General features: G+C 40.1%; 1 protein-coding gene across 3 annotated transcripts; it reads right to left on the bottom strand.

Moving 5' to 3' along the window:
• Window positions 1-21,105: 21,105 nt before the first annotated feature.
• On the bottom strand, window positions 21,106-121,482 carry LOC310642935 (uncharacterized protein). Of its 3 annotated transcripts, none has more exons than XM_083366915.1 (20): window positions 121,297-121,482; window positions 116,800-116,900; window positions 114,213-114,282; window positions 112,586-112,716; window positions 111,292-111,377; window positions 110,087-110,186; window positions 99,228-99,271; window positions 97,730-97,807; window positions 92,264-92,460; window positions 75,744-75,808; window positions 74,667-74,773; window positions 70,001-70,112; window positions 68,044-68,143; window positions 50,888-50,927; window positions 48,847-48,898; window positions 41,377-41,488; window positions 31,174-31,257; window positions 27,414-27,537; window positions 24,282-24,372; window positions 21,106-21,180 (listed from the first exon to the last, which is right to left on the bottom strand). In XM_083366915.1, exons 1-20 carry the CDS (start codon window positions 121,463-121,465, stop codon window positions 21,175-21,177), a joined length of 1,869 nt encoding a protein of 622 aa, XP_083223041.1. In that variant the 5' UTR covers window positions 121,466-121,482; the 3' UTR covers window positions 21,106-21,174. The 3 variants fall into 3 exon arrangements, with proteins under 3 accessions (XP_083223041.1, XP_083223040.1, XP_083223042.1); XM_083366914.1 differs by lacking the exon at window positions 21,106-21,180 and adding an exon at window positions 21,238-21,562; XM_083366916.1 differs by lacking the exons at window positions 21,106-21,180; window positions 97,730-97,807; window positions 99,228-99,271; window positions 110,087-110,186 and adding an exon at window positions 21,239-21,562.
• Between the last annotated feature and the right edge of the window lie 414 nt (window positions 121,483-121,896).

Below are 121,896 nucleotides of genomic sequence, written 5' to 3' on the forward strand. Positions count from 1 at the left end.
AAATCTCGACCCATTACTATTTTAAATGGGGTGAGTTCAGTGCTACTGTGCACAGAATTGTTGTAGGCTACCTCTGAAAGGCAGGAAGTCAGCCCAATTAGACTGCTGGTAATTAACATAACATCTGAGGTACTGTTCCACCATTGCATTAGCTTTTTCAGCTCCATTTGTACTTGGATGAAAAGCTCACAAAAGCCCATGAGTTGACCCAATCAGTTTAACCAACTCCCTCCAGAACTTTGCAGTAAACTGGATCCCCATCAGAAATAAGCTGCTTTGGGGCTCCATAGAGCTGATATATGTGTTGCAAAAATATTTTGGTTAGCTTCTGCGCAGAGGGAAGTCCTGAGCAAGTGATGAAATGCGCTTGTTTGGAAAATAGATCAATTACTGTCCATATTACGGTGTTTCCATTGCTCTCAGGCAACTCCACTATAGTCCATGACTATTTTCTACCAAGGCTGGGAAGGGTCAACCACTTGTTGCAGCAATATTGGGGGCTTCCCAGGATGTCTTTTCATTGCAGCACAGGTAGCACAGCTCCTCACATAATTCTCAATGTCTCTTTTCATCTTTGGCCATTGGAATTGCCTCTGCACTAAATGAAATGTTTTCAGGAACCGAAAATGACCTGCCTGCTTTGCATCATGACTCTGCTGAAGGGCTTGGAGTCTGAGGCCATCTGGGAGGTATAACTTAGAGCCTTTCCAGACTAGTCCTCCCCTAAGGGTTAAAATAGATTTGTTGTCTTTGAACCAGGAGTCTAATTGCTTCTTTAGTTCCTTTAATAAGCAATTGTCAGGACCGGCAGATGGTCCTTGTGTTTGTGCTCTAGTTGTTATTTGAGAAGCAGATTGTGGCAGGGTAATAATGGAGTTGATTACTTCCTCCTGGTGACTTTTGAACTGGGGCATTCTAGACAAGGCGTCAGCCAAAAAATTCTTACCCCCTGGGAAATAAGGTGTAGTTTAAGGTGTAGTTAAACGGTTGAAGTATTGAGTCCACCGGACCTGTTTTGGGAATAATTTGCAGGTTTTCAGAGCTTCCAAATTTTTATGATCAGTCCATACTTTAAAAGTTATCCCCCCCACTCCAAAAAACGACCCCACACCCATCACACTGCAAAAGCCTCCTTCTCCCAAACAGTCCACCTCCTCTCCATGTCAGTTAGCTTCCAGGAAGTGTAAGCACAGGGTTGTAATTCCCCCTGGTGATTTTTTTTGTAAGAGAACAGCATCCACAGCAACGTCACTCACATCGGCTTGAATGATGAATTGCTTTTCAGGGTCAGGGTGTTTGAGAACAGGTTTGGCTCCAAAGAGTCTTTTTAGTTTCTCGAATGCAGCTTGGCATTCTAGGGACCATGGCAAAGGCTGACAAGGTTGGGGTTTCTCCCCCCCTTCCTGTTTTCAATAAGTTCGTTGTTGGCATGGCTATCTTTGTGAAAGAGAGGATAAATTGGCAGTATCACTGCTGGTGACAGGGGGGAATGGACCTACCCCCAATCTTAAATTCCTCATTCCATTCTCCCACGAGATGGTTGGGCTCCACTTGTTGAGTCAGGCCAGACCCAAAACCTATACTCTGGTTTCTCTTCAGATCATATAAATCTTTCGCCTTTTACCAAAACCACAGCCTCAGTCATTTTTGGGGCCACCACAAAATGAATGATTTTCCAGTGCTGGCCCATTTCCAATCGCACTGGTTATGTCAGGTGAGTGGCAGGTGCACTGTTAATAAGGGACCCATGAGCTTGTTCAAATCTCATGGCTAGGGGAAACAGCCTTGCCCAAATCCCCAGCTTGAGTAATGTGGGTAGATTAATTAGGCACCTGGTGCAACCTGAGTCTGTTAACACATTTAAGTCCATTTGGGCCCTGGTTTGGGGTATATTATCTTGGCAGGGATGGCAAAAGGTGGGATGGGTTGACTTACCATCGGATCCTCCTCGTCTTCCTCATCACTGTCATAGGGCACCAGCATCTGTAATGGTTCTGGCTGGGCTCTTGCCTTGGACTCGGCAGGAGGGGGGTGTCCAACTGGTGTCTAACTGCTGGGTCCTGCCCTTGTCAGGTCCCCAAAGAAAGGTACTTTAACCATTTGCCTATTTTCTACTTTTCTGTAGCCTTTCTTTGTGGCCTGCCATTCTGTTGGGAGGGGGGAGCCTTTGGGATTGCTTTGCACTGTCTGCAGGATGCCCTTCCCCCAGGGGATGGAATGTCTCTCCCTTATCTGAGAGACGGTTTGCACTTGAAGCCAGGAGAAATCAAAAGACCTTGAACAGCCCACTGAAAAGACCAGCTACTAAAAAAACCATGCCACCTGTGGATTGGCTGGGATTCAAATGAACATTGGGATTTTGGGGGGAGGAGTATTGAATGTTGCTTTTAATATACTGGTTCGTGTGTTTCTCTCTCAGACCTCGCCTTAATTTCCTGCTGTCACTAGCTTATAATAAAAGTTCCTTTTGAGACAATGCCTGTTTCAAGAGTTCTGCTTTCTTGGGTGGCTTAGCGGAGGTAGGTCCTTACATAAGGTGAGATCTGAGGCCTGGGTGCTGGGCATTCCACAGCACGGTGACCCATTTGGCCATTTTTTTATTAAAGAGTTTTACAAATACATTTTAAACATAAAAACCCCTCCCTCCCTTCCCCCCCCCCCGACTTCCCAGAGCAAATACAGGGTATTAACCCTAACAATCTTAAACTATAATATGCTAACTAGCTATAATAATACTTTAAGTCCTATCGCACTTTAACTCTCCTTAAAAATAACTAAATAATAACAAATCTTATAAATCTAATACTTATTCAAATTCTAAATGAAACTTTTTAGTCCCATATTTATTCTGGATATAATCAATCCATCTTCTCCATTCCAAAATATATCTTTGTTGCGAATGATCTTTCAAATATGCTGAGATTTTTGCCATTTCTGCCAGGTTCGAAACTTTTAAAGTCCATTCTTCTATAGTAGGCAAATCCTCCTTCCAATATTGCGCTACCAAAAGTCTTGCTGCCGTTCTTAAATTCAACATCAATTTAGTTTCTATAGCAGTAGAGTCTATAGTAATACCTAGCAAAAACAATTGTGGAGAAAACTTTATCTTTTTCTTAAATATCTTCTGCATATTCCACCAAATTTTAATCCAAAAAGCTTTTACTCTTTTACAAGTCCACCATATATGATAATACGTTGCATCATCATAACCACACCTCCAGCATTTAGGCTGATAATTTGGATACATAGATGCCAATTTCTTAGGATCTAAATGCCATCTATAAAACATCTTATAAAAGTTCTCTCTTAAAGTTCTCTCTTTGTAAGGTCTTATCTTGCGGTGATGAGGACAGCGAGGGCTAACTACTTCGCTGCCCTCATCGCATCCGCAGATAATCGCCTGGCTGCCCTGTTTAGGGTGACTCGCTCCCTTCTTAATCAGGAGGTGAGGGAGGAGCCCTTGCAGGGTCGGGCCGAGAAGTTTAGTCATCATCTGACGGACAAAATCGCTCAGATCCGGGCCGGTTTGGACTCTGACTGGGCAGAGTCTGACGTGGAGGAATCAGACGGTCTTGAGCATGTTATCTGGACTGAGTTCAATCCTGTTTCCCCTGATGATGTGGACAGGATTATGGGGAGGCTGAGCTCCACCACCTGTTTATTGGATCCGTGCCCCTCCTGGCTGATTTATGCAGCTCGGGAGGAGACACGAACCTGGTTCCAGGCAGTAATATCTGCCTCTTTGAGTGAGGGTGTCTTCCCTGCCACTTTGAAGGAGGCGGTGGTGAAGCCCCTTTTTAAGAAGCCTGCCCTGGACCCAGCGATTTTAAATAATTATTGTCCGGTCTCCAACCTTCGCTTTTTGGCGAAGGTTGTTGAGAGTGTGGTGGCGCATCAGCTTCCTCTGTTCCTGGAGGAAACTGATTACCTTGACCTGTACCAATCAGGCTTCAGGCCCGGGTACAGCACGGAGACGGCATTGGTCGCGCTGGTGAATGATCTCTGGCGGGCTCGGGAAAGGGGTTGTTCCTCTGTCCTAGTCCTATTAGATCTCTCAGCGGCTTTTGATACCATCGACCATGGTATCCTACTGCGGCGTCTCAGGGGGTTGGGAGTGGGAGGCACTGTTTTGCAGTGGTTCTCCTCCTATCTCATGGGCCGCTCGTAGTCAGTGTTGACGGGAGGGCAGAGATTTACCCCGAGGCCTCTCGTTTGTGGAGTTCCTCAGGGGTCGGTTCTCTCTCCCCTCCTGTTCAACATCTATATGAAGCCGCTGGGCAAGATCATTTGTGGTTTTTTTTCCCACCCTGAACCAACCCAGTGATGCCCTCGCCGTGATGTCCCGTTGCCTGGATGCGGTCCGGGTCTGGATGGGGAGAAACAGGCTTCGTCTCAATCCTGCCAAGACTGAGTGGCTGTGCGTACCGGCATCTCAGCTTAACCAGTCTATTCCACCTTTAATGATGGGGGGTAAGGTGTTACCCCCCATTGATAGGGCTCGCAACTTGGGTGCCCTCCTGGATTCGCGGCTCAGTTTTAAAGATCATATAGGAGCCGTGACCAGGGGGGCCTTTGCCCAGGTTTGCCTGGTGCGCCAGTTGCAGCCCTATCTGGACCGAGATGCCCTACGCACAGTCACTCATGTGCTCTTGACCTCCCGGTTGGACTACTGCAAAGCTCTCTACATGGGACTGCCCTTGAGGACCACTCGGAGGCTTCAGCTGGTGCAGAATGCAGCCGCGCGAGTTGTGATGGGGGTTTCCCGATACTCCCATGTAACACCTCTGCTCCGCGAGCTGCATTGGCTTCCGGTTGCCCTCCGGGTGAGATTCAAGGTGCTGGTGATGACCTATAAAGCCCTAAATGGCTTGGGTCCGGGATATTTGAGGGAACACCTTTTGCCGGCATCAAGCTCCCTTCATCCTGTGCACTCCCACAGGGAGGGCCTTCTCAGGGTGCCGGCAGACAACACCCAGGGGCAGGGCCTTCTCTGTGGGTGCGCCTGCCCTTTGGAACCAGCTGCCCGTAGAGCTCAGGACTGCCCCTGACCTTTGTTCATTCTGCCGGGACCTGAAGACCTGGCTCTTTGAGCTTTCCGGCCAGGACTGAGAATTTTAATTGTAATTTTATTTAATTGGGTTTTAATTGGAGTTTAATAGGGGTTTTATTTTACTCAAGGACTAAATTTAATTATTTTAATCATTCTTAACTTTTGTAATGTGTATTGTTATTTTAAATTCCTTGTGAACCGCCCTGAGTCCTACGGGAGAAGGGCGGTATCTAAGTCCAATAAACATAAACATAAATTTTGTGCCTGTGTAAATTTTACATTTCTGACCCAGATTGTTTCCCAAGTATCCATCGTTATTGGTTCTTGAATATTCTGGGACCATTTTATCATACAATCTTTAACAAGTTCCGTTTCTGAATCTAATTCTATCAATGCATTATATATCCTTCTTATATGTGCAGGACTTTGATCTCTAATTTGTTTAACCAAATTTTCATCTACTATAGAAATACCAATTTTCTGATCCTGTTTCCATCTAGTTTGTAACTGCCCATACTGGAACCAAGTTTGTACTATCTTTTCTTCTTTTAAAATATTAAATGGCTTTAGTTGCCACACATTTCTTTCCAATCTAAGAATTTCTTTATATGTAGTCACATCATGCTTAAATCCCACATTTATATTTTCTATCACATGTTTAGGTAGTGCCCAAATTGGAATTTTAAAATTCAACTTATAACGATATTTTTTCCAAACTCGCAACAGGGCATATCTTAATATATGTGTCTTAAAAACATTATCCACTTTTTTATCATACAATAAATAAGCATGCCAACCATATAACAAATCATATTCAATAATCTCCCTTGTGTTAAATTAAACCAATTACTAATTGATGATAATGCCGCAGCCTCATAGTATAATTTAAAATTGGGCATTTTAAGACCACCTCTTTCAAGTACATTTTGCATTATCTTAAGTTTAACTCTTGGTCTCTTCCCTGTCCAAACAAATTTATTAATACCTCTCTGCCATTCCTCCAAATTTGAATTTTTTTTAAGTATAGGTACTGTATCATTTGAAACAAAAATAAAAATTTAGGTAAAACATTCATTTTCACAGCTGCAATTCTTCCCAATAAGGACAATTGTAATTTTTTCCAACTATGTAATTCTTTTTGTATTTTTGACCATAACAATTCATAATTATTTTTATATAATTTCGCATTTGAAACTGAAAGATAAAACCCCAAGTATTTAATCTTCTTAACTATTTCAAATCCCGTTAGTTTTCCTAAAGCTTCCTTTTGTTCTTTAGTCATATTTTTAGTCAATATTTTAGTTTTTTGCCTATTTACCTTAAATCCAGAAACTTGTCCATATTGTAAAATTTTTCCCTTAAATCTATAACCGATTGAGTTGGTTGAGTTAATGTAATTACCAAGTCATCCGCAAACGCTTTCAGTCTATAATCTTGATCTTTAATTTTAATTCCCTTTATTTTCTCTGAATCACGTATCTTGATCAACAATATTTCCAATGTTAAAACAAACAATAATGGCGACAGCAGACAACCCTGTCTTGTTCCCTTTTCTATTTTACAAACTTCTGTTAAACTACCATTAATTATTATTTGAGCTGTTTGTTTTTGATATATTGCCCTAATAGGTTGTAAAAACTTATCACCAAACTTCATCTTCTCCAAAACTTTAAATAAAAATGGCCAATTCAATTGATCTAAGGCCTTTTCGGCATCCAAAAAGATCAATGCTGCAGGGACTTGATTATTTCTTTCCAAAAATTCTAATAAATTTACAATATGTCTCACATTTTTTTTCATTTGTCTACCACTTATAAATCCTGTTTGATCACTATGAATCATTTGCTGCATAACCTTCATAATCTATTTGCTAAAATCTTTGCAAATATTTTATAATCATTATTTAAAAGTGATATAGGCCTATAATTTTTAAGTTGAACAAGATCTTGATCTTCCTTAGGGATCAAAGTTATAAATGCTGTTTTCCACAATGGAGGCACTTCTCCTCCAGATTGAATTGTTCTAAATAATTCTTTTAATGGCTCCACTATTTCTGATTGTAAATTTTTATAATAAATAGCTGATAAACCATCTGTACCGGGTGCCTTGCCCACTTTTAATTGTTTAATTGCTAAAATAATTTCTTCAGCAGTTATCAATTGATTGATCCCTTCCCGTTGCTCTTGTGTAAGTATTGGGATATTCACATTCTGTAAGTAACTATCCATATCTAAACCTTGCTTTATGTCCCTACCATATAATTTAGAATAAAATTCAGCAAAAGCTTTTTTAATAAGATTTTGCTGAAACACCTCTTTACCCTTATATTCTATCTTGTCAATATTACGTGATCTTTGTTTTTTCCTTACTAAATAAGCTAACCACCTACCCGGTTTATTAACATTATTAAAAGTATTATGTTTGGCATATCGTAGATTAGTTGCCACTTGATCTGCCATTAACATATCAAACTGTCCTCTTAACAAAGCCAGGAGTCTGGGTTCTATTTTAAGAGATGTCAATTTACTCCATAGTACGTCTCAATTTACCATATAAATGCTGCTGTAAGGTCTATAAAAGCAGCAAACAGGGGTCTCCTCTTATAGGCATATTTGGCAATTAGATGGTTCAAGACAAAGCAGTTATCAATAGTAGATCTGTTTTGTCTAAAACCTGCTTGTTCTTCTGTGAAGATGTTGTTTTCCTCTACCCAGGTTTCAATTCTGTTCAAAAGGTACCTAGCATATATTTCCCCTTCATGGATTACTGCCTTGTCGTGGCGAAGGGGCTTGCGTAATTCAATGAAGCTATGAGCTATGCCGTGCAGGGCCACCCAAGACGGACAGGTCATAGCAGAGAGTTCTGACAAAACGTGATCCACTGGAGAAGGAAATGGCAACCCACTCCAGTATCTTTGCCATGAAAACCCTATGGACAGTACCAAAAGGCAAAACGATATGACGCTGGAAGATGAGCCCCTCAGGTCGGAAGGCGTCCAATATGCTACTGGGGAAGAGCAGAGGGCTAGTACTAGTAGCGCCAGAAAGAATGAAGCGACTGGGCCAAAGCCGAAAGGACGCTCAGCTGTGGATGTGTCTGGTGGTGAAAGGAAAGTCCGATGCTGTAAAGATTTTTTCTCCATAGGAACCTGGAATGTAAGATCCATGAATCAAGGAAAGTTGGACGTGGTCAAACAAGAGATGACAAGACTGAACATTGACATCTTAGGTATCAGCGAACTAAAATGGACAGGAATGGGTGAATTTAATTCAGATGACCATCAGGTATACTACTGCGGGCAAGAATCCCTCAGAAGAAATGGAGTAGCCTTCATAGTCAATAAAAGAGTAGGAAAAGCAATACTGGGATACAATCCTCAAAATGACAGAATGATCTCAGTTCGAATCCAAGGCAAACCATTCAATATCACAGTAGTCCAAGTCTATGCCCCAACCACCAGTGCTGAAGAGGAAGAAATTGACCGGTTCTATGAAGCCCTACAGCACCTTATAGAACTAACACCCAAAAATGATGTCCTTATCATCATGGGGGATTGGAATGCTAAAGTAGGAAGCCAAAAGATAACTGGAATAACAGGCAAGTTTGGCCTTGGAGTACAAAATGAAGCAGGGCACAGGCTGATAGAATTTTGTCAAGAGAATACGATGGTCATAGCAAACACTCTTTTCCAACAACCCAAGAGACGGCTCTACACATGGACATCACCAGACGGTCAACACAGAAATCAGATTGACTATATGCTCTGCAGCCAAAGATGGAGAAGCTCTATACAGTCAGTAAAAACAAGACCAGGAGCTGACTGTGGCTCAGACCATGAGCTTCTCCTTGCAAAGTTTAGGCTTAAACTGAAGAAAGTAGGGAAAAGCACTAGGCCACTCAGGTATGAATTGAATCATATCCCTGTTGAATATACAGTAGAGGTGACAAATAGATTTAAGGAATTAGATCTGATAGACAGAGTGCCTGAAGAACTATGGACAGAGGTTCGCGACATTGTACAACAGGTAGCAACCAAAACCATCCCAAAGAAAAAGAAATGCAAGAAAGCAAAATGGCTGTCTGAGGAAGCTTTGCAAATAGCTGAGGAAAGGAGGGAAGCGAAAGGCAAGGGAGAAAAACATAGATATGCCCAATTGAATGCAGAATTCCAGAGAATAGCTAGAAGAGATATGAATGCCTTCTTAAATGAACAGTGCAAAGAAATAGAAGAAAACAATAGAATAGGGAGGACCAGAGATCTTTTCAAGAAAATTGGAGAGATGAAGGGAACGTTTAATGCAAAAATGGGCATGATAAGGGACCAAAATGGCAGGGACCTAACAGAGGCAGAAGAGATTAAGAAGAGGTGGCAAAATTACACAGAAGAACTATACAAGAATGAGCTTAACGTCCCAGATAATCACAATGAGGTGGTCACTGACCTCGAGCCAGACATCCTAGAATGTGAAGTGAAGTGGGCCTTAGAAAAGCTGAGCAACAACAAAGCTAGTGGAGGTGACAGTATTCCAGCTGAGCTATTCAAAATCTTAAAAGACAATGCAGTAAAAGTGCTACACTCAGTTTGCCAGCAAATTTGGAAAACTCAACAGTGGCCACAGGATTGGAAAAGATCAGTTTACATTCCAATTCCAAAGAAAGGCAGTGCCAAAGAATGTTCAAACTATCGCACCATTGCACTCATTTCTCATGCTAGTAAAGTCATGCTTAAAATCCTACAAGCTAGACTTCAGCAGTATGTGGATCGAGAACTACCAGAAGTACAGGCAGGATTTCGAAGAGGCAGAGGAACTAGAGATCAAATTGCCAACATACGCTGGATCATGGAGAAAGCTAGGGAATTCCAGAAAAACATCTACTTCTGCTTCATTGACTATGCTAAAGCCTTTGATTGTGTGGATCATAACAAACTGTGGCAAGTTCTTAAAGAGATGGGAGTACCAGACCATCTTATTTGTCTCTTGAGAAACCTATATGCGGGTCAAGAAGCAACAGTGAGAACTGGACATGGAACCACTGATTGGTTCAAAATTGGGAAAGGAGTCCGGCAAGGCTGTATACTGTCGCCCTGCCTATTTAACTTATATGCAGAGCACATCATGAGAAAGGCAGGGCTAGATGAATCAAAAGTTGGAATTAAGATTGCCGGAAGAAATATCAACAACCTAAGATACGCAGATGATACCACTCTAATGGCAGAAAGTGAAGAAGAACTAAAGAGCCTCTTGTTGCGGGTGAAGAAGGAGAGTGCAAAACTTGGGTTGAAACTTAACATTAAGAAAACCAAGATCATGGCATCTGGCCCTCTCAATTCCTGGCAAATAGATGGGGAAGAAATGGAGGTAGTGACAGATTTTATTTTCCTGGGCTCCAAGATAACTGCAGATGGGGACTGTAGCCAAGAAATTAAAAGACGCTTGCTCCTGGGGAGGAAAGCCATGGCAAATCTAGACAGCACACTAAAAAGCAGAGACATCACCCTGTCAACAAAAGTGCGTATAGTCAAGGCTATGGTCTTCCCAGTTGCAATGTATGGCAGTGAAAGTTGGACCATAAGAAAGGCTGAGCGCCAAAGAACTGAGGCCTTTGAACTATGGTGCTGGAGAAGACTCCTGCGAGTCCCTTGGACTGCAAAGCGATCAAACCGGTCAGTCCTAGAGGAGATCAATCCCGACTGCTCTTTAGAAGGCCAGATCCTGAAGCTAAAACTCAAATACTTTGGCCACCTAATGAGAAGGAAAGACTCACTGGAGAAAAGCCTAATGCTGGGAAAGATCGAGGGCAATAGAAGAAGGGGACGACAGAGAATGAGGTGGCTGGATGGAGTCACTGAAGCAGTAGGCGTGAGCTTAAATGGACTCCAGAAGATGGTAGAGGACAGGAAGGCCTGGAGGAACATTGTCCATAGGGTCGCGATGGGTCGGACACGACTTCGCAGCTAACAACAACAAGCATATATTTTTGCTACAATGTCAATCAGGCTGATGGGCCTATAATTACTAGGATCCTTTTTATTCCCTTTTTTATATATGGGGACAACTATTGCCATCTTCCACCCATCTGATATATGGCAGGTGTTATTTATATGTGTAAAAAGACCTGCTAATACAGGGCCCCACCAGTTGGGAAATTTCTTAAATAATTCTTCTGTTAAAAAATCCTCGCCTGGGGCTTTATTGCTCTTTAAGATTTTAATGATGGACTGTATCTCCTTTTCTGAGACTGGTGGCCAAGGGGGGAGAGTTGTAGGATTTACCAAATCACTGTTTAAAAATAATTTCTTTACCGGTTCGGTGGGGGCAAACAAGCACTGATAATAATTCTCCCAGTCCGCAGCAGGGATTGGTATGTCAAATGCAAATCTCCGTTCCTTCAGGATACCTGCTACAGAGTGCCAAAATAATACTGAATTATGACTTCTAGCAGCCAACTCAAGTTCTGACCACATTGAAATGGCAAAATGTTTTTTCTTTAATGTTATAGTTTTTTTATATTCCCTTCTTGTGTGCAGCATCTTAGCTTGTACATGGGCAGTAGGAATCCTCTGGGCAAGCCTCATGACTGCCTTCAATTTCTTTTTCTGTCGCTGGCAATCAGGATCAAACCAGCGAGGTCTACCCACTTGGGCTCTTTTTGTAATAGGTTTAGCTGTTAGGTGTTTCTTCAGTATGTTTCAAAGATTGGAGAATGCATTGAAGGCTGACATCCAGTCAGTAGTAGATGGCTGTATTGTTCTAGCCAATTTAGTAGCATTCTCTGTTTTAAGGCATTCTAATATTGCCTTAGTATCAACTTTGGCCCAAATTAACCTTTTATTTTGGGTCACCTCTACCTTTTTGGTGAGCCATCTGTCAGCCATGTTATATGGTCTTATATCTGAGTGGCCTTGCAATGTCACACTTACAGGCTGATGGTCGCTATTGTCGCTAAGGTGTACTGTGACCTCTGAGAAGAGGTCAGCCTTATCTCTAGACACACAAAAGAGATCCAGTACACTACTTGAATTGGCTGAGTGGTATGTATAAGGGTATGTATAATTCTTGTCCTTACCTCCCAAAATTTGGAGATTACCCTTAAAAATTAAGGAGACTAGGAGCAGGCCAGCGGCATTACTTTTACAGTCTCTTGAGAGCCACTGAGGATGGTTATCAAAGAACTCCCCTGGGATTCCCTTCTTCTGGGCAAGCTCATACAGAGAGGGACCCAGTCTAGCGTTCAGATCTCCTAATAATACCACTATGGACTGAGGGTACAATATAGATATATCTTCTAAGATAACTTCCAAGCCCATCCAATATTCAAAATTATAGTGCTGGGATGTGCTTGGAGGAATGTACACATTTACCAATATTAACTCAAACTGGTCATATTCAAATTTGACAGCTAGAAAGTACGGATACTTATCTTCGTTATATAATTTCTCTCCCTGCCATTGCAACTCTTCCTTTATAAGAATGCATAGCCCACCAGAGGGTCTCCCTTTGTTCTTTGTTTTTAGGGCTGGGGAGGCCCATCCCTGAAAGCCTGGCAATTCTACTGTTTCATCCACTTTGGTTAGCCAGGTTTCTTGAAAGGCTATTACATCAAATCTAGAAAGAAAGCTCATTAGTCCACTATCAACCATCCTTTTCCAGCCAGCTATGTTCCAGGTCATCAACTGTATGGGGTTCTCAGAAGCAACGTGGTCTGACTTGGTTGATTGGCTAGATGGTGGAAATGCCAGATGTCAACTTGACAATGGAGCTGGGTCAATATCATCTAAGCTTCCCATATAAACACAGTTGTTGTGAGGCTCGATATTTCTCCTCGTGGGTTGCAGAACTTGTTGTTGCTCCTCTATATCTTGGTTGCCAGTGTGCCTCTGCTCTTGCTCCAAGAATGATTTTTTTTCCAAAGAGCAGGTACTCTGGCTTAAGTCTATAAATGTAGTTTTATGTCCATTTTTGGAGGGGCATGGCTGAGGGTTCATCTTGTGGAGAGATGTTATGGGAACTTCTAAATCAAATGAGGATGGAAGCTGGATTATGTCCTTAGTGTTTGTCAGCTTAGGGGGCACTGTGTGATGAAGCCCTTTGTTTTTCAGTTGTTTCTCAGAGGCTGGGTCAGTCAGTGCAGTTACTCCACTCTCAGCCTGTGTGACAACACCTTTTTTTACTGTTGAGGTAAAGGCAGATTGTTGATTAAATATCTTGTCACAAGGTTGCGTGTTTAGTGGAGCCAGATTAAATAGAGGCTTTGCTGTAGATTGGGTTGCTGTCAGTGCCTCTTTTAGGTCGTCCAATCTTTGAATGATGTTAACTTGCTCAGGTTCTGGCAATGCACTGAATAGGTCAATCAACATTTCCTCTGGCACATCCTCAGCAGTTCCTGCAGCTGTGGGTAACACAGTTCGTATATTGCTTCTTTGCTTTCTCAGGGTCAGTTCAGTTGCAGCAGCCTCAGGCTTAGTAGTGTGAGGGCTGTTGCAGCCTAGATTTAAAGCGACAGTTCCCTCTTGGTGACGCTGTTTCAGGAGTGGGCACACTTTTTCTGAGCAAAAGACCCTTATTGGAAATATAGAGAAAAAGCTCAGAAAGGGCTTCATTCTGAAGAGCATGGAGGGAATTGTGGGCTGCTTGAATGATAGGAGAATTCTCATACATTGTGTTCTTGCTGGCAGCCACTCTACATGTAGTAGATCTATCAGAGTGAATTCACAGCGGAGCAGCTGGCTCAGGGACAGCCTAATAGCTTTTCTATTGCTCCAATGCCCTCTATTTACTCTGTTGTCATAAATTTGCAAAGTAACCTGGTTAGTTTGCAGACTGTAGTTATATTGGTCATCTCTTAGACCTTTGCCTGATTGAGTGTTTTCTCTGTAGGTGTTCAAATTTTTGGGAGGAGAACAAGGTCCTTCTCTACTTTCACCTTCTGAGTTAGCCATCCCATGTCTGTCCATGGTTATCCTCCCAAGTCCTTCCACAGTATTTGGGTGGCTCCTAACAAACTCTGCAAAAGACTCTTTCAGACAATCAACCTTATCCATGACAATTGACAAGAGATTATATATTGAGTTTACAGTTTGAGCTGTAAGCAAACATTGTCTAGAGAGGAAGTCTGTCACATTTTCCCCCTTCAAATTTGCTACATCTCCCTCCTGTGTAAAAGAGGCTGTTGCCAGATTCCAAGGAGGGGAGCCATTCTCCAAGAGGGAGGAAGACAACTCCACACGCTGTCTGCTCTCCACTTCGGTTTGTAAGTCCCATTCCAATGAGTCACATAAATTAACTTTATCTGATAAGGTGCCTGCGAATGAGTTACTTACTGGAGCAGACTGTCTGTTTGCAATATAATCCTCCATTTTCTGCTGCTTCAAAGGCTTGGATATACTTTCTGCTGCAGAGTGCTGTCTCTTCCTTCTTTTCCCCATTCAGGTTTGTTAAAACAGGTTTAAAAATAAGTTTAAAACTATGGTTTAAAAGGTTGAAATGGGTTAAAAATGGGTTTAAAAAGTTTAAAAGAGGTAGGTTAAAATACAATATTAAAAGAGGTTAAAAAGTTAAAATAAAAATAAAGTAAAATAAAATAAAACCTTTACTTTTGGAGGAGCTCTTTACAGCCTTTGCTGCCTCTCCACCATCTTGGCTCCGCCCTCAGTTTGATCAAATATTGTTAAAAACAGATGAAAAGTTGATCAAGAAACTATAGATTTCTGCTAAATTTAAAGATGGAAGAAGAACAAGTAAAAGAAAAAATGATAATATGGACGAAGAATTTTGGATATACTATAGAATTAGAAGAGTGGCAAAAACTATGGAACAGAAATATTAAATTAACTAAAGCAGTGCCATATAAAGAAAACATATAAAATGTTTTACAGATGGCATATGACACCAGTGAGATTAGTGAAAATGTTTAAAAATACGTCAAATGTTGTAAATGTAAACAAAGGCCAGGTACCTATTACCATATCTGGTGGACATGCCCTAAAGCAAAAAGGTTTGGGGTTAAGATAATTTATGGTTGGAGAAGATGACTAAAAAATAAATAGATTTTAAACCAGAATTGGTTTTGTTAAGAATAATAGGAGCTAACTATGTGAAGGAGAGCAGATATCTAATTTTACATGTATTAACAGCAGCATGAATTGTATTTTCCCAATAGCAAGAATTGTATTTTCCCAATATTGGAAAAATGAAAATTTACTAACTGAAGAAGTATTAATTAAGAAAATATTAGAATGTGCAGAAATGGATAGATTGACTTTAGAGATTAAAGAGAAAGAAAATTCACTTTACTTTAGAACATGGGATAATTTTTATCAATGGCTAGAAAAACGAATTAGAGAGAAAGGAATGTGATTTTTTTTGGAATACATATTAATAAGAAGAATGCTATGGATTGATTAATACTGTTTATGATAATTAACCATATTTATCATTGTTACCAAGGGATGCGGTGGCTCAGTGGGTTAGGACGCTGAGCTTGTCGATCAGAAGATCGGCAGTTTGGCGGGTCAAATCCTGAGTGCCATGTAACAGAGTGAGCGCGTTACTTGTCCCAGCTTCTGCCAACCTAGCAGTTCGAAAGCACGTAAAAATGCAAGTAGAAAAATAGGGACCACTATGGTGGGAAGGTAACAGCATTCCGTGCGCCTTTGGCGTCTAGTCATGCTGGCCACATGACCACGGAGAGTCCTTGGACAAGTGCTGGCTCTTCGGCTTTGAAACAGAGATGAGCACCGGCCCCTAGAGTTGGAAACGACTAGCACGCATGTGCGGGGGAACCTTTACCTTTATCTTATATCATTGTTACCTATTACTATATCTATTACTGTTATTTAAACATATGTACCCAGACAATATCCTGTTTGCTAAATATTGAAAATGTTACCCGTGTTACCCCCAACCCCAACCCTGATCCCAACCCCAACCTAAACCCTAATCCTAACCCTGACCCCATTCTATCCCTAACCTTATAAAAACTAATAAAATTTTCTAAAAAAAGAAGATTGTCCTGGCCACTGCCCTAGCCAACCAGCAACTATTCATGAATGTATTCCTTAGCAGGGCAGCCTTTTTGCTTCCGACAATGGATCTCTTTCTCAGCCAACAGGGTGTGGAATTTGTCTTCAAAATGACCTATCAGTTGCTCCATGAATAGGTTAGCATTCTGCAGCTCAGGAGCCCCTTCATCATGGAGATTGGTCACCCAGTTGGCCACTTCCTCCTCCAAATTGGCAGCCATGGCATTCACCCTCAGAGCATCATCCAGGTAGGCATAAGTGTAGTGATCTAGATAGCCCACACTTGGTTCAGAAAGAAGGATAGCTTCTCGGGGTCCCCATAAAAGATGGGCTTGATGGGAGGCAGCTCAACTCATGATGGGGCCACCTGCACTTGCTGCTGAGTTGCTTGTTGGTCTTTGGGACATGGCTGAACCACCCTCTGGACTTCCCTTGGCTGGATTGGCAGTTCGAGGCCGCGGCAGCAACAAAAATGGAAAGAAATCAAATTATAGGACAATATTTGAAGGGATTAAAAATCAAGATTGTTAAAAGGAAGGTATATAAAATTGGTTTACTTGATCAAGATTAAAATAGATGCATTGTTGTGAGGTCCTTGGTGCTTCCTGAGCTTGTTGCTTTCTTGAAGATGTTCCATTACCATTATCAGCACTGATAATGTTACTTAGTTTGGGTACTGAAACATCTGCAAGAAAACTATCAAGTTCAGGGAGCACCAAGGACCTCTCATTTCAACCCTGAGCTGCAAATATTCTCCTTTATTGATATGTTGGTGACACTACGTGGCAGCCTAGATGTGAAGACGCTCACCTCCCACTTGGAAGGTTGAGAGTTCAATCCTAGGCAGTGGCAGTTGTTTCTCTATCAAGGTGCAAAGAGAAAATATCTGCTGCAAACTCTGTGTAGGTGTCAGGAAGGGCATCCAGCCATTAATGCTCTGCTCCATTCAGTCACCCTGACTCCACCCCGAATAAAGGGTCATAACAAGAAAAAAAGTGATATGTTGATGACTTTGGTAACCCTCAATGGTCTTTTATTGATCAGAATTGAATGATGAGGCTTTAAGAATTTGTTCATAGGTAAAAGATGACATACAGGAAGATTATTCATTGTATTTTAAAAGAAGGTGATAAGTTGTTAAAATTATTTATACTTGCAATGAAAGTCATTTCTTTATATATTTCTTTATATATTTTTTCTTTTTCTATTTTTCTTCTTTTTGGTACTTTTTCTTTTTATTGTTTGTATTACTGATATCTTAGTTTATATTAGTTTTTATCTTTTCAATAGTAACGTTTAATTAAGTGACTATTTTTAAAAAAGGAACCTCCAGAGTTTATAGGAATATTTGTTGTAAACTGAGGTTGCAGGTACTAGATGTGGTTGATGAGCTGAAGAACATTGTGTGCTCTGGCTTTTGCATCAAGAATTTTGTGTGCTTGAAGGATAAAGAGTCTTGGTAAAAATAGAAAAAAAACACTCCTCTGACAATATCTGTCAAAGTCCCAGGAGCAGGATAATCTGCAAGGGAAACAGGGCAAATTTTTCTTAAGGAGCCAAAGGCGATTATCCTGTAAAAGCACTTGAGCATGTGTCAGAATGGCTCTGTACAAAAATCCGTGGTAACAAGCCAAACATCAATATGAGAACAGGACATCTTGGAATCAGAGGAAAACAACAGTAGGCACCCTATACTGCATAGATATTCTTGGAACTGTGATAAAACATGAAAAACCATGAAAATGGCAAGCAGATTCATTTACTATAAATTAAGAAAGAAATAATGATAGGATGTTATAGAAACACAAATATAAGCTTGCTACAAAATATACCCCATTCTGTAAGTAGCTTTGTAACCACAGGTTATAACATATAGTGTGCTATAAAATTCAAAAGCTAGATTTAATTGATGATGTCATGCTTCAGAAGGTCATTTACAAGCTCTGCTTTAAAAATGTTTATTTTTATAAATGAAAATGTTTCTTATATTTAAAAATTACTCCCTTAAAGGGGTTCTCCTAAGCATTTCATTATGATACTGAAGAACTAGAAGGCAACAATAATTTTCATAAGGTTTCAAAGGTTTATCTGCAAGAGGCAATATCTGCACTACATCCCACTTCCTCTATCAACAGGCTTGATTCTTGTTAGAAAGGCACTATAGCGCTTCAATAATGTAAGATGTGTTCTGATGGCAATGAAATATTCCATTCTGTAGGATGAGGATGGAATAAATTTTTTATCATCCTGAAACAAGAGGTCTCAAAAATGTACAACAGCAAATGTCCAATATGGATTTCCACCCATAATCCTCCACTATGGTAGGACTTAAAATATTTGGAAAAGAAGGAAAAAACATGAATTTCTCAAGGGATGTTTTCAATTGCTCCTTTTTGAGGATGAAAAAAATTCTGAGAAGCATGGAAGTTGCCCTGGAATCTAGTGAGCAACTTTTTTATGAAGTTAAACCAAAGAACTCACAAATGTGGTAGGCCTTCATATTTTGAAAGTGAGCCAGTACTACAGACTAGTAGGAGGAAAATATGAAGATCAAATATGTCAGTTGGTTATTTGAGGATGACATCTAAAAGTATTAAACTGGATGTGTAGTAGGAAGAAGTCTCGGGGTAGTCGTCTAAAAACCTATTATCTATGGTCATAACATGACTGGACTCTGGGACGGTAACAAGAATAGTTATTGACTCTGTTTGAAACCACTAAATGAATCTTTTGGAGCCTATCCAGAATGCCATCAGTTTTATTACTGACTAAACAATCCCTGTCAAATGGAGGGGTATTTATTTTTATTCTTAGCTTCCAATGAGACTAGTGGAATACAGCCCAGTATTATGATACAAAACACTGAAAGTTAACATAGTCTTGACTGCATGTTGAGCTGTGTTTAATTTCCATTTGGCAAAATGAGTAATTTCCATTAAAAAAAATAAAGTGCCAAGTCTAGCCAAGAAGTTGAACTGAAAGTAAAATGTTAGATCTGTGATTTATCAGGTGTGAAGCATGACATCTAAAGTTAATTAGGGTAAAACTATATTGCTTAATTATTCTGTTAGAGCAACATTTTATATATTATATATTGGATAGATTTTTAAATATTATGTAGTTGGGGGGTTGGGAGGATTGGCTTATTGTTTATTTCTGTCGTTGTTATAGGACATCCAGTCATATTGTTTAAATTGGATGGCCCTATAAATCCACTAAAAAATAAAATTACCTGAAAGGAGATCTGCAGAGCTGGCACTTGCACAATAGACCCCTAAAGCCAAAGCCATATATTCATATTGGAGTACAAAAAAACCGTAATTCTGTGCTGATCCCAGAGTTGAGAGGATAAATAGTAAAATAACAAATGATAAAAAGATAATAGAAGAAAATAAAAATCTGGACAAAATGAGAAGCTGAAGAAGATGTATGTGCTATTTATTTCGGTAGTAGAAAAGAACAGAAAGGATTCAGGGGAAGTGATGCTTAGCCACAAAGTATGTGGTGGTAGTGGTGGTGAGGTGTGGTTGGGCAGTCAGTCATGAAATGTTTTTGTAAGGTCTAGAAGATTCCAACCTGGGCTTGGTACATGCACATAGGTTTTGTGTATGAATCTCAGAGAGTACATGGAAGAACCAACTGTTACATGTAAGTCTGTTATTTATAGCATGAGAATCAAAGAACTCTTAAGATTTTGGCCTTCAATGTGACCCAGACAAGAGGCACAATCAGGAGCATCAGTATTTACCTGACCTTATCAGTGACCGTTTTAAGTTTATATTAAAATGCCTTAGTGTGAGTTCCCAGTTTCAAGTAGGACATATTTATACTAGAATTTCAAAGACTTCAAATAGTGTAATTACCTGCTGTATGTCTGCCTCCTATTAGCTTTGAATCTTCCTCAGTTTTTCCATGCATAGTAAAGGCTAATGGAATATTCCATTTTATACAGGTAGTCTTTGACTTACAACAGTTCATTTAGTGACCATTCAAAGTTGCAATGGCACTGAAAAAAGGGACTTGTGACAGTGTTTCACACTTACGACCATTGCAGCATCCCCATGGTCATCTCAAAGGTGATTTTTTCTTCAAAAAGCAACTGGACTTTTTTTCCTTTGAGGAAGAAACCCCCCCCCCCCGATCTAGTTGCCTTTTGAAGAAAAGAGCATCTTTAAGATAACTATGACCTGGATGACTGAGAATCTCCACAAACATCCTCATGGTCATGTGATCAAAGTTGGATGCTTGACAAGCGACTCATATTTATGACAGTTGCAGTGTCTTATGGTTATGTGATCACCTTTTGCAACTTTCTTACAAGCAAAGTCAATAGGAAAGCCAGATTCACTTGACAATCATGTTACTATCTTAACAATGTCTGTGGCAAGAAAGGTCCCATAATGGGGCAAAATTCACCTAACAAATGTTTCACTTAGCAACAGAAATTTTGGGCTCTATTGTGATTGTAAGTAGAGGACTATCTGTATTAGGAAAGTGATCAGAAAATACAGAATAGCTGAACACAATTTATACAATCTAGAGAATTAAAAGAGATTTTTTTACTGACTATATACCGTCGTGTCATCAATCTTGCCAAACATTTACTACAGTATGTATCTCTGTATGTTTATCTACATCTATTGATTTGATTACTGTATGTGCATCAAGTTGATGTTGACTCTCAGCAATTACATAGGCAGACTTCTCCAACATGGTTTGTCTTCAGCTTGAGCTTTCAGATCTTCTAACAGTGTACTCATCACCACTTTAATTAAACTCATTCACCATACTTCTGGTCATGCTCTTCACTTTCCTTCCACCTTTCTACCAATAGCTAAGCTTTACTTAAATATTTTTTTTGTTCAATATTTTATGTCTGCTTGCAAACAAAGCAAATGCCTTTGCTTATCATAATGAAGTAGTTATTAGAAAATATGCCAGACAAACACAATAACAGTGTCTAGACCCCATGGTAATATGATTTAATTTTGGCAAATCCAGTAGTATTCCATTATTATTGTGGATAGCTGTTGCTCATCTTGGGTGGCCATACAATTTGAATAAATAATTGTAGTTATAATTATGCACAGTATTCCTAGTTTTATATCTGTAATACCAAGCAGCAGAGAAAGAGAGACAGTTTTTACTTGAGAGCAGTAGTTATCTCTTGGAAAAATATTCTATAATTTATTGCTTAATTATATTCACAGGAAATAAATAGGATCATCATCCAGTGCAGCAGACAGGAAATACCAGTGACATACAAAGAAGCAGATCTGGCATTACTCAGAACATTCTCATATCTGAGTGTTAGGAATTAGTTAAATCCTTAAATGATAAACATCACCAATACTTTTAATTTTTTAAATTTATTTAAAATACTGCACTTTCAAAATGGAATAAAAACAATGATGTTATTCTGTCAAAGATTTTAAATCTGGAACATTTTTAATTTTGAAGTCAAGTAGCATTTGTCCAAATGCCTTGCCCTGTAAAGAAATAAATGAAAAAACCTGTAGTTCCAACTCAGCCAGGAGAAAGGCGAAATTTTCTCAATAGTCACCACTTTGAGCAACAACCTCCCATAGAATCAGGGCTTTTTTTCTCATAGAACGTTCAGAATGGAGTTCCGGCACCTTTTTTGGATGGAACCTTGTAGGGTAGGCAAGGCAGGTTGTATGACATGTGTGAGTTCCGGCACCTTTTTCTTTTACAAAAAAAGCACTGCATAGAATAATCTACTTCTGAAGAGGTTGGCTTTCTTGCTGGTTTTTATTTCTCCTTTAAATACCTGATTATAAATCTGGGATTTACCCCTAGTATAACATGCATGGATTTATATAATACATACAGGTAATCTTCAAGTTACGACAGTTCACATAGTAACTGTTCGAAGTTACAACATAACTCCCCCCAATTATTTACGACACAGTCCTGAAGTTATGAATGTTGTAGCACCACGGCAGTCGTTCATCCTTACGAATTACCACAGAGGCACTGCAACATTCGCCCTGCTTATTCCGCCCCCCCCACAGCCGGGTCTCACAGGTACTGGGTCTGTGGTTACTGACCTTGCGAAGATCTTGTGGGCCTTCAGTTTCTTGGCCTGCTTTGGTGCTTTAGGCCTTCAGTGCATTCACACAGAATGGAGGTTTAAAGTACCACAAGCTTATGCGAGATCAGTAATGTGAGATTTCGTGCTATTGATCTTGTGTGAACTTAGGGTACTTTTAGCCTCTGTTCTCTGCAAATGGAAGCCTGGACAAGAACTGTGACAAAAGTCTTTGCAAATGGAGGGAAAGCCTGAAACACTGAAGCCTTCCCTTCATTTGCAAAGTCTTTTGCTATCTTTGCAAAAAGCCTTTGCCGTCGAGAACCGAGGCCAGGACGGGCTCATGCATGCTGATCTCACGTGATCTCATGGTACTTTAGGCCTCTGTTCTCTGCAAAGGGAGGCCTGGACAAGATCTGCAGCAAAAAGCTTTGCAAATAGAGGAAAGGCCCAAAGCACTGAAGCCTTCCCTCCATTTGCAAAGACTTTTGCCGTCTTTGCAAAAAGCTGTTGCCGTTGAGAACAGAGGCTAGGAGGGGCGTGTGCATCCCTCTAGGCCAGGGGTGTCAAACTCAATTTCATTGAGGGCCACATCAGCATTGCGGTTGCCCTCAGGGGGCCGGGTGGGTGCGACCTGGGTGGGTGTGGCCTACTGGATGGGCGTGGCTAGAGTGTGTATGTCCTACTGGGTGGGCGTGGCCAGCTCTACATCGTTCGCATCAAGGGTGCCTATGGGGGCCTGGGCAGGAGTGGGACAGATCTGAGGGTCTCTGGCAGAAGGAGGGTCTCTGGGCCAGGGCCAAGGCAGTGGGGGCTGTTCCCTCACTGTTTCCAGGATGGCTTCGTGGGCCACATAAAACCACTTCGCGGGCCGGATCCGGCCCCCAGGCCTTGTGTTTGACATGTCTGCTCTAGGCCTTTGTTTATGGTGGCAAAGTCCTTTCCTCAAGGTGTTTGCCACTGACAACGGAGGCCTGGAGGGGTACTTGAGTCCCTCTGGGCCTCTGTTTATGGCAACAAAGGTCTTTCCTCAAGCCAATATGGAAAAAGGAGAAATCTGCAGAAAGGGCAATTTGAAAGTTGGCTATAATAAATTCTGAATTTTAGAGCTAGAATTAATTATATGAGACTGACATCTCAGCTGGTATTATAATAAATAAAAGTGATTGATAAAAGGAACTATGTAACATAAAACTAATAGCTAGATTCCCCTTTTCAAGTACATTACTAAGAAACAATAAGTTGACCTGTTTCATTTAAAACAGGGGTGTCAAATTCAATTTCATTGAGGGCCACATTAGCATTATGGTTGCCCTCAAGAGGCCACATGGGTATGACTGGGTAGGTGCAGCCAGCCCAACCCTGCTTCCCCGAGTAGGTGCCCAGCCACGCTTACCTCCTCCTCAAGGCTGCTGCTGCTGTGCTTGCTCTCCTTGGCCAGGTTGCTCATGGTGGGTACAGGAGGGTGGTGTGTGGGGGGTGGTGAGGCTCATGGGAGCCACTCCAAGGTAGCTGCTTTGCTCGGCGGGCTGTAATGGCAGCTTCCCCTCCAGGTTTGTGAGCTTTCTGGGCTAGAGATGAGTGGAGGGGCAGAGGGGCTCCTGCTGTACAGGGCTGCTGCTGCTGCCACTGTGGGGGCAAGGCAGGTGGTGGGGCGGTGGTGGCCTGGCTGCAAGGCCCTGAGGTGCAGGAATGCAGTGCAGGTGGGGTGGGGCCGAGTGTGGCTTATTGGATTCCTTAGGCTCACATCCAGCTGGCCATCACTGCCAGCCAATGAGCTGCAGCTGCTGTTTGGCACTGCCAGCCCCTGCACGCTTGCCGCCTCCTATACACACACCCAGGGTGACCACCCGGCCAGACTAGGATGGGCCGGGATGGTGCCAGCACTTTGCCGTCTCCAGGGAGGGCCTATGGGCCAGATCTAAACACATTGTGGGCCAGATATGGCCCACAGCCCTTGAGTTTAACATGTCTGATATAAAAGATTAATTAATTTATTTTGTGAAATACTACTAACTAGAACCTGTATTCGATAAATGTATTTCTCTATATCCCTCTGTATATGTATCTTAGGTATTTGAAACTGATACCAGTTTACGTAATCTTTGCTTTGCTGAACAGTCTAGCTGAATTATTCTTTATAAGTAGATACCTACTTGTGGGTCACTTCTCAGAGATGCTGTGCCACCACCACCAAGAGAGTTTTTTAGAACAAAATTTAATCCATATATTCCTGGCAAGTCATATCTGTAAAGATAAAAAATACCATACTGTATCTATTTAAAGAAAGATGAGGAGAATGTAAAACAAAGACAACAACTCAGAAATGCAAAAACAGCATAGCTGAAAATACCTATTTACTTTGAATGAGATTAGCTTTTGAGAAATTTTTCAGAAATTTAAAGGCAACAAGATTGATCAGGGGACTAAAAATTAAATTTTATAAAGAGAGTTTGAAGATGAGAAGACTGAAGTCTATGACAATACTCTTTAAGTACTTGGTAGTTACACAGAAAGCCCAAATCTGTTTTCCAGCACATGAGAGTGCAAAATATAGAAAAATGGATTCCGGTTACATGCTGAAACTGATACCCAAATGATCCTGTTCCACATAGCTGATTTCGTGATTCAAAAATAATTTATTATGGTATGACTGGACAGGTTAGAATAAATTGCTACCTTAGAACTATGGAAAAGCATCTTCTCTAAGCTTATTGAAACATTACATGATTATTTTTCTTCAATGTTGTTGCTATTTAGTCTTGTTAATATGAAATAACTAGTAGTTATCCTTTATGTCTGCTTCTAAATAATGGAGAGCACTGTTAGAAACACCTGTTAGGAATGTCCTGGAATAACCAGGGTTAGCAGATTTTTCTAGAACAGAAGGTGATATATTGATCCTCATCACTACTATTTCATGTCTCTCTGAAAATAATTTGCTTTTGACAGAATCATCATATCTTCCTTGGTATGACAAAGATAGTTGATAACCATATTTCGGCTTTATTTATTCTTTCATTTATTTCAGCCTAGATCTTTTCAGTTTAATAGTTATTTATATATATAAAATCACATTCAGTTACTCCTTATGGTATCTTAAGTTCCCATTTTAAAACAATATTTTTAAATGAATTAAGCCTTTGCTTAAATTTAATTTACCTAGATTTTTTTTAATATGGTGACTCACCAAACTTTAAGATCACAATCTTTATGTATCATCTTAGAAAAAAAATCATGAACTCATTTGGGACTTATTAACTGATGATAGATAGAAAATTCTAGGATTAATTTATTGGAGCTGTTCCTAAAGCAAATTTTTAAGAATTCTGTAAAAGAATATGTGGAAACAAAGATGCCTGTTTCACCCATATTGAAGAAAAAGATTTATATAGAAACCAGTCACATGAAGCATTACAAATGAATTCAGGTAAAATGTGCTATGGCTTTCAATATCTTCTCCATAAATAGACTGACTGAATGTGGAACTGATAGCAGAGATAACAGATAACTGTTCACATGTTTTTCAAAATGGTTTTAGACAGTAGGAGTTACATTTTTATATTTAAAAAGTTATCTAATATTTTTGGCCATTTGAAAAATACAAAAATTATACTGATAGTATACAAGAATGATATCCATCTTTTCATTTTACAAGTAATGTTTTTATGTAACTCTTTGTTCAATAGAACATTTGTTCCCATTTGTTCTTGTTCCTTTAAGAACACAGTGTTTATCGCAGTTCAATAAGAAGCTTCAGGAAGCTTAAAACATGTGAATATAATTCCTTCTAATTCTTAAGGCATACACAAAAGGGTTCTTTCTTTTGTAAGTTTCTTTTAATTCTATTCACATTACTCTATTAATACATTATTAAAAGAACGTAATGTCCATGGTTTCATTATTAAAATAATCGAACATTTTAATTTTATTTCAACAGTTTTCATAACAGCAGTGAAAGATTTTACTTTTTTCTTATCTCTGAATTGTCTAATTGAAAAAGAAGCATTGACCCATTATTGTTCATAATCCACCAATATGACAAATAACTAGAGAAGTATTGAATCAGTTGTACAAGATTTCACATAAAATGTTAGAATGTTCTCAGTTTTAGTAGAACACACTTTAATTTAATAATGGAAAACCTTCATATTTAGACCCAAGGATATACCATACCCATTTCTGATAGAATTTAGAATTATTATAGTAACAGAGAGCCAGGCCCATAAAGTTAAAGAAGTCTCAGCCCTCCAATCTCTCCTGCTCCCACTTCACACATCCTGACCCACTTTCTTGCTTTGGAGCAGCTTCTAGTATATTACTCATCTATCTTAATCTGCCCTAACTGGATTTCTTCCCCTTAAAACCAGCTTGTTTTAGACTTTGGAGATGGGGACTCTTTTCCTCATTTCTAATACTCTTCTGAATATATATTTTAGGAAGTATATCTGGACTCAAGAAAGTTCATTCATTAAAAAAACATGTATTGAGAAGTTCTCAAATATATACTTATAGCTCTTCCATTGTGGATGGCCCATATTGCTTCCAGATAGGTACATAAATTTCCCACCCATATATACTGTGGGTGAAAATTACGTGGGCATATATGTTGTTATACCAAATATAAACATAAATAAATAGAAATATAGGAATACAGCATATACAACCCTAACCCTAACCCTAAAATATTTTCAATATTATTCCTGTTTGTGACCATGGGACTTCATTTGTAACAGAATGAAGATTTTTTTCCTGCTGTTCTTGCTATCATCAACATTTTTCTTATTCTCTTCTTCATATATTTATCTTTACAATAAGAAACATGGGGAGTAAACTCCAAAAATTAAAGAATTGCATTTGGAGGTGAACAGTTGGGTAATGGACTTAAAGACAAATACTAAATTAAAAGGCAGGATAAAAGGAACATTAAGCAGCCTGTTCAGGTTTTGAAGAAGAGTCCTGACACAGAATGGTCCACAGCACTATAACTGGAGGTGTTTATCTTGTCACTGCTGTACAAGTACTTATTCTCCATTGTCCTATTTAAAAAGTATAGAGGGTCCATTGCATATTTTACTAGCAGATAGTAGGGTATTGCAGATTTCTTTAATAACTCACTCTGTTTCTTCTGTAGGACTGAATCAACATCATTGTAGGTACATGTGTGAGCAATATACTGTTTGCCAAACAATTAGGCCTTGTTTTACATGAGGATTTTCATGTAATCTAATTTGATTAAATATAATCAAACAATACTGCATGAAAACGTCAATTAAATGATTGCCTACCTTGATACCAAGTTTTCTTCAGGCTGTTCTCTTTCTAAAAGATGGTGGAAATAATCTTCTACAGCCAAAGCAGTTAATGTTTTCTTCAGGTATGGATAGTAAAGGGGGTGGCGGGCTATGACACCTGTTATAAACAAACAGAACAGAATTACTTGTTATTCTGCATAGATTACCTAACAATGTTATTATTTTTACAAAACAAACCATTCAGTCCACATTATTTTAAACTTCAGCCATTCAAGACTAAATCTATCTTTGTACCACCAACTAGTATTTGTTTAATCAAGGAAATCAAGAAAACTGTAGGCCCACTAAAGAGAGAAAATGGCAAGGAAGTTACATGCAACAGGGAGAAAGCAGAGCTGCTTAACTCATACTTTGTGTCAATCTTCACACAAAAAGAAACCTTTGGCTTGATGTCATGGCACCGTGGACACAGAAAGACAGGGCTCCATCTTTCATGCCTGAATTTGCTCTGTTGGGGAATCCTGGAAAGGGTCGAAAATCGCCCCATAGAGGTGACAAGCAAGGAGGGGACCTCTGTTTGATCACAGAAGGGCAGCAGCCCTTCCGCTTGATCTGGGGAAGCCCTCCAATCTGGTGGGTCACAAAGCTGCTGACAGCTGAAGTCAAAAGCACCACCAAGCAACTTTCAAGCAACACGGATGAAACTGGGTGAGACCTGACCCTCTCTTTAAGATTCTAAGTTTTGTTTCCTGAAAAAGCTGCCCAAAGCATTTTTCCCCATGAGGAGAGAGAGAAACTACCCAGGGGAAACAGAGCAACCATAAGATTAATTTTAACCTAATTGGATATATATTCTTTTGAAACTTGGGGACTAAAAGTTTTCTTTTTTCTTATTAGAGACTTTTCTTTAAAAATAAAGATGAAAAACCACCATATAGGTTTTGGACTTAAAAAGCTATAAAACGGTGTTGATGACATCATGTGGTGAATTATGGCATTACAATTTGTTATTGCCTAACAGATACCTGGCTTGAAACCCAGACTTCAGATAAAATTTGTTTGGCCTTGACAGCTGCCACCTTTGAAAAACCCAGCTGCAAAGAAGGGATTTGGGGGCAGCTTATCTGTGAGGCAGGGATGATGTACTGTTTTGGAAGCTGGCCTGCTTGAACTATGAATGTAAACTTTTACTGACTTTTACTGACTTTTACTGAGTTATGCTTGGGGAACTGCTTTCCTATTTCCCTGCCTGAGAAGCATATATTATTACATGAGATGATGGAACACCTTGGATTATAAACTCTTACTTGATAAACAATTTCTATTATAAAGACCACCTATAAAAGGTGAAATAGATGTCCCATACCCAGCTACAAAAGGCAAAAAATTATTTTTAATGTTTGATTCTAAAGTCTTCAACTTAACATATTATCCAGAAAATATGGATGAAGATCAGGAAAAATTCCTTTCCATGTTGAAATCAATGTACTAAACTATTCTTTCAGCTTGTGATAAAATAAGAAGCAACACAAAGGAACAATGTTTTAGCTTAATTATACAAACCCAGATCTTATTACAAGCAAAGAATTAACAATGCAGAAAACAAAAGGAAAATTGGAACAACTAAACACTAAGACAGAGGACCCAACTGACCAACAGACCCAACCAACTGAAAAATTAGAAAATGGAGTGACAACATTGAAAATGGAAAAAAAAACTTTTCACAAATCAAGAAATCAGAATATACTTAAGGAAAAGGAAGAACAGACTGAATGGAAGATAAAGCTATCAGGACAATTGTGGGAAATTGGAGTAACAAGGAGGTGGTTTAATTAATATCAATGGACTTGTTCTTCCAAAAAAATCAGTCAAATGGTCTTTCTTATTCCAAATAATATATATAAAAATAGAGGGAAAATTATTTGATGATTCAAAGGCACTGACTTGGAAGGTTAGCTGGCAAAGGAAGAAAGCCAGAGTAAGGCTGAAGAAAATAATGGCTTTGACTCATTAGAGGGGATATTATATTACCAATTAGATGGTTGAATATGGTGGAAAATAGATAACTTTTAGAAAATAGAGTAACGTTATAATCAAGCAGATAAGATGTGTAACCAGAATATTAGACTTTGGCATGAAAAGGGAAAAAGGGAGAAATTGAGATAAGGGAAACTTTTGGTCACCTAAACATAAAGTACTTGGAAATTATAAATAATAGTGTTTTCTTGAATATTGATGGGAAATTAAAGCTTGAAAAAAAGCAATAACAGGACATTGATTGAATACAAGGATTAAGTGTAAACGTAATTAAGATATAAGAATTGTACTAGCCTAATATGAGATAACAGATATTAATGAAAAAAGAGAGGAAATATTTGATGTTATAACATGAGATCTATACTAAAGATTTATGTACATTATTGAACTATTGATTTACCCAGTCATCACATTGCTTTTTAAATATCCAACTGTAAAATGAGAAAATCAATAAAATATTATTAAAAAAACAAAGAAAAGAAGAAATAGGGGACACATGACAGCAGTCTTCCATTATTTGAAGGGCTGCCACAAAGAAGAGGGGGTCACGTTATTCTCCAAAGCACCAGAGGGCAGGACAAGAAACAATGGTTGGAAACTGATCAAAAGAGAAGCAACCTGGAATTAAGGAGAAACTTCCTGACAGTAAGGACAATTAACCAGTGGAACAGCTTGCCTACAGAAATCATGGGCGCTCCATCACTGGAGATTTTTAAGAAGAGGCTAGACAGTCACTTGTCTGAGATGGTATAGGTTCTCCTGCTTGAGCAAGGGGCTGTACTAGAAGACCTCCAAGGTCCCTTCCAGTTCTGTTCTATTCTGTTCTGTTCTACTCTACTCTACTCTACTCTACTCTACTCTACTCTACTCTACTCGTACTGCATGTTTGTACAATGAAAGAGACCAAATTACTATACAAAAGGAACAGCTGATTTGCTAAAAACAATCAAAAGGAATAACAAAAACACATGCTAAAAACATAAATGTGAAAATATAGTAGGAAAAACAGCCTGGTTGTAGAACAGTTGGTGCCCTACAAATATCTGGATAAGGGGCGTGACTTTAACTCTTCTTTAAAACAAGATAACATTATAGTTCTTTTGAAAGATGTTTACATAATGAGACACTGCCACCAAGAAGGTCCTATTCCTGGCTACTGAACTCAATTAACTGTGATCATATATGATCACAAATAGGAATTAAGTAATTTTAGTACGTGGGTTGTGTGATCTTATCTCAGTTAGGACAGTACCTGACTGATGGAGTCTTGGCTAAACAGGGTCAGGCTTTGTTAGTATTTAAATGGAAGATCAGAGCTGCAGGCTGAATTAGGAAGTCAGAAGATAAGGCAGTGACAAACTCATTTCATACAGTTGCCAAAAAAACTGCATGACATTATCCACAAAATTATGTTAAGTTTGACTCAGAGGAGATGAGAAGTATTTTATGAGTAGTGAAGAGTGTTAAGTTAGTCAATCTTTTAACTACTTTGAGTATAAATGTTTCTCTTTAAACTTAAACTTTTCTAAAAAGAGAACCAAAAAGTGGAAGCAGGAGTACAAGCTAAAACCCAACCATCAAACCTTTCATTATGAAAAGTAACAGAAATATGAACTGGTACATTTTAAAAAATCTTTTATCATTTTCTTACATTGCTTTGGAATCACAATTATAACTACACAAAGAATAATTATGGCATAATACTTATGTGTATTTTTAATTAGAAGTTCTTTTTTAAAATAGGATTGACCAATACCTATATTTGCTGTGTTGCCTTTGTCTCCACTTCTTGTATAAGCAAGATCTTCCAGACGATATACATGCGGACCACTTGGTAGATCTATATAATATGAGACAGATTACTGCTTCCTCAACTGCAACAGTAAAATTGGATTTTTAGAAAATTCTTTTTAAGTGTGTTTATACCTCATTTATACAGTTTTAATTATGCAGGAAATCTTTTCCTTAAACATTCTACAGAAGCAGAGACAAGAAGTATGGGTAATTTTAATTCCTACTCCCATTTTTTCAGACCATCCAAGGCAGGAAAAACTGATTTTCAATCAACAGTCCAGAGCGGCTCACAAAAGAATGAGCTCAAAAGAATCCCTAGACGTAGAAACTTAAAATCTGTTTTCCAGCCACAAGAAACAAAGCTTCATTATCAACTTTCACTGATGTCAATAAGAAGGAAAATACGCAGTGAAAAGTTAACAAAGCTTTGGACTCCAGTCCAATGATGTGCTAGGACAGGGGTTCCCAACCCCTGGTCCATGGACCAGTACCGGGCCACGGCATGCCAGTAACTGGTCTGCACAAACAAGCAAAGCCCCATTCGCGAGATGCAGGCAGCACACAAAACCATGCACCCTCCGGTCCGGGGAAAAACCTTTCTCTACGGAACCGGTCCCAAAAGGTTGGGGACTTCTGTGCTAGGAGATGATAGGGCTTTGGATAATGTGGGATGTATATTCAACCCTTTCTCTGAAACAGGTATTTTAGGAGCTATTGCCAGAAGAAATACCACCAGGATATATTTATGTCTACAAAACTTTCAGGGGGTGCCAGAAAGATATGCTATTGATTGGCAAACTTTGTCTCCACCAACTGTAAACTACTGTGAGTCTGATGATTTGGTAGTATGCAACTTTATGTAACAATCAAGAAATAAGGAGAGAACTTTTCCCCATCATGTCTATTATCTGATCTTAAGATTGCTTCCTTAGCAGATAACTAGTTTACAGTACAGGTAAACTCACTTGTTCCTCCAGGTTTCAAATGAGTTAAGATTAAGGTGTGGTGGAAAGGTGAACCAGTGTAACTTACATGTTAATAATTTCAAAAAGCTAATTAAGTTTAAGTGGAAACTTTTGGGACATTAGTCTGACTCTTGGGGGGGGAAGTAAATGTACATTTTTTTTTATAATTTAAAGATAAAATGAAAAATGAATGAAAAATATTAGCACGTGGTTAGTTTGATAGAATTTTATTTATCAATAGTTTTTCAAGCCTCAGTAATATACTAATTACCGTATTTTTCGGACCATAAGATGCACCTGACCATAAGACGCACCCAGTTTTTAGAGCAGGAAAACAAGAAAAAAATATATCCTGAACCAAATAGTACCAGTATACTAAAACAGGGCTTTTCAAACTTTTCATCCATTGTACCACTTTTAGGACAAGGCAATGTCACCCAGCAACGTGTCAAAAACTTGACCGCCCCCTAAAAAAGGAAAAAAATGATAAAGTACAGGTAGTCCTCGACTTACAATGATTCACTTAGTGACCGTTCAAAGTTACGACACTGAAAAAAGTGACTTATGACCATTTTTCACACTTATGACCGTTGCAGCATCCCCAGGGTCATGTGATTTACATTCGGATGCTTGGCAATCGATTCATATTTATGATGGTCACATTGTTCCAGGGGACAATGGGGAAACCAGATTCACTTAACAATCATGTTACTAATTTAATTTCTCTCTCTCCCCTTCTCTTTCTCTCCCTCTCTCCCCCTCCCTCTTTCTTTCTCCTCTCCTTCTTTCTCTCTCTCCCTTTCCTTCTTTCCCTATTTTTCTCTTTCCCTCTATTTCTCCCTCTTTTTCTCTCTCCCTGTTTCCTTCCCTTTCTTTCTCCTTCTCCCTCTCTATTTTTCTCTTTCCCTCTATTCTCCCTCTTCCTCTATTTCCCTCCCTCTTTCTTTCTCCTTGTCTCTCTCCCCCCCTCTCTCTCTCCCTTTATTTCCCTCCCTTTCTCCTTCTCTCTCTCCCTCTTTCTCTCCCTCTCTTTCCCTCTCTTTCTCCCTCTTCCTCTATTTCCCTCCCTCTTTCTTTCTCCTTGTCTCTCTCTCCCTTTCTTTCTCTCCCTCTTTCCCTCTCCCTCTTTCTCTCTCTCCCTCTATTTCCCTCCCTTTCTTTCTGCTTCTCTCTCTCCCTCTCTATTTTTCTCTTTCCCTCTATTTCTCCCTCTTCCTCTGTTTCCCTCCCTCTTTCTTTCTCCTTCTCTCTCTCCCTCTTTCTCTATTTTTCTTTCTTTCTCCCTCTCTCTCTCTCTCCCTCCCTCTCCCATTGTCCCTTCCTTCTTTCCTTCTTTCTTCCTTCCCTCCCTCTTTGTCCTTCCCTCTCCGCGTTAGAGCAGTACCTACGGAGGCAGCCCTGCAGCCCGGCTTTCTCTTGCAGAAGGCAGGCTGAAACGGAGCAAGGAATGCGAATCGGCCGATCTCGCGCTCCTGCATTCTCCTCCGCTCAGTTTCAGCTTCTCTTGCTACAAGAGAAAGCAGGCTGAAGCTTTGTTTCAGCCTGCTTTCTCTTGTAGCAAGAGAAGCTGAAACCGAGCGAAGGAGATCTCAGGAGCGCGAGATCGGCCGATTCGCATTCCTTGCTCCGTTTCAGCCTGCCTTCTGCAAGAGAAAGCCGGGCCGCAGGGAGATTGCAGGAGCCAGTTGCAATCTCCCTTGCTTTACACTTGCGGAGGTTGGGGCTGGCCATACGGATCACCTTCAGACCATAAGACGCACCCTTGTTTTTCCCCCCACTTTGGGGGGAAAAAAGTGCGTCTTATGGTCCGAAAAATACGGTATATATAAACATTGTTTTCAGGAACATTTTGCTCTGTAGCCCCTGGCAGTTATTTGGCTCATTTTAAAACTGATTTTTCTTTTATCAACTTCTCCCATCGCACCAAATATGGTTCTGTTCTATTATCAGAGTTATTCTCTTGGTGGACAGGTAATACAATCCTAACCACCTTTATATATTTTCTTTCCAACATTTCATTCGTAGAAAAATAAAAATGGATAGAAAATATATTGTAGATGATAAATCCAACAAACAAAAATGCCTTGTTAAAAGAGAAAATACAAATTTGGGAATGAAGATAAGTATGCATAAAGAGATTGTCAGTAACCAAATCCTATATAATTAAACTATGTAAACACATTTAGATGTGTTAGATCACTTTGAATGGAGAAAATGGAAGAAGTCATTTAAAAATATATTTAAGTACAACCAACATGGGTTAGTGACCATTCAAAGTTACAATGGACCCAAAGAAGGGGATTTACAACCTGCAGAGGATGTTGGGCCTTCTCTGCGGTCACGCGACCAAAATTTGGGCACTTGGCAACACAGCCTTATTTACAGCCATTTCTAACATCTTATGGTCATACAACCGTGACTTATGATTGCTTTTGTTGTGATTCAGGGTCAGCCTGTGGGTTCGGCAGTTGGGTCGGACGAATCAGAGGAGGAGGGGGGTGTTGAAGACCTTGCTGAGGGGGTTGAAGATCTTGCTGATGATAGCCCTCAGGCAGGCCCCTCCCACTTGGTCACCATGGAGACCCAGCTGTGTGAGCCTGACAGTGTGGATGAAGATGACCCACAGCTGGCCCTGTTCAAGGACGCCCGACGCAGGAGGCAGTCAAGTAGGAGTAAACAGAGGAAGGCTGTGGGGCTTCTCGGAAGGAGGCAGAGAGAGGCCACACCCTGAACTCTTTATAAAGGGAATGTTTGGGGAGGGCTGGTTTGCTGAAAGCAACCGCTCAGATAGTGTTTCAAAGCTCCTGTATCTTGGTACGTGTCTTGTTTGTTTTTTGTAGTAATAAATTTGGCAGACGTCATTCTAGCCTCTTGCCGTTTATAAAGGGGTTGCCTTTTCTGCAGGGCCGGTAGCAGGCTGGTCCAGAACAGCTTTACTGAAAGCCAGCAGTTCTGGTTTTCAGCAAAACTCATGTATTCACAGCAAACCATTCTGTGGCATTCACTTTATGACTGCGCTTGTCAGGTTCCTATAGATCCCTGTAGGGGCACTGCCATTCGGATGAGAGGGAGGAACTCTGGAGCTCTCTTGTGATGTGTTTAGCTTTGCTTTGTTTACTTTGTTTCTCTTTGCTTTAATGTATCTTCCTGCAGAATGGGAGGGGGAGGGGAAGAACCTGGGGCTGTCTGCTTTGCCTCACCAAGGATGCGACACCTGGGAACACCTTATTGCATACTCCGTCTGGTGTTCTCACAACACCTTTGCACCTCTGGATTGGTTCCCTATGGACTAGGCAGTTGGGAGGGGTTTGAACAATGGGGTTTAACTTAACGTTTTTGCACAGGAACTTCAGATCCTGCCTACTTTTCCTGCTTTCACTATCTCTCAATATAAATTCCTTTTTAAATGCTGCTAGTTTCAAGAGTTCTGCTTTCTTGAGGGAATCAGCTGAGGCAGGGCCTTACATTAGACAGGATCTGCAAAGTGGTCAACCCAGAGAGGCACCAGCCGTACCATAGGGACTGAGCAAACAATGTCTTATCCAGGCAGTGAGCATGGAGAGGCTGAGTGTTGGGGAGAAACCTCTACAAAAACTCACCCCGACACAATCTCTGGTGAATGGATGGAGGACATTGCTGCCCTGAAGGATCTTGAGAAGCTGAGATTGTCCATTGGTGTGGGGAAGAAGGATTGGGAAGGAAGAGCCAAGGGAGTCACCCTCACCCACGGTAGCTGACAACGTGGCTGGAGGTGTGAAATGGAAGTGCTGTACAATGATGGCAAATCAGATGAAAAAATGGACCACACTGATCGCCTTATGAAGCAAGCCATGCACTTCATGATGGAAGCATTCCAAAGCCTGAAAACATGAGGGGCGTAGCCTACTTGGAAAGAGAGAGCGGGAAGTGCGAGGAGGAGATTTCCCCCCCTTCCAGAGATGGCCGGGTTGCCATCAGATTGGCTGAGAGGGTGATTACCACACTAGCCAGCCATCCCTGGAGGGACCCAGGAGGTGCAAATGCTTGAAGGACCCATAAGTAGGCAGCCCCTCAGCAGGAATGAAAGGCACCTCCCTTAGGTGTCAAATTCAATGGTGACCCTCAGCAGCTGGGATTTTTCCTTGTCCATGTCCTCACCTATATGCAAGAATATGAGCAACACATTCCCACTGAGGGGGCTAGAGTGAAAGTATTCACCCTAGCCGTGGAGGGAGCTGCTGCCCGCTGGATGGTGACCCTCCACAATTCCAATGTTCTGGAGCTCCGGAATTTCAATTGTTTTATGATGGCACTGAAGCAGAAGTTTGAGGACCCCCTGGCTGACCAGAAAGCCAGAGCCCGCATCAAAATGATGAGACGAGGTCACCACCCAGTTGCAGAATACTCCAAGGAGTTCTAGAACCCAGCCTGCTGCCTCAACTGGCTGGAAAACATCCTGGTGAGCAATTTCAAAGATGGGCTGAATGACCTGTACCATGCCTGCATCACCAGAAGAACACCAGCTTACCTCCATGACTGGTGCATCCTGGCTGAAGAGGCAGAGATCAACCAAGCTCGGAACCAGTACCTATCATTCAGAGTGTGGAGGCGATCTCCACCCGAGAAGAGAGGGGAGATAGCCAAATCCCAGACAGTGCTGCCAAGCTCAACTGCCTGCTTCAAGTGCAGCAAAGAGGCTCACAGGCAGCTGAGTGCCAGATGAAAACCCCAACAAAGAAAGGAGATCAACTGCCAGCAGAGAAACAGAGGAAATCCTCACTGCATGCTGACAACAGACATATTTGCACGTCTAAGGCCTTCAGCATCACTTTCCAGAACTGGGCTGTAAATTGAACCTCCTATCCAAAATGACCCTATCAGGTAGGCCATGCAGCTGGAAGATATGCTGAATAAGCATGTGAGTTGTGGCACGGGCTGTCGGCAAATTATTACAAGGGATGAAATGCACCATCTTTGTCAGCATGTCCACTACAACAAACACTGTTGTGAACCCAGAAGATGGGGGCAAGTCCATCAAGAAGTCCATGGAAACTGCTCCCCAGGGTCTATTGGGCATCAGGAATGGCTGGAGCAGATCCGGTGGGGCTCCCATTGCCGACTGGCCTGCCAGAACCATACACAAGACATGATATAGGCCTGGACATCGTGTCACAATTGGGGCCACCAGAAAGTACAGGAGACCAGGTTCAGAGTCTCGAAGAGGCCAAAATGCCACACGACAGTATTGTCATGGCATTGTGAGAGGATAAGTCCCTGGAGTGGTCCCACAAGAACATACAGCCAGTTGCGTTACCTCAGGAGTGAAGGTCTATGGGGAATCTGGCCCCAACTTCTCCTGTCATTGATCCATCCACACAACTTGCCATTGTGCCTCCCAGATCTGAGCCCGTAAATCCACTGGTACTTGAACTGCGGTGAAGGACTTTATGGGTAGAACTTTCCTCGGCAAGAGCTTGTCTTCTGTGTGGGAGCATTCCAGTTTTCTTGAGAGAGCGTTCGCTCTTTGGTTGTGACTGCTTGGGATGTATGTGACTCAGAAATTGAACCTGGCAAAGAATAGAAACCACCGAATCTGCTGTTGGTTCAATTTCCGGGTGGTCTGCAGGAATTCTAGATTTTTATGGTCCATCCAGACTTAAATCTGATGCTGGGCCTCTTCCAAATGATGTCTCCAGGTCTCAAACACCATCTTAATAGCCAGTAACTCCTTCTTCCAGATGGTGTAATTGCATTCGGCTGGATTTAGTTTCCGAGAGTAATATTTGCAAGGAAAGAGGGTACTGCTGGGTGTGTGAGCCTGGAGTAACACTACTCCGACGGCAATATTGGACGCATCCGCTTCCATGAGAAACGGACAGTGTGGGTCAGGGTGTTTCAGGATGGGTTCCTGCATAAAGGCTTGCTTCAAGGACTGGAAAACTTGTTGCTCCAGGGTACTCCATTGAAACGGGATCTTCTTCACTAGACATCCTTGACTTGACGTGGGGGTTGCCAACTATGCAGGGACTCAACCTTGCTCAGCTCCATAGCAATGCCCACAGGAGAAATGCGATGTCCCAGGAAGTCAATGGTCGATTGACAAAATTGGCATTTCTCTAGTTTGGCATACAATCAATACTACCAGAGCCATTGCAAGACCAGGCATAGGTGTTGATGACTCTCCCATGAAGGGGAGTATCAGAATGTCATCCAGATAGATCATGACAAAATGAACCAACAGGTACCAAAATATATCATTCATGAAATACTGGAAGACAGTGGGGGAATTGGTCAGCCAAAACAGCAGGATGGTGTACTCAAGGTGGTCATACCAGATACTGAACACTGTCTTCCATTCGTCACCAAGCTGGATCCTGACTAGATTGTAGGCTCCCCTCAAATCCAGTTTGGTGAAGACTTTGGCCTCCCAGAGCCATTCCAGAAGTTCAGAAATGAGGGGCAGAGGTTATCTATTGTGCACGGTAATGGCATTCAGTTTGCAATAGTTGCAACAGAGCCTCAATTCCCCTAACTTCTTTTTCATGAACAGTACTGGCATGGCCAATGATGAAGACGAGGTCTGGATAAAGCTCCAAACCAGATTTTTGTCCTGCAATGCAGCCAACCTGGGGTCAGACATGGAGTACAAATGCCCTACTGGGAGAGGCATGTCAGGGACCAAGTCTGTGAGACAGTCATATGCCCTGTGTGGGGGCAATTGATCTGCCTCTTTCTCACTGAAGACATCTGCGAATTCTGCCAATTCAGATGGCAAAGAAACCCCTGGGGGACTCAGAACCTGGACTGTGCAGACTTGTCAGGTGTAGTCCACACCCAATCAGCTGTAGCCCTGCCGGCTCCTAGGGCTTCTGCCAAGCCCAGACAGTCCTGCAGCTGCAGCTGTTTCTCCCTCTCCCTCAGGCTTGGCTCACTTAGGCTCATTTCCCTCCCCTGCTACACTTGGCTAGCAATCATGTACCACCTGCCATGTGCCAAAGTACCACAAGTGGTATGCGTACCACCGGTTGAAAAGCCCTGAGCTAGGCATTCTCTATGGGTAGCTGCTCCATATTGGTAGAGGGTTGCAGACAAACTGTTCTGACCCAACCTTTGCAAGTAATGAGAATAAAACTTGTGAAACCCCTTTTATTAAAACAGGGCAGGAACATTCTTTGTTTATGTTGGGTAGATGAAACCAAAAAGTAGTAGTCACAAAGGAAAGTCTTTTCCCCTTCTGACATAGGGCAAGAACAATCTCTGTTCACTTGAGACCTCCAGATAGAAAGTCTTTCAAGGATTAAGCCAAGCAGAAACAGTCCCTGTTCACACTGGCTGAGGCAAATTCACTACTTATTAGTTCGCAGCAGGGAGACTCAGTTGGCACCTCAAATACAGAGCAAGTAGTCCCGACAAACCTGATTCTGGTAAAGGAATCTAACTTAAGTGATGTACCCTGGAAAATGAACGGTTGTCTACGACAATAGGCCACTCCCAAACCCCTACTATTTATTTCCCAGCCAGGGAGGGGCTGGCTAGCGTCTATGTCTTCTTTTCCCTGAGATCCAGCTTATTGCCTTCCTCTCCTCTCCTCTCTACACATACGTGGATCTTTGGAGCTCTCTTATGATGTGCTTAGCTTAGCTTTGTTTACTTTGTTTCTCTTTGCTTTGATGTGCCTTCCTGGGGAATGGGAGGGGGAGGGAAGAACCCGGGCCGTCTGATTTGCCTCACCAAGGATGCAACACCTGGGAACATCTTATTGCATCCTCCATCCGGAGTTCTCACAATACTTTCACACCTCTGGACTGGTTCCCTATGGGCTGGGTAATTGGGAGGGGTTTTGAACAATGGGGTTTAACCTAACGTTTTTGTGTGGGAACTTCAGATCCTGCCTGCTTTTCCTATATCTCAATAAAATTTCCTTTTGAAATGCTGCCAGTTTCAAGAGTTTTGTTTTCTTGAAGGAATCAGCTGAGGCAGGGCCTTATAGTGGTTTTTGCTTAATGACCTCTGCAAAAAACATCATAAAATTGGGTTAATCACATGAACAATCTGTTTTACAACTGTCATGACTAACTACTGTAATGGGCAGTCTCCATTACAGTCATATGCCAAGGACTACCTGTATGCCATACTGTTTTTCATCACACTTATTTCTTCCATCTAAATGAACTTGACATACTCATTTCAACTGAACAGATAAGTATCCCTAGATATTTAAGAGAGTAAGACTGGTAGGAACTACACTAATAGTTGGCATAATTCATTTTTTAAAAATCCATTCTTTATGATTTTTTTAAAAAAATAATAACTCATACCTAAGTTACCTAGGGAAACATAGCAAATACTCCTTCCTCCTCCTATTTTCCCCAAAACAACAATCTCATGCGGTGGGAATGACTGGCCAAAATCACTCAGTTTTCATGCCTAAGGAAAAACTAGCCTGGTATCTCAACCATTAGACCAAACTAGCTCTCAATTTATTGTCGATGGCAATTCTCAGTTATCCAGGTCATAGTTGTCCCAAAGATGCTTTTTTCACAAAGGAACTGGACTTTCTTGTTTTTCTTTGAAGATGTTTCATTTCTCATCCAAGAAGCTTCAGAGAGCTGAAGAAGCTTCTTGTGTGAGAAGCGATACGCCTTCAAAGAAAAACAAAAAAGTCCAATTGCCTTGTGAAAAAAGCATCTTTGGGACTCTCAATTTATTGTAAACCTTGAATATTTACCATGTTGTTATGTTAGAGAACATTTGATTATTGTGAATTAATGGCTTTGAAATAGACTTTCTTAAAAAGCTGACTGCGTTAGGGAATTGTGGATAAAAATAGATTTCTTACTGACAAATAAGAAACTCTAAGATTTCAGCAACACCTGTAATTCACTTACTTTTCCTTACATCAAACATGAGTATGTAAATGGAAAAAGGTGAACTGTGCAACATATTCTGTATAAAGCAAGGCCTACACACAAACATTTTAGTTATGTAGTAATTTCAGTGTTAAACAGCAGTACTTCCAAGAACAATATAGTGTGGTGGTATTAGAACTGGGCCCAATAGACCCATATGCAAATTCTCACTTAACGAAAAGGTAGCTGGATAACTATTTCATACAATTATAGGAATAAAATGAGTGGACTCCCCATGTATGATGCCTTGATTGTTCAAGAATATAGATAATAAAAGCTATAATAAATTCATAAATAAACAAACAATAATACCTTTGAAATCTTCTTGAGATTGAGGCTCATCACGTGAAGCAGTTAGATCTGAAGTGAATGAAATATCTTCCTGAAATGTTTCAACATGTTGTCCATTCATAAATATATTGATCTGAAAAAGTATAGACATTCACCTGTCTGAAATGATATAGATTCTCCTGCTTGAGCAGGGGGCTGGACTAAAAGACCTCCAAGGTCCCTTCCAGATTCTATTCTATTCTATTCTATTCTATTCTATTCTATTCTATTCTATTCTATTCTATTCTATTCTATTCTATTCTATTCTATTCTATTCTATTCTATTCTATTCTATTCCATTCCATTCCATTCCATTCCATTCCATTCCATTCCATTCCATTCCATTCCATTCCATTCTATTGATTTTGATTTAAACAAGAAGATATACCTTATTCTAAGGCCATAAATATAAAAATTATTATAGTAGAAGTCATCTGTAAATCTGTACAGTTACCCAACGAACATGTGTCAGTCCTGTCCCAGGTAAGTCCTTTAGGAAAGAAAGATGCTCAACTCCATTTGTCCACTATACATGCCTCCCTCTCTCCCAAAGCCTTTTATGGAAGGATGCCTGTGAGGCACAGGCTGAAGATGGCAGACTTGACATACTGCCGTTCTTGACAGAGATGTTAGTCTTGTAAAGAAGACAAGAGGAGAGGGAGATACATGCATAAAAGGCACAATTAGTTGAATGGTCATTGAGCCTTATCCGGATATTGTTTGTGGAACCTTTTGAACAGTCTGGATGCTTTAAAATGTTTAGAATCAACCCACTTAGTCTCTGAGGGAGGGAAGTCTTTCCACAGTACTAAATACTGAGATTTCCCTTGGTGTGTGCAAGAATCCAATATGTCTTTAACCTCAAAGTACTGTACTTCCTCGATCATGATGGGATCGGGAGGTGGTTGCAATTCTGGATATAGGGAAGACAAGATTTTTGGTTTTAAAAGGCTGCTATGAGATACTGGATGCATGTGCCTAACAGTTTTAGGTAATTTGAGTTTAACAGTCACTGGGTTGATAGCTCTTTTTATGGGAAAAGAGCCAATGTACTTTGGGCCCAGTTTTTTGGAGGGTTGTCTAGATTGCAAGTGAATTGCACTTGGTGGATAAATAGATCTTGTCTCCAACTTTAAAGTCCTTCAGTTTCACGCACCTTTTGTCAGTTTGTTTTTTAGACACTTCTCTCGCCTCCTCTAAAGTTTTCCTTACTACTGGCCAACTATTTTGTAGTTGGGTGACCCACTCTTTTAAAGCAGCAGTTGATGGGGTGGCCTGGGACAATTCAGGGATAGAAACTAAGTCCTGTCTTGTGCCCACTTTGAAAGGGGTGAAACCAGTGCTACTGTGCATTGAGTAATTGTAAACAACCTCAGCAAAAGGAAGAAGGTCCATCCAATTGTCTTATTGATAATTAATGTAACATTTGAGACATTGCTCCAGGACCCCATTCACACATTCACAGGCACCACTAGTTTCCGGATGATGCAAGCAGCTAAGCCCTTGAGTGGTCCCCAGACGTTTTAAAAACTCTTGCCAAAAACTTGAAGTGACAATACTCTCTGGGGCTCCATGTAGCCTGTAAGTGTGCTACACAAATAATTTGGCCAAAGTGCCTTAAGTTCAGCTACCTGCTGGAGGACTTCTGGCATTTTCTCTTGTCATTTCTTGGTAGAGGCACAGATAGGGCAGCTATCTTTAGCGATGGCCACCAAAACTGGCGATTAACTAAGTGCAAGTTTTAATGAAGCTGCAGTGTCCTGCTACCTTTGAATCATGGCTTTTTTGTAAAACCATCAGTTTTTGGCTTTCTGGGAGGTACAATTTGGTTCCCACCTAATCTAAACCATTTTGTACTGTTCATCGCCCCTTATGGGTTTGGAACCTCTTTTCATCCTCTAGTGCTGCCTTCAGGGTGCTCCTTAGATCTTCAGCTACTTGGCTTTTCAGTTTAGCTGTGCTCTGGTGGTTACTGGAGCTGCCAACTGCCTTGATGGGATAACCAGCCTAATTCCTTCTGGTTTTGAGCTATTATATTGTGGCAGCTTGGATAAAGCATATGCTAAGACGTTCTTCCCCCCCAGAAGATATTGCAGCATGAAAGTGAATTGGTTAAAGTATTGAACCCAGCGAGCTTGTTTAAGTGATAATCTCAGGGGGATTTTCAGGGCTTCTAAATTTTAATGGTCACTCCACACTTCCAAGGGGGGTCTCCCCCCCTTCTAAGAAATGCCTCCAGGTTAGGAGCACCCAGCACATTGCATATGCTTCCTTCTCCCAAACCACATATGCTTCATTCTCCCAAACTGCCCACCTATGCCCGGTTTCACTAAGTTTTTTGGAACTATAGGCACATGGCTGCAGGACCCCCTGCTCATTTTTCTGCAAGAGCACTGCCCCCACTGTGACAAACTAGCATCTGCTTGAATTACAAAGGGGGCATTGGGATCTGGATGTTTCAGCACTGGCTCTGCCATGAACAGGCATTTGAGTTTTTTGAATGCTGCTTGCATTCCATGGTCCATTTCAGCAGTTGATTAGACTAGGGCTTTTCCTCCCCCTTCATCTTTAATAGATTGGTGATAAGGAGGGCAATCTGAGTGAACAATGGGATGAATTGGTAGTAAAAGTTCCGAAACCCCAGAAAGCTTTGTAGTTGCTTCCAGGTCCAGGATGAGCCCACTCCAGCACTGCCCGCATCTTTTCAAAGTCCATTTCTATTCCTCCATGGGAAATGTGGTACCTTAGTCAATTTTGTTCTACTGAAATTCACATTTGGAGAGTTTGCCATAAAGTTGGGCTGCTCGGAATTTTTTGAGCACTGCCCTGACCAACATTAGCTGCTCTGCCAGTTTCGGTATAAATCAAAATATCATGCAGACAGACCAAAACCTCTTTGAACAGATGCTCATGCAGAACTTCATTTATCAGCTGCATAAACACAGCTCGGGTGAGAGTAGAGCTGGCTTGGCTTGACTTGGCTTGGCTTGGATGGGTTTGGCTTAACGGTTTTTGTTTTGCTGTCCTGACTTGATAATATCAACAATGTTCCTTAACATCTTTATTTTAACCATCTAGCTGCCTACAAATAGCCCAATGTGGACATTCTGGCATATGGCCCGCTTATACTACTCTTTTGCAGACTTATATGCCCTCAGGAGAGTTCCTGCCGCCTGGGCACGACCTGCCGCCTTGTGCTCTATCTCCCTTGAGGACGGGCCCAATTGCTGGGACCCTGAGAGGTGGTTGGGCATAGATAGGGGCTGCTGGTTGAAGCAGATTAAAAAGCCCCTACTATGTTTTTAGCTGGTTGTTTTAGGGGGTTAGGGAGGGGGGTGAATGATAGGGGTGGGAGGGATAAGGGTATTTTATCAACCGGCTGTCAGTCCAGGCCGGAGATGGTTCCCAGCGAGACGAGCTTGGGGTTAGGGATTTCTGGTTCCTCCGGTTGTGGGGTGGGGTTTCAAATCCCCACGACGATTGGGAATGGTAGCAGGTGGTTGCACGGAGGGCCGTATCAACATCCGGGATAGGTTTTCCTATCTGGACAGTGGTTTGATGATCTGGGAGGGGGTATGCCAAATATTGTCCCCCTGTCATGATCCGATCATCACCTCCTACGGCTACCCCTCGCCGCTGGGGTGGTTCCACCCCAGGCGCCTAATGGTTCCAGAACGATTCCAGATGGCGCTTGGGTCTATACCTATCTCCCTCACTCACAGCCCGGCTGATGCCTTGGTGGAGGCTTTGGGAGAGGGCTGCCACCGAGGCACTTGACCGGGTTGTACCCTTGCGACCCCTGATCCCGTGCAGATCCCGATGGGCTCCATGGTTTTCTGTGGAGCTAAGGGAGATGAAACATCGGAGACGGAGTCTGGAGAGCTGTTGGAGATCCAGCCAGTCTGAATCTCACCGACTGCAAATAAGATCTTTCACTAGGTCTTATCTTGCGGCGATGAGGACGGCGAAGTCTAATTACTTCGCCGCCCTCATCGCGTCTGCAGATAATTGCCCGGCCACCCTGTTTAGGGTAACTCGTTCCCTCCTTTCTTAGGAGGTGAGGGAGGAGCCCTTGCAGGGGCGGGCCAAGGAGTTTAGCCAGCATCTGGCAGACAAAATCACTCAGATTCGGAACGGTTTGGACTCTGACTGGGCAGAGTCTGACGGGGAGGAATCGAGCGGTCTTGAGAGTATTATCTAGACTGAGTTTGATCCTGTGACTCCCGAGGAGGTGGACAGAATTATGGGGAGGCTGAGCTCTACCACCTGTTTATTGGACCCGTGCCCTTCCTGGCTGGTTTATTCAGTTTGAGAGAAGACACGAGGCTGGTTCCAGGCAGTGATATCTGCTTCTTTGAGCAAGGGTGTCTTTCCCGCCGCCTTGAAGGAAGCAGTGGTGAGACCCCTTCTCAAGAAGCCTGCCCTGGATCCAGCTATTTTGAATAACTATCGTCCAGTTTCCAATCTTCGCTTTTTAGCTAAGGTTGTTGAGAGCGTGGTGGCGCATCAGCTTCCTCTGTTCCTGGAGGAAACTGATTATCTTGACCCGTACCAATCGGGTTTCAGGCCCGGGTACAGCACGGAGACGGCATTGGTCGCGCTGATGAATGATCTCTGGCGGGCTCAGGACAAGGGTTGTTCCTCTGTCCTAGTCCTATTAGATCTCTCAGCGGCTTTTGATACCATCAACCATGGTATCCTGCTGCGACGTCTCAGGGGGTTGGGAGTGGGGGGCACTGTTTTGCAGTGGTTCTCCTCCTACCTCTTGGGCCGTTCACAGTCGGTGTTGATGGGAGGGCAGAGGTCCGACCTGAGGTCTTTTGTTTGCGGAGTTCCTCAGGGGTCGGTCCTCTCTCCCCTCCTGTTCAATATCTATATGAAGCCGCTGGGTGAGATCATTTGTGGTTTGGGGGTGGGGTATCATCAGTACGCCAATGATACCCAACTTTTTCTTTCCACCCCAAACCAACTCAGTGATGCCCTCGATGTGATGTCCCGTTGCCTGGAGGCGGTTCGTGTTTGGATGGGGAGAAACAGGCTCAGACTCAACCCTGCCACGACTGAGTGGCTGTGCGTACAGGCATCTCGAGTGAACCATTCTATTCCATCTTTAATGATGGCGGGTGAGGTGTTACCCCCGTCAATAGGGCTCGCAACTTGGGTGTCCTCCTGGATTCGCGGCTCAGCCTTGAAGATCATATAGGAGCCGTGACCAGGGGGGGGTTGCCCAGGTTCGCCTGGTGCGCCAGTTGCGGCCCTATCTGGACTGAGATGCCTTGCGCACAGTCACTCATGCACTCGTGACCTCCCGGTTAGACTACTGCAATGCTCTCTACATGGGGCTGCCCTTGAGGACCACTCGGAGGCTTCAACTGGTGCAGAATGCAGCCGCGAGAGTTGTGATGGGGCTTCCCGATACTCCCATATAACACCTCTGCTCCGCGAGCTGCATTGGCTTCTGGTTGCCCTCCGGGTGAGATTCAAGGTGCTGGTGATGACCTATAAAGCCCTAAATGGCTTGGGTCCGGGATATCTGAGGGAACACCTGCTGCCGGCATCAAGTTCCCTTCGTCCTGTGCGCTCCCACAGGGAGGGCCTTCTCTAGGTGCCGCCGGCAAAGGATTGCCGGCGGGCAACACCCAGGGGGAGGGCCTTTTCTGTGGGCGCGCCTGCCCTCTGGAACCAGTTACTCGTAGATCTTAGGACTGCCCCTGATTTTCGTTCGTTCCGCCGGGACCTGAAGACCTTGGTCTTTGAACTTTCTGCCCAGGACTGAGGATTTTTTAATTTTTTAACTTATTGTAATTGGGTTTTTAATCAGAGTTATAGGGGTTTTATTTTTTAATTAAAGAAAATTTAATCTATTTTAATTGGTATTAATTTTTGTATTGTAATGTTGTTTTAATTGCCTTGTGAACCGCCCTGGGTCCTATGGGAGAAGGGCGGTATATAAGTTTAATAAAAATAAATATATAAATATATATCAAACCCAGCATGAGGGGTTTCTATACCAGGTGCCACTATACAGCTTAAAGTCTCTGTGTGCACCCCCCATTCTCATTTCTATTGGTTTGGTGATGAATGTTGCTGGCCCTCCCATGCTACTGAGCCATCCAGCTGGCAAAAATCCATCTGGCAAAAATCCATCTGGAACCAGCTATTTCAGTCTTAAGCCAGCTTCTCGACTAGGGCAGAGTAGACCAAGGCTCTGGATGGTTACTGGGACCACTGGGTGACTTACCAAGGGGTCATAATTGGAGTCAGTATCACTCTCCATCAGCCCATCAATTGGGACAGTCAGAGTTCTCTCATCATCCTTGGGGATGGGGTAAACTCAATGACTTCAAGGCCACCTCTCGGATTTTTTAATGTGGCTTTGCTGACTTCTCGGTGGGTCCCAGGGCCATTTTCTATGATGGGCATGTGGCTTGGCATTCAGCAGCTCAGTGTCCCTCCTTTCTGCACTTAAAACAGCCAGTAGAGTGCTGGTATGAGCTCTGTTCACAGGTTGGTGGCTTTGGGGCTTCTTTTTCCAGGAGGAATCTTCTCCACACATGGCTGGGCTAGTTCCTTGAACAATCCAGGTCAATTTCAATCTCCTCAGCCAGAATGTAGCAGGCATGGTGTGTGTGTGTGTTGGTCCTGGAGATGCAGGTGTTGTACACATCATCATTAAGCCCATCCTGGAAACACTTTATTAGCACACCTTGTGGCCAATCAGTAAGTTGGCATTCCAGGTTGCAAAACTCTTGAGTGAAGGCAGCACTGGACTGGTGGCCCTGATTTATAGTCTTGATTCTGGTTCTGGCTTTGCAGTCAGCCAGGGGATCCTCAAAACATTTTGCAAGGCCCCATGAAGTGACTGAAGTTCCGTAGTTCTGGGGCATCGTCATTGTTGTAGAGGGTGACCATCCACTTGGCTGTGGTCCCCTCCAATGTCATGGTTACACACCATATCTTTGTTGTATTACAGAAAGCCAATTTATATATATAAATTGGGATTCTGTAATACTACAAATAAATATTTCACAATCTAACAAAAATGAAATCTGAAATCTCTACCACTCCCAAACGAATATAGGGTGGGGGAGTTCGAAGTAAGAATACATATGTTATGAAGTTTCATATTAAAATATAACAAATTATGTAAAGTTTACATTGTTGCAAGATAGACTGATGACTGAACCAGTATTCTGTATCTCCTATTGGTCAAATTGATATTTTTAGGTTGATCATCATTTCCAGTTGCTGCTTCCCTTTTTCCACAATCGTCTCTGCTCTTTCTCTCTATGGGAATGGAGGAAATACCATGCAAGTTCTGAGGAACAGATAAGCTTGGCAACTTAGGTTTTCCTCCTTCGCTGTTATTTCCCAAAGATTAACTCTATTTTTTTAATTTTATATTTTAGACTTGCCATCTTTTTAGGATTAGTGCTAAACAGCAGCTCCTACCTTGACATACTTCTTTGGATAAAGGAAGAAAAGTGGTTTCAGAACAGGAGATCTGGAAAAAAAGGTGCAAATTAAAAATATATGTGTACAGAAATACCTTTCATTTGGTTTTCATATTGTCCTTGTAACTCCTTAAGTCCAGTTATAGTGCTTCAGGTATCAATTTAAATATTGGCAACGTAACAAAATTATTGATGTTGCCCCCCCAAAAATGTTGGCCTTCAGAAAATTACTAAAATGGAATCACTTCAGGAACCTTTTTGTTTATTGCCAGTACCTATGAAATTTATCCTTGTCCCAAAGGTGCTCTTTCAAAAGTTAACTGGACTTTCTTGGCTTTTTCTCTGAAAATATTTTGCTTCTCATCCAAGAAGCTTCTTCAGTTCAGAGAACTGAATGACCATGATGATTAAGAATTTCCACAGACATACAACCTCAATAGTGCTACTGCAGTTTTCAAGAGGGTTGAATGAAAAATAACTTTAAATAGCGTTTTGTTTCCTTTTATTTTTCCACATAATCATTGCCCTTTCCTACATAGGTTATTAAAGTTGTCCTCAGAGTACTCCAGATTTTTTCACTTGAATCAGGTCCTTACAGTACTTTCCACTTCTTCATTTGTTCAAATAGTGAGATCAAACTCCACAATTCCTTCTTGGATGACTTGTGAGATGTGAGACCTAGGATTGTCATATTACAGCAAAATGTCCATCTTGTGTTTCCAAGCTCTGCTTAGCAATTTTTGAGAGATAAAATGTAGCATTCTTAGTTGTTATGGTACTAGAAGGTTCAAAGAAAGCTATATGAATAACGTCATCTGTATCTCAACAGTAACTATGAGTTTTCTTGCTGAAGCCTAGATTTTTTTAAAAAAATTCTGTAGGTGAAATTTTGTGATTGATAGTCCATAGACTTGTATACTTCATTTCTAAGTTATGTGTTTTGTATTGTGAAGATATTCCTCAGTTTCATTCTTTTGATGTGACAATATTTTCTGGCAATTTTCATTTTTTAGAGTTTTCATCTTTCAAGAAACCCTTAATCAGGTTATCAACCCTTCTCAATTGAAACTCTTATGTTGCTACCTAAGTTGTCCAATTTGGTCTTGCTCACACAAATCAGCTCTTTTTGGTCCATCAGCTTTAATGCACAGTTAACTTACATCAACACACTAAATAACATAAACAGCCTATATTTGGTAGTCTATAGGAAGAATTCCTTCAGTAAATTGCTTAAAGCCCACTGACAAGTACAAACTGCATGCATCCATTTCATGAACAATAGCAAAACAACCTTTTCTCACAGCAACTTCCCACTAAGTAAAGTGAAAGAAAAGATGCTGAAGAACATGTCAGAATTTCTATCATATCAGAACTGCCTTCTTTGAGGAACTTGTAATATTGGAAGCATTACTTTTCATGAAGCTTTGTATATTGAAAACTCAGTGACTGCAGTACCCTTCCTCAGGAAGAATTGCAAATCATATGTGCCTTGAATTCATCTTCAACTACTCCAGCCAGCAATCTGGAGTTTAACAGAATAACAGAGTTGGAAGGGACCTTGTAGGTCTTCTAGTCCAACCCCCTGCTCAGGCAGGAAATCCTATACCATTTCAGACAAATGGCTGTCCAATCTTTCTTTAAAACTTCCAGCATTGGAGCATTCACAGCTTCTAGAGGCAAGTTATTCCACTGATTAATTGTTCTAACAGCCAGGAAATTTGTTCTTAGTTCTAGGTTGCTTCTCTCCTTGATTAGTTTCCATCCTTTGCTTCTTGTTCTGCCCTCAAGTGTTTTGTAGAATAGCTGGACCCCATCTTCTTTGTGGCAAACCCTGAGATATTGGAACACTGCTATCCTGTCATCCCTAGTCCTTCTCTTCATTAAACTAGACATACCCAATTCCAGCAACCGTTCTTTATATATTTTAGCCTCCAGTCCGTTAAACATCTTTGTTGTTCTTCTCTGTACCTTAGGATGCAAAACATTAGAACATCAGAAAAGAATAGTAATTAATATAATTCCCCTTTAAAAACACTTACATTTTTGGACGTCCTCCAATAATTGCAGTTACTCCAGGTGCTAAAAAAGAATGAAATGAAAAAGTAAACACTGGAACATTAAAAAGCCAAAAACAGTTCACAAAGAATGACTGTAATTTTCAGTGCCCAGGTGAAAGTATACTCCAGAACCATTTTATACTTTCATAAAGAGTGAATATTAAATTCTAAAACAGTAATGCCATTTATTTATTTTTTTAATTCCATTTATATCCCGCCCTTCTCCGAAGACTCAGGGCGGCTTACAAGCTTAGCAGTAGCCTTCATTCTATGTATATGCCTGCTTATTAGGGCTTTCACACACACCCCAAGCGGCATTATTACAAAGTCAGCTTAATTGCCCCCAACAATCTGGGTCCTCATTTTACCTACCTTGGAAGGATGGAAGGCTGAGTCAACCTTGAGCCTGGTGGGATGCGAACCTGCACTAATTGCAGGCAGCTGGTGTTACTTAAGGAGGCATTAGCCCACTGCTCCACCAAGGCTCTTTAATATTTAATATTTAATAAAATATTAACAATTTAAGAACATCTAGGACAAATGACAGTATTATGTTTAGAGTTATTTATTCAATTAAAATAAGAGCAGGGAAACTTTCTTTTTTAAAAAAAGATATCTACAGGTAGTGTTTGACTTATAACCATTTGTTTAGCAACTGTTGGAAATTACAACAACCACAGGAAAAAAGTGACTTACAACTGGTTCTCACACTTACAACTATTGCAGCATCCCCATGGTCATGTAATCAAAATTTGGGTGCTTGGTAATTGGCATGTATTTCCAACAGTTGCGTCCTCCTGAGGTCACATTATTTCCATTTGTGAGCTTATCAGATGGCTTCCCATAAGCCAAGTCAATGGGGGAAGCCAGATTCACTTAACAACCACATGATTCACTTAAAACAACAGTAATTTGCTTAACCATGGCAAAAAAGATTGTAAAATTGGGCAGGACTCACTTAACAACAGCCTTGTTTAGCAACAGAAATACTGGTCCCAATTGTGATCATAAGTCAAGGATATTTGTACTGGAATGGAAGTATGTAAAACCTTGAAACTTTAATGAGAAATTATAGGGCTGTAACTGGACTAGCAAGAAAATACTTTTAGTATCTATGATATGGGGAAAGGCATTAAAGGTATTAAATCAACTGTTCAACTAATGTAGAATTTTTAACATAAGATTTTTAAAAATAGCATTTTTAAAAATGAGTAGAAAATTTAAAAACTCGAATGTGTATTACACTTTATATAAATTTCAGTCTGGATATACATTCTAGTTTTCAATTATTCTTCTCCTTTATTTCTGTTCTACTAGAAAGAAAGCAAAAATAATAGATTAATTGGGCCATTTCAAACATTGACTTTTTTCCTTTAACATTCTTTGGGCATATGACTTGTGAGTTTTTGATTGTTGTCTTGCTGTATTACCCAGGTATTACATATACCTTAACATTTTCCTGTAGATTTTACTGGTCCAGTTCAGAATTCATAGTTGTATCAATGATGGCAAGCCAACTTGCCTTTTTGAGGCAGCAAAGCAGGTTCAACTATGATACTGCCACCATTATGTTTTCCAGGTGGGATAAGGATACTGGAATGCAGATGGGATAAGGATATTGGAATGCAGTATTTGCCTTTCACCACATAACACTTTTCATTGAAGCCAAAAAGTTATATTTTGGTGTCAGCTATCCACATCCAGAACATTTTCTAATAGCATTCCGACTCATCCACATGATATTTTGTAAAATGTAAATGAGAATAATGTTCTTTTTGGAGAGTAGAGCTTTCTCCTTGCAATTCTGTCTCACACATTGTGTCCAGTATCCTGATGGTGGTCTCATAAAAAACTGAAAAGACTTTCATCAATACAAGAGAAGCCTTTAGTTCCTTAAACATTAGCCTGAGATTCTTTGAGACCTTGTAGAGCATGGGTCGGTAACCTGCGGCTCTGGAACTGCATGCGGCTCTTTCAGCCTTCTCCTGCGGCTCCCAGTCGTCCTCCGCCATTTGCAAAGAGAGACAGAGACAGAGAGAGACACTTGTGCTTCCCTTCTCTCTCTTTCTCTTTCTCTTTCTCTCTCTCTTTCTCTCTCTCTCTCTCTCTGTGTGTGTTTGTGTGTAAAAAAGAGAGTGGCCTCACGCTGTTCTCCGAGAAACTGAGAAGCTTATTGGGCGGGGCTGCTGCCTTTGCTGTGTCTGCACAGGAAGCAGGAAGCAGCAGAAAGCAGGGCAGGAGAGCCAGCCCAATAAGAATGTGTGTCAGCTTGTCCGAGAACAGTGTGAAGTCAGCTTGCCAGGTGAGCAGCCTTTATTTCTTTTTAATTAAACTCTTCAATCAAGCTCCCCCCTTCACATGCACGGGTTTTATGCTTCCCAGTGTTTTTTTTCCTCTGGGAAATGGGTCCAAGTGGCTCTTTGAGTGTTTAAGGTTGCCGACCCCTGTTCTAGAGTATTACACACCTTGTTCTCAGTATGGTTGGGCTATAATTCCTAGTGAGGGTAACAATGGTGCTGAATTGCCTTCATTGCCTTCATTTATACATGATCTGCCTACATGATCTTACAGTGGGGTAATGGAAACCCAACTCTTTTGAAAATAGTATTGCGACATCAACAATAATTTTTTGAACTATCCAGAAGTCACAATACACTTCTACAACACATTGTTGTGAAGATCAGACTTTGACAGTGAATCCCCAGAATTCTGTTCTTTAAATAAGAACAGGCCTTTTATACCCACATCTGATAATCATCTCATTGACTGAAACATTTTACTCTATTTTTTCTTCCAAATGAACTGGTAATCCTAGAAGTTCACATTTTTTTGCCATACATACACAAATACAGGTAGTCCTCAAATTATGACCACAATTGAGCCCACAATTTATGTTGCTAAGTAAAAAAAAATTATTGAGTTTTGCCCCATTTTACGACTTTTCTTGCCACCTTTATTAAGTGAATCACTGCAGTTGTTAAATTAGTAACACAGTTGTTAAGTGAATCTGCCTTCCCCATTGAATTTGCTTGTCAGAAGGTTGCAAAAGGGGATCACATGACACCAGGACATTGCAACCATCATAAATACGAACCAGTTGTCAAGCACCCAAATGTAAATCACATGACCATGGGGACGCTGCAACAGACATAAGTGTGAAAAATGGTCATGTTACTTTTTTCACTGCTGTTGTAACTTCGAATGGTTGTTAAATGAACTGTTGTAAGTTGAGGATTACCTGTATGTTATTTTTTATGATTTTTTTCAATGAATAAATGAAGTATAATATTTTTGATTTTGTTGTTTAATTAGATTTTCTTTATCTAGTTTTAGAACTTGTATGGAGAATAGATCACATTTTAAGTCATATTTATGTAAAAATATTGAAATTTCAAAATGATTCATACTGTATATACAGTATGTATGTGTGGCTGGCTAGCTGGCTGGCTGGCTGGCTGATGAGAACAAATTTAAATCATAGGGCTGAAGGATTATACCAAGCCATCTCTACAAGGACACCTGTGCTGGTATAAGGGGATATTTTTGTAATGCCCCAGCAAAACTGCAAAGAAGAAGGCATCCAGGCTGGTCAAAGGTAAGACTCAGCAACATTTCAAAATTACTGGCATATGTCCATTTGAAAGGACCCCAAGAACTACGAAGCTGGCAACCAGACTTATATTTATGTAAAGAGCTATGTGTCCTAGATAAAGTGCCCAAGGATATTTCTGGCATTTCACTGCTTTCCAGTTCTAGGGAATGGAGTTTGCCAACAACATTTTTAAACAGGTTCACTTAAGGTATTCTATAAGCACAGGGGCAGACTCACTGAAGGGGAAAAAATCTTTTAACCAAAGCTTTAAAAGATAGTACCAAACTCTAGCATCCACAGAGATCAAGACAGTCACGAAATGTAGAACATCATTATTAACAGATCTTGGAACTGCAAGGATAGCTTCAAGAAACTTAGATTGAATTGCTTCAAGGTAGAGGTTTAGATATTATAAAGCAGAGTTCCCCAACCTTTCCGGGGGGAGGGGAGAAAGGGGGGAGATGGCTTTGTGGGATGGGCAGGTATGAGTGCATGGGTGTGCATGTGCATGAGCACCCATTGCTCACGCAAGTGGGGCTGAGAGCACCTATGATGCTCACATGAGTGAGGCCCTGAATTCTTGCAATGCTCATGGGAGTGAAGCTCTGAGCACTCACACAAGTGGGACCACAAACACCCACAACCTTCAAGTGAGTGGGGTTGCAAGCAGTGACAATGCTCATGAGTGGCGCTGTGTGCACACAAACACGCACGCGCACCAGGCAGCAACTTATGCAGCCTGGTTGCAAATAGGTCATGGACCAGTAGATGGCCACAACCCACAGGCTGGGAACCCTTTTATAGACAAGCTGAAAAATGGTATTGACTATGAATATCTTTCAATCTGCAAGTATAAAATGAACTCCTTTCAAATGAAAAAATCTCAGCTGATATTTATGACAATGTATGTGAAAAAATACAGCACCAGAACAATGACAATACAACATCTTCCTAATCAACTCCTCCCCACAATCCCCAAGTCTACTCCTCCTTAACAACTGATGAAAACCACAGAGGCAAAGTTAGTTTACACTTATGCTATCTATCAGTATCATAGGATCTTTAGAAGTGGAGGAATAGCATTTTTAATCATACTTGTTATTCATTTTGCCAGCTTTGTTCTGCCTTTTTTATTTTTTAAAAAAAGAGATAAAATAAAAATTGGAGGTGACGTTAGTATTTCCCAGTTCCACTAAACACAAACACATAAATAACAGCCTAATGATTGTGGACAGAGCTTTTCTTTTAAAAAATTGAAATAACAATGGGATAGACAGCAACAATTGATTCCTAGAAATGAAAAGGTAAGCAATTTGAATGAGAAAGGAAGTACTAGGAACTATGTTAGACCTGCCCCCCCAAAAAACCTTCAATTCCATTTGGTTAAAGCAAAGTGTTCTTTTACTAAGAGTGATGATAGCAGTAAAGTCAAGCCAGCTCTGAAATCCATGCTCGCTGGATACAAAAATAAGGTGTAGGTTTGCCCCCCTCCAGCCCATCTCTCCCCCTGTGACCAGTCCATTTCCAGCCAACTGGAGCTCACCAAGATATTTTGAGAACTCTGAGATGTTTGGGGGTAATTTGGATATTACTCAGGGTGCCTGGATGTGGGATGCTGGTACAAAAAGGATCTGGCTGCTTTGGTCCTTCTCACCTGTAATTTCTCCCTTCCCAATTTCCTATTATGTACACACAAAGCTTTATTGCCCCCTTTCATCCTTCTCTACCTTTTCTCCCCTTCTTCTTATGGCAGGATACCTGTGAGGCCCTTCAAGCCGAGCCAGGCAGATCTGACAAACTACTACTTGTTCTTACTTCCAGCAAATATATTACCAGATATTCCAATGTACTAGAAAAAGTGAAGAAACAGAAAGAGATGAGGGAGAGACTGGCTAATGAGCAGAAAAGTACTTTTTTATTTAGGAATGTGGCTAGTAAGAATTACTTGATTACAAAAAAACAGAAAATGGTAATTAGAGCTAAGGCTAAGATAAATGGGATAATAGGCTGAGAAGATAAAAACCTATATTGGAAAATAGTCTTTGTTTCTTGACAAATGCTCCAGTCATTGAAGTTATTACAATCTGAATTTTTAGATGACAAAACCAGTTAAAACCAAATGTTCTGCATTCAGTACAATATTGTGCAGTAGCGTAACTTGCAGAGTTCAGTTATAATTGCTTTAGCCATTTCCGCCCAACTGAGAAATAACAAATCTTTTAGGATTATGTACTCAAACATGAATGAAGACTGATCTGTCTATTAAATTTGTTCGAGAAACATCCAACACACTTGTTATCATTCATAATATTTACATGTACTCAGGACTTTAAAATCTCAAACTGCCTTAAGTCTTAACCAGCTGTCATCATAATATCAACCTCCGGACAAGTAGATGTGAAGTAAGGGTTAGCACAGGGGTCGGCAACCTAAAAAAGGAAAAGAGCCACTGGGAACCGGTTCCATCACAAATTAAAAAAAGAGGGAGCCGCGTGCGTGTGTCCATGCACGCGCATGCGCAAAAAGGTTTTTTGCGCATGCGCGGACGCACGCGGCTGCCATTTTTAAAAAAATGAGATGGAACCGGTTCCCGGTTGCCCGATGGCGACGGCCCGTCTGCAAAGCTGCCGCTTTCGGCAGCTTTGCAGACGGGCCGTGGCAGCTTCCGCAAAGAGCGGCGCCCCTGCCCATTCCGAGAGGTGCGCGCGCACCTCTCCGAACGACCGGAGGTGCGCGCGTACCTCCGCGCGAATGGGCAGCGGTGCCGCTCTTTCAGGAAGCCCGCCGCGGCCCGTCTGTGAAGCTGCCGAAAGCGGCAGCTTAGCAAACGGGCCGCGGCAGCTTCCGCAAAGAGCGGCACCCCTGCCCATTCCGAGAGGTGCGCGCGCACCTCTCCGAACGACCGGAGTTGCGCGCGCACCTCCCCAAACCTTTGGGGAGGTGCGCGCGTACCTCCGTGCGAAGGGGCAGCAGCGCCGCTCTTTCAGGAAGCTGCCGAAAGCGAAGGGGCAGCGGCGCCGCTCTTTCAGGAAGCTGCCGAAAGCGGCAGCTTCCTGAAAGAGCGGCACCGCTGCCCGTTCGCGCGGAGGTACGCGCGCACCTCCCCAAAGGTTTGGGGAGGTGCGCGCGCACCTCCGGTCGTTCAGAGAGGTGCGCGCGCACCTCTCGGAATGGGCAGGGGCGCCGCTCTTTGCGGAAGCTGCCGCGGCCCGTCTGCTAAGCTGCCGCTTTCGGCAGCTTCACAGACGGGCCGAGGCGGGCTTCCTGAAAGAGCGGCACCGCTGCCCATTCGCGCGGAGGTACGCGCGCACCTCTCCAAAGGTTTGGGGAGGTGCGCGCGCACCTCCGCCCATTCGGGGAGGTGCGCGTGCACCTCTCCAAACGGGCGGTGCCACTCTCCATTTGGAGAGGTGCGCGCGCACCACTGCCCGTTGGAAGAGGTGCGCGCGCACCGGGCGGCTGGGAGCCGCAAGAGACGGCTCAAAGAGCCGCATGCGGCTCCGGAGCCGCAGGTTGCCGACCTGTGGGTTAGCACATTAGATTTACAAATTATTACTGCACAGAATAGTTACTAAAATGTTTTTGTTTATGGTATTGGAATTTTATCCATCAGATTTTATTATACTGAATATATAAAAAGAAATAACAAGGAAACTATTAATCAATAATAGGAGGAAACAGGCTTTTTAGTTACTCCTACTGGACTACAAATACAAGAAACTAGAAAAGATTATTAGGGTATCTCAAATAAGTAACCACTGTGGAATTCCTTGAGGCACAGAAGCAGTTGTTTATTACAATTTCATGTTTCTTGATAAAAATATCAATTCCAAACTTATTTAAATTAAAATTGGAGGATTTATACTGTGTTGTCTCTAAAGAGATATTCAAGAATATTTACAAGAAATAGAACTTAAAGTAACTATTTTAAAAGACTTTTTTATTCTTTCCACATGGTAAAATATTATATATAAAAGTTTTAAGAACTGTTAGTTTTTCTTTTTCTGTTCAGGCCATTGTCCTGAGAGCAATTCTTCAACTAAAATGAAATAATCATAAAGATGCATAACCTGCTTAAAGAGTAAATGGAAAAAAGGAATAACATTGAGAAAAAGGAGGAAAAGCTGTAACCATCAAATAACCATCAGACAAGACCTTCCCTAGTTCTCATAAAGATAAGGGGGGGAGTGTATTCAGACTATAACTTTAAAAGAAAGTAATATTAGCTCACACAACTGTGATTTCTGAGTCAAGTCTACTTTGGAGCACTGACAAAGAGTCCAAATCACTGTCAATAATTCAATTCACCAATGACAATCCTTTTATTGATATTTAGGTCCCATGGGATTGGTTTTGATATAATGTTAAACTACATGAACAATCCTACAACATACAGTACTCCTGATAATGTAGAAAAAAATTAGAATCCAGAGTGTAAGAATTCTACTCTCAATTATATTCAGACTATGGTTTGATTTCTAGTTGAACCAGTTTGAAGCAAGGGAAGCCATAAAGTGGTTGGTTTTACTTTAACATGACATGTCCATAATAGCTTATCAAGCTTTGTTTATAGATTATATCTGAACACAGTTATTGCAGTTTATTTAACAAAATACAATACACACAATGAGTGAACTACTATAGTTGGTTATTATATAACATGATAATTTTGTCCTTGTAGAAATACTTGTGCTATATAAGATTATGCAATATGAATAATAGGACTTACAGAAAAAATAAGATTGGGACAGATCAGTCAAGAATGAAAAACATTTGTAATTAAAATATAACCAGTTGCAATTTATAAAGTGTGTACTGTATAGAGTTAAAATGTTAAATTCTTAACTCAGTAATGCAAATTTAGTGTAATACAATGAAAATAAGTGATGACAGCTTGATAAATAAGGCATGAGAGGCATTAAGGTTGCAATATTATGGAGATTGATGAAGATCTGTTTCTTAGAGATTTATTGAAAAACACATTTAGTGTTGTTTTGTTCTTTTTTCTCTTGTATAGAAGCTGCTTATATAGTTTCAAACAAGAATTCCATGTACTGCTACCTGCTCCTTTCTAAGCACTACCTTCTAGCCATTGTATTTTTTAAAATGCATTCAACTCAGAAGTGGAAAGCTTATGGTGATTTGTTGGACTTTTTCCTGCCTTCTACTTGCTCTTCAGCAACAAATTGTTGGAGATTTTCTGTTGAAACTTCCTCTACATGGGATTGAAGCAGTTTATCTAAGACCTCCTCCTCCTCCACTTCATCAAACTCTGCTTTTTAGGAGCAACACAATGTGGTTTCATTTTGGGGGGGCTCTTTTATAGGATCAAATCCTTTAAAGTTAGAAATAAAACCTGGTAGACAGTGTCATCAAACACCATGCAAAGTCTTTTGTAACCTCATTCCAATCCATTACAATATCAATTACATTTCTTATGTTGAATCACTTCCAAAATTCAAAGACAATTTGTACATTCTCATGCTCAATAATTGTGATCAACACAATTGATCACAATTGTGCATTGTACTACAGTGCTTAAAGCCATCAATAATAATCAGATCTTGGCTGCATTGGAGTAAAAACAGGACTTGAGTGAAAAAAACACAGGAGTCATCTATGTTCTACAACATTCAGCAACAGCCACTATGTAGGACAAGCAGGCAGAAAATTAGCAGAATGCATCCATGAACAGCAACTAGCAGTGAGAAGACAGAATGAAAACTCTTTTAATTTCACAACATATGGACAGACTTAACAATAGTTTAACTGGGAAACTGTGACCATCCTATACCAAACCAAGTCCAAAAATGCTAGGGAATTTCTGGAAGCCTGGCATTCTGACAAATTAGCCATCAGTAGACACAAAAACATAAACAATATCGACATATTATGAAAAAGAGAAAATCAACAAGCCAAAAAGGGAACAAAAAGACCAAATGCTTCCCCACTAGCAATCAGGACCCAGATGAAGCATAGATTAACTCCAAGATTAACATCAGACCAACAATCAAGAAGTAAACAATACCCCAAACAAAGAATTGCCAAACAAGCTAACAGTAAGCAATACAACCAAAGAACTTCTAAGAAAACCCCAACCAACACTAATTGGGCAAGTCACTAGAATATAAACTGAGAGCAAACCTATTCCTTACTAGCACTGATGATGTTAACTAGTTTGGATAATAAAATGTCTGCAAGAAAACAACCAAGCTCAGACAGTACCAAGGGTCATTAAATAGGGTCTGTACTCATAAAAGCTTATTACTTTTTATAACATTTATTAATCTCAAAAGATACTACAAGACAACTCCTGATTTTTGGTTACCATAAAATAACATAGCTTTCCTTCTACAAGGTATACTAATCGGTTTTTCATGTTTATACTGTAAACAATGCTTTGAACTTTCAACAATAGTTTAAAAATTTTTTAGTTATACTTACATATGATCTGAGGTAAGAAATTTTAATAAATAGTATTGTTTTGAAGATATACAGCATAAGGAAATGTTTTTAAAATATTAAAAATGCTCCTAAAAGCAAATAACATCAATAGCAAACATCAAGATGCATACAGCTATCTTATCTTAGTAAAAGTTAAAATTATATAGATAAATATCCTTTTACTTTGCTCTGTTTGGTAGAAAATAAAATTTATTGTCAATTAGACTATGACCACACACTGACCTTTCTTCTATAAACATAAGTTAAAATCAACAATGTATTCATTTTCACTAGAAGCAATGGCTAATTTATTTATATATTTATATTAGTTACTGTATTCCATGTTTCAAAGTAGTATAGTTAGTTAATTGGAAGTAAATGTAATGTATTCCAAAAGTGTTTAATTTTTCCTGTGTAATTATTACAATTTCCAGTTGTAACTGGTCAATAGAGACTGCTATTTATGATAGTTTAGTCAAAACAAATAATGCAATAAATACTTTCAAAATATTTAATTTATATTTAATCAATTGCTTTACACAATGCAGATTTTCAAAAGAAATATTTTAAAAACTTTCAATATGTGTATGTGCTTTTTAAAAGGATGTTTCTTTACAAAAATATCATTTTAACCAAATTAAGTTTTTAATACTACTTATATATTTATTCAGTCACTCTCTTTTCTTTAAATAAATATTTAACGTAACTTTTCTAAATTTCTAATGTTTCCAACAATAAAATGAATCTGTATGCCAAGGAAATGAAGAAGGACTGATCAAGCATTATAAGTGTCTTGACTTTCTATTAGATCCAGAAATATTTTATTTATTACATTAGAATCATTAACTTTTATTCAGATCCTAGACTACTATAGACATTTATATGGCATAAAAGAGGGAAAGCATAAAAAGTACAATTTTTCATGACATATCAGCTTAAGAGAGCCCAACCTACCAAAAACCTAACTGTAAAAGACAGACTAGATAAAAATTAAAATAAACAAGAAAATGGTTAGAGAACACCTATCTGATCTTGACAAATATAAATCCCTTGGACCTTATGGATTAGAATAGAATAGAATAGAATAGAATAGAATAGAATAGAATAGAATAGAATAGAATAGAATAGAATAGAATAGGAGCTGGAAGGGACCTTGGAGGTCTTCTACTCCAGCCCCCTGCTCAAACAGGAGAACCTATACTGTCTCAGACAGGTGAATGTCCAGTCTCTTCTTAAAAATCTCCAGTGATGGAGCACCCACGATTTCTGGGGGTAAGCTGTTCCACTAGTTGATTGTCCTCACTGTCAGGAAGTTTCTCCTTACATTACATCCCAGAGTTCTGAAGGAACTGGCAGATGTTATCTCTGGACCACTGTACCATATCTTTCAAAAATCCTGGAACACTGGGGAATTACCTAAGGATTGAAAAAGACCTGATGTGGTTCCCATCTTCAAAAAAGGGAAAAAAACCCCAAACCTATGAAACTACAGAGCACTCAGTCTAACATCAATACCTGGGAAGATACTGGAAAAGATAATAAAAAAACAGATCTGTGAACATCTAGAAACAAATAAAGTTAAACTGAAAGCTAGCATGGGTTTGTTAAAAACAGATCATGCCAAACAAATCTTATTTCATTCTTTGACAAAGTGACTAAATTAGAAGACCAGCAAAATGCTGTGGACATAATATACTAAGACTTCAGCAAGGCATTCGACAAAGTAGACCACAACTTACTTTTTGGTAATCTAGAAAAATGTGGGATAGATAGCATTACCACCAGATGGATTTGTAACTGACTGACAAACTGTACTCAATGAGTCATCCTTAATGATACTACATCTACATGGAGGGAAATAAGCAGTAGGGTACACAAGATTCCATCTTAGGCCCACTACTCTTCAATATCTTCATAAATGTCTTAGATGAGAAGGGGAACTCATCAAATTTGCAGATGATGCTAAGGTGGCAGGAATAGCCAACTACCCAGAAGACAAGCTCAGGATCCCAAAAGATCTTGACAGACTTGAACAATGGGCCCTATCCAACAAAATGAAATTTAATGTGGAGAAAAGCGAGGTTTTGCATTTAGGCAGGAAAAAAACAAAGATATAAGTACAGATTAGGCGAAACCTGGCTCACAAACAATAACTGTGAGAAGGACCTTAGAATTCTAGTGGACAATCACTTAAGTATGAGACAGCAGTGTGCAGTGGCAGCAGTGAAAAAAGCTAATACAATCCTTGGTCATCACATTACAAAAAAGATGTTGAGACTTTGCAAAGACTACAACGAAGAGCAAAATAAGATGTTTAAAAGCCTAGAGATGAAAACATGAAGAACATATGCAGGATTTGGGCTTGACTAGTCTAAAGAAAGGACTAAGAGTGACATAATAGCAATATTCCAGTATTTGAGAAGTTGTCACAGAGACGAGGGGATCAACTTATTTACCAAAGCACCAGAGCGTAGGACAAGAAACAATGGCTGGAAACTGATCAAGGAGAGAAACAACCTGGAATTAAGGACAAACTTTCTAACAGTGGGACGATTAACCACTGGAACAGCTTGCCATCAGAAGTTGTGGGTGCTTCATCACTGGAGGTTTTAAAGAAGAGACTGGACAGTGACTTGTCTGAAATAATATAGGGTATCCTGTTTGAGTGGAAGGAAGGAAGCCATTGCTAGTAATAAATGTATAGGATTTTAGAGTGTTATACAACATTGTTTTAAAAAATCTAATATAAATAGTAATTAAGAAGAGCTAATACGTACAGTAATGTGACCAGTGAGAATCTACAGTCATGTGAAAAAGAAAGTACACCCTCTTTGAGTTCTATGGCTTTACATATCAGGACAATAGTAAAAATCACCTGGTGCTTAGCAGTTCTTAAAATACAACCTGAGATGAACAGCCACATATGATATATTGCACCATGTCATCATTTATTTTACAAAAAAAAGCCAAAATAGGGAAGCCATATGTGAAAAACTAAATATACTTTATGATTTAATAGCTTGTAGAACCACCTTTAGCAGCAATAACTTGAGGTAATCATGTTCTGTATGACATTATCAGTCTCTCTCATCATTGTGGGGGAATTTTGGCCCACTCTTTATAATATTGCTTCAGTTCATTGAGGTTTGTGACCCTAAATATAACAGCTTACAACGTGAACTACATATTTGCAATAAAAATAATTTCTGCAATAGAGATTTTCCAATTCAAAACTCAGATTCTTAGTTATCATATTATTTTAATTCTCACAAATGAAGGTAAATGTCTCAGGACAATCTTGCAGGATCCAATATGAGTTGATCATTGAGACAAAAGGCTTTTTCTTCCAGATTTCAGGCTTAACATTGTTAATTAGGGTGTTGATGGCTGGCTATTAAGTCATTGATTGTTGATTCCTTGTACTGCTGTGCCCTTGGCTCCTAGGTATCTGATTAGTTGGTGGTAAATTGGCACTCCTGCTTACTAACAAGGGGCCCATTTCCCAAGCTTCAATCATTTCTCTGCTTACTTTTGTCCCTGCTTGGCCAACAATCGTAATAGCTGCGAAATTGAATGCATGTCCTTGTTCATTGCAGTGTGAGGCTACCAATGAATTTGGGTCTCCTTGTCTAACCGCTCGCTCATGTTTTCACAATCTGGTGGTTCAATCAGTTTTTATTATGGACACGGATCAGTACTATAAACAAAAGCATTAAAATAATAATAGTAAAAAACAAAAATAAAAAGCAGACAGAATTATATATTGGAGTTGGTGGTGGATTATCAATGGGCAGTTAAAATTTGCCTAATTTTACATACAGCACAGCCACATTTGGCTACATTCAAAGAAACTACTTTGTACTGATCTGATAGCAATAGTTGCACATAAAAAAAGATCAGTATTTCCTGGATATTTTATTAAGTAAGGTGTTATAAATTGAGTCTGTAAGTCCTTATAGAAGATGCAGTATAGCAAGATGTGAGCTACAGTTTCAGTGGCCCCTTGTCTACAGGAGCATAGTCTCTGCTCATACAGATTTTTTTTTGTATTGGCCCTCCAAAACTTCTGTAGCATGCATTGCAGCATGCTAAGGTTAGTGCCCTTTGGATCTTTGGAATGGTTATTTGACATAAGTATCTTGCTGCTTTAAAAGGAGGAGTTTCACTGCTCAAATAAACATTCTTGGGAAAAGGAATCCGATCTTGTTGGATTTCCAGATCTTTAATTCATTTTTAAGAGCACTAAGTGCACACTCATACCCTATTATTAAAAGCAAGATACTGGAATTTACTCTGTTTTTTCTTCAAATCATATAAATTGTTTGCAATCTGGTGGTTAGCTTCCTTCCCATCTGTTTGTCAACATCCTAATTAACAACTAAAAGCTAAACACAACCAGGCACCATATAAATACAACATGTAGAACAGCCCAATGCACTTATTCTGGAGAGATAGAAGTTCCCTGCTGATGGGCTCCAGCATGAGCTGAAAGCTTGGAACAATAATCTAATTCTTTAAAAAATATACTTTATAGTTGGATGCAGATTATAAAGTGATTCCAGATTCATCTGATAGTTTCTATTATTTTTAAATGTATAGGTCAGACTGTAGATTAATAGAGGCAGACTTTTTTTTGCTGGTTTTGGAAGAAGATTCTTTTAATGGCATTTTACTGTTATGCTTTTATATTTAAAATATAAGTGGTTCTGAGGATTCTACAGAGATAAGTGTTACACTAAGTTGTTACCTTAAAACAATAAAAGAAATACAGTATTCCACTTCATATCCTTGAGGAAGAACAGATAGTCCTCATTTACCAACCACAATTGAGACTGGCAACATCATCACTAAATGACGTGGTCATTAAGTGAGTTATTACATTACTGCGACTTGCAATTTCACTACAAGAGGCAGACTTGTTATTTGTTCCTTTGTATATTGACAGTTTATTTTTTATTTGAAATAACAGACTATCTGATGGAACAAAATAATGTTTATTGTTCATATAGAGATGCCCATATTCTTATGGTAATTATGCTTCAAGAAATTTTTAAAAGAGAAATATATGCAGTGCAAAATTCTGCTAATTATAAGTCAAAGATTGCCAGCAAAACCAGAAGAGAAATAATTGAACTGGCCAATCTAGAGCCCCGCTGCGTACTATAGTACTGTATAGTTGCAAACATGACTATATGTATAACAGGCTATAAAGTTCAGAGCTGCATTTGATCACACTACTTGTTTTAATTTTGAAGGGGATTTTTTTATGTCTGTGTTTTGAAATTCACAATTTATGTTCACTGTTCACGCTACCAGAGGGCAGCATTGGCTAAAAGGTATATGGCACTGCCCCAAGCCATTTTGAGTGATGCCACCATCTCTTACTGATGCAAAGAACTGTATTTTTAAAATGATTTGGAAGAGGAGTGGCATTAGCACTCCCTAAACTTTAGCAGTCTAGACCATTGCCTATGTGGCCATATTCTAAAATTGGTCCTTAGTCGGAGTCTGCTGTACTGTTGCTAATTCCTTCTAGTTTCTCCCTGAGCTTTTTGTTGCCATCCTCTTTCTGAAAGGATTATTTTGGTTTTGTCTGGTCTTCTCCTGCCTCCACACTTCCTCTGAGGTCCTCCAGGCCCTCTGGTTGTCAACACTCTACAAGGTTTTCCAGGATCTCTTCCTTTTTCACACAACCAGCCCTTTTATAATAATATCTGCCAGTTGAATTACTACAGTCTTGGTCCTGTTCAGTGTAGAGTCAGGAAGAATCTAATTTCTTTCATGACCAGTCTCTGGCACCTCAATCATTATTTTCATGACTGCCATTGTTCAAGATGGCTTCTTCTGTCTTTGATATTGTTGGTGTGGCAAGTTACTGCTGAGGTCAGGATGAAAAGGTTTAGTGTTCTACCAACTATTGCTATACCTGGCCTGGTGCTGGATCCCTTGCTGGTCTCCATTACTTCTAGCAATCATTCCAAAGTTGTTCAGCTTATTATCTTTGCTAGCCATACATGCACATCTTCCCACATAGATAGCCCTGCCTATGCCCATGTGCTCCTAGTCCAAATCACTACCAGCTTCTTGGCTCCTTCAGATACCTGTTCTCCAGGCTGAGACATCCACTACCACCATTAAGAATCTCCTGTATTGCAATTCTGGAACTACCTATGCTATTGCTAGGTAGGTCTATGAAGGAAAACTGTCTATTCCCTTGTATATTATCTTCTCCTGGCTGAAGTCTCCTAGGATTTTTAATCTGTGTTCTATTGCTTACTGCTCCTCTGCAATTCTTGTCGTGGCTCTTATCACTGCTGAGTGGGCTGGTAGTGGTGCCATCATTTTATCCCAAGGTTCTCTTTCCCAACCTAAAACTCCTCAGCATCTTTTTAGCTTGCACACTCACACATACATACAGTTTTTTCTGCTGCTATACCATCACATTAAAAAAGAGGCAACTTTTACTGAGAAAGCTCTATTTTTAAAGGACTGGCTCCTTTTCTTCAATAAGATGGGGCCCTTAACTGGTTAGGTGGGAGGAAGTGTGACACGTTGAGTGACACTTTTGATCACTTTGAAACTGTCTTTACTTACATGTGTTTGGATTTATATAACATGCTAAGCCAAAACACATATTCACTATTCTGATCTATCTGTAAAATGTGGTGCACCCTAACCAAAACCTTGTTTTCCACTCAACTTTTAAAGGGTGATATTTTTCAGAACCAATTCTGTTAAATAGTTTACAAATATAAACATTTGTTTAGCTAACTATTCCTAAATTGTCAATTTTGAATACAAACATGAAATATTAATCCCAATGAAAGTTATAAATAGTTTTATTAGTGAAATTAACAATGAATAAATCTGCCAGGGAAACACTACATATCAGTTTTTAAAAAATCTTCTGAAAATTTTCTGCCCATGTATAAAATACTTTTAATCGTTAGTACTTATGTTTTAATCAGAAGACCACAGATTTTTCCACAGCTTATTTAGAATTAATTAGAATTCATTTATAAAGTACAATAGCAAAAGAAAAAAAATCAAATGTGTTGAATTTGAATTGTCAAATAGGAAGAGTTAGAAATTGAAGATGTACCCATTCCTGTTCCAGCTGGCGCAATCTCCCTGGAAAAGATTTCTAATGCTTCTTTCTGCTTATGAAATACAGCAAGCCAAATAACAACTTCTCGGGGACCCTGTTTTGAAATATTAGAAGAGAGAAAATAAAGGTTAATAGAACAAACAGGAATTTGTTTACTATACAATTATTTTAAAAGAGAAAAAGCAGAATCTAAAATGTGGATCAGAAAACATAATCTGTAGTAACTTATATACTATATACCAGGGCTTTTCAACCTTTTCACTGATTGTACCACTTTTAGGATATGGCAACATCCGAATACCACCAGTCGCCTAATAAGGTGTCAAAAACTTGATGACGCCCCCAAAAAGAAAAAAGTGATGAAGTACACTTAGTCCTCAACTTACAACAGTTTGCTTAGTGACTGTTCAAAGTTACAATGGCACTGAAAAAAGTGCCCCCCAAGCCACAGCCGAGCAAGACATCTGCCTGCCTGCCCGGCGGTGCTCTTCCTCCTGTCCAAGGTTTTCATTGTTGTGAGCACTTCTGTTGAGGATTGGCAGCGGGGGTGAGGTAGGGGGTGTTTGGTTTTTATTCCTGCCCCCTCTGCTGGTGGTTGCAGCAGGTTTTGGTCACTTCACATGACCCTGGGAAACTGTGACCATCAGAAATATGAATCAGTTCCCAAGCATCTGAATGTAAATCACAATACCCTGGGGATGCTGCAACATTCCAGCTGATCAGTGCTTCTTCTGGGCTCAGCAGAAGCGCCAGAATCAGTGCCGAGCTCCAGCTGGAGCCTGGCACTGATCCTGGCGCTTCCACTGAGCCCTGACAGCCCCAAAGAAGCGCTGTTCCTGGCGCTTACGCTGAGCCCTGACAGCCCTGCAGCTCCAGCCGTCTCTTGCTCAGGCTTGTGTGGTGCTGCCACCAGTTCAGCTCATTCTCCTCCCTCGCTACCACTTTTCTAGGATGGTCGCGTACCACCTGCCAGGTGCCAATGTACCACAGGTGGTACCCGTACCACTGGTTGAAAAGCCCTGCTATATACTACTTTCTGGAAGTAACTTTTTATACATATAATTATTTATACATAATAAAGTAGAAAGAGAAAAACAAACTAAAAGAAATTAAAAACATTTAAAAATGATATTTGATTTCTAATTTTCCCCCTTTTCTGCCTCTACTAATTTGCGGTGTTTATAAGCATTTAGGCTCCCTTAGAAGCCATAATGTGCATATAATATTTGCCATGTCATATTGTATATAAGGAGACCATTGTTGCTTGAATTTGATCAATTAATTGTATTACAATTTGAAGTGAAAAGCATACTACAATGAAATAGTGTTGTATTTGTAAGGTTACTGGTTTCATAAAGAATTTTATTAAATGAAATAAAAAGAAAATTGTGAAGATAATAAATTATGATGCCACTCACAAACCTTCAATCTGTATAGAACATGATATGGTTTAGGTATTTTATTTATTTATCAGCAATCTTTATACCAGTAATATAAATAATATAAACATATATAAACAAATTATTATAAACAATAAAAACAAATACCCAATTCAGCATTGATAACTGATGGCCACAGCTCTTATTTAAAATATTTCTATCCCAATTCTCCTACATTAGACAGCTTACACCTTGCTCTAAAAACAATCTACTCTGAAGACCTGTGTCATAGAAACAAAAATAAATTACCATTAATGAAAGTGACTTTATTCTTAATGATGCTTAGCCTCAAACTTGCATTTCTGTTCAGGTTCCTATCTAAGAATGGCAGGTCAGAATCCACAAAAAAAGAAGCATTTTCTGCAAATATTTATCTTTGTTTCCATTCACCCCTCCTACCTTTTTTCATGAAAGAAGTGAAATGATGGAGGAGAGTCAAAGGGATAGAAAAATACAAAGGATGTAATACTTCTCTTGACTTAACCCCTGAAGCCCATCCATTTCATACTTACACCCTCTATGCTCTGCTTTGCATGAGGTCCATATGTTTCTTCAGAACCTAAAATCTGTACGTTAACTGCACTGTAGTCCTCATATCCCTGCTGATGAAACATAATCCGTGTCCTGAAAAACATTACAGTCATTTTTCCCTATTTTATTTGCATGTATTTTATCCTACCTCACATTATATCACAACACTGGAACACATATAATAAAACCATAAGTAAAAACATCAATCAGCAAGAACCAATCTAGTGTTCTGGTTAAAGCAGGGGATTCAAACTCGCAACGTCATGTGACATGTCGTGACTTATTGTGACTTTTTTCCCATTGTCGGCAATGGGGTGGGTGTGGTTTCGGCATGACGCATCAGGCTCGTGGGCCGGCAGTTTGACACCCCTGGGTTAAAGACACCAAGCCATAAACCAGAAGACTGTGATTTCCAGAACTCTTTTTATAAGCTTTGGTTAATATACCAAAAGCATTCCTTTCTGGAAGACAATTACCATAAAATTATGGTGCATGAACTTGTAACAATGTAATGTTTCATTTGAGGTTAGTCCTTGGAGCAATACAAAAGACTACAGATAATCCCTGAGTTACGAATGTTCAATTAAGTTTAAGTTTATTGAATTTATATACCCTTTTCCCGTAGGACTCAGGGCAGTTTACAAAGTGTTTAAAAACATCAATACAATACAAGAGTTAAAAACAGTTAAAATAATTAAATTTGATCCCTGAAAAACACACAAAAAACCCCCCAACTCTCAGCCTGGGCCGGAAAGCTCAGAGCCAGGTTTTCAGGTCCCGGCGGAATGACCGAAGGTCGGGGGCAGTCCTAAGCTCCACGGGCAGCTGGTTCCAGAAGGCCCTCCCCCTGGGTGTTATCCGCCGGTAGTCTTTTACAGGTGGCACCCTGAGAAGACCCTCCCTGTGGGAGCGCACAGGACGAAGGGAACTTGATGCCGGCAGCAGGTGTTCCCTCAGATATCCCGGACCCAAGCCATTTTGGGTCACCAGCACCTTGAATCTCACCCGGAGGGCAACCGGAAGCCAATGCAGCTCACGGAGAAGAGGTGTAACATGGGAGTATCGGGAGACCCCCATCACAACTCGCGCAGCAGCATTCTGCACCAGCTGAAGCCTCCAGAAAGGAGTGGGGTTTGTGGGGAGGAGGAGGGCAATGGGGCGATGATGTAGGCAGCAATGGTGTTATTTTGGTAATGGTTTGATCTCCAAATGTCAACAAGACATTGATAATCTGAGGAAAATAGGACAAGCAAATCCTACTGATGATGTTACCTAACTTTCAGAAACTAAGTTGAAACAAGCTTGGGGAGCCAGCCGCTGCCAAAATCTAAATTCTGAACTACAGGTATTTTCTGTTATTTCAGTGATGATGTCATCCAGTTTGGGCCATGAAATGTCTGCAAGAAAACAGCCACACTCAGAGAGCCCCAGGACGCCTCAGAGATGAGGTCAACCCTGAGTTATTTGGGAGACAGTGCGATAGACGGTTTGGGTCCCCACCAGTTACTTTAACCATTCCCAGCTGGGTTTTTATTTTTCTTAAAATTTTCGATTGTATTCAAGGACTTTCAGAATATGCTCGCTAGTTTCTTGCATACTGCTGCAAAAGCAAGTTCTCATATACCAAGGAAAAGGCCTTGGCAACGAGGAAAAAACTCGCTCTCTTAAAAAGAGGCCTAGACTGCCATGTTAAAACTGTTAGTATCGCCTTTTAAAATGCCAATAATGGAGGCGACAAAGCCGCGAGGTTTTTCTTGGTTTGACCGAGCGTCTGAAGGGCAGGATGACTTCTCCACCACAGACGCCGAAAAAGGGGCCGCGGGTCCAGCAGCTCCATCCCTTCCACAAACGCCGCCTCAGAGCCAGCGATGGGGCAGTGTGAGGCTTTCCCCTCGAGGGAGAAAAAGCCAGCCGACCAAGGAGGATCCTGGCGGGAACCGTGTCGTCGGGGAAGCGCGGCCGCCTCAGCGCCTCCATTTCCCGCCTTTTCCGCCCCCCCTCCAGCGCTGCTCTGGAGTTCGGGGCCGGCGCGGCCTTGAGGCGGCAGCCGCCCGCGGGAGAACAGAAGGGGGGCGGGGTGGTGTCACCGGCACCAGCAGGCCAAGAATTCAGGAAAGCTCGAGGAGCGCTAAGGGTCTTCCGGAGACGGGGTGGAAAGTGGGGCAGAAAGGCAGCTGGGTTCGGGCGAACAAGGGAGGAAGGAGCCAGCCGGGCAGTTACATGATGAGCGCCCCCTAGTGCTTACAAGCAAGTTTCAAAATTACAAATGTTGGTGCACCATGGCAGTCGTTCACCCTTATGAGTGACTGCAGTGCACGCAACATTCACCCTAGTTATTCCCTCCCTCCTCACCCCCACCCGGTTCTCCCTGTGCACCAGGCCTTCAATACTCACCCTGCAAAGATCAAGATCCTTCACTTTCTTGGCTGCTCCAGGCATTCAGTGCATCCACAAAGAATACAGGCCTAAAGTAACGCAAGATCACATGAGATCAGTGGGGCGAGATCTCACGCTACTGATCTCATGGTACTTTAGGCCTTTGTTCTCTGCAACAGAGAATAGCTGAACTGAACTGAAGCTGCGGGATGCTTCCACGTGCCTCCGGAGGCTGGGTCGGGGCATTGGAGGCCTTTTCCAGGCCGCTCCCACCCGGATCTGAGGTCAGGTAGCCCTCCAAAGGCTCGTTTCCAGGTGGTAGCAGCCTGGAAAAGGCCTCCAATGCCCAGATTGGACATCTGGTGGGCTGTGGAAGTGTCCCCTGGCTTCAGATCCAGGCAGCAGTGGCCTGGAAAAGGCCTGCAGAGCCCAGATCGGACCGTGTGGGGACCACAGAACCGTCCCCTGGCTTCAGATCCAGGCATTAGCAGGAATCGTGGCAGAGAGGAGACAGATGTTTTCCAGGTGAGTTCGGCGTGGCAGGAAGGGAGGGGGAAGCATGAGGTATCTTAGTGGGACAGGAGGCCTTGGGGACTTGTTCCATCACTAGGCCCTCCATGGCCTTCCCCACCCTGAGATACCTCATGTTCACTAAACAAGCCCTGTGTATCTTAACGAGCAAGGGAGTGATCTCGTTCGAGATACGAGATTCACTCTACAAGTTTTCAAGTTACGAGTGGACTAGGCAGGCTTCATTACACTCATAACTCGAGGACTACCTGTATTTTACATCTTTACTTAAAGCACTAAACTGACTACTACCAATTCATTTATTGCCAAAATACAAAGAGCTTGTCTTTACTTGTAAAAGGCCTACATAGCTTATGATAAGTCTACTGTATTTGACAGAATATCTCCTTGTAGATGTCATCTAAAGAGCTTTCAGCTACAATTACTGCAAATTCATTTAGTGGTGGTATGAAATAAAGCCTTTTCTGTTGCTAATTCTGGTCTTTAAATTGTAGAAAATGAGGGCTTAGGTTTTTGAAAGACCCTTAAATACTCTTTTTGTCTTAAGTTTTTATAGTTGCTTTGTTAATTTTATTTATTCATTTTATTTATTTTAATTGATTAATTGTTTTAATTTTGATTTTAGATCACCTTTTAATTGTAAATTATGAAAGATAAATAATAAAAGAGTGACTAAATTTGGTTGAGTTTGTCGTTCATTTTTTTAAGGTGTTTACTACTGCATGAATTGTCGGGATTCAAACACTTCCTCATCATCGGACTTTTTTAAAACTATAGTTGGAAAAAAAAGAGATTAAAAAAATGCTGGAAACTAAGCCAGATTTTTACCATTTTGTCTAATTGCAGGGAACAAACATATTGACACTGTTTACAAGAAATCCAGGAACACATTTATTTAGGATTGAAAACCATTATGTTTGAAACCACTCTTTCAACAACATTTATGGATGATGATAGACAACAGTGTGTAATTTATAACACAATAACTGTTGGTAATATGGGGCTGCCCTTGAGGACCACTCGGAGGCTTCAACTGGTGCAGAATGCGGCCGTGCAAGTTGTGATGGGGGTTTCCCGATTCTCCCATGTAACACCTCTACTCCATGAGCTGCATTGGCTTCCGGTTGCCCTCCGGGTGAGTTTCAAGGTGCTGGTGCTTACCTATAAAGCCCTAAATGGCTTGGGTCCGGGATATTTGAGGGAACACCTGCTGCCAGCATCAAGTTCCCTTCGTCCAGCGTGCTCGCACAGGGAGGGTCCCTCAGGGTGCCACCGGTAAAAGATTGCCGGCGGATAACACCCAGGGGGAGGGCCTTCTCTGTGGGTGCGCCTGCCCTCTGGAACCAGCTGCCTGTGGAGCTCAGGACTGCCCCTGACCTGCGTTCATTCCGCCGGGACCTGAAGACTTGGCTCTTTGAGCTCTCTGGCCCAGGCTGAGAATTTTAACTGGGGTTCTATTTTCAGGGATACTTTAATCTTTTTAATTGTCTTTTAACTTTTATATTTTGTATTGGTATGATTTTAAAATGCCCTGTAAACCGCCCTGAGTCCTTTGGGAAAGGGCGGTATATAAATCTAATAAAATAAAATAAATAAATAAATAATATATAACTTGAAACATTAGGTATATATGACATTGTTCATCATTTGAAATAATTATATTTTAGTACCCTGACCAAATAATAATTTACTAGTGTATAACAAATCAGTTGGGAAATGTACTATGCATTAGCATCTAACCTTTCCAAAATACTTTCAGCTATTCTTTTTCCTTTTTCTATTGCTCTTGGTCCTCCAATTGGGCAGCAAGCTGTAGCTCTGAATCCATCAAGATAAGTGGCATTTACCTGGGGAAATAGTTGCAAAAGATTTACAATTAATTAAATAATCTCTGATTAGAAATATAAAAATTCAATTTTATGTTTATGAAATTTATCAAATAATCACAGTCTATCTTATCATAGTAATAACAATAAACTATAACTGATAGAATCATTGAAAATTATGTTGTCAGTGTGCCAATGGTTAAAACCTAAGCTTATTTATGGAACTAATAAAAAGCTTATTATATTATTCTTGTAAAACCAGCCTCCACAGAAGTCAAGAGCCAAGACCTTTAATTTTAATAATAACAACTGTAGGGACCCCCAAGGGGAGGATCAAAAAAGGGAAGATAGTGGCTATGGTTACATGACTAAAGCCGCAGTCATTTTTTGATGTTTGGGAACAGGACTTTGATTGCAAGTACACATTCTGCCAATGGTCCTGCACATATACTGGCATTTGCAAACAATTCTGTTGCTTCACAGATGTTTCATTTATTTTTATAAACATTCAATATAAATTTTATTGTTCTGCTAATGAAGTATTACTTTTATTCCATATACTCTGTATTTCAAAGAAAATATCTTTCAGAATAACAGGGTTGGAAGGGACCTTGGAGGTCTTCTAGTCCAGGGGTCCCTAACCCCAGTCCAAGGACCGGTATCGGTCTGTAACCCATTGAGGACTGGACCGCACAAGTGGCAGGTGAGCATGCAAAGCTCCATTTGCATATGCACAGTATTAGGTTGCCTGCGCAAAACCATCGCTTCTCCCCTGCCGCCACTGCTGCCAGTCTGTGGAACCAGAAATGTTGGGGATTGCTGTTCTAGTTCAACCCCCTGTTTAAACTATATAAAGTTTTCTAACTTTAAATCAGAAGTATTTTTTATATATATATGACAAAATTACACTTGAAATTTTCATGTTATAATAGTTTTGTATTGTCTCCAAATTAACTCTAATTTATATAATTGAAAAGCAATGAAAAAGAACCTTGTAAAATGGTGAAGGAGGCAATCCTTTGGCTCCCTGAACTTTCACTACACCACCGTCAATGCCTAAAAATAATGTTTAAGAATTCAGGATTATTTATAATTAAATGGAAAAAATATCAAATCAAAATTTCTGTTTACGGGGTTGAGCAATAGATATAACCAGATAAAATCAAACAGTTAAAAGAGAAGAGAAAGGGTTGGATTACTCTAAACACCAGTGTGAAGTCAGCTTCCCTTCTCAGAACCTCAGAAGTAAGGCCAGGCATACCACAATAGTAATGGGAGACTTTAAGTACTCTGATATCAACTGGGAGATAAATTCTGCAGCAAATGGGAGATTGAACAGATTCCTAACCAATCTAGCTAACAACTTTGTCATCCAAAAAGTAGAGGAGGGAACCAGAAGAAAAGCTATACTGGACTTACCGTATTTTTCGGACCATAAGACATACCGGACCATAAGACGCACCCAGTTTTTAGAGCAGGAAAACAAGAAAAAAATCTTTCTCCTCTCTCTCTCTCCCTCTCTCTCTTTCTCTACCTCCCTCTCCCATTGTCCCTTCCTTCCTTCCTTCCAGTTGCCATTAAATGGATTGGACTTCAGGCAATGCTGAGCGTTACTCGAAATACTTTACATGGGTTATTGTTTGAATTATCCTTCAGTAATCCCGCAAGATGGGGTACCAGCAACTCTTTATTTTGCATCCCAGAGAAATACGAGAGAGGATTGCAGTGGGGGTCTTATAGAGACAAAAACTATGGCTGGGCTGCTAACACGTTTATAAGCAAGCATAGCTTGTGGTTTGTCACCATTGCAGATGTAACCTGAGAATTTTCACTTTGTCTGGAATTAAAGAAACAAAACAAAACCATGGATCCCTTTTTAAAGTTCACTTGGTTGACGGCTTCCTTCCATACTCTTCCCAGCAGAGAAAAGAACATGAAACTTAGCTAACTAGATTAGGGACAGTTTGGGAACTTTTTACCAGTCAGGCCCAACTTACTGAGGCTCATTTGTTTTGCTTGTCACTTAAAACAAACTTGTGGCTCCTTGTGATGTGCAGACTTCCTTCTCTCTGAATTGCAGTTCCAGATTGTTTACCAGATGTTAAATGTGATCTCTTCTCAGAAATGCAGCTGGCCCTCTGTTTGCTTTCACTCGTTTTCCCACTGAAAATCTGAGCCACTCACCTTGCTGGTCTTTGTGCAATAGGAAATGGTCCGTGTGTGAAACGGAGTGAGGGAGATTGCCAGAAATGTGAATCGGCTGATCTCGCGCTCCTGCAAACTCCCTCGCTCAGTTTCAGCTTCCCTTGCTAAAAGAGAAAGCAGGCTGAAACGAGGCAGATTGCAGCAGCGCGAGATCAGCCGATTCGCATTCCTGGCAATCTGCCTCTTTCGGTTTCAGCCTGCTTTCTCTTGTAGCAAGGGAAGCTGAAACCGAGCGAGGGAGAGTGCAGGAGCGTGAGATCGGCGTTTCTCAGCACGTGCCGATTCGTGCTCCTGGCAATCTCCCTTACTTTCCACTTGCGGAGGTTGGGGCTGGCCATATGGATCAACTTCGGACCATAAGACACACCCTCGTTTTCCCCCCACTTTTGGGAAAAACGTGCGTCTTATGGTCCAAAAAATACGCTAATTCTTACTAACAGAGAAGAAATGATAGAGGGAGTTGAAGTTACTGAACTTTAGGTGAGTGACCACGTCGTACTGGAATTCAGTATAATGCAAACACAAGTAACAGAACATAATCCAACTAGTGTCTTAAATTTTAAAAAAGCTGATTTTAACAAACTCCGAGAGAGCCTAAGCAAAATTCCATGGATGAAAATCCTAAAGGGGAAAAGAACTCAAGAAGTGTGTGATTTCCATCTTCAAAAAAAGGGGGAAAAACAGACTCAGGAAACTACAAACCAATCAGCCTAACAGTATCTGGGAACATACTGGAAAAAATAATGAAAAAAAAACAGATCTGCGAACATCTAGAAATAAAGTTATAACTAAAAGCCAGCATGGGTTTGTTAAAACAGATCATGCCAAATCCATTTATTTCATTCTTTGACAAAGTGACTAAATTAATAGACAAGCGAAATGCTGTGGACATAGTAGACTTCAGCAAGGCATTTGACAAAGCAGACCACAACTTACTTCTTGGTAAGCTAGAAGAATGTGGGATAGACAGCATCACCACCAGATGGATTTGTAACTATCTGACAAACTGTACTCAATGAGTCGTCCTTAATTGTACTACATTTAGGTGGAGGGAAGTAAGCAGAGGGGTACCACAAAGTTCCATCTTAGGCCCAGTACTCTTCAATATCTTCATAAATGACTTGGATGAGAGAATAGAAGGGGAACTTACCAAATTTGCAAATGATACTAAGTTGGCAGAAATACTCAACTCCCCAGAAGACAAGCTCAGGATCCAAAATGAAATTTAATGTAGAGAATAGCAAGGTTTCACACTTAGGCAGGAAAAACCAAAGATATAAGTACAGATTAGGTGAAACCTGGCTCAAAAACAGTACCTGTGAGAAGGACCTTGGAGTCCTAGTATACGATCACTTAAATGTGAGGCAGTAGAGTGCGGCAACAGCAAAAAAAAGCTAATACAATCCTTGCTTGTATAAAGAGGCATAGAATTAAAATCACGTGAAATATTAGTATTGCTTTATAAAGCCTTAGGCCACACCTGGAATACTGCATCCACTTTTGGTCACATTACAAAAAAGATGTTGAGACTTTGGATAGACTAAAAAGAAGAGCAACTAAGAAGAGCAACTAAAGGCCTGGAGACTAAAACATATGAAGAACGGTTACAGGATTTGGGAATGGCCAATCTAGAGAAAAGAAGGACTAGTTGGGGGGGGGGGGAGACATGATAGCAGTATTCCAGTATTTGAGAGGTTGCCACAAAGAGGAGGGGGTCAACTTATTTTCCAAACACTAGAAGGCAGGACAAGAAACAATGGATGGAAACAAATCAAGGAGAGAAGCAACCTGGAATTAAGGAGAAACCTCCTAATAGTGAGGACAATTAACCAGTGGAACAGCTTGCCCTCAGAAGTTGTGGGTGCTTCGTCGCTGGAGGCTTTTAAGAAGAGACTACACGGTCACTTGCCTGAAATGGCACAGGGTCTCCTGCTTGAGCAGGGGGTTGGAGTAAAAGACCTCCAAGGTCCCTTCCCGCTCTATTCTGATTGATTGATCTTTCAATCGCTATTATTATCTGGCAGGTAGGCTAAAATTCCTGTAGCTCCACAGACTTGCAATTGTGACTTTGAGGAAATTGAGACAATTAAACATGTCTTTTATTGTAACTTTGAAAGGATGTAATCCCTTTACTAGGTTCACCTGGGAGAATGGAAGATTTTTCATACCTATCTTTTGCTAAGTGAAACCACCTAGACAAATTTATTGCTGCAGCAATAATGAGGCAACAACTAACATCAAAGAATTAAATTGCAGTAATATGAACTCTACCTTCTTGGTGCTGACAATAATGCAGTAAAATGAATAAGAAATATGTTTATATTTCACATGTTTTATATTTCATATTTCAAATGAGACTTGTCATATATGAAGGATAGTTCTATACTGTATGTGGGGCTTAGTTATGAATGTGATCTCTACTTTTCTAGAATTTTGATTCAATCAGAGAACGTTGTATAGATGTTAGCCCCAAAACTTATTCTTCTGAAAATTTGAGGTCTCTTGTATACCTGTGCCAACAATTCTGCATCTTTGCTTTTCTGCAGCCCACTTCATCATCCATGAAAACATTTGAGATAGCATAATAACTGTGAGCATTAGGGGTATTTGAGGGAACACCTGCTGCCGGCATCAAACGCCCTTCGCCCAGTGCGCTCCCACAGGGAGGGTCTGCTCAGGGTCCCGCCGATAAGAGATTGCCGGCGGGTGACACCCAGGGATAGGGCCTTCTCAGTGGGGGCGCCTGCCCTCTGGAACCAGCTGCCGGTGGAGCTGAGGACTGCTCCCGACCTCCGATCATTCCGCTGGGGCCTGAAGACCTGGCTCTTTGAGCTCTCGGGCCCAGGCTGAGGAGACATTCATTTTAATTGGGGTTTTTAATAGTACAGGGTTGATTTAATATTTTTTAAATTGGGTTTTAACTTTTGTATGGTTGATTTTTAACTCCCTGTAAACCGCCCTGAGTCCTCAGGGAAAGGGCGGTATATAAATGCAATAAAATAAATAAATAAATAAATAAATAAATAAATAAATAAACACCCATGGAATTACCACAATAAATCTAATTTTCCTTATTTTTGTACATGATACATACATCCAATTGAGTAGTGTATAATAATATGATTAAAGGCATAAATAAACAGCAACCAAAGCAAATAAATCCAAAGGCAAACCAAGTAGAAAATAAATAATCTAGTCGCCATAAAATTACTTAACTGTAAAATTAAACAATAAACATATATTCAAACAAAATAGTTTTATTGTCCCTGCAGAAGGTCAGAGAAGAGAGCATTAGGGATGCTCCTGTAACAGATTTCCATAATGTAGAAGCCATTACAAAAGAGGTTTGCCTTGGATCCATGTACTTTTGACTTCTTACACAATTGGCTCCGGAAAGGATTCTCTTCCAAACACAATTCTCACGCAGACCTTGTTAAAAACACACATTCCAGCAAATGAACTTTTAATATAGAACTTTTTTAAACTTGGTTCTTAACTTTTGTATTTTTGGTTTTTAATTACCCTGTAAACCGCCCTGAGTCCTTCGGGAAAGGGCGGTATATAAATGTAATAATAAATAAATAAATAAATAAATAAATAAATAAATAAATAAATAAATAAATAATGCGCTTTAACTCTCTTTTAACATAACTACAAACAACGTACTAATAACAATATTCCACTAAAATCTACTCATAAGCTAAATGGTACTTTTTAGTCCCATATTTGTTTTGAATATACCGTAATTTATCCATCTCCTCCAAACTGAAATATATCTTTCCTGTGAATGATCCTTCAGATAAGCAGAAATCTTAGACATTTCTGCAAGATTCGAAACTTTAAACACCCATTCTTCTACAGTGGGCAAACTATCCTTCTTCTAATATTGTCCCACCAGTAACCGTGCTGCCATTATCATGTTCAACATCAAGTTAGTTTCTTTAACATCGCAATCTACAACAATGCCCAATAAAAACAATTGCGGGGAAAACTTTATCTTTCTCTTAAAAATCTTTTGAATGTTCTACCAAATTTTAATCCAAAAAGCTTTTATATTTAAACATACTGGCATTTAAAAGCTTAAATGTAAAAAATTTATAAAATATATATTTTATAAATTTTTTACATTTAAGCATTTAAATGCCAGTATCTACTCTGAATAAAATATAAACAAAATAAAAAAATTATAAAATCACACTTCAATTTAATAGGATTACATCACATCAACTTTCTGAAATTTAGTTTTAAGTACATGCATGTGCAGTGCAATTGCACCCTTAAAATTCTACTTAGCTCAAATATGCCTTTGCTTTTAAGAGAATTTTGGTTACAGTCATGTTACAAAATGAATCACTCTTAAAATACTAAAAAAGCATCAGTAAATTCACCCAAATGCTTTATCTAATCCTGCCATATGAACTATTTACTAAAGTAAACAATTAAAGTAGAAAGGCCTGCAGTCCTTTTTCTGGAGTACATGTCACAGCACTTATATCTAAAGATATTTCAGAAATCTGTCTACTTTCCATCTGTTAAATTTCTAGTAGAATAACTAACTGAAAGTTCATGTGAAAGTTCATTTGGAGTTCAAATGTGTCATGCTGGGCCATTTACAAGTTAGAAGTTCATTTGAAGGTTAAAATATTTTAATTCTTATTTTTTAAAATACACTGTTTAAATGCAGATACTGCTTAATGAAGCAAGTTTGGCAACTAAAGCACATTTTTTAGAAAATGTTTAGGTTAGTTTTATGTTCTTTGAATCCTTGCCCAATAGGACTGATATCATGAAAGGAGTATACTAAAAGTCTCTTACTTAGTATCATTATTGCTTCACTGACCAAAGGCAGCATACATCCAGTAAAACCTTAAGTTTCTTAAGTTATTCAATGGATAGCCCGCCTTTCTGCTCTGTTGAGGGCATAATGGAGGAACATTTTAAAACTGTATGCAAAAGATTTAAAACTAATGTTAAGATGTATTAATAATTAAAACTTTGGCAAAAGAGATATATCAGGTTTTTAAATTCAGAAATGTTAGGCAAAAGGCAATCACTTTGCAATTATAAAGCAATAAAATGTGCAAATAAATAATAGCTATTAAAGATGACAGATCTTTTCAAATCTGTTTCTATCAATGTCAGAAAATAATATAATTCTGATTTATTTTCTTTTATCAAACTCCTTTCCCACTATCATTTTGAACATATATTGTTTAGGTATGGCTCGGCCAGCCCTGGAGAATGATGGTTTCCAGATCTCTAGATAGGTTTCTCACTTGATGCCTGCAGAAGCCATTACTGTATCATCTCTCTCCATTCCATGCATTAAGTTACTGCACATTAGAGGTCATTAAACTTCATTTAAAACATGTAATAAATATGCAATAATCTTGGTATAATTCATATACTTCATATTTCTGATAACTAATTATGAATGCATTGCATGTCTATCTATTTGGAGTTCAGAATTTAACTGTAAGGTCCAGCCTCAGCTAATACTCCCAAGAAAGCAGAACTCTTGAAACTGGCATTGTTTCAACAGGAACCTTTTTTGAGAGATAGTGAAAGCAAAAAGGCTAGGCAAGATCTGAATAATTCCCAAGTGAAACATTACATTAAACCCCTCTCTTCAGAACCTCTCCCAAGTGCCCAAATGCACAGTCTGTGCTCAGCCAATCCACAAGTGTGATGTTGTTATGGGAACTGGAAAATGAAAGAGTGATAAGGCGCTTTCCCCAGGCACTGCATCCTCTTCTCAGCAGAGCAGAGATAAGGTAGATGGCTCCAGGCACATTTCTCCCCCCTTTCACACCAAAAGTGATACATCAAAGTTTGAAAGAAAAAAGCAAAATAAATACATCCCAGAGCCCACAACCACTCCCCTCCCAACAGAAGAAAGGCCTCCCCACTCACAACACAATGACAGCACCCTGAAAATAATTTGAAAGAGAACTCCACCTGGAGAAATACAAAATAACAAAATGAAAGAGAATTCACAGATTACTTGGTATCAAAACATTTGAGTAACCTAGGGGCTCTAAGATGTTTCTTGTGAACCCATTAGTTCTGGGATGTGGAGAGGTCTTTCCAGGCCACCAAATACCAGGTGGCTCCATGGTGTTTGCATGAGTCTAGGATTTCCTTAATCTCAAAGTGTTGCTCACCTCTATCATGATGGGTTGTGATGTTGGGGAAGTGACTGGGCGTAAGGATGACGTTATCTCAGGTTTTAGCAGACTGCAATGGAATACAGGGTGGATTTGCCTTAAGGCCTTGGGAAGCTCCAACTCCACTGTGACTAGGTTTATAATGTGTTTGATTGGGAAGGGTCCCACAAATTTTCGCCCTAACTTTTTGGAGGGTGGAAGTGATATGCACGTTCTGAGGTTTTGCTGGTAAAAAATACAGGAAACCAGAAGTTGCCTTCAAGTTTTACGCTTTTATTCAGCTGAACAAAAGACAGGCTCCTCTAAATGAGAGCAGCCCCAAAAGAGAAGAAATCCTTGTATTTATTCTTTCTGGTTACATAAGGAAGCCATCCAGCAAAGCTGACACACATACGATAAAAGATTTCACCCAGTAAGTCTGGCATACTGTAGATAAGAGAGCAGAAGTAACAAACATGTTCCCTTTTGGGTGTTTCCCTAAAGATATTGTATGTTCTTGGGTGGGTTAGGACATTGTGTGTTTTCCTTGCTGGCTTTTCATGACCCTGCATCCAGGACTTTTCAAGAGCCCAAAGACAGTAGGGCCATCTGTACATTCACAATTGATATTTCCTAAACTACCCCCTAATCCTGGGTCAACAGAAGGGATTGCAGGAACCTGGTAGACAAGTATACGCTGTCCCCAATGTGGAATGGTTTAGGTTCTATTCTCTTTTTACCTACTTGAGCCTTATATGCTGCTCTAGCCTCATTGTCAGAACCCATATCTTAACAGGCCCCTTCTTCCTTTCCAACCCAAACCTCATTTTCTTCTTTCTGGGTTCTTCCATACTCCCGGAGGGGAGGGTGGAGTGCTTGTGGGTTATTGCCTTGACTTCCTCTATTGCTACAATGTAACACTTTGCTGTTTCTGAATATTTCTTCTGTGAACTTTCTCTCCCCTTGTTGTCAGCTAGTAAGGGTGGGGGAGAAAGGAATCCAACTGGTTTATTTCCGAGTTCACAAGGGAAGGTGTGAAGAGCCATCAAAACATTGCTGCAGCCTGTAGACAGTCTGATGTTATCTCCTTTTTCCCACAACGGACTTAACACCTGGGGATTGGCCCATTCGAACTGACCAGATGAATTATGGGGTAGGGTTTGCTTGGGACACTTTTAACCTATTGATCTGAGTGGGAAACCCTCAGATCCTGTCTATTATGACTGCTATCAACTTCTAATAAAAGCTCCTTTTGGAAGAAACTGATTTCACAAGTTCTACTTTCTTAGGATTGGGTATTGAAGTGGGCCCTGACACTCATCAAGAGCTTTTCTAACAATTGGCCAAGTATTTTGCAGTTGATTCATCCATTCTTTAAGGGAAGGAATGGTGGGTTCATTCATTGGCAGTTCAGGCATTGAGTTGAACTCTTGTCCTGTGGCCAGTGATGAACCCAATGCTAGAGTGCACAGCAGTATTACAAGCCACTTTGGCAAATGGCAGGTCAGTCCAATTGTTGATAGTTGATGAAGCATCATAGGTACTGTTCCAGTACAGAATTCATTCATTCTGTCCCACCATTTGTTTGAAGATGGTGACTAGAACTCAGGCCCTGTCCATTCCCAGGAGATCCAAAAATGCTCTCAGAACTCAAATGTAAATTGGACCCCTTTGTCTGAAATTATGCGATGTGGGGCCTCATGTAGTTGGTAGACATAGTGGAGGAACAATTTTGCTAGAGTCTTTACTCTTGGGATCTTTTGACAAGTAATGAAATGGACCTGCTTTGAAAACAGATCGGTCACCACTCAAATAACGGTGTTTCCCATGCTTTCTGGCAATTCTACAATAAAGTCTATAGAAATCTCTCTCCAGGGTGCTGAAGGTTTTGCAACTCGCTGCAGAAGGCCAGGTATTTCCCTGTCTTTGTTTTTCTGCTGCACAGGTAGGGCAGTTGGCCACATAAGCCTCAATATCCTTTTTGATAGAAGGCCACCAGAATTGCCTCTTTAACAAGTGTAAGTTCTTTATGAACCCAAAATGTCCCACCACCTTCAAGTCATGACAGGTCTGCATAGTCTTTAGCCTCTGGCTGGCTGGGACGTATAGCTTCCCTCCTACCCATGCCAGCCCTTCCTGCATGGAGCAAAGGTTCTTGTGACTAATGAACCATTCGTCCATTTTCAGGACTTGGTTAAAGGCCAGGGTGATAGTGTTCTCTAATGGTGGGGTGCCTTTTGATTGCATCCTAGTGATTATTGGGGCTGCTAGCTGCTGCACTGGGAATAGAGGCTTAACTATTTTGGCCTTTACACTGTTGTATTGTGGTAGCCTGGATAGGGCGTCTGCCAGGAAGTTTTTTTTCCCCCAGGTAAATAGCAGATGGTAAAATTGAAGTGCTGGAAGTGTTGCTCCTGCTGTGCCTGCTTGGGGAACAGTTTCCTCTGGGTTTTCAATGCTTCTAGGTTTTGGTGGCCAGTCAAAACCTGGAAAGGGATTTTGCTTCCTTCTAAAAAAAATGCCTCCAAATGAGAAGGGCCCACCTCACTACATAGGCTTCCTTCTCCCATAACACCAAGCATTGTTCAGTTTCAGTCAATGTTTTTGAAGTGTATGCACAGGGCTGCAATTGGCCTTTTTCATTTTCCTGGAGCAGTACCTCACCTAAAGCCACATCGATAGCATCAGCCTGAATGAAAAACGGTCTCTCTGGGTCTGGGTGTCTCAGGACCGGCTCCGTAGAAAAAAGTCTTTTCAGCTTTTTGAATATGGCTTGGCATTCCATAATCCACTTTAGTGGCTGGCTAGGTTTTGGCTTGTTTCCCTGCTTGGTTTTAATAAGTTCCTAATGGGGAGTGCAATTTGCACAAAGGAGGGAATGAACTGCCTATATAAATTGGCAAAACCCAAGAAGCTTTGCAATTGCTTCCTGGTGCGTGGGGTTTCCCATTCTAAAACAGCACACACTTTCTCTGGGTCCATCTCCACCCCCTCATGAGAGATCCAGTAGCCTAGGTAGTCAATCTTCTCTTTGTGCAATTTGCACTTTGAAAGTTTGGCATATAGTTTGGCAGCATGGAGTTAATTCAGGACCGCTCTGACCAGTTTTACGTGCTCCACTTTCATCTCAGTGTATATTAATATATCGTCCAGGTATACCGAAACTCCCTTATCGAGATGCTCAGGTAACACTTCATTGATCAGTTGCATAAATATTACAGGGGCTCCTTGTAAACCAAAAGGGAGCACTATAAATTGGAAGCAGCCCAGAGGGCAGTTAAAAGCATTTTCCATTTGTCTCTCTCTCTCTAATTCTGACTCAGTAATAAGCCTCCAGTAAGTCCAGTTTAGAAAATACTTTTCCCTTGGAAAGGTGGGTCAACATGTCTTTCATGAGGGGCAAGAGGTACACATTCTCCATTCCCACTGAGTTCAGACCCCTATAATCCTTGCACAGTTGAAGAGATCCACTTTTCTTCTCCCGGAACAACACTGGGGCTGCCACCCAGGGTCAAGCCAGCTAGATGAAACCTCGAGCCAAGTTTTTATCTATGAACTGGCACAGTTCATCTAACTCCCTGGAAGTCATGGAGTACTGTTTAGGCTTTGGAAGTTTAGCTACTGGTACAATTTTAGTGGCACAGTCTGTGGGGCGGTGAGGGGGAATTCATCTGAATCCCTCTCGCTGAATACTTCAGCCAAATTGTGGTAGTCCTTAGGTATGTCTCTCAGTGACTTGCTCCTTGTGGCCCCCGTTGTTTCTTGGTTTGGCTCTCTTTTTACTTTGTTGTAGCTGGTAGGCAGGGCTTTCTGTTCCTTTGGGAACCTTAACCACCTGTCCCACCTGTTCACTCGCAGGTTTCACTTTTTCAGCCATGCGAGTCATAGAAGAAGGGGCCATTCATGCCAGGTGTCACTATAAAGGTTAACATCTTGGAGTGGCTTCCCATGGTTAAAACCATGGATTCAGTGGCAAAGGTGGCCGGGACACCTACAGTGGTGGACCCATCTAGCAGCAGAACATAAATGGGAATATTAATAATAATAATAACAACAATAATAATAAAGTTGGAAAGGTTCTTGGAGGTCATCTAGTCCAACCCCATGGTCAGGAGGAAACCCTACCATTTCAGACAAATGGCTGTCCAGTCTCTTATTAGAAATTTCCAGTGTTGAAGCATTCACAGTTTGTGGAACAGCTTGTTCCACTGATTAATTGTTCTAACTGTCAGGAAATTTCTCCTTAGTTCTAGGTTGCTTCTCTCTTTGATTAGCTTCTATCCGTTGCTTCTTATCTTGCCCTCACATGCTTTGGAGATTAGCTTGACTCTCTTCTTTGTGGCAGCCCCTGAGATATTGGAACACTGCTATTATGTCACCCCTCGCCCTTCTCTTCATTAAACTAGACATACTCAATTCCAACAATTGTTCCTTATATGTTTTAGCCTCCAGTCCCCTAATCATCTTTGTTGCTCTTCTCTGTACTCTTTCTAGAGTCTCAACATCTTTTTTACACCATGGTGACCAAAACTGGATGCAGTATTCCAAGTGTGGCCTTATCAAGGCATTGTAAACTGGTATTAACACTTCACGTGATCTTGATTCTATCCCTCTGTTAATGCAGCCTAGCACTGTGTTGGCTTTTTTGGCAGCTGCAGCAAACTGCTGGCTCATATTTAAGTGATTTGTCCACTAGGACTCTGAGATCCCTCTCACAGTTACTACTATTGAGTAAGGTACCACCTATACTATACCTGTGCATTTGGTTTTTTCTTGCCTAAATGTAGAACCTTACTTTTTTCACCATTGAATTTCATTTTGTTAGATAGTGCCCAATGTTCAAGTCTGTCAAGATCCTTCTGTATCTGAAGCCTATCTTCTGGAGTGTTGGCTATTCCTGCCAGCTTGATGTCATCTACAAATTTGATGAGTTCCCCATCTATCCCCTTATCCAAATCATTGATGAAGAAGATGAAGAGCACTGGCCTCAGAACAGAGCCCTGGGGTACCCCACTATATACTTCCCTCCATGTACGTAGATGCAGTTCCATTGTGGACCAAACGCTGAGTACGGCCAGTCAGCCAGCTACAAATCCATCTGGTGGTGATGCTGTTTAACCCAAATTTTTCTATCTTAGCAAATAGTTTTTTAATGTCCTTAGGCAGATCCTAGTTTTAGGGAGGAACGGAACTCTACAATCTCAGTGCTCTTCAGGGCCATGTCTTTAGGAAAGTCTTGGTCAGTTTTTCCCCAATGATCAATCTGCCTTCTTTGCGGAGCAATTTTGCGCGGCATTCCACAGCACGGTGGCCTTTCTTGCCACATTTGAAGCAGGCAATTGAGCATGGTGGAGCTGCTAGAGAGGTTTTGCTGTCTCCCTTTTCCTCTCTGGCAGGGACCGTCTCCACACTCTACTGGATCGGTGCTGGTTCTGAGCTTGGTTGATCTCAGTTTCTTTGGCCAAGATGCAGCAGTCATGGAGGCACATGGGGGCTCCTTGGGCGATGCAGGCATGGTATAGATCATCACTAAGCACTTCTTTGAAACAGCTCACCAGGATGTCTTCCGGCCAGTTGAGGCAGTACACCAGGTCCTGAAATTTTTTGGTGTATTCGGCTACTTGGCAGTGGCCTTACCTCACTATTTTAACATGCTCTCACAGCTTCCGATCAGCCAGGGGGTCTCTGAACACCACTCTAGTGCTGTCACAAAGCGGTTTTAGTTCTGGAGCTCTGATGCAGCTGGCTGCAGCACCTCCAGGCTAGGGTGATGACCTGGCTCTTTCACTGGGGAGCTCCCACCAATATTTCTGCATGTATGTGAGGATGTGGTTGAGAATAATCCCAACTGTTGCGGGTCCCTATCAAACTTTACACCCAGGGAGTGTGTCTTCCAGTCCGGTCATGGGGCTCCCCTTCCACTGGCTCCCTGGGCATTCACTCTGGCTGGTGCGACTTGAAGTGGAGTAGCTGGGGCGATTGTTGCCCTTTCTGCAGAAGCCACGGTGTCTGCTGAGGTTCCTGGAGTGGGGGACTCACTTCCCCTGCAGGCAGTTTCCTCCGCCGGCACCTCACACTTTTCCCTGAAGCCACCGGCTTCCTGCCCTTTCAGGTTCTAGAAGGCTTCCACCATCAAGTCTCTGGTGCATTTCAGGAAACAGTCAGCTTAATTTGGCTTTTTACCCACTTCATTGTCAGCGTAGAGTAGCTCCATCTCGTGTTTCCAATCCAGTTTCCTGTTGCCATGGGTGAGAGCAACCCTCTGGGTTGTTCCTTCTCAGTCCTGCTTTTTTCCCACACCAATGGACCATCTTGGCCTTGGGGGATCTTCCATGGTGGCTGCTTCCTGTGTCCACTCTGAGGGGTTCTCCTCATGGTGGGTTTTCAGGGAGGTTTCTGTCCAGCACTCAGCCTCCTCCTGTTTGCTGCCATCGTGGGACATTGTGTGCACAATCCCCACAGTAGGGCTGTAATCCCTCTAGGTTGACTACTTTGCAGATCTTGCCTAATGTAAGGTTCTGCCTCAGCTAATACTCACAAGAAAGCAGAACTCTTGAAACTGGCATTGTTTCAATAGGAACTTTTATTGAGAGTTAGTGAAAGCAGAAAGGCTAAGCAAGATCTAAATAATTCACATGCAAAATCTTACATTAAAACCCTCTCTTCAAAACCCCTCCCAGGTACCCAACTACCCTGTCCAAATCCAGCCAATCCATAGGTGTGAAGTTGTTATGGGACTTGACAGTTGAAGGAACAATAAAACTCTGTTCCTAGGCATTTATTGCTCCTTCAACTGGTAGTTGAAGAAGCAATAAAACTCTGCTCTTCTCAGCAGAGCAGAGATAAGGCAGATGGCCCCAGGGACATTCCTCCCCCCTTTCACACCCAAAGAGATACATCAAAGGTTGAAAGAACAAAGCAAATGAAACACATCCCAGAGCCCACAACTTCCCCCCTCCCAACAGAGGAAAAGCCTCCTCCTTCCCAACAGAATGGCAGTGCCCCAAAAATGATTTGAGGGGTCTGACAGTAACAGCATTTGGCTGACGTTAGCCGCTCTCAAAAAGCTGAACAGAAATGTAGTTGGTAAAAGCACCAGGAAATCTCTGGACTATAGGCTAGACTAGGTAATAGATAAAAAGGCCCATAAGAAGGAATAAAAAAAATATTTATATATTGTTTCCCCCTCAAAATTACCGAGTTCAAAGCCACCAATCTTGGGGGGAAAATTTATTTAACTTTTCAGTTAAGACTAACATTTTTTTCCATTTCCTTCCATTCCATTAACATTTGTATTGTATTATTCAGCTTAATTACATACTCGCAAGACCTCATTTTTACCAATAATGTGAAATGTGCAATGAGATTTTTTTCCAATGAAAGTTTTAAAAAATAAACTAAGAGTCAAGGTGAATAAGATGCCTCCAGTTTAAAGCTGATTTCATCATTCTTTTTAGCAAATCATAATGAGATGAAAATTACAATTGAAAGCTAGGTGGAAGTTAGATCAAAAGGTTGGCATCACAATTATAGATCAAAATTTAGTAAAACAAATTAGAGACTTAAATTGTGCACATATAAAGAGGATATATAATGCTTTAATTGAATTGGATTCGGAAACGGAATTAGTTAAAGATTGTATGATAAAGTGGGCACAAAATATTCAGGAACCAATTTCGTTGGACACTTGGGAGATAATTTGGGTCAGAAATGTTAAATTTACTCAGGCTCAAAATTTAAGAGAAAATTTTTACAAAATGTTTTATAGATGGCATCTGGATCCGAAGAAGTTGTCTAACATGTATCCTACCTTACAGTCTAAATGTTGGAGATGTGGTAGTTTAGAAGCCACCTATTTTCATATGTGGTGGCCTTGTAGAAATATAAAAGCTTTTTGGATTAAAATTTGGTGGAACATTCAAAAGATTTTTAAGAGAAAGATAAAGTTTTCTCCGCAATTGTTTTTATTGGGTATTGTTGTAGATTGTGATGTTAAAGAAACCAATTTGATGTTGAACATGATAACAGCGGCACGGTTACTGGTGGGACAATATTGGAAGAAGGATAGTTTGCCTACTATAGAAGAATGGGTGCTTAAAGTTTCGAATCTTGCAGAAATGTCTAAGATTTCTGCTTACTTGAAAGATCATTCACAGGAAAGATATATTTCAGTTTGGAGGAGATGAATAGATTATATTCAGAATAAATATGGGACTAAAAAGTTCCATTTAGCTTATGAGTAGATTTTAGAGGGATATTGTTATTGATTGTTGGTACTTTGTATGTATTTATGTTAAAGGGGAGTTAAAGCACATTATGAATTTGGTTAATTGTATATTATGTATATTTTTTATTTAGAATATGATTATTATAACTATAATCCTGTATTTAGCTCTGGGAAGTGAGGGGGGAAGTGGGCGGGTTTGGGGTGGGGGGGATTTGGGGATATATTGTAAAAACTTGTTTTTGTAAAACTCTTTAATAGAAAAAAAGAAAATTACAATATGTGCATCATGACATACTTCTCTGCAAATGACAAAATTAGGTCATGAAGTCTGCCACAACTATGTAAATAATAATCACTTAATCTTCTTTGTCTGATTCCCACCCATGGATTGCCATCTCAAGTTCACTGCTTTTGCACTGTTACATGAACCATTCCTCACAGCAAAGACAAGTTTTCCCATATCTCCTTTTCTGGCCTACTTTTCAGTTTTATTTAAAGTCAAAATTTATAATACCTGATTTGGCGCGCGCGCACACATACACACACACACACACACACACACACACACACACACACACACACACTATGGGTCTGTTGAAATGGAAAAAAGTTCCACAATGCAAGCATGTATGATGTGACACTCACTCCACCAACAGCATTCTGCATTTTCTTCTGCATCAAAATCTACAGATCATAATTCTTCAAACCAGTGTTTCTCAAACTTAGTTCTATAAGGTATATGAGTTCAACTCTCAGAATTCCCCAGCCAGCTCTAGATTATGGGAACACTCTGAATGAGTAAACGTTATATACTGTAGAAGTTTGATTCCTGTTATGACATTCCATAAGAACATTCTTTTTCTCAAACAACAATAAAACTGTACACCACCCCTCTCATTTCCCTAGAATAATCCAATATCAGCAGACACTGACCTGCAATTTCAGTAAGGGAGACTTTAGAAAAATCACATGTGACATCTGGTAAGAGATATTCTTTAGGATTATCAATTTCATATACCAATTGTTCTGCCACAGTGCCAAACGTCACCAGCCCTCCTGTGTTAGGTGCTTTGGATACAATAAAACTTCCATCAGAAGAAGCTTCTATTATGGGGAAACCAATGTTATGCCTAAAAGTTCAAAATATTAAATTTTAATTATTTGGAAAGTATGTCAATAATGTATTTCATGGGAAAGTTTCTGTTGTTAAAAAACATTCCTAAACAAACTATCAAAATGTATACCAGTTTGTTTGGTTTTTTAATTGTACAGATAACCAAATGATCAACTGAATAAACCAATTAGATACAGAAAAGAGACAAAAATATCAAAGCTTAAAAAAAGCTATCAGTATGTGAGCAATATCAGTCGAAGAAAACATATCACAATGTCTTTCATGTTGCAGTAAAAAAAAATCACAACAAAACAATCGGATATGAATTGCTTTTATGGCATCGCACTTTTACATTGCAGCTTTGGTGAGATTTAATTCAAGCAAATGTATTGTAGGAAAAATGTATTTTTCCCAAGTTATCAGCTACTCTGCAATCATTAACATTCTTTGCCCACTTCTTAGGACACTTCGTAGTCAACCTATATGAGGTTCAGTGCTAGCTAAATGCCTACATTTCCTAACCTTATTATATTGCACACATTTCAACTAATTGAGATAATCAGAGTCAGCCATATTGCAACCATAATACAGTAGATTGCAAACATGTTGCATTTCATATAGGGAAAAGAGTTGAGATGTGTTTGAATATTAGTAGCTCGGGTTGGTAGTTGGGCTGTTTGATTTCCGAGCTTGGTGATTTGGCTGCAAACATTTCATCTCCATTCAGGGGGATATCTTCAGTGCATTTTGAATTGTGCTTGTCTGTCAGAGCACTGGCCTTTAAATTGATGTGGGTGTTGTTTGCCCAGATGTTTCTGAGTCATAGTCTGGTTTTGGATTGTTTGTTTGTCTGGCTGTTGTTGTGGGATGTGGTCTGGTTTCTTGTGGGGGGTTGTGATTTTTGCTGTGTGGTGGGGTGCCGGTTTGTTCATTTTAAATGCTGCCTTTGGGATTGCGGTTGAAGTAGTTCCTTCATTATCAGTGATTGGTAGATTGCGTTGATGTCAATGTGCATGTTTATTGACTTATTGGTGGCAAACCAGGGGTAGGAGTTGATCGAAAAAAAGAACAAGGACAAAACGGAGGATATTGGGGCTTACTGTCTATAGCTTTAACACATTGCAGCTACAACTTCATGGACATCAACATGACAACATGACAGCTTATTAAAAATGAAAGTATGAAACACAGCAAAGATAAAACAATGTTATTTTATAATAAACACACTAACACATTATGAGGTAGCACCAATTCACAAACTGACTACTGTGGGCAGATTGTAATGGCGCAATTGATTTTTCAGCATTGTCAGTAACTTTTATTTAGAGATGGATCCCGTAAACAAGTGCCAATTGGCAAGAGGTTTTCTCATCACAGGGCACTAATTCTAAGGAGAAATAAACATAATAACATTTACCATTGCACTCTCCCAGGACTCAGCAGAATCTTTCACATTTAACTTCTATTCCAAGTTCTACAAAAATCTTATTAGCACTAGTTTCCCTGGAGATGACATAATTAAACAAACTCTCCATTATCTTAGCCATGCCACAGTTGAGCTGTACTACTAAATATTTTTAAGTACTCAGTGGCTGTCATGTCTTATAATGGTGAATAAATCTCATTTCACAAAAAAATCCGTCCCCAATTTCAACATATCTTTCCTTATGCAGAGCCTGAATTCTAGGTCTGTAGCAATGGAACAGCTGTCTAGCACATATTACAATACTATGCTACTGTAAGACTAGTGCAGGGGTCAGCAACCTGAAACAGTGAAAGAGCCACTCGGAACCAGTTGCCTCACAAAAGGAAAAACTGGGAGCCGCAAAAAATGTGTGCACATGCGCGTACATGCGTGCATATGCAGAACAGGGTTTGACTGAAGAGTGGAGCCAAGGCGAGATATGCACCTACCCTGCATATTTGAATTGATTGGTTGAACTTTTTTTAGTCCCACTTATTTTATTTTTTTTGCACTGCACATGGCAGAGGACCGGGAGCTGCAGGAGACGGCTGAAAGAGCCGCATGTGGCTCCGGAGCCGCGGGTTGCAGACCTGTGGACTTATTTCCTAGCTTATTTTTAACATTCTAGTAGAATTTCTGTAAGAAGATTGATGTAACCTTACCTAGTGACAAAAATATTTTAAGTACTTCACTGACAGTATTTTCACAAAAGCTTAACACATCTTATATTCTAGGAACAATCCAGTGATAAAATGCATACACTGGAAAAAAATCTATAACAAAATTTGAACAAGTTTCTTCTCTAAATTCAGATGTAAGTACTTCATTATGGAAAGATTTAACTCCTCCAAATGTTTAATGGATAATGCTTGAAATGAATAAATTAATAGTCTTCAATTTCAGATCCTTACTTCTAACAAGATAAGCATTTCAATCCAATAGAATAATACTAGTTTGTTGGTTATATGTTGCTGAATTGCCCAAAAGAAAGTAATTAACTATAGTCTTAGTAAGCAGCAGTTAAGGATGAAGAAGCATCTTGGAACTCCATAATGTGACATCACAGAAATAAACAAAAGATGAATTCATTTTTAAAAAGATATATATCCAAACAATGGGTTGATCAATGGAACACATATGTATGTACTGAACATATAAGGAAGCCAAAGAGATGCAAACATTTTTTTCAGCTTATAATATTCTTTTTTTCAACTGACTTGCCAGCTTCATTTTTAACACTAAATAATCTTGGCCAAAAGTATGGTCACCAAATACATACATAAAACAAATTGAATATGTTACTTTTTATAGTTTTATATTGGTTAACGTCCCAGGAACTACTGAGAGATGTCTCAATAGTTTCTGGGACATTAACCAATATATTTTTCTGTATCAACGTACTAGTTGGAGGCAATAGATACCCTATTGCATTTATTCTGTGGAATTGGAATGACTGTCAGACAAAAATTATGTTTACTAACAATTTAAATATACAAATGGTTATGAATAGAAGTGCTCTAGTTCCAAAACCTGATATTTTATAGAATTCCACTGAGTCATTTCAGTAAAGACTCTAAAAAACAAGACACTTCAGTTATTATATACGGATAGTTCATATAGCATAATGGAGTCTGCTGCTCCTAAATGTCATGAACAAAACTGTTTTGTTCATTCCAAAATAAAATATTATTTATTTAAGTCTTAAAAACTTCAGCTCTCAGGGAGATTTAAAATACCCTATACTATAAAACGTTCTGAATAAAAAACATATAAAATAAAATACAAAACAAAATCTTCATATAAATCAGTCAGCTGCAAGCTGGTCATTCAAAGACTAAAAACAAACAAACAAAAAATGCAAGCCACATATGCTTTAAAAATATCACCCTAGGTGAGCTTTTTATCCATCTGTTGACTGAATATCAATTTAGTACATGTATCTATCAGGATAATTTTGTTGAATAGACAACAGATTAGACTTTGAAGCTGCTCATTTGCTTCCTGATGGACCCAATCCATCAAAGTTAGCAAATTATTTTCTATGTTTAAATGGAATATAATTATCTCAAAAATAAAAAATAAACATTAAAATATTCAACAAAGCTGCTAGGACTCCAAACAAGATATTTTTCTTACTCTCCATGATTACTTGCTACTTTATCAGTGATTATAATTTGGACAATTTCCTTACTAATGTCTTTGTAATATTAGACTACATTTTGTCCCAAGACTTCACACTCCATGCATATTGCATGCAAGTACACTACATACAGTGTATCTCCTATTCAGGTGGGATAGTAAAAAGTATATTTGCCTGAAGGATAGGTTCTAGATTCGAGATCCTAACTTGCACAGATTAGTGTAAGCAAGCTTGGGATAAAACTGGGCTTTGACTGCATTTATGGCATATTGCCCAAAATGTGTCAACACTGAAGAGTACTGTCCTATCATTATCAGGGAATGTTATATGTGGTACTACATTAATGCTGGAAAAATTGTTAAAGATGACCTTGGAGAGAGAATGTGATGGCAAATAATTTACAACCATGGAGATAACATTAATACTTAAAGTGACTCTGCTGTAACTCTCGTTGGTAGAAGATTTCAAGATACTACTGCCATAGCCTATAGTATATCAACAGAGTTCTTCTACTTGGAACTCCATGTCCTAAGTTAAAGGGCGGGGTCTAACCCATATTTATTTCACTCAAAAACGTTAAGTTAATTTCCTAATTATCCCAAGCCATAATGGGCAGAAATGCCATCTACTCATGAATATCAGGACTGAAGATTGTCACTTGGAATATGTTAAATGACAAAGAGCATAATTTATTTTTTTTCCTCATTGATAACCTCAATTATTTTTTCTATTATTATTACTCATTGGAATTTATAAAATCACAAGCAATTTTATCAGAATGATTTATACTTTCTGACCTATCTGACATAAACTCCTTCACTTTCCTGCATCAATTGTACTCCACAAGATGAGACTACATTCATTCACATCTGTTACATCCTTTCCCAGACACATCACATCTATTTTTTCTTTATTTCATTTGTTAAATTACAGAATTTACAGAATTCTTTAATTTAACAAATGAAATTAAAATAAATAAATAAATAAATATAAATAAATACAGTGTGTGTCTGGGAAAGGATGTAACAGATCTGAATGAAGGTAGTCTCATCTTGTGGAGCACAGTTGATGCAGGAAAGTGAAGGAGTTTATGTCAGATATGTCAGAAAGTGTAAATCAGTACACAAGTTGCTTGTGGTTGTATAAACTTCAGTGAGTAGTGATAACAGAAAAAATAATTGAGGAAATCAGTAAGGAAAAAAATGGATAACATTGGTAAAGAATGTGGTCCAGGGGGGAAAAACATTCTGCCAATGTGCTGGAAAACATTGCTAAAAAAATGTGTGAAAATGCTGAAAATGATAAGAGTGGATGGTTTATAAAGATATAAAAATGAAATGTTTACTTAAGAATGTTGTTTTAAACAAGATTTACTAAGTTTCATTTTATTGTTTCTTATCTTACTTGTTTACATCTAATTTTTACTCCTTTCCTGCACTCTGTACAGTATCTACCCCTATCAAGTTATATATTCCATGATAGATATATATGCATATATGCATGTACCCAATTATAGAGATGATAAATACAAAATCACATTTCATGATAGAAATACTGGAAAGATATTAATATGATCATAAGCCTGAATAGTATCTTGTAACTCTATCATTCAGCAATCTAAATATTAAAATATATTACAAAATATTCACGAACATGTATCTTACAAAAGAACAAACATACCAGTTTGGCACAGTATGCCAGTCAGTGAATATTCCACCTGTACATTGAGCACCACATTCAATCAGATGACCTGCAAGACTAAAAATCACATTTGATATTTAAATGATATTAATGAAGTGAGTTTAAAAACTTAACATTTACTGAGAGTTTCTACTGCATAATATTTGATGTTTAGACAAACAAATCTTTATTACCGTACATCTAAATTGATATCCAGTTGAAATATCATCAATGTATTAATTGCTTCAACGGATTTTTACCCTTGTATTATTTTAACAGTATTAAAATTAATAGTATTCTTTGAAACAAAGATGATATTTACCTAAAAAATTAAAACTAAAATATATGTAAAAATTCCAGGATGGCTATCAACGACAGAAGCTTTCTCTCATCCAAATTTGGTAGATTTTGAAAAAGTTTAGACATAGAGATATTTTAAATACTGGTGGGACATTAAAATCAAAACAAGAACTGGAAAATCAGGATATCAACCTGTCATGGTAGGTACAGCTACAAATGCAAAATAGATATGAAAAAGATGTAAAACTGTATGGGTTTTATATAGAAGAAACTGCATTTGATAAGATATTGTTAACTTCTGATGAGAAACTAATTAAGAAAATGTATAATTTTTTGTTAATTTTGGAGATGGAAAGTGAACAAACTAAAGAAACAATGACAAGGTGGGCGAAAAACTTTGGTTATAATTTTCTGATATTTATGTCACTGTTCACCACCCTGAGTCCTTAGGGAGAAGGGCGGTATACAAATCAAATCAAATCAAATAAATAAATAAATAAATAAATAAATAAATAAATAAATAAATAAATAAATAAATAATATAGAACTAGAAAAATGGCAAAAATTATGGGAGAGAAATTATAAATTGACAATGTCAACTGTGTATAAAGAAAATCTATATAAAATGGCACCTGGCACTAGCAAGATTAGCAAAAAATGTTAAAAAATATGTCAGATAGATGTTGGAAATGTAAACATAATTCAGGCACGTATTATCATATCTGGTGGACGTGTGGTAAAGCAAAGGCTTATTGGAAAAAAATACATGCTTGGTTAGAAAAAATGTTGGGAGAACATGTAGTATTTAATCCTGAACTTTTTCTATTAGGTATAATACCAGAAAAGATTAATAAACAAAGTTTATATTTGGTTCTACACATTACAACAGCAGCAAGAATAACCTTCACGTAATACTGGAAAAATGAAGGAATACCACCACAGAAAGAAGCAATTTAAAAAAATATTGGAATGTGCAGAGATGGACAGATTAACTATGAGACTGAAAGATAAAGAAGAAACAGAATACTACCAAACCTGGAAGTCATTCTACAAATGGCTTGAAGAAAGAACCAAAGATTAGGACTTGACTATGTATTAGCGCTTCTGAACCCAGACTGCATGCTGGTTGAAAAACTAACATATGTATGTAAGGAAAAAAGAACTAATAAAATCTTTTTTTAAAAAAGATGATATTTACCTTCCAGCTGCTAATAGACTGAATTCATCTCTAGACCATCCAAACTAGAAAAATAAAGTTTAAAAATACACATTGAAATAGAATTTAAATAGTGAAAAGAATGTTAAATCACATGAAATCACAAAAGCAGAATCTTCAACAGAATCCAAGGCTCATAAAAATTCGGCTATTTCCACATTTCCCCTTTTATGCATGCTCACTTGTATACAATATGACAGAGGCATCATAGGAATATATTGCCCATAAATACCCTCCATAATCCATCCAATTTCCTTTTCCCCATTTCTATAAATTCCCTGTGCAACTATACAGTAAGCAGAGAAAATACTGTAGCGATCTTGAAATCTATTGGAATAATTGTCTTGTCTTTCACTTAGGTTGTACATTTCACAATTAGACCAACAAAGGCAAAGGAGGAAGGTCACTATATATACACACTTCTCTCTCTCTCTCTCACTCTCTCTCTCTCACTCTCTCACACACACACAGAGAGAGAGAGAGAGAGAGAGAGAGAGAGACAGACAGAGAGAAAGAGAGAGACAGAGAGACTCACACAGAAACAGATCCAGAAATATATGTGTGCATTTGTGTATGTGTCAGAATCCACTCCAATCCACATCTTAAGAAAGAAAGACTCTTGGAGACAAGATTGTCCAAGCAGGAACTTTTACTAAGACATAGATGACAGATGGTATAAAAGACAAGATCTGAAAAATCCCCTCACAGATTGATATTTTTAAAGTGTCCCCAAACAAAACCCCACCCCTCAGTTCATTTTGTCATTTCCGGATCAGTCATGTTTCAGGTGACAAGCCCCTCGTGGGAAAGGGAGAACCATCAGTCCATTCGTAGCACAATCACTCCCTCCCCTTCACATTCCATCCGGAGAAACAATCCAGAATCCCCCCACCCCCTTTCTTAGTTGCTCATAAGATCAGAGAGAGAATGCCTCTCATTGATCTTATTGTGATGGGTAACAGGCAGGCTAGATAAACAAAAAGTTACATCTAAATATAAATGGATTCTGACATCCTGCCCTCCTTTAAAAATAGGAGAGGTCCACCTGTAGAGGAAACAAAAATATAGATGTTAACCTGGTTTGCTGGGCTATTCTGTATGAAACTTCTTTAGCAACTTGGGTGCTCTAATATGACATTTATTGACCCACTCATTTTCTGAGGAGGGGAGGTGTTTCCAAACTACTAAGTATTGAATTGCTCCATGGTATTTCCTAGAATCTAGGATTTCTTTTACCTCGAAGTGTTGCTCTCCTTCAACCATGATAGTAGGTGGTGGTGGTGGTGGGGGTTTTTGGTCTTAGGGATGACTGTTGTTCCCTTTTTAGTAAAGTGCAATGAAAAATTGGGTGTATCTGCCTAAGATTTTTGGGTAGTTCTAATTCTACTGTTACTGGGTTTATGATTCTTTTAATTGGAAAAGATCCAATATATTTTTGGTCTGAGTTTTTTACATGGTTGTAAGGACTTTAAGTATTTTGTGGATAAATATACCATCTCTCCCACCCAGAATGGTGTGGGATCAACTCTCTTTTTGTCTGCCTGTGCTTTGTATGCTTGTCTAGCTTCGTCTAAAGCTTTCCTAACAATTGGCCAGGTGTTTTGTAATTGTGCAATCCATTCTTTCAGCGATGGGATTTCCAGTTTGTTTGGGATTAGTTTTGGCATAGGGTTGAAACTTTGACCAGTGGCTATTTGAAAAGGAGTGTAGCCTGTGCTGGAGTGGACTGCGTTATTGTAAGCAACTTCTGCGAAAGAGAGTAGGTCCGTCCAATTTGGTTGCTGGAAATTAAAAAAGCATCTTAAATATTGCTCAAGTACTGAATTCCCCCGTTCTGTTTGACCGTTTCCCTGAGGATGGTGACTAGACGTCAGTCCCTGAGTAGTTCCTAAGAGGGATAAAAATTCCTTCCAAAACTTTGACATAAATTGTACTCTCCTGTCAGATATGATGCCCCTTTCTTGGTTGCTCGTAAGATCAGAGAGAGAGAATGCCTCTCATTGATCTTATTGTGATGGGTAACAGGCAGGCTAGATAAACAAAAAGTTACATCTAAGTAGAGGAAATGGAGGGAATAAACTCCCATGTTTATTCCCTTTCCTCCTTGGGAATGGCAGAATCCAAAGGGGTGGTGGTGGTGAGATTTGGGTTTGCACAGAGAGTTAGAAATGAAATATAAATTGATTCTGACATCGTGTGTGTCACCCACACACGCACACACATGCACAGAGACATTTTATATTTCTAAACTGCATATCTCCTTCAATGAGGGACTCTTTGTATATTTGTGTGTGTGTGATCTCTCTCTCTCTCTTTAGCACTACTTTCCCAGGAGAAGACATAATTAAACAAGCTCTCCATTATCTTAGCGATGCCAAGTAATACAGTTTTGCTGTACTACTAAATATTTTTAAACACTCGGTGGCTATCAGCTCTTGAAATGGTGAATAAATCTCATTTCACAAATAAACCATCTCTAGTTTCAACATATATTTCCTTATGAAGAGCCTGAATTTTAGGTCTGTGGTTATGGAAGAGTTATCTAGGACAGAGCTTTTCAACCTTTTCACAGACTATACCACTTTTAGGACATGACAATATTCGAATACCACCATTGCTTAGCAAGGTGTCAAAAACCTGATGACCAAAAAAAGAGAGAGAAAAGTACTGGTTTTAATTTCTTCAGTGATGGTTCCTTTGCAGAATTCCTTTTGCACTGATAAACATATGATGAATTTATCCATATTCATTAATATGCACCACTACCTTGGTGGTCAGGTGGCTGGTCGGCCCTTCTTCCTCTCTCTCCTTCTCCTCTCCCTCTTTCACAGCCTACTCCTTCATTGATCCTTCTGCTTCTCGCAGAAGCCTCTCCTCTTCTCCCTTTTCCTCCTCACTGCTTCCCTCATAGAAGTCTTTCCTCTTCTCCCTCTCTCTTTCTCCTCACTGCTTCTCTGACAGAAGCCTTTCCTCTTGTCTCTCTTTCTCTGCCCCTTCTCTTTCCCTGGCTTTTTTTCTCTCCCGCCAAAACCTCCTTCTTTTATATCCTCTCCTCTCTCTCCCCTTCTCCTCCTTTTGTGTTCCAGGTGCACCACGCTCTCAGGCTCAGGGAGAGCTCTAGCATTGGTCGCCACCCAAGTCTCATTCCCCCACGTAGTCACCCACTCCCTGGCTGGCTGTTGCACACAGCGCTGATCAACTGGAGCTGACTCTCTCACCCCAAGGCCTGTCTGCTACTCCCAGTGATAACAGAGACTGCCAGAAGTGCCAATCAGCTGGAGTAACGTGTGCCAATTCTGGGCCCTCAGCAGAGCTCCGGGAACATCACAGCTCCAGCTGACTCTCCCCCAGGCCTGTGCAGCCCCCCTGCTACACTTCTGTTCATTCCCCCTGCTACACTTATTTAGGTCACATACCACCTGCCACGTGCTGAAGTACCACCAGTGGTACGCTTACCACCGGTTGAAAAACCCTGATCTAGGACATGGAACAAGGTTATTGTAAGATTAGTGTATTTAAAGTGAAATCAAATTAAAATTGTACTTAAAAGACTATACTGGCTTACTTTCTAGCTTATTTTTAAGCAGGAAACAGGAGATTGATATCAGCTTACTTAGTGACAAAAATATTTTTAGTACTTCACTGACAGTATCTTTACAAAAGCTTAATACATCTCATATTCTAGGAACAATCTAGTGATAAAATGCATATACTGAAAAAAATCTATAATAAAATTTAAACAAGTTTCAGATGTAAGTACTTCCTTGTGGAAACATTTAACTATTCCAAATGTTTAATGGATAGTGCTTGAAATGAATAAATTAATGTCTTCCTTTGAATTTCAGAACCCTACTTCCAATAAGATAAGTATTTCAATACAATACAATACTACTTTGTAGGTTATATGTTGCTGAATTGCCCAAAAGCAATTAATCAACAACAGAGTTTTAGTAAGCAGCAGTTAAGGATGTAGAAGCATCTTGGAACTTCATAATGTGAGGAACATTTTGTATATGTATACAGGTAGTCCTTGAATTACAAATGTAATGGAGCCTGCCCATTACATTCATAAGTTGAGGATTCATAGGAATGTACAAGTGTTCATGCAGCACTTCATTTATTAGCTGCATAAACAGAGCAGGAATCCTTTGCAGTCCAAAAGGGAGGACCCAGAACTGGAAGCATCCTAAGGGGCAATTGAAAGCTGTTTACCCCTCATCCCCTGCTTTGATTTTCACCTGGTAGTATGCCTCTTGCAAATCTAATTTGGTGAAGACTGTTCCTTTGGCCAAATGGGCCAGCATGTCCTTCATGAGGGGGAGTGGGTAAACGTTTTCCACATACACAGCATTAAGCCCATGATAATCAACACATAGATGAAGGGACACCTCCTTCTTTTCCCAGTACTATGGCAGCCACCCCAGTTATGGTGGGTTGGGTGAACCCATGTTTCAGGTTTTTGTCTATAAAAATCTGCAATTCCTCCAATTCCCTAGGAGTCATGGAATATAGTTTAGGTTTGGGCACTTTGGCCCTGGTAGGATATCTATGGAACAGTCAGTTGGCTGGTGGGGTTGGGAGCGCATCTGACCGCTTCTCACCAAAGATGTCCCATAAGTCCCAGTACTCCTTGGGGATCTGAGGGTCATTCTGGGGCTTATCTTTGGGAGCCCCCACCTCTCTTTTTAATTTCATCTGTTGTAGCTTCAGAATAAGTTTTTGATGGCCCTTACCCTTCCCCCTTCACAGCTGGCAAGCTGGATTTTTAGCTGCTCTATCCTCCATTTCACGCAGGGTTTCATCTGGAGCCAAGACAGTCCTAACATAAGGGGCTATGATGAAGCTCCAGGGGCTATGATGAAGCTCAGTGTCTCCATGTATACACCCATCTTCATCTCTATTGGTTCAGTAACAAATGTTGCTGGGGCCCTCCCTGCCACTGAGTTGTCCAGCTGGCAAAAAGCTATGGGTACTTTAAGTTATTTGAGTCTCACATCCAGGTTCTTGACCAGGCATCTGGTGCACCCTATAGAGTCCACTAGAGCTACTAGGCTTTTGCCCCAAGGATTGAACCATCAGTTCTATAGGAATGGTCACTGGGTTGACCGGGCCACTTACCAAGGATCGTCATAGTAGTCTGACCCAATTTCCACTGCACTGCCCACTGGGTCATTTGGAGTTCTCCTGCCCTCTTTGGGGGATGGGGTGAAATCTACAACTTCTACTCCCTTTAGGGTGGTTTCATGGGCTCACTTCTGTGGTTTTGCTGTTTTTTTGGCAGGACCCAGAGTTGTCTTCTGGGCTGGGTATGCAGCTCAGCAGTCAGCAGCTCAGTGCCTCTCCTTCCCGTACTTGAAACAGCCAGTGGATCATCGGCATGGGGTCTTCTTGTGTGGCACAGGTTTTGCAGCTTCTTTCCTTTCGGTGTGTGTGGGGAATTTTCACCATCCACTGCTTAGCCAGTATTTGGATCTCAGAAGCATCTGTTCAAGATGTCTTCTGGCCAGCCGGTCAGTTGGCAGGCCAGGTCACGAAACTCCTGGGTGTACTTTGCCACCCTCTGTGACCTTGGTTGATGGTCTCTATGAGATCTCTGGCTTTGCAATTGGCTAGGCTAAAGGGTCTTCAAAGTGCTTCCAAAGTGCAGCCATGAAGTAGTCCAGGTTTTCAGCTCTGGGTAGTCATTGTTTTGGAGGGTGACCATCCATTCAGCTGCAGTACCCTCTAGCACGATGGTCACACACTGTACCTTAGCACCTTCAGTGCCTATTTCTGCACCATATTCTTGCATATATGTCCAAACCTGTGCCAGAAGAACCCCAATTGCTTTGGGTCTCTGTTGAACTTTATTCCCAGGGCTGGTGCCATGCATCCTCTTGGCCTTACTGGCACTGCTCCTGTGGGGCCAGGCATTCAGGTGGTTGCAAGGGGCTTGCTATTGCTACCATTGCAGTGGCAGAGGTAGTTGCCCCCTCACTTGCCAAGGCTGGAGTTGGCTGGTCAGCAGGATGTGCCACCCAGGCTATGGCTTCTCAAGCTTTGAGACTACCTAAAGCCCCCCCTCAGGAACTTTATGGCTTGGTCCAGCATTTGGTCCTCTTGCTCCAGCTCGCCTATGCTCAATTCTTCCTCCAATTCCTCCAGGTCCACTCGAGTTTCAGACCAGCAGCTACTATGCCCCCCCCCATAGGTGAATGTCACTCCCATGAATTTCTCTTCTAATTCTTCCTTTTTCCCGACCTAAGGGACCATCGGGGACTTGGTAGATTGTCCTCTCCAGACATCAGGATAGATCAACTTTAAGAAGGGGTTTTCGAGGATGCTTCCGCCCAGGCCTTGACTTCTTCCTGGTCACTCCCTTGAACCAACATTGTTTGTACAGTCTCCATAGAAAAAGAATAGAATAGAATAGAATAGAATAGAATAGAATAGAATAGAATAGAATAGAATAGAATAGAATAGAATAGAATAGAATAGAATAGAATAGAATAGAATAGAATAGAATAGAGTTCATATTAAGAACTCGCTGTTTCTAAGGCAAAAATAACCCCCTTAATTTAAAAATGTTTTTGGGGTTTTTTTTTAAGTTGGTCATTTCTGCCACCTTGTGGTGAGCTAAATTGTTTGCAAGTTGTAGTCAAAGAAATCCAGATGAAAGAAAAGTTAAGTAACAATGCTATATTATTTTGAAAAGAAACACATATTTTTAAAATACAGAATGGGAAACAGCATTAACACAAAATTTCTCTCTGAAATTAATTGGATTTTCTTTTTTTTTTTTTTTTTTTTTTATTGAAAAGTTTTATAAAATACAATTTTCCCTTTAACAACCCCCCTTCCCCCTCCCTCCTCCCCTCCCTACCTCCCGCCTACCTCCCCCCCTCCCCCTCTCCCTCCTCCCTCCCCTACCTCCCCCCCTCTAATTCCCCTCCTCCCCCCTCCCCCCCCCCCCGACTTCCCAGAGCAGAATACAAGGTATATATCTAAAAGGCAATCATAAACAATCATATACTAACAATTATAAACTCTAAAATCCATCACTCTCTAGCTTATATAAGGTAAACCAATCCTTAATAATACTAAATATATATAAAAAACTAAAATAAAAGAAAACTAACATTATTCCCATCTATGTTCTTCCACCATTCACTATTACCTAGACATACTCTCATTTACACATCACAAACACCTATCCCTGTTAACCTCTCTAACCAAAATAGGCTATAATAGATAGCTCTTACCCAAATTAACCCACATTAAGCCAAAAAACTTTCTTCCTCTTCCTCTATAGTAAGTTATCCATTAATTCCAAATTAGAAAAAAAATCTGTTACCACACATAGTATCCCAAAACCTTTAAAAACACAACTACCACTTAACTATAAATGTATTGTGGAAGTTCCATAGATTTCTACTGGTCTTATTTTTTAGTCTTTTTTGAACGCTTTAAGGCAGCACGCGTCACCCTCTGTTCTCTAAGATCATCCAAAAGAGTTGCAGCTTGATCTCCTCCTGCACCCTTCTCGTCCATCTGTCCATCTTCATCCTCTTGACATTCTCCTTCTCCAGATCCCTCTGCAGCTTCCAAAAGTGTTGATGGGGTTAGTTTCAAAACATTATTGTAGAAATCGTGCGCTTGCTTCACATTACTCAAACAGTACCTTTTGCCATCATACATGAAGCTCAACCCATCTGGAATCTCCCATCTGAACCTTATATCTCTTTGCTTAAGCTCTTGCACCAGGAATATAAAATCCTTCCTTCTCTTTAAAATCTTTGGAGGAATTTCTTTTAAAACCAAAACTTGTTGGCCAGCAATCATAACTTTGGTATCATAGGCAGCTTGTATAACTTCATCTCTAATTTCCCTTTTTACAAAATAAACCACCACATCTCTAGGCAACTTTCTCTGTTTAGCAATCCACGAATTCACACGAAACACTTTGTCCATACCTTGTTTTAATTCAGATGCTGGATGGTTCAATACCCCCTCAAAAGCCTCAGAAACCAACTGCTTTAAATCTTCCTTAATATTCTCTTTTAGGCCTCTAATTCTCACAGCAAACTGCATCTGGTAAAATTGGGCCAAACTCTGTTCACTGTCCATTTTGTCTTTTAAATCTTCCAATTCCAATACTTTTGCTTCTAATAAAACATTCTTTTGAATTAAGTCTTGCACTTGATCATCCAGCATCTCCACACATTTAGCAACTTTTTGCACAGAGGACAAAATGTCTACCTTCATCTCTCTAAGTTTCTGCTCCATCCTTTCTTCCATTCTCTGCTCCAATTTCTCCAATTTCTCCTCCATCTGTAGAAATTTAACACCTATTGACTCCAAAATTAACTGGGTATGTTTTTCCAGATCCTTCGATGTCAGTACATCAGGAGAATGCAACGCCTGCAGTAATGATTGTTGTTGCACCGGAGAATTTCCAGCACTCCGAAGAGCTCTAGGGGGAGGTTTAGCCGCCATCTTTTACTTACAATTGTGACGCACTTTCACTTTAAGTTTTAAGCAAAGTCCATCAAGCTTGAGAGTAAAACAAAATAATCCTCTTCATCTCTTTATCTTTCCTTCTTGCACTGCTCTGCCTGCTTTTTTCCTTTCATAGTCTCTCCTTCAAGCAGGGATGGTCGCAGACGACTGGCTCTGCTCCATGAAATCCGGAGCAGAGACGCTGGTCAGCTGGGAGCAGCCCAGGCTACGGGGGAGTTCAAACCTTCAGCCGCCCAAGCTCCAAGCTCAGGCGGCCCCGGGGAACTCTACCCCTACCTGGGGGCTCACCCCCTCCTCTTCTCCCGAGGAGGGGGCTTCAATTTCGCCCGAACAGCTGATCGGCGCTGTTTCGGGCGAAAGAACAACAGCTGAGCCGCGGGCAGCCCGGGAGGGCTGTCTCCGTCGCCGCGGAGCCACCGGAAGTCCATTAATTAATTGGATTTTCTTGGACAGAAGAAAAAGAACAATGCATTCCATTTTTTGGGTAAACTATAAGAAACATCTTTTGTGAATTTCAGAATCTGAATTCATAGTTGCATCAGTGTAAGAAACCTAAATTAACCAAATTTCACTTTATCATATGCATAACTATTTCTTAACAGATGTATATTTAATTTAGAGTAAAGCTATTACATAAAGCTAGCCTATATATATGCAAATATTGCCATATATATTACTATGTGACTTTAGTTGTGTTTGGTTTACTTCTCATTTAAATATATGAAAGATGGACATTATGAAATTTTGTTTTGACTTGAAATGTAAGTAACAATTCCTAGTTCTGAAATGAACAAATAATATAGCTACAAGTAGTCCTTGACTTAATAACAGTTTGCTTAGTGATTTCAAAGTTACAACAGTGCTGAAAAAAGACCCTCATGACTGTTTTTCACATTTATGACCATTGCAGCATTACCATAGCCACATGATCAAAATTCAGATGCTTGGCAACTGGCTTATATATATGACTGCAACCATCATAAATATTGAGCCAGTTGCCAAGTGTCTGAATTTTGATCATGTGATCACCTTTTGTGGCATTCTGACAAGCAAAGTCAATGGGAAAACCAGATTCACTTAACAATCATGTTATTAACAACTGCAATGATTCATTTAACATTCATGGCAAGAAAGATTGTAAAATGGGACAAAACTCACTCAACAAGTATGTTGCTTAGCAATGGCAATTTTGGGCTCAATTGTGGTCATAAGTCACAGACTACCTATATTACATCAATACAGCATCTGCAGAAGCAAATATCACATAAAAATGCCTGGCCCTTAAATCCTTTAAGACTTGGGCTGGGAAGAAACTGCACTAAGAAAATGTAATAATAATAATAATAATAATAATAATAATAATAATAATAATAATAATAATAATAATAATAATAATAATAATAATAATAATAATAATATTATTTCTATACCGCCCTATTCCCGAAGGACTCAGGGCAGTTTACAGGGCAAGGTTAAAAACAGTTAAAACAGTACAAAAATTAAGATAAAATTAAGATTAAAATAGGATTAAATAACAATAGCCCAAATATAAAATTTAAATTTAAAAATTTAAAACCCCTCAGTCCAGGCCAGATAAATCAAACAACCAGGTTTTTAGGTCCTGGCGAAACGAACGAAGGTTGGGGGCAGTCCAGAGTTCCACAGGCAGGTCGTTCCACAGGGCAGGCGCGCCCATAGAGAACGCCCTACCCCTAGGGATCACCCGCCGGCACTCAGTGACCGGTGGCACCCTAAGGAGGCCCTCCCTGTGGGAGCGCACAGGACAATGGGAGATTGATGCTGGCAGCAGGTGCTCCCTAAGATAACCTGGACCCATGCCATTTAGGGCTTTATAGGTCATCACCAGCATCCACCAAATTACACTAAATGGAGAAATTAGTTTCTGCCTTGTGAATTAGAGCAGAAAATGTTTATTACCAGAAGGTTATAGGGTGGAACAGAAATAAATATGTCAATATGTATATGGGGCTGGAGTTGGGAGGATAAGTGTGAGCCTGAAGAAAAGAGAAGGGAAGAGAAACTTACATCCTATGTAGTGTATGTGCTAGTTTTATTGCAGGAATTATTGTGGATTCTTATGGCTGGGATAAATGGTCACTGTGTGAAAGAAAATGTGTGATTTTGCTGAAGGGAAAGACAAGTAAAGTCATACTTATAATAGGAAGAACAAATTCTACATTATAATAAAAGCACACTGGTTTCAACAGCTGTAGAAAAAATGGTTGGAATTGTATAAAAATTCCTAAAGGTGACCAATATTTAGTCTGGTAAGTTGGCTAGAAGAAACAGAAATTACTTTAAAAATATTGATTCACACTTACAGAATGAATTAATGGTCCCAACACAAGGCTACTATCAACACATCTTCCAATCACCACAATATCTGCTCCTTGGTCAAGAGCTCTGCTGATTGGTGTTGCGCTGAAGAAACAATATATTACTCATTAAAATCTTATATAGCCTGGCAAATTCTAGCTGCCAAAAATAAAAAAATACAGCAGTTTCTAGTTGCTGGAGTGAGAACATTGGCAAAACAAATATAATAAAGGGCTCCTCTCCAGGAGAGGGCTCTACAGAAAAATGCAAAAGTTTTCTCTGCTGGGCGCTCTTCATTTACAAGGTAAAAGATTCAGTCATTCAGAACAGGACAAAAAAGGAGCAATCATGAGTCGTACATGCTTCTTCTCAGGAAAAAAAAGTCTTATTTTTAAACTTCAAATACCAAATGAATGAAAGAACTGAAGAAAGCAAGCCAAATCAGTCAACAAACTTCTTTGCAACAAATGGCACTAGGGACTAGGACAAAAATTCCTAAGACTGTGAACAGACCATGCAGAGTTCAATTATCAGCCCAATCATCACGCATCTTTGTGTTTCAAGCAAATCTCACACAGCACCAGCAGGACTAAATACCTAAAGTGAGTACGTTAAATGCTTCAGAAAGAGTGATTTTATAGATGATAATCAAAGCAAGCTGTATTTTAAAAAGTATTTAATCAAGCATCTCTAGTTTTCTCAAACTGTGTATTAGAGTATATATTTCTTCTTCACAGTTATTATATATTATATTATTATATTATATTATATTATATTATATTATATTATATTATATTATATTATATTATATTATATTATATTATATTATATTATATTATATTATATTATATTATATTATATTATATTATATTATATTATTATATTATTACATTATTTATTTTATTAAATTTATATACCGCCCTATTCCCGGAGGACTCAGGGCTCATTATATTATATTATATTATTATAGCATCACTATTTAGTGTCTGTGCAAAGTTTGTAGTGGATGTTTCATAGTTCCTTGATCTTTACACTGAAGATTTCATGCATTTCATAAAGTAACACCTCTCAGAAATTAAAACAACATGGAATATATTTTTAAGCTGGCTCAGAAATGAAAAGTATCTATCCAGTAGCACAATAAATGAGTACATACTATACAGTTCCTTCTGAGATAACATTTTACAAAATAAATATTTAAATATCTTACCCTAAATATACATTCATGGTCTGAACATTTTCTGAAAATAGTTTCCCATTATCCTCTTTTATCATGATGTCTTTTATATTGTTTAACTGTAAAATAAAACAAACCTATGATTTTGTGATGAAAATATTATTTATACTGCCCTGACATATACAGCATAATACATGTTATGTAAATATTTAAATTATTAATAAAAACAAAGCTTCCTCAGTCATGACACTAAGCAGCACCATTTTACATTTTTAGAAAAGCATTCAATATTTAACAAACTACAGAAACTACATAATTTAAGTTTGTTTCTTTGTAATTCTTTATTTATCACATATTTTTAAAAAAACACTTTCCTGTTTGCCATAAAGTTTGAAGTACTCTAAACCTGTAATCTGAATAATCTTTTTCAACCATGGTAACAAGCGACAGGTTAAGTTATAGAAAGAGTTACTGAGAACTATCTATCTGAATTTAACTCCATATTTAAGTCAAGTGAGTAGCTGGAAACTTACTGTATTTGATCTTGCTTGCAGAGTTGTTGCTACTGATAAATACATCAATACATCTGCAGCACATGCTGTATACAACTTATATTGGGATAAATTGTTGAAATTAAACTGAGTCATGTCAGATTGTTTGCAATGAATCCTTTTAAACCAAATGAGTTTTAAATGAGCCCTTTTAAACCTTTTAAAGATATTCATCTTAACAAAAGTGGTAAATGATAAGTTTGTCACAAAATAGCATAGTGGTGTTGCAGATAGTATTTGGAAAGGTAGCTGAAGAAAGAGAAGATTTCACCTATAGGCAATAAGGATTTTGGCTGCAAGCTCTAAGAGATCAAAGAAGTTTGTTTCTTGAGTCCATAAATGAAAAAAGTTCATTGCAAGAAAAAGCTAAGTTGCAGGAATATGCAGTCTTACAGCTTTATCTAAAGATATACACAAAAGATTCTACTTTATCAATTATAATCCCTTTTTAATGATATATCTATCTATCATTAATCTATCATTAAAATAGATTTAGAACTATACTATCTATTGAGTTTGTGCACTGCTAGTACAAAATTATATATACGTATGTATGTGTGGTGTGTGTGTGTATACACACACGTGATACATGGTATTAGGGAATTTCAGTGACTGTGGTAACTATTAGCAAGTTGGGGAAAAAGAGTTTAATGAAAATATCATGATTTTGATCAGGATTCAGAGTTATATAGCAATCAAACCTGTTTTTTTATTGTACCAAACTTAGTAAAATTACCAGTTATAAACAATCAGCATTTTACAAAATATTGAAATACCTCTCCCATCAAATCATCACCAGTAATAACAGCTATCTTCAAGTCAATATTAGCATTTGTGGCAACCTGATGAAGAGCAGCAGCACACCCAAGTGGATTCATTCCACCCGCATTACTGATAACACGAACACCTAAACAAGATTATAGCTTTATAACAGTGGGCATATAGTTAAGACATACATACAAACCCCAATTTAAGGATCTAATGAGAACAGACACCTGTTAAAACCAACTGCCCATTTCCTGTTATCAATGAATATCCCTTCAGAAAAGAAGTAATGAAAATTGTCCAACCTGATTCACCAGATAACTTCTTTGTATTCAGCATATTTTTATCTATAAAATGCAGAGTCTACCAAACCTAGATCTATTAAATCAAAAGTTTACTATCATTTGATTTCTCTCATTAAGTTGCTCAGACTGTTATATGTGTAATTACCTATCAAATTATACAAAATAACAGGTTATTCTAATTAGACTAAAAATCTCACATATATCTCATGATTGCCCTCAAAGTTTTTCTTTATAAATTGAAAGAGAATTTTAGAAATAATTGTAAGCACTGAGAGGTTTTTTCATGCTGCTATCTTCTTTCCATCAGAAACTGCATTTGACACAAAAATCACAACTTATATACAGTTAAATTTCCTTTCTTGTATTTGAACTGGAAAATTCTGAATTTACAAGTCATAAAATAGATTAGGCTGCTTTATGAAAAAAGAAGATAGCAACTAGGCACATCACGGAATGCAAAATGTTCCATATATGAGCTGTCCTGTGCACAGTACAGTTAGTTTTAAGATGTATGAGTCTGAGATATGCGTTTTTCAGTCAGACATGGATCCTTAAAGCACGTTCCAAAAGAAAGTGTTTAGCTTGGACTGGGAAAAAATAATCAATTATAACATCAGGAGGAAGTGGGGCAATGGAAGAACAGAGTGAAGAAGTTGCTTGCATATGGGTGACATGGTGACAGGAAGATATAAAAAACAAGCTATTGTAAAAATGAGATGGATCAGCAGCTTGGACATGCTGTGCTTGAGTAGCAAATAAGAGGTAAGAAAAATAAATTGCTGCAAAAATAGAGGATTGCTTGTGGCAAGTTTGGATTTGATTGTGTAATGGTGGTCTTGGGGCTGAAGGAAAAGGAGATGGAGGGATGGGATGGGATGGTGGCTTGAATATCCAGGGCTTGAGAGCAAAGAGGTAAAGAGGCTATTAGAAGAATGGTGGGTGGCAGACTGATATGAAGAAATGTAAAGGGATATCAGTTGTGGGTTGGGAAAGGAAGAGAGATTCACATAGGCCTAGTCCCAGGTTTTGGTTCTGTCTATCTTAAACAACTTGGCAGAAATTCTGGACCATCTTGAACCTGCAGACTTAGTGATCACAAAGGCCAGGGATTATTTATGATCTGACATTTGAAGAAGCAACAAAAAGCATTATTATTTCAACAGCATTAACAAAATAGACAATGAAAAAAGACTTCAAATAATTAAATGCAATATTTCAGAACTGTAAATTGGAAGAAAGAATAATTGTGACTTCTTAGTTAAAATAAACTTATTAACTTATTCAATATAAAATTATGACTTCTGCTTAAAATACAAAAATATCCCCAACATACCTTTCCTGTGTATGTCCTTTATATAAGGAGCTATAGCAATTGATACAAAATCAGGAATGTATCCCAAATCCTAAAAAAATAAAGCATTTTATCAAAAACCCTCCTCAGTTGAAACAACTATAAAGTTTCCATTTTTTCCAAAACAAAATCCTCATTTTTAAAAAAGAAAAGATGTACTGTATTTCACACAAGATTGTTCTTCAATTGACAGTTGAAATTAAACCTTAACAATACCAGCGTCCTGCAGATTTTATAAAATCACACTATTAATAATAAAAAAAATCTGCTAGCAGAACAAATTCACCTTCCCTACATGCAGTCCATCTCAAACATTCTTGGATGAGGGACGTTATAGGACAGGGGTGTCAAACTCAATTTCATTGAGGGCCATATCAGCATTATGGTTGCCCTCAAAGGGCCAGTTGCTGTCCCCTTTTCTCCCTCATGCATGCCCCACAGAAGCCTCTCCTATCCCCTTCTGTCCCTCAGGGTTGCCCCACTGACAGCTCCCCTCCCTGTTGCCTTCTTTCTTCCCCCCTACTCCTCCTCCTTCCCACCAAAACCCCTCCTTCTATATCCTCTCCTCTTGTCCCCCATGCTTTCACTCCCGCCTGGCTAGCCTTTTCACACAGTGCTCATCAGCTGGAGATGTGTGTGCTAATTCTTGAGTCCCCGCCAAGCTCCGTAGCTCCAGCTGACTCTACCCCTGGAGACTGCATGTGGCTGCCGGCCGCCACTGAGGCAGCCAGAAGCCCCAGTCAGGTGGAGACACATACACTGATCCTGGGGCCTCAGCAGAGACCCAGCAATATCGCAGCTCCAGCTGACTCTTCCCCTGAAGACTGCTTGCAGTTGCCGCCCCCCCCCCGCTGCCGGAAACCCCGATCAGCTGGAGCTGTGCGCGCCGATCCTGGGGCCTCAGCAGAGCCCTAGCATCCTAGCATCACTGCAGCTCCAGGTGACTCAGGCCTCTCTCGCACTGCTACCGCTTCAGCTCACCCCCTCCCCCACTACATAATCATCTCCTATTACTACTAGTCTGATTGTGGGCCAGATTTAACACATCACAGGCTGGATCTGGCCTGCGGGCCTTGCATTTGACATGTTTGTTAGAGGGCATGCATAAGAAAGCAGAATGGAATAAAAGAATTGCTTATTTTGCAAACTTAAGTTCATTCCTGCACTTGCACAATATAGTAAAATGCATTTTTCAAAGGCAGAAAATCCAATAGAATTAAATTGCTATGTATTGATTTTTACAGTTGCAATGTATGGCAGTGAAAGTTGGACCATAAGAAAGGCTGAGCGCCAAAGAATTGAGGCCTTTGAACTATGGTGCTGGAGAAGACTCCTGCGAGTCCCTTGGACTGCAAGGCGATCAAACCAGTCAGTCCTAGAGGAGATCAATCCTGACTGCTCTTTAGAAGGCCAGATCCTGAAGCTAAAACTCAAATACTTTGGCCACCTAATGAGAAGGAAGGACTCACTGGAGAAGAGCCTAATGCTGGGAAAGATCGAGGGCAATAGAAGAAGGGGACGACAGAGAATGAGGTGGCTGGATGGAGTCACTGAAGCAGTAGGCGTGAGCTTAAATGGACTCCAGAAGATGGTAGAAGACAGGAAGGCCTGGAGGAATGTTGTCCATAGGGTCGCGATGAGTCGGACACGACTTCGCAGCTAACCACCAACCACATGCCTGAAGCCATTTAAAAATCAATATTCTAGATTGATAACTGTCATTCTAAACTATCAATGCAATCTTCCCACGTTATATAGGGGAGTACTTTCTAAAGCCATTTCCCATTTAGTGACCTACAGCTTCTTATAATGTTACCCATCATTGGATTTATTACTGCTACATTGTAAGAACTGAATGACTCTAATAAGTGCTGCAAGTCATTAGTAGGGAAACAGCTGAAATTAAACTAGGAAGGTCATATACCAAATCATCAGCAAAGATCTTCTAGATATTTCCTTTTTACAATGAACACTACAATTCAGCTCCAAAAAATTCATTCCCAAACTCAGAACATTTAATGGCTGGTACTTCTGACTAGAAAAACAAAGGCTTTTGCTAGCTAATTGTTTCTGATCAGTGAAATTAACTGAAGTTGAAGATCTGGTTTCCAAAATGTTTTCTGTAATAAATGCATTTCATAATAATTCCCTTGAAATTATTTAAGTGGCTCTGGTTATGTTAAAGTTCAGTCTTACTCTTCTTTCTTAAAACCCTAAGCAAATTTTCACTTGGCATAGATTTTTGCATTTTGACTCTACAAGAAATATTTCTGAATTGTTCACCTGTGGAAAAGAATTAAGCAAATGCACTCCTTAAGAAATGAAAGAACTAAAACATTATTTATTAATACAGACCATAATGTAATTAAAGCTGAAAAGAAAGTGCATTTTAGACTTAAGTAATTAAGTTACAGGAACACTGTTCAAAAAAGTGATATATTTCTTTCATATTTTACTCTTCTATATTTCAAGATCAGTTAAAGTTATGTTACACAAATCTTACAACTTTAACAGTTCAATAGATTATTTTCTAGGTTTTATTTTCCAAAAATTGCAAAAAAATACTTACAGGAGATTTAGCTTTGGCTTTAGCTAGTAAAGACATTGTAATTTCAGAAAGGTAATCAAAAACCAGGAAATCCAGCTTTCCCTTGTAGAGCATCTGAGGAACTAATAAAAGAAAATCAAGAGAAAAAGATTATAAATAGAAACAATTCAAGATGCAGCCTTTCATTAAGCAAATAATATTAACACTGTGTTGAAAACTGATTTTAATATGGACAAAGATCTAGATGTTACTCTTACCTAACATGGTCAAAAGGAATTTCTACTATCCTTAATAAATTGAATTCTCAATAAATAAATGCCAAATGTTGCTCATCCCTGTGTTATACAGAATTATAAAAATGTAATTCAAGGTAAATGTACATATACTCCTTCACATATGAGAGGCTTAATTTTTAAACTCAATGCCAAAGCTCATGAATTCTTGATTGGTCTGTAAATTCTGGCTTTTAATTCAGTGCTTATGTAGCGAAAACAACACATTTCTCAAATATCCATGAAACTTTTCATTAAGATATAGGTCAGTAGTTTTGTCTCAAATTTACTTGGCCTTGCAAATGTTATTAGTAAACCAGATGGAATTTCACCTTACCTATCAAATGTGATTTTAGCTACAATCTAATCCACTTCTTTACGTAAAAGCCCTAGTGCTTAAAGCCATGTTTTTCAAACTTGGCAACTTTAAGATGTTTAGACTTCAACTTCCAGAATTCCCATTCTGATGATTGAAATCCACACATCTTAAAAGTTGCCAAATTTGAAAAACACTGGCTTAAAGAGTATTGCCTATGAAAAAGATCCATCCATCAGATGGATCTGTAGCTGGCTAACAAACCATACTCAATGAGTAGTCCTCAGTGGCACTACATCCACATGGAGAGAAGTAAGCAGTGGGGTACCACAAAGTTCTGTCTTAGGCCCAGTACTCTTCAATATTTTCATCAATTACTTTGATGAGAAAATAGAAGGGGAACTATCAGATTTGCAGATGACACCAAACCGGCAGGAGTAGCCAACACCGCAGAAGACAAACTCAGGATCCAAAAAGATTTTGACCAACTTGAACAATGGGCACTATCAAACAAAATGAATTTCAATGTGGAGAAAAGCAGTCTTACATTTAGGCAGGAAAAACCAAAGGCACAAATACAGATTGGGCGAGACCTGGCTCAAAAACAGTACCCGGCTGTATTGAACAACTTTCGTCCTGTCTCCAACCTTCGCTTTCTTGCGAAGGTTGTTGAGAGTGTGGTGGCGCATCAGCTCCCTCTGGTCCTGGATGAAGCGGATTATCTAGACCCGTACCAATCGGGTTTCAGGCCCGGGCACAGCACGGAGACGGCATTGGTCGCGCTGGTGAATGATCTCTGGAGGGCTCGGGACAGGGGGCATTCCTCTGTCCTAGTCCTATTAGACCTCTCGGCGGCTTTCGATACCATCGACCATGGTATCTTGCTGCGGCGTCTCAGGGGATTGGGAGTGGGAGGCACAGTTTTACAGTGGTTCTCCTCCTATCTCTTGGGACGTTCGCAGTCGGTGTTGGCAGGGGGGCAGAGGTCGACCGCGAGGTCTCTCATTTGTGGAGTTCCTCAGGGGTCGGTCCTCTCGCCTCTCCTGTTCAACATCTACATGAAGCCGCTGGGTGAGATCATTCGTGGCTTTGGAGTTGGGTATCATCAGTATGCTGATGATACCCAACTTTTCTTTTCGACCCCAAACCACCCCAGTGATGCCCTCAACGTGATGTCCCGTTGCCTGGAGGCGGTTCGGGTCTGGATGGGGAGGAACAGACTCCAACTCAACCCCGACAAGACTGAGTGGCTTTGCATACCTTCATCCCGGGTTTATTCGGACATTCCACCTCTGGCTATGGGGGGTGAACTATTACCCCCCGTAGATAGGGCTCGCAACTTGGGGGTCCTCCTAGATTCACGGCTCACCTTGGAAGACCATATAGGAGCTGTGACTAGGGGGGCCTTCGCACAGGTTCGCCTGGTGCGTCAGTTGCGGCCCTATCTTAGCCGGGATGATCTATGCACGGTCACTCATGCGCTCGTGTCCTCTCGTCTGGACTACTGCAACGCTCTCTACATGGGGCTGCCCTTGAGGACCACCCGGAAGCTCCAACTGGTACAGAATGCAGCCGCGAGAGTGGTGTTGGGAGTCTCCCGATACTCCCACGTTACACCTCTGCTCCGTGAGCTGCATTGGTTGCCAGTTGTCTTCCGGGTGAGATTCAAGGTACTGGTAACGGTGTTCAAAGCACTCCATGGCATGGGGCCGGAGTACCTCAGGGAACATCTGCTGCCGGCATCAAGCTCCCTGCGCCCTGTGCGTTCCCACAGAGAGGGCCTCCTCAGGGTGCCACCGATCAGAGAATGTCGATTGGTGGCCCCCAGGGGGAGATCCTTCTCTGTGGGCGCTCCGGAGCTGTGGAATCAGCTACAGGTAGAGCTCCGGATGGCGCCCGATCTTCGCTCCTTTCGTCGCGATCTTAAGACATTTCTGTTTGTACAAGCTGGCCTAGCCTGATGGGGATTGCTGGGGTTGTTTTATTTTTGGTTTTTTAATTTTTCTTGGGGTTTTTAGCACTGTATTTCCATTGTTTTTAACTAGGGCAATTGTTTAATCTTTTTTAATGTTTGTATTTGTTATTTTATTCTGCCCTGTGAACCGCCCTGAGTCCTCAGGGAGAAGGGCGGTATATAAATGTTATTAAATTAAATTAAATTAAATTAAAATTAAACTGTGAGAGGGACCTTGGAGTCCTAGTGGACGATCACTTGACTATGAGCCAGCAGTGTGCAGCAGCAACCAAAAAAGCTAATACAATCCTAGGTTGTATAAACAGAGACATAGAATCAAGATCACACGAAGTACTATTACTGCTTTATAAAGCCCTAGTAAGACGACACCTGGAATACTGCAGCCAATTTTGGTTACCATATCACAAAAAAAGATGTTGAGAGTTTGGAAAAAATTCAGAGAAGAGCAACTAAGATGATCAGGCGCCTGGAGACTAAAACATACAAAGAATGGCTACGGGACATGGGTCTGGCTAATCTAAGGAAAAGAAGAAATAGGGGAGACATGATAACAGTGTTTCAGTATATGAGGGGCTGCCACAAGGCACAGGGGGCCAGGTTGTTCACCAAAGCACCAGATGGAAGGACAATGGTTGGAAACTGATCAAAGAGTGAAGCAACCTGGAACTAAGGAGAAACTTCCTGACAGTGAGGACAAGCAACCAGTGGAACAGAAATCGTGGGCACTCCATCACCGGAGATTTTTAAGAAGAGACTAGACCAGGGGTAGGTAACCTCGGCTCTTTTATGACTCATGGACTTCAACTCCCAGAATTGGCTCAGGAATTCTGGGAGTTGAAGTCCATGAGTCATAAATGAGCCAAGGTTGCCTACCCCTGGACTAGACATTCACCTTTCTGAGACCTATAGGTTCTCCTGCTAGAGCAGGGGGCTGGACTAGAAGACCTTCAAGGTCCCTTCCAGCTTCTATTCTATTCTATAAGATTTTGTCCATGCTAACCTGAGAAATTATTCTTATGAACTTTGCCTTTATTCTTATTAAAAACCTTTATTGTGCATGTCATTTGACTTGCTTATACTGTACACCCTCTCCCGTTCTATTTCCTAAATTCACTAGAAGTTGTATAATGGGGATAAAGGAGATTTCAGCCGTTTGTTGTTTATTCACAGTATCCCTTTTTAGACAACATCCCTCCTGGGTTCAAATTATTTTACAATCTGAAGGGAGAAGGGCGGTATACAAATCAAATAAATAAATCATCTTGTTAAATATGAACATTCACTCTTTCAGAGGCTTAAGAATTATACAGTATAATGCAAACGATTAAACAACTCTCCCAAATTGCTCCAAAAACTGAAAGTGGTCAGGTACTCCAGTTTATTTTCAAATCACGCATGTGAAAAAAGTTAGATTGAAAGTTCCAGGCTAGGGGAAGATTTAAATTTTGACTTCTCCCGTTCAAGACTCCAATTCTCCAAGACTCAGGGTGCGAGTCATTTTAAGAGCGGCATAATGAAGTAAACGGAAGTTTTGGGAAAGGCCACCTATCGGAAGGCCCGTGTTGAAAATGCGCGTTATACAGAATACAGACGGGCTTCCACTGGGACACATGAAGAATTGTAAAATTGGACAAATTGATAACGGTATAAACGCATACAGTCGCAAATCAAAAGGCAAATCATCGAGGGGACGTAAACTAAAGGTCTTAGCGCATGCGTGTAGGAGTGTGTTCAAAACTCAGTTCATTCTGAAGCACTGGCGGTTTCTCTGCCTGTCATAGGAACGTGAAAATAGAGCGGCGAGTGGTTTCCGTCCCTCCCTTTTTCGAATCATACTTGGTTTGCGGAGATCTCGCCATATAAGCGGCCCCAGCAGCTGCCTGTCGATGGGCATAAAGAAAAGGGCCTGCGCTTTGCGGCCGAGCTTGCCCCTAGCGCGGCTTCCTCGGAAGTACCTGCGGCCGCCGTGTCTCCCCAGAAGCCTGAGGCGCAGCCGATCCGCACCAAGCGCGGCTGAGGGGTGCCTGACTTGCTGCTCCATTGACGGCTGCAGCTACAGTTGTTTTTTGCCCACAGCCAGGAGAAGGCGGTGGCCCGAAGCCCCAAGAACGCGCGACGGTACATGGTGTTTTCTTAGTAGGCGCGGCCTGGGCGGGCTTTTCCGCGGGAAGTTTTATGGAAAAGGCCCACTTGCGGCCGCTGTCAGTTACAGCACAAATTCTCCCCCGGTGTTTTTGCCACTGGATGATTACTGTTTTTCGACGCAGAACTTAGGAAATGGTCCCTGCTTGTCTGACACATGAGAAGTTGAAGTCAGATGCTGAAAGTGTTGCCTAGAAACCCGGGCAACCAATTTGGGTTGAGCCGGAAGAATCATATTCCCTGAATTTGGGAGAGAAAACATTAACCTGGAGGGGTCCTTGGTGTTCTCTGAGCTTGGTTGGTTTCTTGCAGACATTTCATTACCCAAACTTGGTTACCATCAGTGCACTAAGGACCATTCATTTCAACCCTGAGCTACAAATATTCTTTATTGATAACATTAACCTTTGAAA

This window comes from Vipera ursinii, assembly GCF_947247035.1.
Source record: "Vipera ursinii genome assembly, chromosome: 7".
Lineage (NCBI taxonomy): Eukaryota > Metazoa > Chordata > Lepidosauria > Squamata > Viperidae > Vipera > Vipera ursinii.

Excerpts from the sequence above, each read along its gene's own strand:
- LOC310642935 (XM_083366914.1), bottom strand. The coding sequence starts at position 121,465 with ATGTACCGTCGCGCGTTCTTGGGGCTTCGGGCCACCGCCTTCTCCTGG. Across the intron at positions 116,901-121,296 it reads GGGAGACACGGCGGCCGCAG|TTCCTCAGATGCTCTACAAG; the intron begins GTACTTCCGAGG and ends TTCTTTTATTAG. Across the intron at positions 97,808-99,227 it reads AGTCTATTAGCAGCTGGAAG|TCTTGCAGGTCATCTGATTG; the intron begins GTAAATATCATC and ends TGTGATTTTTAG.